Below are 144179 nucleotides of genomic sequence, written 5' to 3' on the forward strand. Positions count from 1 at the left end.
CAGCGGTGGAGGAAAACATCGTGAGGAAACCTGCATGTGACAAATTTCATTGAAATTCTGCCACATGTGTATTCCACCAACCCAAATTGGAACAGCGTGGTGGAATATGTTCCAAACCTTCTCCTCAGACGGAGGGGAGGCCTTTAGCCCAGCAGTGGGATTTAACAGGCTGTTGTTGTTATTCCAGAAGGAAGAATCTTATAGCCATCGTTTGAGATACTGAGAAAATATACCAGGAAGGCAGATAAAAGTGAACTTAAAATTAGGCTCGTCTTAATGGGTGCAAAAATCAGGAATCTTGGACAATCAGTAAGTCTCTTAAAATCTTTTTGGGGGAAAAGAAGATTGTAAGCAAACTGCTTACGGTCAAGCTTGTGATTAATAGATTTAAAAGTTAATTCTAACGTAGCTTTACATACCTAAACCTATTTTCTATTACACATAATAAAATTGGAGTGTCTATTTGTAATATTACAGTAGCCCTTTTATTCAATGCATATGTAGGTGGACACGGTACATATTCCAAAATAACATTGTTTACAATTGTTGTCTTTATGTCTGTCTGTTTGTTCCGGCTAATCTCTGGAACGGGTGGACTGATTTTGACGGAACTTTCACTGACAGATAATTGATATAATAAGGAGTAAATTATGAGACAATTTTTTTTTTGTTAAATTCAAACGCGTACGAGGTCGCGAAAATAGCTAGTATATTATGAAAACAACATATTAACCTTACAAATTAAAAATACAAAAAGTTACATATCAAATTGATCAATCAATTTTAATTAAGGTATCCTGCCAATATTGTTATCTGAATAAATAATAACGCTATTGTTTGAATTAACTTGATTGATCACGTGTTCCAGAATATTGTTTCCGATTATCATAACAAAGATTGCTTCAATTTCGGTAAAATTGCGAGGAAAATTATTCCGATGGGATTATTTGAACGACTTTATTGTTTTCTTATGAAAAGTCATCAAATCATTAAAAAAATGTGGTAATGTTAGTGGTATACTATGAGTAATATTATTAGGTAGTTGCGTTGATTGATTGTATAATCTATTTAGGAAGACACATGAGCGATTTATATAAAAGCTCTTTAACTATAATATATCATAAATTTTCGTGAATTGACCTACATCCCCAAATAATATGCGTCCATTCCGCGTTAACTAAAGTAAGAAAATAGAACAAAAAATTACTCGTATATTGGTGGTAGGGCTTTGTGCAAGCCCGCTTGGGTTGGTACCACCCCCTCATCAGATACCCCCTAACAACAGTACTTGGTATTGTTATGTTTCGGTTTGAAGAGTGATTGAACCAGTGTAACTGCAGGCACGAGGGACGTAACACCTTAGTTCCCATGGTTGGTGGCGCATTGATGAAAGGAATCGTTAATGATTCTTACAGTGTAATTGTCTATAGGCGGTGGTAGCCACTTACTATCAGGAGGCCCATATGCTCGTCCGCCAACTAATACCAACTTCATAAAATTTATTAAAAACCAAGTTCATAAAATATCATTCATCGATAATTAAAATGGCTCTAGTATTCTAACCAAATATTTCGTCATTAATTATATTATAAATACGCATCGCCGCTGCTAGAGAGTAGAAAAAAGGTTTGCGGTTTTGCTTTGGGGAATTAGTTTAATGGATTTATTACAATTACCAAGTGTGGTTAACTAATTAGGACGTTTAATGTCAAAGTTTATTTTGCAAAAACAAATGGGTCACTTATATTCACTATGTTCAATAGAATTAGCATAGCTTTTTACAATACTTGCATTATTACATTTTATTTAAATGATAACTGGTTAACAATTGACTACGTGGAATGGTGACAAAAATGGTAGTAGTACATTATGATGTTCAAATTGGCGGTCGGCAACTGAAACCTGATGGTATGTTACCACTAATCTGATATTGGAAAGGTTTGAACTTTTCCTTACGTCCGTCGCCAATACGCCACCATTTTTGTTCTCGCTGGAAAAACGCATTACGTGCTTCCCCCACGTGATGGAAAGTGGGAGGGACTCCCCGGAGCCCTGGACGCCGAGTGCGCCCCAGTACGCCGGGTTTACCCACTTATAAAAACCAGCGGTACCCTCTCCGTATTTTGATGGACGCCACGGGATCGCTTACGTATGCTACCGTGATGCTCTGACGGTCGGCCCGCCTATGCGGGCCTCTTACACCTAGGGAGGATTCCCGGGGTCGCGAATACGCCACCAACCATAGTAAATAACTTCTGAATAATCGTTTGATGTACCTTATCTAAATTTATAATGCAAGTTTTGTCTTACTGGTAGACTTTAAATAATATCTTGTAAAATAATAATTACATTTTTTTTGTAGGTTGCTGATGCATCCGGATGATGCTACATGTCTAGGTGGTGTTTTTGTAATACCAATGATGTCTTAGGATGTCATAGGATTTGGATTCCATCAGGCCTGTATAACATTTTCTACCTATATAAGCATATCAGAAATATAAGTAATTGTTTATTATTAATGATTTTCAAACAGATGAACAATTTTTTTTTTCACAGCGAACACTCACGGTCAAGTCATATTTCAAACTAAAAAAATAGCTAAATCGATAAAGTGATCTAAAAAATTACATTATAGTACAAATATACTAACAGAATCCGCGGCTTCGGCTTATAATAAAATTCTTCAATAACCGGAAAAAGACTCTTTAACTGAAAGTGTAAAAAAATAAACCTTTGCCTATCATCTAGGTAAGCTTGCTTCGTAAAAGAAATCATCAAAATCAACGCAGAAACTTAGCTGTCAAAGCGAAACACACAGAGATACCTTCGAATTTATAATATAAGTTTAGAATACTGTTCGTATAAAGTATTCATTTATTGACGTTTAAACCCTTAGAAACATTACCAATAAAGTGAGAAAATGCAAAAATAAGTAACAAAAAGCGAACGTCGCCATAAAGTGTCAAATAATAAAATTATATTACAACATAAATATTCACAGCGATTGACTTTAAATAGAACCGTAATTCCGCGGCCGAGGGATTGACGACTTAAAACCACATAAACTCCTTTGTAGCCGTAAAACTGCCCGGAGCGAAGTCGTACGATATTATTGATCACTTGATGTGTAACGACAAATAAAAATACAAAGAGCGTTCAATTAAAACTTGATTAATCAAAAGAAAAACTATTCTTGTATCAAAATATACATTTTAAACTAACATTGTTATTTTTACTTACGTAAAGTAAAAAGTGATTTTTATTATTACAGTTATTAATTACGGGATATTTGCCATGTTTTTTATTTATTTATATTTATATATATAGGCTATATAGAATACTAGTAAATATACTTACCTACATTTTCTATGCATAATATCTATCATCATATCTATTTATCTATGATAAATATATATGAAATTTGTACACCTATGTTGGAATAATACAAAAACTCTCCTAGCAATCAATACTTTATCTCTCCTGAAGTGGTTCACAATCCTTCCAATTCGACGATTAAAGTAAGAATGACCATTTCTAGGCTTACTCCTAGTATTTATTGTTTACACGCCCCTCCTCCGACTGTAGCAACATCCGGTTTTTGACTCTCCATTGCCACTATTAATGACTCTTTCAACTCTCACCAAGTACCCCACTCCCCTATAATGCGGCGCTGGTTTCCTTTTCTCCATCAAAACGACCTCCATTCTTCATTTGTTGTACTTCTACACAGTCTCCGCTCTCCCTCCTCATGTTTTGCACTTCTTCAGATGACGCAACCACATTCGTATCTTCCAAAACGTCATTTAATATCGATTCGGATATATTCACAACCTTATAACCAAAAAGAAGGTCACATGGACTATTTTGCGTTGTCCTACTTACCGTTGTATTAAGTCCCATTTGGATCCCAGACACGAATTCATCCCATGCTCTTTCATCTCTTACATGTGATTTTGTAATAGTCTCGTCTCGTCTAATATTGTCCTATTGTATCCCTCGACTTGGCCACTTGATCTTGGCGCCACAACGACATTTAAAATATGCTTGATCCCAGTACCTTGTATAAATTTCTTAAAGGCCAGACTCGTAAAGCAAAAGCCACGGTCTGTAATAAGCCTTGTCGGTGCCCCAAAATAGCTTATGTGATCTTTCATTGTTCGCCCCGCAGTTGTTGCCCTTGCACTTCTCACTGCAGCAATGTTCACAAACTTAGTGAAGCTGTCTATAATCTTTGCCACGTCAATACTTTCGTTTTTGCTTGAATTCTCGAGAATATTCCCGATTGCTGAATTGTCTTCATCCACCATCCGAACAGTACTGAGCCAATCATCCGTTCCTATATGAAATAAATCCAAAACACGTACTTCAGCGGCTGCTGCTTCAAATGGGTTACGGCTTAGAGCATCAACACGAGCCATCCCCTTCCCCTCCCCGTATTCAATTTCACAATCAAACTCCTGCAATTGAATCCACAAACGTGCTATGCGTGGTACCAGATCTCGTTTAGTAAGGGTTGTCCCTAAGGCGTTGCAATCTGTAAAAAATTTGAAGGCTTTTCCAATGAGATACGCGAAACCGGTCCAATGACGTAAGCAAGAGTCTCTAATTCAAATGAGTGTAATTTTTGCTCATCAATAGTTGTTTTACGGCTGAAATAAGAAACGGGACGTAATAAACCTTCTTTGTAATTTTGTAACAGAACACCTGCTACGCCATTCTTACATGCATCAGTATGAAGTTCGGTTTCAGCGTGTGGATCATAAATGGCAATAACTGGCCTGTTAACTGGCGCCTTTTTGAGAGTTTCAAATGCTTTTACTTGTTCTGAGGTCCACTCCCACTCACAATTCTTGCGTAGAAGGTCGGTTAAGGGTCGTGCTATAATAGCAAAAACGTCTAAAGAAACTAGCAAGGCCCATAAATTGACATACCTCGTGTTGACCTTTCGGGGGTACAAAGTCTATTTTTTTAAAAGAAATTACATTTGCTGAGATTTAACGCGAGTCCACCTTCACGCAAAAGTTCTAATACTTTCCGTGGACGTGACATTCCTTCTTCGAAGTTGTGAGCTGGAATAAAGATATCGTCCATGCAGATCATGGCTAACTTTACTTCTGCATCCGCTACTTTATTGATGGTGCGCTGAAACACAGATGGCGCATTAACTAGTCCAAACGGCATTCGTAAATACTCGAATTGTCCATCGGGTGTTACAAAAGATGTTTTCGGTCGAGATTCCTCAGATATTGGTATTTGGTAGTATCCAGATGCGAGATCCAATGATGTAAAGAACATATAACCGGTAAGGAGATCCAGTTGATCTTCGACACGCGGCATTGGATAATGATTTCACTGTTTTCCAGTTCAAGGCTCTGTAATCAACCCATAGTCTTTTTTCCCCACGCCTCTTTTTCACCTAAACAATTGGGCTAGCATATAGTGATGACGATTCCTAAACAATATTTGAATCTAGCATTTCTTGTATCATGCCCTGAACTTGGGTTCGCTCTGTATGTGGCAGCCGATAAGGACGATATACGCCTGGATCACAGTCTTTCAATTTATTTTGCATTTCAGTTACTGTGGTAAGTCCTAAGTCTTTGAGTCCTGTCGAAAAACGATCACTAAATTCTTTTAATAAAGTTTTCAATTGTGCTGCTCGGCTTGTAGTTATCATTGCATTGCTATAGTCGTTCATAACAATTGATAAGTTACATACATTGTTGAGGCCTTTCACGATTAATGCGCGAGTCATTAGAGTATTCTTCTTGAATTCTATATTATTATTATTTTTTTAAGATAAGTTATGAATCAATAAACTTCCGTTGCTTTTATGAACCTCATACTCATACTCTTTCAGAGCTTCAATAAATTGTTCAAAAACACGTGAGGCAGAACTGCTATTATCTTCAATACCATTAGATTGCCTTCGATTGTTTTTATTTCTGCCTTGTTTGGTCGAATGTTTGTAAGAATGATTGTCACTATCAGAATTCTCCCAGTTCCGATGCACGCGACGCGAATTATGCCGTGATCTAGATCGTTTTTTTTTTAATATTATATTTTTCGCAAGTCACGTGTCATCGGTGTCATTAAGCCTAGAAAAAAAGCGATGTCGTTCATATTCATCTTCTCGCTCCCTCGTCATAAATCTCTCAGATTAGATGCGAGAACTATGCCCGCGTCCAATACCACGTCTAGGGGATTGTCTATATTGGCGATCTCTCAGACGTTGCTCATGCTCTACGTCTGATGAACCACGTTCAACCAAGTACCTCAGGCGTTGCTCATGCTCCCCGCCTGAGGGACTATGTCCGACAAAGTCGTTCGGGCGTTGCTCATGCTCACCGCCCGAAGGACTACGTCTAACTAAATAGCTTGGGCGTTGCTCATGCTCACCGCTCCAGCCACGAGACCTGTGGTATCGATATTTTAGTAACGTCCCTTCGCAGTTTTGTCGACTATTTTTCTTTCTTGTGAACTTTTGTTATTCTTTTGGTTTTCGTCCATAAGGAAAACGTAACTTTTGCTCCGTGAACGTCTCCTTTCACATATGCTCATCGAACGTCTTGGTATGTCAACATCACTATTGCAATAATTTGGTCTCCATCTGAGGCTTAAAATGCTTATATTTTAGTTTCGATGAAAATTAATTAAATTTTAAAGTTATTAAATGAAAAGAATAAAGTATATTGAGCCTTTAAAGGTGCATCAATGTTGAACAAAATACAATTTTACACATTACGTTAACTTATAAATAGCATATGTATTTATAATATTTTATAGATAAGGCACGGTGGAGTGACGATTTACGCAAGGCCGCAGGCAGGAGCTGGATGCGAGTAGCCGGAGAAAGACCACAGTGGCGTGCACTGGGAGAGGCCTATGTCCAGCAGTAACGGGTACGGGCTGATGATGATGATGATGACGTAATAATTTAGTAAATTACAATAAAAAATCATCCTCAATTATCTGCACATCTACGGCTCTCCAAAATGAGACCCTAACCGTTGTGTTTTATGCAATTATCGTCCCGTGATCATGGAAAAAAAATCCGGCTTACGCTATTTATATATAAGACTAACTTGGACATTTCTTCGATTAATGTATTTCTGTATTGTATTGACAAAAAAATTCATATGACTCAATAACTGTTAATCCACCTTTGTGAGGCTTAAAGCGGCTGTAGCGCGACTGGCAAAAATATTCAGCGTAGCATCGCCGGCGGTTAATTACTCCTGAATATTTATTGCTCGTTTGAATAAATCGCTCGCAGCGGATAAACCCTTAACTTGGAACTCAAACATTGTTTTCCTGAGACCATTTTTATTTAGGCTCGTAGACTTTGTATGCGAACTTTTCTGATTATACTTTTATTTAGTTTTTATCTATTTTCCTTTCGATATTTGCTACCCCACAAGGGATAGTAATATCGCAATATACTTTGAGACAAAATAAATATTTTACATAAGTAAAGAATTGCTTCTCTATTTTTCAAATTTATTGTTTATTCAAATTGCATTCGTATGAATCATTTTTTGATCTAGAAATATTTTAATCTTCTATAAACAAAAAAACCCTGTAATGATAAGTACCGCTACTTAAATATTTTTTTGTTATAATCAGCTACTTGTCAAATGGATTGATAAACGAAAAAATGATGGTAAGTGTTTACCACCGGCCATAGGTTTTGGCACTTTATCCCAATATCTTACATTATTAATGAGACAACCTTTGGACTAAAATGTTATATTACTTTGGCCAGTACTATTATTGTGACTCTCTCATCCTTCAAACAATAATACAACGCGAATTAACATAGCTCTTTGGCGGTAGAAATTGTGATTAGTATGTGCCATCCAGAAGGGATTGCACAAAGCCCTACCACAAAATCAGTGGCTGATTTTGAAATCTCCCGCTAGTAGGGTAGTAGGCTATTCAATTTTTGCCGCCCCTTTTTTTTGCAACATATATGATTTGTGTTCTATCGTCCTCATTACATATTTCTGTCAGTTACTAGATTATTTTTCCAACCCTCTATGTAGTGGCGAGAATACGGATTACGGACGTAATGTGTGTACATATAGTTATAAGATTTTTTTTTATTTCTGTAAGATAATAACAAATTTGGGCTAAATTTGCCGCCCTCTAAACCTGCCGCCCTCCGGCCTACTTAGCCGATTGTTAAATCCGCCACTGCACAAATTATACATTAAGTTAGTACTTCATTAATATAAATGAATAATATTCTACATAAATCGTGAGTGTACGATTTAAACAGATACATTACCCCACTTGAAAATAATGTTTGCTGTTGATTAAACGAGCCCTTGTGTAGATAATTGCTCTCCGCCATACAAAGACACTTACCGTGACCTCGTAAAATCTGTTTGCTAATATATTTCTTAGCTGTTACACACAGTTCTGTATTGATATAAGGCCGGCAAGATAAAATATACTTTCTAGTTACGCTCTCCCTCAACAGCGGAAATGTTAATATGATACAATTCGACTTTTATACATCCTGCCTGGAAATTTCCTAATATTTTACTTTACTCCATACTTATATAAATTTGTATTGAGTAATAATTACTATTATAAGTTTTGTATTACTTATTTGGATAAATTTAATTTCGCTGCGGAATTTTCTTTGGAAAAAAATAAAGTAATAAATCAAGTTCATCAAGGTTTAGTGACTTTGCGAGGTCGGAGACCTTAGTGGTATGACTGATTATTTACTTCTGGTATTTATACAATAGTGTTGATTTTAAATTACGTATAAAAATGTAAATAATGGTGTAAATGAGTGCGTTATATTTAAATTAATATATAACACAATCAGTATCGAGTCCTTATACTAAACAAATTTAACTACACGCCCGGAACTAAAGTGTATGCTTTTATAAAAAAAACTTGTTAGATCCTATGTTTTGAATTACCATTTTATTATCAATATTTTATATTTAACCTTATTAAGGACAACGATTATTTAAAGGCATCAGGAAAGCATCGTAGAATTTTCTCATGAGATCATATGTTCATACGTATATTTTTCGAATACAGTAACGTAGACTCTTCTTAAAATAAGAAAAGCAAGCACTCCGATGAGAAGCTCCTGACAATGACCAGGATGCACCACAATAGATTACCGACTCTGCATCCGAAGTTAGCTACGGCAGTCGCCGCTGAAAACTAACAGTGAAGACTGAAATTCGTATCAATATTTAATAGGTCAGCTTTGAAAACTAAACCTAGCTATATTCATATACAACAACAACAACAGCCTGTAAATTCCCATTTCTGGGCTAAAGGCCTCCTCTCCCTTTGAGGAGGAGGTTTTGGAACATATTCCACCACGCTGTTCCAATGCGGGTTGGTGGAATACACATGTGGCAGAATTTCTATGGAATTTGTCACATGCAGGTTTCCTCACGATGTTTTCCTTCACCACTGAGCACGAGATGAATTATAAAGACAAATTAAGCACATGAATCAGCGGTGCTTACCTGGGTTTGAACCCGCAATCATCGGTTAAGATGCGCGCGTTCTCACCACTGGGCCATCTCGACTCTTATATTCATATATTCACAGTTTTTCTATTTACGTTTCAACTGGCTGCGTTTTTTACGTTTATACCCGAGATGAATCAAGAGATTTATATCAAAGATTGTTTTTACTGTAAGGGCAAATTCAATTCGATTTTCCTTAGTTCGAAGTATAAATGTCGTATTTTCTATAATCTTAACATAAATCTGGGCAAGATTTACTTAACCCCGGCTTGCCATATTTTACGACTATTTTAGACAAATAGAGAGATACGTAGGTTGGGATTTTACGGTAAAATTTATTTTTTTAACAATAATAATACGGTTCACTTAATAAATGAAATACAACTTAATCATAAAACTTAACACTGTGGAACATATTCCTAAATAATTAAGATAATTTGTTAGAATCACAATCAAACAAATTTCTCCGTAAAGAAGTGAGTGTATGTATATACATGTCGTTATTATTATAGAAATTCCATTGGAATTAAAAATAATAATAATTTAATTTTGAAAGCAAAAATCATAAATTGCTTTCACGGAAAAACATTTTCAAACCTTTTTAATTAGAACATTTTCTGCAAATTTCTTTAGTATCAGGCGGAGTACAATGTCCAACGACAAATTGTTTATGCTACCGAAGTGACGTCAGCTGTGATCCGTGTCTTGTACAATTAAAAACAAAAAGCGCACTTAAGTAGACGACAAAAACAATCAATCAAATCAATGAACAATTTAATGAATGTCAAAACAAATGATTTGATTTATAACAGCAATTGGGCAAATAGGAAAATACACATTATAAGTTTTGCTAACTTATTTTTGTAAAATAATTTTAATTGTGACGATCTCCGTGTTCAAGTAGTGTATACACCGGTTTTTATGGGTACGCCACTCTAAGATTCCTGGTTCGATTCCCGGCCGAGTCATTGTAGAGTATTTCATTGTTTTTCTATTTTGTCTTAGGTCTGGGTGTTTTTGGGATATAGTCGCTACTTCCGATTTTCCATAACACAAGTGCTCTAGATAATTACATTGGGATCAGAGTAATGTATGTGATGTTGTCCAATATTTATTTATTATTTATTTATTTTCATAAACTCCTAAATTTTACTTGGTGGTAGGGCTTTGTGTAGGTACCACCCACTTATCAGTTATTCTACCGTCAAATAACAGTACTAAGTATTGTTGTGTTCCGGTTTGAAGGGTGAGTGAGCCAGTGTAACTACAGGCGCAAAGGACATAGTCACATAGTCACATCTTAGTTCCCAAGGTTGGTGGCACATTGACGATGTAAGGAATAGTTAATGTTTCTTACACCGTCATTGTCTATGGGTGATGGCGACCACTTACCATCAACTGACCATGTGCTCGTCCGCCAACTTATACCATAAACAAAAGAAATATTATTCAATTGAAAACTCTCTACGCAGCCACGTTTACGCGTGTGTAGATAAAATGTTATTGAGATATTGGGCGTATAAAATATTTAGCCCTTTATTGGAGGCAGTAAATTACTCTTGAATATTTATTGGTCGTTTAAATAAATCGCCGGCGGCAGTAAGCCGCTAATTTGTATATCCAAAATCACGTTTTTATTTGTTAACCATCACAATCGCGAATAACGGATAACGAGACGCGAATCAAAGCCTACTTAAACTGTAGCTATTATTATTACTCGTATGATTGAAACGAAAGTTTATAATAGTATCTATACTTACTAATACTAATACACTAATATTTGATACAGGTATTTTGATACTTACTAGGAGATCTCAAAACCACTTGTAACTAGCTCATTTAGAAACAAAATAAAGATTATTATTACTAATATTATAAATTTGAAAGTAACTCTGTCTGTCTGTTCTTCTTTCATGACAGAACCATTGAACCGAATTTAATTAAATTTTGTGTAAAGCAAGCTTGAACTGCAAAGGACATAGACCATTTTTTTACTGACTCATGACAACCAACCCGATAAATAATATTTTCTTGATGATTGATTATGACGTGAAAGCATAAAAAATAACTTTCGTAATGTTATATATATTAGTTGCGATACAAAAGTTATTTCAATGGGATGTATGATCCATAATAATATTAATCCAACTATATATCATCCCTGTAATGTTTTTATTAACTCTACTCATAAGAAGTCTTAGAAACGGTAAGACAGGCCTTACACGCTAGGCTCGCATAGGCGGGCCGACCGTCAGGGCGTCACGATAGCATGCGATAGTGATCCCGTGGCGCCCGCCGAAAGACGGAGAGGGTACCGCTGGTTTTTAAGAGGTGTGCTTGGGCGCACTTGGCCTCCAGGGCACCGGGGAGTCCCACTCACCCCCCACTTTCCATCTGGTGGGGGAAGCGCGTAAAGCGAATTTTTTCCAGCGAAAAAAAAATGGCCTTACACGCTAGTTCTTAAAACGAACATAAAAACAAACAAGTCATGGGCAGCTGGCAACCCTATATGAGCATGAACATAAGACGATTCTTTCTTCTCTCCCACAAATTTGACGTGTCTGTCATATGACATGACCAGAGGAAGTACCGACGCAGGATTCTTTAATATTACATTGGCTTTTTCAACTTTACAAGATTAAAGGTGTAATACTCCGCATTTCCTCACTCCGCGGTGCTATTTGAAGAATTTCTCAGAGAAGACTACGGTTCACATAAATATGGAGGAGAATCGTCTTAATTACATTTAATAATATCATGAACAGATACTATACAGTATACAGTTACTATAATTGTGTAGTAAAAAGGATAGTTTCAATATTTTAATATGTTAAGTGTCTCTTAAAACAAAAGTACTTAATGTTTCAAATGACTAGTTCATAAATGCGGACTTATCCCAAAAGGAATGACTTGCAGTCAACCGTACCAAGTGGGATATATTTATATTAAACAATTAATATGAATATAGACAAGACCCGAGACGGCCCAGTGGTTAGAATGTGTGCATCTTAACCGATAATTGGGGTTCAAACGCAGGCAAGCACCACTGAATAATCATGTGCTTAATTTGTGTTTATAATATATATACCTATAGGTATTCATCTCGTGCTCGGCGGTGTAGGAAAACATCGTGGAATTTACAGGCTGTTGTTGTTGTTGTTGAATGATCACCTACAGGTATTGGCACTGTAAGAATTATTATTAACCATTCCTTACATTGCCATTCACCATCAAGCTTGGGTACTAAAATATTCTTTGTGCGGTACAGAACAACAACAACAACAGCCCGTAAAATTCCCACTGCTGGGCTCTCCCTTTGAGGAAAAGGTTTGGAACATAACAAGGTTGCGGTATACAACAATACTGTGTAATTATGTTTGGCGGTAGAATGTCTGAGGAGTGGTTGGTACCTACCTTATACTTGGTACGGGCTTGCACAAAGAACTATCACAATATGTGTAAAATACATACATAAATAAGATATATACGAAAAAATACAGTACTAACTGTTGGTTGCATCATTTCGCAGATGCTCTCTCTCGCCTGATTTAAATTGGAAATTGTCCCGATTCCGGATAACGGTAAATTATTTCAGCGTCTCAACGAGACTGCATGCTATACAAAAGTACGGTAAGTAAAGTATGTTATTTAAAATGAAGTCTTGCAAAATTACCATGTTAAATGTAATGTAATCTATTATTATTGACACTCATCCATATGTATTATCTATGATTATATTAGACACCAAAGAGTTATTATAAAATATAAGATCCTAATATAACATTAATAATCATTGGACTTCAAATAAGACTTCAAGGAATTTTTACATTAATACATACGAAAGAGTCGCTGAAATTTCCATATAAAGTTGCCTGAAAGTCCATACAGGAAACTGTATTAACAGTAAACTAAATTAGCACTATGTAGGCTGCCCACGTAGCGTTTTAAGAGCGAAGATTGCTGGATGAGATTATATTTGTGACTATAATTTTAATATACATTAAAAAAACGCCGCAGTGTTAATTTGTATCTTCGGAATGTCACATAATTAAGTACCGTAAATTGTACGGTTTGTGTTATGATTTGTAACATTTGAAATGTATACTAATATTATAAATAAAAAAGTAGCTCTGCATGCCAGTCTGTTGCTCCTTAATGTTGAACCATTAAATCAAATTTGATGAATTTTGATTACAAACCCCTAAAATTGCGAGCTAAGGCTTGGGCGATAGCTAGTACTTAGTATGTATAATGTTTTATTTTATTAGTATACATATTCCATATAACATATTTTAAACATCTCTCTGTTCCTTGTACGGAACAAACTATTTTTTTTTATTTATTTGTGTGAAAGTAATACAAAAAATGAAGTCGATGAGAAAATAGATCGGTAATATTTTTTTATAAGGAAATTTAGAAGGAAATTTAAAGTTAGTTGACTTAGTAGTTGGAACATGTTAATAATAATAAAAAATATGACAGAATTTCAACCACACACGATACATAAATACCTAGCTATTTTTCTCTAAAACCATTTTATTTTTCAAATTTAGACTTTTAATTAATTTATAATATGTACAATCACATTGGTATTACGCTATTAATTTCTGCACAGTTCGACTAGTACCTAGTAGGTACTAGACTGTAATCTGGGCATGTGTTAGGTACACATGCCCAGATAACACCCACTCAGGCAGGCGAATCTACGGGCTAAAGTTAGTACGATACGGGTAGGTATGTAAGTACACATACATATACAAATAGTCCTAGACTAATAAAGCTATTATTACACTTATAATGTGTTAACAGATAAATCTACTCAATGTTTTATTCAGCAAACATCTTACAAAGTAATCAAACTCGAATCAACATTTACAAAGACTCTTCGAAAAGTTTCTAACAATAAACGACATATCGATATAATTCAATACAAATCAAAAGCTTTTCCAAACAAGTATTTATATAGAATATTCAATATTTACGCTTCCATAATAGTCCGGGTGTCGCAGAAGTCATTATAACTTGGGCGGCGTGTGAGAGCGTCTTCGAATGTCGACAATGAAACGAGCAATGGTTGACAAAAGCGATTTTGCTGTTTTCATTTACTTTCCATTATTCTTTTAACTCGTTTGTCATTCTTTTCAGCCTCGACGCGCGTAAAGAAGAAGAATGACGTCTGTTTCTATTTACGTAGCTAAGTGACTCGTAGGGTAGCCAGGAGCCCGCGCTTTGCCGGATCTGCTTTATAATTGGCCTGGGTTGTTTGGCTTAAAGCAAGACATTATGGACTCGTATTTTTAAAAAAATCCTGACGTTTTTAAAAGCTTATATTATTAAACCCGCTTTAAATAGTTAATATTAAACTAAATGGCTTAATAAAAAATCGAGTCCTGAATTTATATTTTAGCATCTAGCAACCCTACTCTGGCAGAAATAAGAAACATTCGGCGTGGGATCTTCCGATTGTTGTTTGTAGTCTCGAATTTTACACACAATTCCTGATAATGTGAAATGCGTGAAATCAGAATAAACGACCTTCAGGAGAATGTTTTCTCATTCGTTTATTCAAACGCGTCTTACATTGTATTTACTGAATCGCATTTCATTGTGTTTATTTGTAAAATATTTTGTCGCCGTTCATTTAATAAGTAGCTACATTATTATTAAAATTGAACAGTTTAATCGGGATAATGAACCATTTCGATAACAAGTGCGAGGTAATTAAGCATGATATATATTTTGGCGACCAGCCAAATTATTATCGAGACAATATCTGATCAAAGTTATGTCATGCTAATTTATACTAGATTAGTGAGTTATACCTTACTATAGCGTTGTCATAATTCGCCTGCCTCTGCATGATTGGACAGGTTAATTGTATGTAATACGCTACTAAGCTTTATTGAATAATAAAGCAAACTTCATTATAATAATGCTTATTCTTTATTCACTTTGAGTACAACTTGTTTTTGAATCTTTGAAAGGCAGAGTAGCGTAATGATTTAATAAGTCCCAAGTCTCATTATAAAATAAAAGACAGATGGAGCGCTCGGAATATTAGATTGAAGCAACAAATTCCTGGTAATGGCAGAGATGGCCCAGTGGATAGAACGCATGCATCTTAACCGATGATTGCGGGTTCAAACCCAGGCAAGCACCGCTGTTTCATGTGCTTAATTTGTCTTTATATTTCATCTCGTGCTCAGCGGTGAAGGAAAACATCGTGAGGAAACCTGCATGTGACAAATTTCATAGAAATTCTGCCACATGTGTATTCCACCAACCCGCATTGGAACAGCGTAGTGGAATATGTTCCAAAACCTTCTCCTTAAAGAGAGAGGAGGCCTTTAGCCCAGCAGTGGGAATTTACAGGCTGTTGTTGTTGTTTTGCTTTGTTTTGTATTTTTTGTTGCTCTTGTTAACGATCTAAAGAACGAATAACAATGATCTTTTGTTTTATAATCTGAGAAGTACTTCTCTTGCTCTTATGGTGATGGGTCAGCAGTCCTGAACGACTGGCAAGATTGGGAAACCCATTCCATCATCAACTATTCTAGCTAACCAAGGCCAATGAGGTAATATAAATACCAAGAATACGCTGACGGTTGCTACCTGAATTTTCTATATTTTGGGAACTAAATCTCGTTTTGCGTTGCGTATTCATATTCGCACTTACACCCTTCTTGTAATTCAAATAATTTAATAAGTATGCAGCCAAATTCTTCTAAATGACATATCCACTTTAGATTTGTGATTTCATAAGTGGCATTGAGCAACCTCATTTAATAGGAAATCCCAGAAAGAAAACTATTCTCAATTCATGTAAACTCATAGAAGCCGAAATTGCTAACACATCGTAATACTTTTGGAGTAGCGCTTCAGATATAAAAAAGTATTAATTATTTTCTTCAAATTAATAGTATTAATTCAAATCAAAGAAGATTTATTCGGGTTATTAAAAGGTTTTGGCTCGAGCAAAATTAATTTCCGCGAACGTAAACAATTTTAAATTTTTCAATAAATCAAACAATATTTAAATGTTAACCAAAATATTAGTAAGTAAGGCTTATTTCATGGAACTGTTTATAAATGTTCTAATAAGATTATTTATATTTCGGTAGAACTTAGGCGTATTGTGAACCAGTGACATTACGATTCTTAAGTTATTGTCAGAGCCTTTATGAATAACGTGATACATTTTGAAAATTTTACAGAAATATATCACTTATACATAAAACCGTATAAAATATGCCCATACCCTTGACCCTTCTTACATCAAACAAAGATACCCTGGCCAAGAAGGACCTTATTTTATTAGAGTGATATTAATTATTTTTATGTCAAACTAATATTAGGTTTGGTCGCCTTATTTATATTTCTTTGGGTGAAATAATTCACTTACTATCGTTACTCATAACGCTAATCTAATAGCAAAACCGTCCTCTTCTCCCAAGACACGTCAGTTTTTTTTTGAGGTTCAGGGATGGCTTGGATAGTTTTAGCCTCGTCCTGCCTTTTTTATCATTAAGGTTGACGGACGAGTAAATCGTTAGCATCAAGTAGACCTGATGGTAAGTGATCACTACTACCCATAGGCAATGGCGCAAAAAAATGCCCATTCCTTACATAGCCAATGCGCTACCAATCATGGAAACTAAGATATTATGTCTCTTGTGCATGCAGTTACACTAGCTGATTTGCTGTATGTTGGTAGAAGATCTGATATATAAGAGGTGTTAATTGCAATTTTAAAAAATAATTCTATCTGGTACAAACAGAAGAATTTTAACATTCGTGCGCCAATTTCGCAATCTACTAATCAACTATACCAGTCTCTACAACATTAAGGTTGAATTGTCCTAATGACTCCAAATTAAAATATGGAAAACTCAAATCCAATTTTTTCGAATTTGTCATCAATTTTATACGAGAACCTCACTATGGATCCATCTCTGTCACCCAACAAATCAGTGCGACGCAAAACGTTGAAGAGGCAAACTGTGTTGTACTTTGTAAGGACACACGGTGCGAGCTCTCCGCGCGGTATATTCATCGGTAACGACAAATGCCCAATCGAGGCAGCTCATCTACGAAAACACACCCCTCCAGTAACTGTTCTTTGGAACAATGGTTGGTATCGGGTGAAATATACTACTATAAAACAAAATATAAAATAACAACAGCCTGTAAATTCCTACTATTGGGCTAAAGGCCTCCTCTCCCTTTAAGGAGAAGGTTTGGAACATATTCCACCACGCTGTTCCAATGCGGGTTGGTGGAATACACATGTGGCAGAATTTCTATGAAATTTGTCACATGCAGGTTTCCTCACGATGTTTTCCTTCACCGCTGAGCACGAGATGAATTATAAAGACAAATTAAGTACATGAATCAGCGGTGCTTGCCGGGGTTTGAACCCGCATACATCGGTTAAGATGCACGCGTTCTAACCACTGGGCCATCTCTGCTCTGCTATACTACTATAACTACAATATATTAGTTGCCGCTCTCACAGTGCACATACACATTTAATGAACATATATATCAACAGGCTGCAACTGACTTTCTTGATAAAATATGTAACTTTATCGGCCCGACCCGGTTATCAAACCTAAGAATCTGCATTCATACAAAATTAGCCACAACCAGCAAGGCAGTGCACAAACAATTAAACACATCTACAACTAAATCAAGATACCGCTTTAAAACTATTTCAACCAAGCTGTTCCTTCAGTGCACAGATTAAAAATAGTGGAATAAAAAATCAAATCATAAATTAAAAACAGGTACATTTTATTGAAAAAAAAATATGTACACATCAAAACAAATAAATAATCTTATGTTGTACAGTTATTAGTCTATAAAACATTAATTTCATTGAAATACAATACTATACATAACTACAGTTACAATAATATTTACATAATACCTCATCGGAGCGTTATTACGATTTCAATAAACAATATAACAACTATTCTTGTCGTAAGTGGAATCTAAGTTACATGTAAATAAAAACAGTTAGCCGTCGTAGGTCTTAATCCTTCATAAATTAATTTTACAAGTAAATATCTCCTAACAACGACCATAGACAACAAATTATCTATAAAAAAATTATCCACGAGTGACATGATCTAATCAATCTAGCTACGATTTTTTAGAAAGAAACATTAAATTTTATTATCTATATAATATTATTTATTGTGATTAAAAAGCATTTTAGAAATGTTTTAAATTATATACTCCCTTGTACCGAAAACCGAAACTTAATTTATAGCGACACTTTGAGTGAGGAATAGTTAAATTTCTCGAGGTACAGTCGTGTGATGAACGTTTAATATCAGCTTACGGTATACATTCAAATCTCGAGTGTACGTGTAAAAACGATATTCAAATATATTTATCACAATCAATAAACAATTTTGTTCTCATTCGATGACATTTATGGCCTAATGTTTGATACATTTCGAAATGTCATGGAATCTATATCTACTAACAACGCGTATAGGCCTTAATTATTGGTATAAATATTATATTTAGTATTGTTTGTATAAAATGTGTTAAAATAATAACTTTTTTTAACAAAAAAAAAAAAAAACTATAATCTACTTCAAAATATATTAAAATTGAGATTTAATTGCTCTCAAATGAAATGTCTTTATTCGAAATTATTAAATATCACCGATAAAAATATTTCATTTAAGACTTATAGTTATCATCTCCTTTGTAAGTCGGGTCGAATGCTCTGGCAACACCGGCGCTCTACAGACTGATATGCGACAGTGCTGCCCTCCGCTTCCGGCAACGTCAACCTTAAAACTATTGAGTCTTTTATATCAACAAAAGTACTTTTAAACATTATAGCAAACAATTATACTGTCCGAAAGTAAATAAATACTGCATTTATTAATGTAAAAAGTAGGTCTCGAGGCCCGTTTATTGTCAATTATCTCATCCGCGTTATCTACAATTTAATATGCTCAATATTTTGACTAGAAATCATGTTTTTTTTTATTTTCTAACAAAACGTAAAAATGTACACGATATATATAGCACACTCTTATTTAATTTACATGTTACTAACATTGTACAAAATGTCGATGAAAATTGTGATAATGTACCCTACAGCGCCCTCTGGTGTCGGCACCAGTGTCCGGCGATATGGTAACTAACCTTAAGTCGCCGAATATGTTTTCGCATCGCGAACCATCCGTCACTATGTGCGGACGCTCGACACTAAATAGATTTAAATTTTATATAATATGCATAATGTATAGACAATCTTCTCGTGACCAATGACCGACGCTCCACTCGTAATGTTTCACCTTAACCTAGTAAGTATATTAGTGATTAAATCACGTCTATAGCTAGCTGCTAAAATTTCTATCAATTATTATATTTTTTTTAAAACACCGAAATCTTAAATATTTACATAGACTCGTTACTCTGGACCGTCGCTCCGGTGTGACCAGCGGAGAAAATTCCCGGGATTAAAAATTCTGCTACCGACATTCATATTTAGTTGTATGAGCTAGATAAATATGTTCCTATTTAGTTACAAGAAAAATCTATTGTTTAATAATCGTTATCGACTATGCGGCGAGGGAATCGCTTCAGGACGATACTCAAAAACGATAACCCTATTTAATTGTACGAAATTTTATTAAGATTTATGTACATATTTTAAAAGTTACTAGTGTATCATATATGCTGAGAGATATTACATTTACTATATACTACTTCATTGACGCAAGGAAAATTTAATGTTCGACACGAATCGTAAAGTCCCCGCGGACAGGGCCCCCGGGGCCCCCGGGGCCTCAGTCGACTGGAGTTTGTCATCGCGAGCTCCGCAGGCGTGTCGCGTCAAGTTTCCCCGGGTTCCGCCTGTGCTTGCTCCTCACTCGGCCGGGGGCCCTGCTGCGCCGCGGCGTCTCGGTGATGTCCCCCGGCGGGCCCTCGTCCCGGTCCGCGCTAGGGGCCCGCCGGGGGTCCGACTTCTTATCCAGTTCCGCCATTGCCTCCTGGATCGCGTTCTCGAGGAGGGTATTCAGCTTTCGGCTCCTGCCCGGAAACAAAAGAGACACGTGAGAGCTAGATCACACAGACAAGCAGATGTGTATGATACACGGCTAGGTGGTTACTTGGTAGGGCTTTGTGCAAGCCCGTCTGGGTAGGTACCACCCACTCATCAGTTATTCAACCGCCAAACAACAGTACTCGGTATTGTTGTGTTCCGGTTTGAAGGGTGAGTGAGCCAGTGTAACTACAGGCACAAGGGACATAACATCTTAGTTCCCAAGGTTAGTGGCGCATTGACGATTTAAGGAATACTTAATATTTCTTACAGCGTCATTGTCTATGGGTGATGGTGACCACTTACCATCAGGTGGCCCATATGCTCGTCCGTCAACCTAGAGTAAAAAAAGTAAAAGTAAAGTAACAGCCTGTACATTTCCCACTGCTGAGATAAGGCCTCCTCTTCCATTAAGGAGAGGGTTTGGAACATATCCCACCACGCTGTTCCAATGCGGGTTGGTGGAATGCACACGTGGCAGAATTTCGATGAAATTAGACACATGCAGGTTTCCTCACGATGTTTTCCTTCACCGCCGAGCACGAGATGAATTATAAACACAATTAAGCACATATATATAGTGACGAAGATGCACGCGTTCTAACCACTGGGCCATCTCAGCTCTTTTTATCTTTATCCGTCAACCTATACCATAAAAAAAAAAAGCTATCGTCGCGCGCTCACTTCCGGTGTCGCGTGCGCGCGGCGTGGTGCGCCTCGAGCCCCTCGCTGAGCGTCAGCAGCGCGCGGTGCTCGGCCGCGCCCGCGCCGCGCCCGAACCAGCGCACGCGCCACGCGCCGCCCGCCAGCCGCGCCTGCAGCTTGCCCGGCCACGACGCGTGCCCGCGCACGGGGCCCCACACCAGGTCGCCCACCGCGAAGCGCCGGCCGCCCGCCGCGCCCGCCGCGCCCCCCGCGCCCCCCGCCTCCTCCGCGCTCTTGCCGTCTACGGGACAACTACAGCTTAACGCGCCGCCCGGGAGGCCAGACATTGAGATCCGGGGGCCTTAGGAGGGATTAGGTCGCCCCCGTCGAGGGTGGGTTGTTCCAGACACTGAGATCCAGATCGGGGATCTTAGGCACCCGGGGACGATTAGATCGCCCCCGTCGAGGGTGGGTTGTTTTAATTCAATAGTACTGCACAAGCTGAGAGCGATTACGTTTTTATATAAGCTCGATTGCCGCTGGTGTGATTAGAGACAGTTCACAAAAACGATTCTTTTACAAATCATCTGTTTGCAATCTTAGATATTAGAGGTGTGACCGAGGAAAAAAATACGCAAGTATTCACGATAAAACTATCTACGATTCTTGTACCTATATTCTTAGCCGAGCGAAGTAAATGATTCGAATTTTGTCTTTAACCGAGGAGAGTATTAAAAATCTAGAAGTGAGTGGCAAATTCGGTTACAGAGTATTCTTTCCCTCGCCCAACAGAAGGTTACAGTAATATGAAAATGTGCTTTACTTACAACGATGAACAGATAGAATGATGGCTTTACAATGATGCGTTAGTAATGGAGTCCCAATGTGTGAGCCAATTTTGTTACTTCGGGAGTGGTGCAATGGAAAGCGACAGAAAGCCGTCGTGAGAGCGATCGAACGCCGCACATCGTGTTCTGATTAGTTTCCAGTACACCCTTTATAGACAGCTGTATCTTGTATTAACCCAACCAAAAGAAAACCAATGACCAATATATCGCATTACGTAGAAGCTGAAATATACCATAATACACATCAATAGACCGTCTCCGGTGATAGAATCATCTAATGGTTGCGTTTCCACTAAGATAGTTGACAATTTCTCTGTTAGCGACTTTTGCAATTCTCCACAAAAAAATTACACAAGATATATTGCTCGTCGACAACACAGAAGTTGCCAATTATCGTTTGGTGAGAACGCAGCTTAACGCATCGATTACAATTTTGTGTGATCGCTGGCGTACGACAATCGAAAACCAATACAAGACACAACATTACATCAATTTAGAATTTTGTTAGCTGTGACTAAAGCGTGAGATGGTTTCTGTACATATTAGTAGAATTAAGCAAAAATTTAGAGTAAGGGAACAAGAGTAGTGTGCTCAATTTGATAAAAACTAACATCTTTACCGACCGAACGAATCGGTCGCCAAACTTAAATCTTTGGAACATTTTTTTAGTAATTTCGTGAAGGTGTGTAAAGTATCAGGAAAGCCGATGAGTAGCGGTCCCACATTTATATGCAGTTGGATAAGCAGCAAAGAGTTAAAGCATCGTAGACAAGTCAGGTAAGAGTAATATACTCACCGTCCCCGGAACCTAAATGTCTATCAAAGACTTTCTGAACGTTGGAGCTTTCAGGGTTACTCCCTGAGGGGGAGAAACGTCTCACTGACTGTTTGTCTTGGCCGGCGGCCAGAGCGTCGTATTCCTTGGGCAGGCCATGTACCATCCCGTAATTAGTCCGCATAATTTTGTCGTTCCTGTACGTGGAACCGTCGCCGAAGTCGTTTTTCCTCTTATAGCTCGGCGGCCGGTCGTAGAGACTCGACGTCATCGGCAAAACGTGTTGGCTGTTACTGGACGAGTTCATGTTTTGGTTGTATTGCATCTCACTCGACTCCACGGGATTGTTAGCGCGATTTAGACGCATCAATTGTATGTTTGACATCATATCTGAAAATCGACAGGGGATAAAATTATATTAAGTTCAAATTTTGTTATAACAAAATCACAAGAATGTTTGGTAATCTATGGAACTCATTCTTTTATTACTCGTTTAGATGTCTCGGCACAACATATTTCGCAGTTTTTCTATCGGCTCACAACAGCAACTGAGCAACTGGGTATAGCACCCAGTGCGTCGCCGAGAGAAGGTGAATGTGACATTATTTTACATAACTTAGGGCCCTCGCCCACGGCGACTTTTTGTAGCGATGCAGTCGCGCGTTTCATAAAAGCGCGACAGCAGCGATACCAACGCTCGTTAATCGCATTTGCAACGCGCCACAGTATCGCAACTGTATCGATGCAAACGCGCGGCCATGTTGGACGACATCTGGGAGAGAACGGTGGGGGGATGGCGCGTGAGTGGAGAAACGAGCGAAACCACCAAGTAATCTCTCTTTGTTAAATGGGTGCATCCAATATTGACGCCGCTTTCGTTGCCCCCGTTTCGGGTGCTCACAAAGCAGCACCAAAGACAACGTGACTAATGTTGCATTAATCTAGTCCATCTTGCAACTGTAGCGATTACCACAGGAATTTTTGTGCCGTCACTGAATCGCATTTGCATCGCGACAGAAGCGCGACAGTATTGCGTTGACATCGCAACCGAAACGTGGTTATGTGGGCGAGGGCACACTGCTAGCGAACGCATCGCGACTGTATCGATGTGAATATGCGACAGCATCGCTACTGCATCGCTACAAAGTCTTGTGGGCTCGGGCCCTTAATGTAAGCTAGTAGCTCGTCTAGAGGGCGGCACTCACGGTGCGAGTCGTCGGCGGCGCGCTCGGGCCAGCGCTCGTCCTGCTGGCTGGAGGACACGCAGTGCTCCATGGCGGCGGCGGCGTCGGGCTCGGGCGAGCGCGACGTGGTGTCGGCGCGGCGCGGGCTGGCGTCGCGGGCGTCGCGCGCGTCGGGGCTGCGCGTCGTGGTGTCGGGCGGGCTGCCGGCCGCCGCGCGCGCCCGGCCCAGCGTCTGCGTCGACACGGAGTGCCGCACGCCCGCCGCCCCGTGCGCGCTGGACACCAGCGTCGTCTGCTGCTGCACGATCGTCGTGTTCTGGACGAACGTCGAGTTGGCCCGGCTGCCGGGCGCGGGGGCGGCGGCCTGCTTCGGCGACAGCGGCACCATCAGCGTCTGCCCGAGCTGGTTCGTCTGGATGAACTCCTGGCTCTGGACGCTCCCGGACCTCATCTGGGGGCTCGTGTTGAACGTGACGCCCGTCGGGCTCAGGTTGGCGAGCAGCGGGCTCAGCTGGCCGTTGAAGTTGGGGCTGTTGACCATGACCTGGCCGTTCGGGGACAGGAACTGGGCGCCCGGGCTGTGCTGCGACTGTATAATCTTGCCCTGTTGATTTTGAGCTCTGATCACTACTCCGCTGTTGGTGCCGGCCGTGAACAGGCCCGGGTTCTGCACCGGCGTCAGCACGTTTTGACCGTTGACCGTTTGTAGCTGAAGCTGCATCGGCATTCCGGTGGAGTTATCCTGAATGATGGCCGTTCCGTCTGCGGTCATGACCATTCCGCCGAGGTTCGGCAGTATGAACTGCTGAAAGGCTGGGAAGTTCGACATGACATTGCTCGCATTGTTGATTAGATTGACGGGCTGCAATAAATTAATTTGTTGCGACGGCGACGTGTTAGCTATGATCTGTTGCGAGCCAAAGTTGCTGGTGTTGCCCTGGCCGTTCATCACTATGTGCGCCGGCGCACCCGACTTGCCGGGGACGATGGTCAGCGCTTGCAACATCGGCGTGGGTGATATGTTATTGGTCGGGGAGAGTTGAAATCCACGGGGTGAAAACTGAGGACTAGAATTATGCTGCGGGGAGGAGTGGTGCACCATGAGACTGCTCGGATTCTGCTGAGGCGCTGCGATTTGCAATACGTTAGTTATGTTGGGAGCTTGATTCTTCTTTTTCTTACTTCTTTTCTTTAGACTCTCCGGTGACAGCATAGCGACGCCCTGAACGAAGCCCTGGCCACTCTTGACTTCGATCTGTCTCGAGCTATCGGTGGTTTGCTGGCCGGAAACTATTCCCCCGGTTACTATTTGCGGCAGCACGGTGTTCTGTTGCACAACTTGCCCCTCGACCGTCATCATGGGCGGCTGAATGACGAATGGCGTTTGCAGTGTGTTGACCACTACCGTCGGTTGATTTACGATTGGTTGCACCCCTCCAACGGCGGGAACGACTTGAGCTACGGATGTGGTTACGTTGGTCACCGCATTCGACCCAATCGGTGACAGGGCCGTCGTATTCTTCGGAGGAGGAGGCGGCATTTGATTGTTGGATACGATTATTTGTCCGGTTGAAGATATTAAAATTTGTCCCGGTGTATTCGAGCAGGATCTCCTTTGAATGATCGACGTGGGTTGTGCATTGCTCGTTTCTGGTTTCGACGGCAGACTGCTGATGACATTCTGAACCATTTCCAGCGGAGACTTCGCTATCATGTTCTGAGCGGTCGTCCCGGCGATGTGTAAGGGGTAACTAGTCGGCAAATTGACCGAATTCAAGAATGGATCGGGTTGATTATTCGGTATAGCGTAAGTCGTCGCCATGTTCACGCTAGGCGGCGGGGGAGGCCTAACGAAGTTGGCTTGTGATGCGTTAATAGAGGTAGTTGCAGTGTTAGCTTTTCCTGCGAGAACCGACGTTACAGTATCACGAGTAACGGAAAATCCGCTCGCCATTGTCGTCACAAATGTCTGTATGTAACATGCCTGTATCAGAGAATGCGGCGGACCCCCACCCAGGTGTGGCGGAGGACAGTATCCCGGCATGGTGTTTTCTATTCTCTTCTTCGATTCTAACCTCAACAACTCTTGCTGATTTCTCAGGCCCGGTTTGACTCCCACCATTGATATGTTATCTACTTCCATGAGATTTTTATTAACATTATGATTTGATATGAAATGCATCACTTGATTGCCAGAGATAGCCTGGCTGACGGGCGGCCCGGGCGAGTTGTATGGATATGTGTGACTACTGCCGGGGGTGGAGGGGTTACTGTTAAAGTTATCCCTACTCGAACTTGGATTAGAATAGGCCGGGCTCGGTACGGGGAATGTACAATTCTGCAGTTGAGGATTACTACCACTACTGTGGGGAGTGTCCGTGTTCCGAGAGCTAGTGGACAAAGTCGGCGAAGGCTCGGGCGGTTGAAGCGTGTCGTTAGGGGACACGTTACTGGTGCTTACGACGCCAGCTTGAATCGGCCCGCAGTTGTCATTCAACATGAGATTCCGCTCAATGTACGTCGAAGACGTTACAGGATTGTCGTCGAATCCATGTTTCGGACTAGATGTGGCCACACCGCTTTCCATTTCTATTCCATAGACATTGGCGTGTTGTTTTAAATATTTCGTTCTTGTATCTGATGTATCTGAGCAGTTCCCTTTGTATGAAACGTTGCAGCCTTTACAGCAAGGTGGAATTGTGTTTTCGACACTCTTTTCGGGAACGAGGCTACTATCAGGAATGTTGTTTGGTGATGGCGAAGAATTCGGTGCGATATTATTTCGGAAAACGTTCATAGGCTCAGCGGGCCTGCTCATGGGCTTGCAAAGTTTATCAGCTTGATTCGTCGAATTAAACGTACCACCAGTATTTTCAAATTGATTAACATTATATCGCGTATTAATTCCTACTTGTCTAGATATTGTGTTATTTAGCAAGACTGTTTGCTGTGCTAAATATCCATTGGGATCATCCATAAACGACGGAACCGTACTCCTCGAGCCATCATCGCAGGACTTTCCCTTTGGTTCAGGCATTTGTCTCATTCCATTGTTCCCATACATAATTGGCTTGTCGCTTTGAATTGACTTTTTCTTGGGTGTTTTGTTGTTGTTCTTGGTTCTTTTCTTGATTTCAACACTGGGCCATTGTTGGCCCATCATGTTATAGTGTTGCGGTAATGGCGGCACGCGCGAGCACATAACTGGATTTAAAATTTGTTCGCTACCGGAATAAGAGCCCGCAGAGGATGATGATTCGTCCATTGTATTCATATTGGTGTCATCGTAATCGAAGTTTTCGACTTTTTGCAACTTTGGACTCGGACATGGCATAGAGTTAGGAGTATTCGAGTCGTTTCTTTTGACTTGCCAAGGAGGAGTTTTTGCTGAATTCGTTTTGACAACTGTTCCGTTTTGTATAACTAATTGACCTTGAGGAACATACTGGCTCTGCATCGGCGGCTTGCTCTGGTTTAAGTTATCTGATATCTGCGTCTTGTATCCCTTCATAACTTCGATCTGTTTCTGGTTCCTTTGAATGAATATTTGCTGCTGTTCGTTTATCTTCTGCATAACCTCTGGGGTGAGGGGTTGGTTTAAGCCACAAAATATTTGTGATTCTTCCTCTTTAGGCGTTTGTTTATTAGTCTGCAGATCATTCTCTTCTTCCTTATGCTCCTGTTCTATTACGTGCGGCGTTAGGTTTAATGTATTTTTCGCATTATTAGAATGCTTATTGTAACTTGTATTGACACCTATGACTTGTCCATTCGTTCCAAGGACTGGGAGACCCATATTGAGAGGGTTACTCAAAGGACCTGGCATTTGTGGGTTATGTTTCTGTCCAGATTCGATGTTCTCTGGGTGTTGAGTTATCCAACCACTACTGACGGTGAGATAGTGTGAGCTCCTTTGCACAAGAGTCTCTTGTTTTATATCTTCTTGTACTACGTTTGGCATATTCTGTTGCGAGTACGGCAAGCAATGCTGCATATTGCTGGGTCGTTGCGTCATGGCGCCCGGAGAAGCAGTCCTCTTTTGATCGACGTCAGGCTGAAAAATTATTAAAAAAAAAATTATAAGTTGGCAAATCTACATTTCAATAATGCTCTAACAAAACATAAAAAGCAAATCCAGAATAAAGTTCTTCATCATACGTTATAAATAATAAAAATCACAAAATTATGGAAATTCGTATTCGCAACCGATATAGGTAATAAAAAATGTCTGCGCGGTAAGTTCTTGGCAGGAGTTCAAGTCTTATCGCAGCTATGAATACGTAACGAACGTGTACCTTGAACTCGTTGAGGGGTCTATCCCTTTGCACCATCATTTGTGACACGCTCATAGTCGGCACGTATCCGGGACGCTTCTTCATTTTCTTCTTAGTTTCTGGTACAGCAACTGAAAAATTAAAGAACATTGTTTTTATGATAAAAATTACTCGTTTGATCTTAAGTAATTGCATACAATTAACATGACATTGTATTTTTTAAATGTTAAAAAAGAGAAACTACTGAGTTTCTTGCCGGTTCTTGGTAGAATCTACTTTCCGAACCGGTGGTAGCTTCGCTTAATTGTAAATTGACGATTCAAAAGTGCTTGTAAAGCCTACTTGAATAAAGTTTATTTAAATTTTTTTGATTTTAACATTTACTAAAATATCTCAATTAATAAAATCTAATATCATAAAAGAAATGGTCTCATAAATGTCCAATCTCTCGACACAAACTATTGAACACAGAGAAAGGTCGAGAGGCGAGCGACCGCATGACTTTAAACCGTTCTCTAGACGTCCCAACAGATTCAGACAATGCAAGACTCTCGATGACAACTTCGTCCTTCTTATTAAATGACGCATTTCAGTAAACATCGACTTAATATACACAATGAAGATAACATCTTTAACATTGTACTCGAGTAAATTGCACTGTATATAATAACAGTTTCGGTTCGACTTAATGACATTTTAAATTGTTATGTTAATGTATTTTCGGCGTTACGACGTCGATTGTCAGCTTGGATGAAATTCCAGTCGGTAATTACACTAATCGTTTGTTAATAAACGTGAACTCATTTATACAAAAGGTCAGAGTATATAATAAACTTTAAATTAGTTCAAAAACATTTATTAGTGTTAAGTTGAATTTCATAATCCAGTTATACCGAAGGTAAATACTCTAAAACAACAACATTGACTAATTAACAGCTTCATAAAGACCTCAGAGGGCGTGTAATACCGCAGCCGCAGTGAAAATTCGCCATTATGACGTAACCCTTTCGATAAAATAGCGCTGTGGCTCTAATCGACAAAAGCTTTTGAAGCACGTAAATACATTACAGAACAATTGTTTTATTATTAACTCTCCTTTTCCCTGTCTCTATTCATTTGTATTTATTTAGTACAAATATAAGAGAAAAATTTAAACTTTGTCTGAATAAAATTAAACGTATTAAAAAGTCATTATAATATTTTAATAAAATTAAAAATCTATATCTTAACTTTGCCAATGCTTAACAAAGTAATAAAAGCAACATTTAATATTTTATTGTTATTAGCAAAAAGTTAAAACGTATTAAAAATGTAAACGAATCTTACATTTAAAACAATCCAGTTCCCCCGTAAATGTCGAGACGATACAATCAATAAGAAAAGTTAAAAAGAATCGTAATTCGATAGCGCTAAATAATAAGCGAGCCGGGTATAATGGCGTTATCTATTTGCGCATTATCTGGCAGATTTGCAATTAAAATACGAGTTGTATGCGGAGGCCGGGGGCGGGGGGTGGTCGCCGAGGCTCCAGGGTGCAGGGAGTCGGGTGGCGCGAGTCAGATCAATAGTCGTCGGGGTGCGCGCCCACGCCGCCCTGCACCACCGCCGATTGTTTCAAATTACGCCCGCCTTTGTTCTGCTGCTGATCGAGTCGCCGACGTTTTTGTTTGCCTAAACGGCCCACTTCCTTTACGGTAATTACGCAATCCTGCGGCTCGCCCTGTATACTTCCCGATTTGTCCACTTCGAGCGGTAATCTCCTTTCGGCTTCGGCTATGCTTTTTAATGTACCTTAGTAGCAATTTAACGATACTCTACGTAACATTCTTTAGCATATTTTTATGGGCCGTAAGATCCTTTTATGATAAGCGATTTTAAGACTCGAGGAGGGTATTACGTCATCGTACTGTTTTATCTTCCCTGGCACATCTCATGACAAAGGAAAAATAATAAGTATTATTTTATTTAAAAGATCACCAGTATCATAAAGTAATATAGTAATTATAGATAACAAAGGGATTCCCTCCGTACGTCGTACGCATTTATTCAGAACGGGTTAACGTAATAGAGTGACTCTTAGTACCTTTCAGAGCCATTGACATAATATCGTATAACATAAAAGGAAAAAACTCAGAGAAAGGAACCGGGTATGCTACTTGAAGCAATATTCCCGTGTATAAAAAAGCAATAAAAACTTGCTCACTTGAGTTGAATAAATAGTTAGTCTACAAGTTTTATAAACACATAATAGTCTATTTATGTCACGGGGCGCGGGAAGGCTTTCTCTTTTAACGTGTTTATTATAAACTACCTCCTATGGTATCTAACATGTCCTTTTTAAACAATTTATAATGTAAAAAAAAATGATTTTGTTTGCGTTATCACCTTACATTCTAAGTTTCATAATGAAACGATTATTTATTTTAAATGTGGCAAGTAGACAATTAGGACATCTGATAGGTTATTGATCATTACCAATATTAAATCAACCAACAGTTAAATCGCGTATGCACACCCGATCTAATGTACCGTCCCTTGTGCCTTTAGTTACATTGGCTCGTATTGCTGTTTATTATTTTGGTAAAGAAGATATATTAATTAGTACAAGATTATGCAGACGATAAAAAAGCGTTTAATATTAATACTCGTTGACTTCCAGGCAGGATAAATTACACACATATATAATTGTAATTAAATAACATGACTGCATTTTTAAAAATGTTGAAAAAGAGTAACTACTGAGTTTCCTGCCGATCCTTCTCGGTAGAACGGTACAATCTACTTTCAGAATCGGTGAAAAAGTACTTGTAACAGCCTACTTGAATAAAGTATATTTTGATTTTTAAAAGGTTATGATTTTGTAGTACCTATGAAGACGGGATTGCATAAAGCCCTACCATCAACTGATTTTTTTTTTAACTTAAATCATAATAAAGTTATAAGGAAAATTAACTAGGCTGCCATAAAAACGAGACATGATTAACCAAAATTTAAGTGGACTTTCCATCACGAACTCTGCGGTGGAGCTGTCCAATCACCTTGCCTGTCATTCACTCGGGGCATTAGCGAAATAATCCGATCATAACTAGCGCTAGCACATTAAATAATAAAAACTAGTGCGTTTCCCGCGGAACTATGCGTTTATTCAAAATATTTTTTAGGAAACTCCAAACCTATTACAGGTTTTGTTCTGTTCATTGCCAAACTGAAAGTCAGACGTAAAAAGATTAAAAGTCAAATAGTATACAATAGTTCAGTTACAATTGGAGTTTATCGATAAAAAAATGCTTTAAATTTGTTTATGGATTTTTTTTTCTTTTACAGTCCAAGTATCGCTTTCTAACTAGCCACTAACTTTTTTCCGCTATCTAAGAGTCTTTGTTATATTGTAACAATTTAGTAAATTGCAATCAAGATATCTCTATTTTTCTGCAAGTCTATGGCTCTACAAAATTACACCATAACCGATTTTGTATATGCATCTATCGTCCTATAATCACTGTGACAAAAATCGGCTTACGCTATTCATATACATATATGATCTAAAAGTTGATACATACATGTAAACATTGAACCTGGCTTACAATAATTCATACGGAACCTCACTTTCTTTACATCTTTACACTATTATCATAATGCGAAAAGGTAACGAGTTCAGTGGAGTTAACATCCGTTCATTTACATACAGGGTTAACAGTAATTCAATTATATTTACCTTGTCGTTCTTGGTATAATTTAGAGCAATAAACCGGTGGTAACTTTAATTTTTATTTACTTGTTTATCGAACTAACGATTTCCTACATGTTTTAAAGGTAAGAAATCGTCTTGGGAATAAAACGATCCAAATATTCCCTTTTCATATATGAATTAACTGAATCACAATGCGTAATTAGCATTGATCAAAGAAGTATTAAATAAAATGCTAAAGATACCAAAATTAAACTAGGATAATTACCGTACATAAATATAACTAACCGTAAATAGACATACTCAAACATAGTTGAGTTTTACTTATATTTAAGTCAGGTAGTACATCAGACCCCAATAACTATAGACCCGTCGTTTATTTCATATATCATAGGACCGGTGGTAGATCTTTGACTATCAATAAGAAATTGTAAACACTTCTATTTTGAATAAAGGTTTTTTACTTTTACTTTCACGACCACGATTTCATGAAAACAAAAAAGTAACAGGAGATGTAAAGATCTCCCATCATTCGAAGGTCTGGTTGCTTCAATTAAGACAAGTGGATTTTCATCCGACACATGCAAAATTATCCGCACCGTCGAGCACGAGGTAAATAATTACAAACTCGTGTTGTAACCATTAGGATATTTGGGATCTCCGTGTATCCATAAATGAACTGTTAATTTCAATCTATATATATTTTATAACCGACTATCTTAAATATTACACTTATAGCATGTTAAAATGAATGTAAAAGCCTACTTGAATAAAGTATATAGTAAGGATATTTGTATGGGTGGGTGTAGTACCAATTGTCTGATATCTTATCGACAAACAGCAATACGTTTTATTGCAGTGTCCTACTAGAGTAATACGTTACAAACATAAAGAACGAAACAGTGCAGCCTCTTTTTGTTAGCACACTGTCGGTACAAGAAGACATATATTGCTTATAGCACCAGTGTCTATGACTGGCAATCCCAGGTAAAAAAAAATAATAATAATACTGACCAATAGAAAGACATACGTTCTTCGACCAATTTAATTCCAGTTTTCATCGTGAACATTAATTAAATAACGACACAGAGCGAACTGAAATAAACGGTTACATAATTGCCTTACTGCCTTGCATTCTGAATAAACAATTCAATTGAGACTGCATCGCGCTGTAGACGAATCGAAATAACTACATTAGGAACTAGTATATTAACATATGAAATGACATATACGAACTAAGAAAACAGTTAAGTTTCAATAAAACGAATAACAAATACATATTTTTATCTCCCGTATTATCAGCGCCTACAATGTTGCACAGAATCAACATTCAGAGTATCACCGTTTAACGGCCGCTAAGCGGGCGCACTGTGCAAGTATTGAACGCTAATTTTCTCGCATCAACACCCAATTGCGTTGAGAATGAAACTCGTACATAATACTACAAGAAAACTATTAAAACAGTATATGAAACGATTATTATGATTTGGAATAAACATTTAAGTTTTCATATCATCACTTTAAGAATGTATGTAGGAAATTACATCGAGGAAATAATAAATAAATTAAAGAATGCTATATATAAAATAAACAATCTGATCTAATAAATCTATACATATAAGAAAATCGGAGTGTCTGTTTCTTACAGTAAAATAACCGCTTTTGTACGTTTGTTCCGGCTAATCACTGAACCGGCTGGACCAATTTTAACAGGACTTTCACTGGCAGATAGCTGTATAACTTTTTGTTAATTTCAAATGCGCACAAAGACGCGGGCACAGCTCGTAATATAATAATAATCTAAACAAATTGAACGCGTCTTTGATATCTGATCTTGTTAAGACCTTATTCTTGATATAACAAGATGAAGATCAATAATCGTAAGTACACCTAGCACTGACGAGTACGAAAACTACTTATCTAAAAGATTAATTAGTGATTTTCTCTACACACGCTGATACGAATTATTTTTATATCGATACAAAAAATATAAATGTGCTTAGGGCTTAGTGATATCCCTAAAGTACCTTACTTATTGTTCGTCTTTATTTCGCACAGAATAATATGGGTTAATGTTCCGTTGTGAACGTTTATTTGAACGCTTTAGAGAGAGATATGTTTATTTAAATATAAAAAGATAAGTAACAGCTAATTTGTGGCAAATAGGTCATCTATGTGGTCATTATCATTCATATATTGGTATTGTAAGTATTTGAATAATTCCTCAGTACAACGATACGACTCCAACCTCGACAACTAAGATTTCGAATATGGAAGGTAGACCAACAATTAGGTTATTAATCAATCAATATTAATCAAGCCTATGATGCTGTCCCTTGTGTCTGTAGTTACACTGGTTCACTGATAACATTTATTATAAATTTATAAATTATATACGTGTACGATATATGGATGATATATTTTTTTTTTTTATGGAAAAAACACATCAAGTTATTAATTAAATGGGTTCAGGAAAAAAAAAAACGTTTCGAGGTCTTTGACTTTCGTTAGTTTTATATTTTCTTTAAAGCTCCATGAATGGTTCCGCGAGTTAGCTTTTACGTCTCACTCTCTATTTAAACAGCTCGGCGTTTCAGTAAAGCGGAGGTAATGTTCGGGTCGTTTTACAAGCTCGTCGACATCGTACAATTGAGACTGCATTTATTATTCTTAGTATCATACTGAGACGAATAAAAAAACTATGCACTTACAAAGTTACGAATAATTCTAAGTTTCGACAACCAGTTCCAAATCATAAAGACATCTCTATTTTACACATCAAATATTTAACGAAAAAAAAAACAACTACTAACTAAACAAATGAATATCTAGTCGGTCAGCAAAAAAATGTGTCCATCGAGAACATATTTATATGATAGGTATGATATTAATAGAAGGCGTGGGTATAGTAGGTATAGGTCCGAGCTATTCCCATCCACATATAATCTAATACCACGGCGAAAGGTCAAGAGCGGAACCCACGCATTTAACATAAGTGTAACTTCTATTTGCTAAATAACATGGCAAAAATGTATTGACGAAAATAAACATAAAATTTCTTGTTAGTAGAACTTTAAGCCCGCCTTTACCTGCGACCCAGAGATCTCATAACAACAACAACAACAACAACAACAACAGCCTGTAAATTCCCACTGCTGGGCTAAAGGCCTCCTCTCCCTTTAAGGAGAAGGTTTGGAACATATTCCACCACGCTGTTCCAATGTGGGTTGGTGGACTACACATGTGGCAGAATTTCTATGAAATTTGCCACATGCAGGTTTCCTCACGATGTTTTCCTTCACCGCTGAGCACGAGATGAATTATAAAGACAAATTAAGCACATGAATCAGCGGTGCTTGCCTGGGTTTGAACCCGCAATCATCGGTTAAGATGCACGCGTTCTAACTACTGGGCCATCTCGACTCCTCAGAGATCTCTTAACTAGCCCTCAAACAGCAATACTTAAAACTATTGTGTTTCGGTAACGTCTGAACACGCACGAGGTCTTGGTCGAAAGAATGGTCAGTATAGAGTTCAAATAACCAGTGCTGACCACATACGGCTTATTTGACTTGTCTGAGAAACCTTCGCGGTCATACGCAAAACGACTCGTAGGAACTCGTAGAAAACCCAGCCCGAAAATGATTCATTGTCATATTTACTTATACATATTGTATGTTCTTAAACAAATGTCTATGGTACCAAATAGATACACTGATAAAGTTGCCCAATTTTTGTCCGCCTATCTATTTAAAACCGGGATTCAGTCACTTAGCATCTGCAAACGTACTAGAGATTTGACAAACACACAACGGTTCAGAGAGCTGATTCTCCCGACAGAAACATTCAGAAGACTTTTCCAATACTAACAAATAATGAGTCCACGCTTATTATCAACAAAATTAACATGAATGTGTAATATGCCTTATTTATCAATTCTTTTTTTAAATTAGATTTAAATCTATTAATAGATCAAGTAAAATAGAACTGTGATATCTTATTATAGAAAAGAATAGCTTGCACCAGGAAGGATGTATTGGCACGGCAAAGTCGGAAACTAGTTGTTCTAAGTTTACCTTTTCTCCTCTCGTCTATACAATTATTGTCATGTTTCTTTCAACGAGATCTATATTCAGACATATTTTACTAGTAGTAGCCCGCGGCTGCCCTCGCATTTCAGGATGTTGCTTGTCACGTGTTAGGCAAAATAGTAGCCTATGTCCAGTCTTGGAGTTCATACTTGGTGGTAGGGCTTATATTTTACCGCAATACTCAGTACTGTTTGAAGGGTGAGTGATCCAGTGTAACTACAGGCACAAGGGACATAGCACTTAGTTCCCAAGGTTGGTGGCGCATTGACGATGTAAGGAATAGTTATTATTTTTTACAACGTCATTGTCTATGGGTGATGGTGGCCCATGTGCTCGTCCACAAACCTATTCCATAAAAAAAAGCTTCATACGAAATTTCATGAAATTTCTTTTCATCGGCTTAGTCATGAAAGAGCGACAGATAGACAGAGTAATTTCACATTTATAATATTATTACAGATTTCGAAAAATGACATGACTACAGTCTCGTAAAGTCAAAAAGCACTTATACGTGAAAGTACGACGAAGTTACTTCAAGTTGTCAGTCTTCGTCTTCTCCAGTCTGAATTGGTTATAAGCTTTAAACTTTATTCAAATAATGTCAACGCGCTCTTGTTTCTTGAAAATTTTACTCGTCTATTTTTGGCTGCTAATATAAAAATATACCTTAATGCCACTGTCGTAAGGGTGTGATTCGCTTTCCGCAAACTAAGACCAAAATATATCGTTACGTATTTTCTGTAATACAATCAAAGTCTTATCGTTATTTCTTTATGACATAAATATTTCAATAAAGTTCACTTAGTTTTTTATAAAAGAAACGTGATTAGTAGCTATTGACAAAAGTTAAGCAGAATACTTTTATTAATAGTAATGTTTAACATATATAAGATGTAACAATATATTATGAGAAGTATAGATGTAAATAAATACTGGTTCTGTATAAAAAAATACAATCACATTACCAGGGTGATAAAACACGAAGTTATAAATAATAAAGTGAATTTAAAATATTAATTCATTTATAAATTAATCACGAATAGAATCTACCGATAAGAACCGACAGCAAACCCTACTCTACATCAAACAAAGTATATGTTAATTATATAGAATTATATATTCCAAACGAAAATCAACAAATATTAAATCTACGCTATTTTATTACCAATAATTTACTTAATACATTTTTGACTTGAGAAAATAATTTACAAATTGACTCAGCTAATGTTAGTACATAAAACATCTGTATGGTCGCGTAGATAAGATAGTACGTTATCGCGAAGGGTCAAGTTAATCTTTAAAGTGGATGTGACAATATAGTGAAATTAGCATAAGTGAATAAAAACACGGGTGGTATAGTCAGGGGCGCGGGGTGTCGGGCGTTGCAGGTTGTTATACCCGGACGGATGACGTAGTACTTGCCCACCTATTCAAGCCACTGCCGCCCGCCCTCCGGCACTTAACAACAAAGAGATCGCTCTACCCTCTTTGTTACAAGGAACAACTCTTCCCGGCTACCACTTTTCAGTGTTGCCTCTCTTAAAAAATAGATGGCAATTTAACTTTGAACGTTTCCCAAGTTACGTTTGGAGGTTTTCTTTTATCTGTGTCTCTGAATGGACTGCCTTTGTTTTTCACGTACGATAATCTAAGCTCATTATATACATACATTATTTAAAATAAAACAAAACTTAACGATATGACCGTTATTTAAATAAAAATAAAAATATTTAAAAATAGAACGCCGAAGTGAAAACGAACAACAGACAACAAATCATTGATATTGTAAACGGAACGGTAACAGGCATAACACGGCGACCGGCGTGCCATCGAAGGCACCGCTCGTATCCCGCACTAATCCCATTGGGTTCACACTCATGTAATTGGATGAAAGAGGGATGAGTACGGAGATTGCACCGGAACGCAAGCCCGTCCGCTAAGAGGATAATAACGTACGAACTAAAGTCAAACAACGCATCGTTCTGTACTTCGAAAGGCATTGTTCGAATGTTACGTAATAAGATTGAAGAGCGCTTTCTAGCACATTATGTAACCGATTCGACATTTATATACACATTATTCGCGTTAACGTATCATTAAATATCTAAACGCATGGGGATCGTACTCTATTGTTACTATATTGTGTGTATACGTATAAACGACTATACAAAGAGTAACAACGCTGAGAAGTACATCAATCGATTTTTTTTTAGTTAAGTTTATGACGTATGCAATCTTTGTACTCAAGTTGTTTATTCACTACCTTGCATAGTAGACAAGATCGCTTCAGTAATACTTTATTCAAACGATCTCGTAACCTTAAACGGAAAAAGAAAACCATATAGTATATTCCTCTGCGTTGTTTTGCGAGTTGATGCACGTACATAAATGTTCAAAGCGACAATATCCGGATTTCATCCGATAAACGCTAGGTTTCGTTACGAGGTTTCGATTACCCTTATACGATGTTACGATTAATTATTTACCGCCAAATACCGTCGAGATAAATTATACACTGCAAATTAAATACCAGCTGTTTATTAGTATTCAAATCTACGATCTTCTAATGAAATCACTCATTTCATCTGCTTTGCCAACCTTATAACAAAAGTTAAATAAAAATAATTATATTGACACTATTCTCTGCTGTATATTTTTCAAAATAAAACTAGCAGTCACTCTTTACTGATAAACAATATATATGCAAAAATCCACGTCAATCCGTTGCACCGTCGCTGCGTGAAATGTCAAACAAACTAACAAACTTTCGAATACATATTACTGTTAGTAGATATTATTAACTTTTTCATACGAAACACAAACACATACATTATTTAAGTAAATGTCAGTCATGCATAATGCCTATATTGTAATAAATATATAGGCGTGAGTCGAGATGGCCCAGAGGTTAGAACGCGTGCATCTTAACCGATGATTGCGGGTTCAAACCCAGGCAAGCACCATTCATATTCATGTGCTTAATTTGTGTTTATAATTCATCTCGTTCTCGGCGGTGAAGCAAAACATCGTGAGGAATCTGCATGTGTCAAATTTTATAAAAATTCTGCCACATGTGTATTATATGTACATCAACCCACATTGGAACAGCGTGGTTTGAATAGTTCCAAACCTTCTCCTCAAATGGGAAATTTACAGGCTGTTGTTGATGTCGTTGTTAAATAAATATATAACACTATGTAACGACAAATTTAATTTCAAATATACATTAATGCTATATTTATTTCACCCATACGCTGGTATCAAGATATGTCAACTGCATATTTTTATCATAAGACGAGTGAAACTTCGAAGATTAGCTACTTATTAAATAATAATACAGAGTTAAGGTTTAACTCTCTTTAGTAAACTCCATTTAGTATTTTATCCTCTTAGGCATTACAACAAAAACGTCTTCGCAAGTATCAGTAAAGATAACCCATCGTTTTATCCGTGAATAGATAAGTCTTTCAAAGCCTTATATTAAACGTTTCTGAAATCCAATCAACATTAATACTCCATCGAGACCGAAGACAGGCTGCGTCACATCATCTATTTAATTAGTCTGTCAAATCCAGAACGGTTACTTAAACGCTATTAATAAACTATTATATTTTAATGTTCGTTATAATTATTTAGTCAAGATGTCCCAGATGCTATAAAAGATCGTAGATAAGGAAATATCAAAAGATTCCTTACTCAAATGTTTTCATTGACCATTTTTTTATACATTATAAATATGAGACAACGTCACAAACATTACTCTGATCCCAAAGTAAGTAGCTAAAGCATTGCGTTATGGAAAATCAGAAGTAAAGACGGTACCACAAACACTCAGAACCTAGACAACATAGAAAACTAATGATGATAATCTACATCAACTCAGTCGGGAATCGAACCCAGGACCTCGGAGTGGCGTACCCATGAAAACGTGGTGTGGTGGTGAGTGGTGTATACACACCACTCGGCCACGGAGGTCGTCAATTTATTTCATGTTCCGCTATGAACGTGAGCAGACCTATTATGTATTAAATAACAAAGCGCTGCGATTTTTTCCACCATTTTGCATTTGAGCTGCATATATCATTAAATGCTCAACTTTCTCATCAGAAAATAAAAGAGGATTACTGCTTATAATGGCAGTCACCTGATGATGGCGTTGAAATAAAAATTACTTGACTCATAAACCCGATTTCTTTATTTCCCTGCCAAGAACGTCTGTAAATACCGTTTTTGAAGTAGGCATTACACCCAAGAAATAGTCAAAAGAACATGTAACCTACCGATCTAGACAGATTTTTACTAACAGTGAATCAATATAAATGTCAGCTTTATAATAACTTTTCAATTAACTTAGTATATAATGCTATATAATCCCTATTTAATCATAAAATTATTTCATCTCTCCAAATTCTTTCTTGGAAATATTTTCTTGTTAAAATATTAAGCAAAATACTTTCCTCCAGTTATTCTGGTAACTTTTCAATATTTTCTTTGATGTTACAAGTTGAAATAATACATAAGGCAGATTACTAGCATAGTTTCGAAATCGTTTGGTAGTAGCTAGCTTTTAATCAACCTAGGTCAAAGAAGAGTTATTTGATTCTTTCGAGGCACTTCTTGGAGGCATTTGGGTAATTATCAGTTACATTTACTATCTCGGCAAGAACTTAAAGTCGTTTATTCTGCGAACGATATTTCTTTGAACGTTTCTGACCATCACATCGAGCTATGAATATGACGTAATAGAGAATGTACCTGCTGAATGGAGTAGAAAGACACACGTGGATGAAATCGGAAAGAAATATATCAGTCGAATTACAAACAGAAAAAGATTGAAAGCTTGCATGAACAGTCAAAATTATAATTGACCTTATCATAATTTATTGGACAAAGGACACGCTGGTTTCACATTCATTCACAAAGGGCATTGTTTATTACACTAACTTTGTCTTTACGTGTCTGTTGTTGATTTGTAATCTATACGTATAATAAAATTTTAATATTAAAGTACCCAGTACATATACCAAAATAGCATTTATTGAAGAAATGGACCAATTTGACGGGACTTTCTCAGGCAGAAAATTGATATGATAAGGAGTAACATAGGTTAAAAGAATATTTTTTTTGTTAAATTCTAGTGCCTTTATAAACATAAAAAATATATAATTCTCGCAGACGTCAAATTAATTAAAAGTACAAGAATTACAAGATAAGAAATTTAATGTTAAACTACCAACGGTGAATGTACCGAAAAGTACCGACAAGAAAATCAGTAGTTAATCTTTTAAGTGGATATCTTTATTATCTTTACACATGCACTAACTGTTTTGTGCAGATTACTGCATGTCCATTTTTTTCGTATTTTATTGTACGGTTTTATGCAGGCCCCACTGGTTACCACAATGTCAAATGACATTACGATCGGTCCAGCGGTTCAGTCGTGATGAGATATCAAAGAGACAGACACATTTCCTTTCGCGTTTATAATATACACATGCCTTTTGTAACTGTTTTATTTGTGATACGAGTGAGAAACTATAAAAAATGTTTATACATTACATTTGCGGGCGGGCATATGGGTCACCTGATGGTAAGTGGTCACCACCGCCCATAGACATTGATGCTGGTAGAAATCTTAACCATTCCTTACATTACCCACCAAGCCAATACGCCACCAACCTTGGAAATTAAGTAGGTCCCATGTGGCTGTTGGTAAATTGGCTCACTCACCCTTCAAACCGAAACACAACAATACCAAGTGCTGTGTTTTGGCGGTAGAATATCTGATGAGTGGGTCGTACCTACCCAGCCAGACTTACACAAAGCCCTACCATCAAGATTAATAATATCATGGATTTATTTTAGTGTATGTTTATTTAATATGTTAAATATTAGCCTAAGTTATCCGTGACCTCAATATCCACGGCGTCTTCTCTGAGTGCTACGTAGTTAATATGGCGTTAAATGTATGTTTACCTTTCTTCTGGTCGATTGGCTGCGGGGGCGGCGTGACGGGCGACTGGACGCGCGACTGCAGCGACGCCAGAAGTTTCCGCTTGTGGTTACACAACTTGGTCAGCTCGGCGCCCGCCGCCACTTGATACGGCTTGCTCACAACCTGAGAACAAATGATTGACATATTTAGAGGCGATCGATGCATATTCATACATATAGCAATCTTTAACAGTTTTTTTTATATGACAACAGAGGCATTAAGGTCGTGATTCTTTCGCAAAACATTGCTCCACAGGAATTACTGACTCTATCTAGTCAAATAACAGGTGTAATAGTTTGTGCTTGTTCCTTGTGCCGGTGTTATGAGCGATACATTTACTCACAAAATCATTAATATTTTTTCCATAACATTACATAACTAATATATGCAACATCTAAGTTATTGAGTTTTCATATATAGATGCCCATTGTCCTTTCAAGGCCAAAAAATTCAGCTGACTCCAATTGGATCCATCGATTTCCTATTACAAGATAAGTAAATTAACGTTTACATCTTTTACATATTTTTTTTTATATATGTACATAAACTATTTTTTATTATTATTGGTAAGCACAAAATGTACATAAATATATATTACTAACACAAATTAAGTGTTTCTATTTCAAGATTTGAACCTACACTAAAGATCAGAAAATATATATTAGTCCATCTCGGCTTTATAAAACATTAGTTGCCTTGTAAATATTAAAACTTAGTTATAGCTGGCATTTAAGGTTCAATCGCTGCTTCGATACAAGAGCGATCATTTATCAAACAAACAATAGGTATATATCTCGAACAAGATTAAGAACGTACTCGTAATACGAATACAACTGTAAATAATCATTTTCTAATTCCTTAGATTACTTTACTAACCGTTATTTACGTCTTATTTTCAAGATTAATTGTGTACAAATTGCTTTTAAAGTAATAAAACATGATGTAATCTACGTTTAAATTAACATTAATAACGCAAATTTCTTAATAATTGGTCTCGGCAGAGCAATTCTAAGCTTAGATTATTTCGTTCTATTAACGACTTAACGACGATGAAAACTTATCCTTCGCTGGAAATTATAATTCAATAATTCAATCTTTTTTTATTTTAATTTATTTTAGAAATAGAAACCTAAGTCACTGGAAAATCTCCAATGGTATGACCACTGGAACAGGTACTAGAGGAATATACATTTTCTAACGTTGTCAACGGCCCCAGCTTGGGGATCTGAAATTGTAGTGTTATGTCCCATGTTCATATTAAACACTGAATGAATTATTCATCATTCAAATCACATATAAATCATATTTCTGTTTGGTTGTTGAATAACTGGTAAGTGAGTGGGGTACCTAGCCAGACAGGGCTGCAAGGACCTACTTTCCTCCACAACACCTTATACTAGTAAAATCTATATTAAAGGGAATATATCTGAGTGTCACAGTTAATTGTATTTACTATGAACAACAAATTATACACGTAATTTTTTTTTAAATTATATTAATAATTGGCAAAAACTTGATACGCTATTAAATAGTATATTAATATATTTATGTGTATGTTTATAAACAAAACATCACATCACGGGATCTCCGTAGCTAAAGGTCCGATTGACTTATAATTAAGCATAGGTACTCCTTTCGCGACGTAGACGCTTACAAAGAAAGAGATTTTTGGAAACTTATACTTCTCCTCCCATTTAGGGAGATAGGTGTGAAGCGATATCTATTATATAGTTTATTAATACTAAACCAAGACGGGTAGCTATTAATTATGATGACAATTAAAGTCGCAAATCACTTATAGACATTTCACGGTCTCGTCTCCGAGAGTTGCGACTTTGTTCTTCGAGAATATCTCTACTGATATAATAATCGACCCACCCCCTATATAAAAATGTAAAGTTATTACACATATAATGCCATCTGATTGATTTTCACTTTTGATGTCATATTAATGAGAAAAAGAATCTCTAGCTAAATATATACGCTTTTTTTTACATCTTGATTAGTTTTGGAAACAATTTAATTTGTCTTAAGTTACATTCTTCCCACGTTTTTTTGTTTGTAACTCATAATTGAATTTAGGTAGATGACGGTATCATAGGTACACCACGGTATTATAATCAACTCCACAGGGGCGTCGTCATCAAATTGATTACATAAGATTAATAAAATCCATTGAATAAAGTCGATACGCAGATGCACCGGCCGGTGGAAGTGTGATTGCGTTCGACATTCATTACGGACGGCCGGCCCTCCTGCATGGCTGCACACACAAATTGCCACGGCATTCACTGACACGGCTAAACAACAACGCACTCGCTGTATTATATGACATCAAACATACTGCACCGGACCCGAATTCCACCGGGCATACACTCCAACGTTTAGACGGCTATTGTGACTTTGTACAGTCAATTCGGTTTCATAAAACCGACCTATACACATTAATAACATGTAAAATTTCAACGAATTCATACACAACGTACTTATTTAAGGATTACATACCTTTTATGTTTTTCAAAAGTCGAAATGAATGTAATTATAGCACTATTAGCATTGGAATCGTCATGCAAAAAGTTAAATGTAATATTGTTGCATTCAAATAAGTATAATAATTATATCGACAGCGAAATCTATGTAAGAAGTCAAATTAAAAGCAAAGAATAGCTATCTAAAAAAATTATAGTACGACACACCTTACATGTATCATCGGCAAAATTCGTAAAACCGATCACATCCGAATTGAGTACGCTATCCCACATTATCAATATTTATTTCTTATGCGAATATGATCTTTGCACAAACGAAATAACTTGTAATATCATATGACCTAATATATTCGTCAATTTGACACGTCGATTTACATGCACTTGCTTTCTATAACGCGAGAATCTATAGCGGCGAATAGCGTCGAATGGCGCGATAGGGAGCTATTTCTATTGGTTGTGTAAATCGGCAGTAATCGGTTTTATTTTTATTCCATTGCATTTTCCGATGCTACATCTAATTTGTGTAGTACTGTTATTTATTTACAATTTATTTACATACGAAATGAAATATTGCCAGCGTCAGAAAACCTAAATTATGTTTTGTAATAAATGCTAACAAAATGTTTAAATGTGGTTTGTGTATGTCAGTTCCGTTGATAAATAATATTCGAGTCGCATCTGTTTTCGTGTTACGTTTAGACAATGCCGGCACAAACGCTGGCTGCACTTTTCGATTGCGGGGCTCACTTAAACGCTATTGCGGTTAACACGCCGCATGTTTACGCCTCCCTACTTCATTATTACTTACTTATCCCAACACTCGAATGTTGAAACGACGCGGTGCTTTTTGTATTTGCAAATGTATATACAAATATACAAATAACTTTATTAACAGGTAACCGATATAAATACATATGTGTGTATAGAGTATGAATTATATTTAAATCATATATTTTTCTATAATAATAAGTTACACCAGTGCGAAGAAGGGAGAGTCGCTAGTCTATGGATAGATATGACGTATTTTTTTAATTTGTCCGAGTAATAACTTATTAACAGTTGACACTTAATCGTAAACCCTTTTTACAAATCGTGGCTATGTTATTGTATTCAATAATACTATACATATATTTAAATCTATCTAAATAATACGTGTTTTACTAGACCTCATTTTTTTTCTTTTTTTATGGCATATGTTGGCGGACGAGCATATGGGCCACCTGATGGTAAGTGGTCACCATCACCTATAGACAATGACACTGTAAGAACTATTAACTATTCTTTACATTGTCAATGTGCCAGCAACCTTTGGAAATAAGATAATATATATAACAATACTGAGTACTGTTATTTGGCGGAAGAATAACTGATGAGTGGAAGATACCTACCCAGACGGGCTAGCACAAAGCCCTAACACCAAATAAAGAAGATATTTTATGACGTACGTATAGAAAACGATTGCGAAGCTCACTTCAACGCTATTACATAAAAAGGCATACATTTGTTGAACATCGCACTATCAATATACACGAAATAGAGACAAATAAAAAAATCTGTATCAATAAAAATACGATACTTCTAAAAAGAATACGTGTATCAATATTTCAACTTTACAAACCGTTGTGAATACAAATTGATCTATCAATCGAGGCGATGTTAAAAATAAACGTCAAAGCGGGTTTTGAGTGACAGTCGCAGCGGACACGACGATTTTTAATGCTTAAACATAATTTTTTTTAACATATAAGTTTACTTATTAAACAAAAAATATAATGTTTAATAAAGAGACATCTAAACATTACAAAGAATACCATTTTATCAAAAGATCGTAATGAGTACCTACTTAAAATAGTAATTGTATTATCGAATATGTACTATTTTTTGTTTTTAGTGATTTCAGAAAAGTTGATCACTGTTAAATTGGTTAATTTTGAATAGTAATTGGTCCAGGGTATCCGTTGACGGAATCGGATCAATGGTGTTTTGTACATTAAATTGGCAACACTGTGTGTTCCTGCTAGAATAGAACAAAACAGAACCACTCCATCACCAACCGTGGTCGTCAAAGACAGAAAAACCACCAACAAAGGCATTCTCCAAGAAAAATCTCTAACTGACGGTACCCAAGTCTGTCAAACCCCTTTAATTTCTGGCGACTACATACATTATTTAAAAAGTGAGTTGAATTTAAAAAAGGAACATTTAATCAGTGTCAAATGTACATGTAACCACGCTCAGATTTTATCCGAGTTATGTTTAATACTCAAACGTTATTTATACCAAACGACAATAATTATCATAAAGAGCTACGGTGGACGGAAAAAGGTAAACAAACATAAGGGTCATAAGCTGACTTTACGTGAAAACAAAATGAAACTCCTTTAGGGGGTTAAAAACTTCTCAGAAAATGTAGCACACGACGATAAAAATATGAAGTACTTATAAGGGTTCAAGCATCTACGAAACCTTATGAAACGAGGGTTCGTTGACCGCAGCGCGATAATCAAAGACGAGGAAACGTTTTTTTATTTGCAAAGTTCAAAAAGTACAAGAATTAAAAACACAACACTGCAGTGAGATTCAGTCGCATTATGAAAACGTAACGCATTCGAATATAGCTCTTACATCGATATCATAAAGTCGACAGTTACATAATCGAAATACAAAAAACTACTTACCACTTATTCTTTTAAAATCAACTGACAGGAAGCTGATGTTGAGGTTTATTGGACTTCACTTTCTTGTAAGCATTTAATGAGCTGGAATTTTATTTTAATGTTTGTTTTTTTTTTTTTGAGCAACGTCACCGTAACATTGTTGTATTATATTCGACCGTTGCAAAATAATTACGTAGAATGAGGGAATTTAATATGTCTCTATTTAAATGTCAACGAGGTGACAACTCACACCGAACATGGCATTTTTCATTCATACCAAAAATGGTTTAAAAGACGGGAGAGAGAGGTTGTTAAAGAAACGACGCTACTTCGGCGTTTGTTTGCCTCATGCTAAGCTATTTTTATCGAAGAATAAGTACGCTATCATTTTATCGCATACCGGTTTAAAATATATATCTATATATTACGTTCTTTAAAGGCTCCATGAGCGATCGTGTTGGCAACAATTTATATTTCTTTACACGCATTTTTAATTTGCAGCAATACAATAATTGAATTGTATAACGGGCTTGTATCAATAACCATTATTCGATACTAGTTAGATAAATTGAGGAAAAATAGAAGTACACGACATGTATCTAATATGTATTAGATCTAATACGTATGAATAGTAAGTAGTTGCGGTATGTATGATCCAATTTAGTGCGAATGAAACCGCGAGGCACTTATAAGAAAATACTTTTAAAAAAAATGAGACAGCGCAAATGATTAAACACCTCGCTATATTTATCTGCATGGATATCTCTGACATTTTTAATTGATTAGTAGTTACTATATTGAATACTATAAACAAACGAATGTGAAATTGCTCCAATTATTTATTAGAAACGTTCTTATTTATATCCTGTCGTTTTTTAAATGTAAATATGATAACAAAATGTTAAACAACAAAATAGCTGTCAGTTATTATGAATATATAAATAATATAATCACACAAATAGATACAGATATAGATTCGATAAAGCTATGTTAGAACAAACCCGAAACTATAGATCACGTTCTTAAAAATCGCAAAGAAATTTGTGATAATGGCTTAAACATCAAATGAAAACGTCGTATCACTCAGTAAGATGTTTAGGTCATCCTACCTGTTTCGATAAGAGCTGCCAAACTGAAAGGGAAATCGACCAACTATGCACAGATGCACTCTCAATTCCCTCTCTCTTATAATCCAATGGAACGCCAGAGGTAATGAATTCAAGCACAGAACCAATCGCTTTACATGCTTTCTGAGGGTGAACACAACCGAAATCTGGAAGTTCAGTAACTTCTAGATTTTGGGTTATGACGGAGAATTCATCTTGGAGTTTTGTAGCCTCATAGCTAGTTGCTAGACCAACGAGACAAGGCAAGTCAATCCAATCAAAAATAAACGAGTAAAAAGTGATAAGTGTTTACAGAAACGCAGCAGAACAAAACCCTAAACATTGATTTGAAAGAAAATCGCAGATCATTTAATATAAACCTGAAATTAATTCTCGAGTGTCGATTACACCTCGCCCTGAAAATTAACTAAATAGATATCCAGAAAAGAAATATTGTATTATAATGTAATTTTGTATACTATGGTACTGAGTATTTTCCTGAATTTTGATTAAACATATGACATATTCAGACAATTATATGTACGTCATATACGTTTATTGAATTAAACAAATGTCACGCTGAAGGGTTACATTTATATTCACAATATATCGCAAACTCCGTCTGATCGATTCGTTCGAAGTGTTACTGTTTTCAACCGACTTCCAAAAGGAGGAGGTTATCAATTCGTCTGTATTTTTTTTTTTTTTTTATGTTTGTTACCTCATAACTTTTCACTGGGTGGACCGATTTTGATAAATTTTTTTTTGTTTGAAAGGTAGTGCTTCCCGTGGGGTCCCATTTTTTTTATTTTTTTTTTCCGATGATGGTATCCATGTGAAAACGACATAAGTCTTAAATTTGCATTATGTATATGCGCGACAAATAGGTGAATAACTGAAAATCACGTTAACCAATTTTGATAATTCTTTTTTTATTATAAAATATATACTTCAAGGGTAATTTGGTGAAAGTTTGGTAAGGTTCTGAGCACAGGATCCATGACAAAGTAACGGAACGGAAGGGAACGGAACAATTCTGAGGAGCACGTTAGCGATACTCGGTCGAATCTATAAAACCGAAGCCAATAAAACCCTACAGTATATCTATCAAAAAACAATACGAGAATACTTTAACAAATATGTTTTTTACAAATAACCTTTTACACAATAATATACTGGATCAATCAAGGGGCTCGTATCGCTTCTTTCTTTTGATTGTTGGGGCAAGGGGACCGTGGCTGACACCGGCTCCAAATATACCAATAACTATAACTACATGATATAATCGTTAATCGACTTTTAAGTAGTCCAATATTTTTCATTTCATTTAACTTAGGAAGACTCTAAAAAATATGTTGAATACGCAATTATTTTTATTACTTTTTCATGCATATTCATTTGTTTTAAAATAGTTTTTTTTTGAAGTCGGTTTTTCTTTTTGTTAAAATTTTATTTATCTAGAACACCAAGACAAATTAATAAATACCGTCATATTCGTTATCTGGGTTAGGCAGACACGGGCGTTTGTAAAATATATTATATTACGAAACAACTTAAATGTAGCATCGGCAAAACTGGTGAAACCCGAATTAAGTACGCTATCCCAAATTATCAATACTTTTTTCTTACGTGAATATGATCTTTACACAAACGTAATAACTTGTAATATCTATATAGTATATAACCTTATATATTCGTCAATTTGACACTTCGATTTACATGCACATATATTAGGAACATAAGTCGTGTCGTACTATACCTCCCTGCCAAGCAAAGGGTTCATTTACTTATTTATTGTTATTTCAAAATTATTGTCACAAGAAATAATTTACTTTATAATTTTTAAGAATTTAAATTCAAAATTGGGACAATACACTAACATACGACCTTTTGCATCAACGCTAACGCTATGCCTTCCTAATTCCTATTACGTAAAGGCCGGCTACGTCCTCGTAATACTTTAAAGACAATGACTAGCGTCGAATTTACCTTCATAAATTACAATGACCATATAAATAATCACATTTGCGGATTGGACAATCGAATTTAATGCATTCGCTAGATATAAAAACTCTTTTGAGTCATGATAAAGAAGTTCAAAGACTATTATTTCAACTAAATTGAACAAACAGTAATTTCTCAAAACATAGACCTACTGAGTTTCGAATTAAAGTTTTGTTGATAAAAATAATAGCTCTTAAATTGAAGGTAATAAGAGTGACATTCGTAAAGTGTTTGTGTTCGACGTTATGTAATCCCGGTCATTACATAGAAACAATCAGGTTGATGGACGTCGCAGGACAGCGCGGGCACTCCCCGCTCCGAGCATGACAATCTAATGACCATCAACTAATTAATAGGTACGTTTCGTCCCTGAATAATTCATTGTTTTACGTTTCGTTGTTTCATCTACAAATTGATTCACCGGTCAAATCCACGTTATTGTTTGCGCCGTCCGTCGTACGTTCATTAATAATAATAATACCGAATAATATAACAATAAATATTTATCGCATCATAACTCAACTGGCAAATATTCTGTCGAGTGCCCGCGAAAAATTAACGTAACAGATGAATCATTAACGTCGGTAACGAACAAAGTGGCTGGCTTGTTACTGATAGAATTAGAGCGATCGAACCAGTGCAATTAGAGACATAATGTACTTATTAAAGCGAGGACGTAAGGAAGTCACTTATACTTCTTACTGATCCAGTGTCTATGGGCGAAGGCTACTCACAATAATTGCTACGAAACTTTCTAAGGAAACATCATACATTTTATTACAATAAAATTTAATTGTAACATAGTATAATATTGTCAGCTTCTTATTTAATTGGTGTAATGTGTGTAAGTTGCTACTCTGTGGTGAGAGGATTTCTCAATATGAATACAATAAGTATCCAGCTAAAAATAGCCTTTATTTTCTATGGCAATTAAAATTAGGAATCTACTAGCAAATAAATGATACACTTCATAAACAACCCCAAAATTAATAATCATTCATTTAAAATTTAATATGTCTGACTGACAGTATCCAGCGTCCGCATGAAATAAAAAAATAAAAAAAGCAAGTGACAAATTCGTTAAGAATTTTTTCCAATGAATTCAGGAATTCAGTCATATCGACTTTATGCGATGATGAATGTTGTGCAATTTGTCTGACTCGTCGTCAAGCGCTCTTCACTAATTAATGGTGACATTTATTGGTGCCAAACTTGTCCGCGCTGTATGCGTGTGCGGCCCCCACACTCGCGGAGGGGGCGAGGCAGGCCGGCCGCCCAAAGTTCGTTAAGCGATTCATACTTAGCTTATACTGTAATAAAGTATGCTCGCGAAACGAGAATGTGCAAAAAAGTATCTTAAAAAATTAAGTCGCGTTAACAATAAGAGAATTTATATGTACGTATGTTATTACTCAGCACGAAAAGGGTACACAACTCGAATGTGTCCATTTAATTATACACTCGTGTGTAAATGTTTAAGTGCGAAGGGGCGCTAATACGAGGTTTATATATGTTACCACAAACTGCATGAGTAATTATCTTGTTGTCGAAAGATAAGTGGCCGCAGAGCTTCGACTTTCCCCTCCGGTAATCTTTATTCAGGTCGAGTCTCGACAAACACATTCGCCCACTAAACGTTGCTTCGGAAAAAAAAGAGGAAATAGCGATCGTTTCTGAGCGAAATTTTCGGAACATCAACAAAACGATTGTAAGCTAACATTGAAATAACATTGAATTACACTGAACGATATAAGCGGCTATTTATAATTTCACTTTAATATATTCTATCGACATCGAATCTATCGATATCTATGATATTTAGGTTTTCTAGTGTTGCCAACATTATTAATTCGTGGCGTCATTTTACAAGATCAAATTATAGAATCGGACCGTAAAAGAGGTAACAAAATAAATTAATTATTCTCCTTTTAATTAATCTCTATACAAATGTCAAAATCTCCGAGATTAAAGGTCCGATGTAGACGCTCGGTTGGAAAGAATAGGGAATTGTAAAAAAAAATATATTAAAATTTTGTTATGTTTTTTGTATTACTTTAAAAATGAAATTAAAATTTAATAACTGAAAAGTTATTTTTAGCCAAATCAACAAACAAATAATAGTCAAAACTTTCGAAACGTATTCAATCATGATTCATAATAAATAACAGAATTCGAATACCGTACCGCGAGACATGATTCCATTGTACATTATCTCAAGGAGCTGTTCACAATTTCACATGCGATATGGCTCATTGTTGTGTATGACTCCATTCTATTCGACCATCGGTCGATCTCACAATGGTCAATAAACAAAGGTGTAGTGTAAGCCGCGTCGGCCCCTATCGCGCCATCGGATTGCCGAAGCATGTCGCACCAACTGTCTCACCGACGCTGTTTATTATAGCATATGTGGCGTGTTAACTTGTGTTACAAACGCCCGCTAAATCGTACGAGAACACCTTTAGTCTCCGATTGTATTCACAACCGACGAAATTTAGAAAGTATTTATTCTAACGTTGGGTAAATTGAAACATTTAAAATTATTATTGTTGATACAATTCGGAACACTACAAATAATAGTAATTATGTATTTAAATTACTACATCATTATGTGTAGTATAATAACCAGTATCAATTACACGTAAGACTTTTGTGGTTAAATTATTATTTTGAAGTTGCACTTCATGTATGCATATGCATTATTAATATTAGGTAATGTCTACAATTTATTGTATGTATGAGCTGAGATGGCCCAGTGGTCAGAACGCGTAAATCTTAACCGATGAATGCGGGTTCAAGCCCAGGCAAGCACCACTATATACATATATGTGCTTAATTTGTGTTTATAATACATCTCGTGCTCGGCGGTGAAGGAAAACATTGTGAGGAAACCTGCATGTGTCTAATTTCATCGAAATTCTGCCACATGTGCATTCCACCAACCCGCATTGGCACAGCGTGGTGGAATATGTTCCAATCCCTCTCCTTAATGGAAGAGGAGGCCTTATCTCAGCAGTGGGAAATGTACAGGCTGTTACTTTACTTTTACTTTACTTTACTACAATTTATTTCATTGAATAACTTTAAAAAAAAATCGTTAGTACCTATAACACCAAGGGTACTTCGAGCCATTTTAAATATTACATTTTATTTATTCAACATTTCGTTATGTTGTAATCTTTAAAAGAGACCAATTAAAATATTATATTCTTACAAGGAATACGAAGATGATAAAAATCACGAAACAAAAGATGAAAGTATCAATTTATGTAAGCGGATGAGCAATATTGGAATTAACGACCGGCCTGTTCCGCATTCGAGCACTCGCTCGCTTCACGGACAACGGAGAAAGTATGATTTATTTGAAAGAATACATATTGATTATTATCTTCTATACTTATATACGACACCTTTTTTAATAACGCTAGACTTTAAAATACCAATAGGAAAACATAATACTCATACCAATAGATATAATATATGTTTTGTTGTACTTAGTATATATAATAAAGTATCTCAAAAATACTAATAACACCCTTTCGAGGTCACATTCCGAATCAATGAGTCTGGAATCCACGGCTCCTAATGGGTTACTCACATATTTATATTGCATATGAATACCAGATGTCTATAAAAAAACTCTAAAGCTTAAGCTGTGATGCTGTCTGGTAATAAAAATTTTAAATCAAGCTAACATATCAAATACATTAAAGATAAGATACAGGAAAACCATGGAGATATATGACATATAAATATATTATATTATATATATTTAATTAGTAGTTGAGCTTTAAGGCTTAACCTATTGACGCGTTATTTAATCATAAAACAATTTAACTCTAAAAAAATATTTGAATATGAAATTGTTTTTATTTACGAAAATGTTTTAAGCAGTACTTCTTAAAATCGTTTCAATTATAATATGTGTCAAATTAATAAATTCATAATCCACTACGATAACAATCCACTGAGTAGGGTAAAACCCAAAGATAAGCTAAATAAAATAACCCACCTACATCAATTAATCGCTTGACTTGAATTTAACAAAGAGTATTTAATTATACTTTCTAAATAAATTTTACGTACGTAAAATATTCTAGCTTTTGAGTCATAACGCACTGATAATACACAACTATGTGTATCGTTGTCCAGAAATAAAATACTTTGGTTTTCATATACTAAATGTAGCCTATGTATGAGATACTTTCATATTTAAAATAAATAAAAAATATTGTACAACATCACATACATTACTCTGATCCCAATGTAAGTAGCTAAAGCAAGTTATGGAAAATCAGGAGAAACAACGGTACCACAAACACCCACAACACAAGACAACATAGAAAATTAATGATGATCAATATCAACTCGGCCGGGAATCGAACTCCCGACCTCGGAGTAGGGTACCCATGAAAACCGGTGTACACACCACTCGACCACGCAGTTCGTCGAACATTTATAACATTACTATAGATTATTGTACAAATATTTGAGAGTTCCTTTCGAAAATCAAAAAGTAACAAACACATAAACAGCCAATTATTTCAGTGAAAACCTCCCATTAGATAAAGGTAACAGACGATACTTATATAGCTAAAAACGGAAATGTACACGATCTTCGACGTTATTATTTCAAACAAGACTTGATATCTGATCGTAACGTTAAGGATAGACCATTATATGTTGACACACACGTGGTCTTTATTCCTTTGAACTTAAGGACTGTTGTAAAACAAATATCGTACCTGTCTTTGTGGTCCACAGTATTCTACTCGGTCGGCACTTTCACCTTACACGTGAAAGTTGCCATCGACAGTTTAGAAACCAATTTAACGTCTTAAATACTCGTTCTAAGCTATACGCTTGCTTATTTAAACGAACGAGTTGTGCTATTTTGCAAGCATATTATTTATATATGTATATGATATACGCGCAAAACTTAATAGTCATTGTGATTTTGATATTTGATCAAAACATATATCAGTATCATATCAGTCGGTCAGCTAGGTTTTTAAGGAAATATTTGTTTTAAATATCGAGTCGAGATGGCCTAGTGGTTAGAACGCGTGCATCTTAACTGATGATTGCGGGTTCAAACCCAGGCAAGCACCGCTGATTCATGTGCTTAATTTAAATTCATTTTGTACTCGGCGGTGAAGGAAAACATCGTGAGGAAACCTGCATGTGACAAATTTCATAGAAATTCTGCCACGTGTGTATTCCACCAACCCGCATTGGAACAGCGTGGTGGAATATTTTTCGTAATATGTAGAATTTGTAATTTAATAAAGTTAACTTAATTATTGTTTGTTAGAATTTTTAACAGATTAATATTATACTCACATTTAGATACACATTAGCTTAAATATCATCGTCACGAAAGCGACCCGGAAAGCGACACTACGATGACAAAGAAACTCCATAGACTAGATTATATATTGCAGTTTAAAATATATACGAGCTATCGAAACTCACAACAATCAAAAACGATTGACCTCGAACGATCTGTTAAATGTCAGTCGAAAACACGTCGCCACGCGGAAACACGCGGCCTTTAATCTGCAATGAAGAAATGCCATGGCAACAATACGGAACAATCGATAGCAATCATTGAAATTACAAGTGTACAGAACAACAACAACAGCCTGTAAACTTCCCACTGCTAGGCTAAGGCCTCCTCTCTCTTTGACAAGGTTCGGAAGATATTCCAACACGCTGTTCCAATGCGGATTAGTGGAATACACACGTGGCATAATTTCTATGTAATTTGAAACATGCAGGTTTCCTCACGATGTTTTTCGTCACCGCTAAGCACAAGATAAATTATAGACACTAATTAAGCACATAAATATTCAGTGGTACTTGCTTGGGTTAAACCCGCAATCATCGGTTAAGATGCAAGCGTTCTAACCACTGAACCATCTTGGCTCTTTATTTTTTTTACATATTCCATTGAAATAAAGTTCTTGATAAAACATCTACATTTATAATTAAACTCTATTACACATAACTACTACTTACATCCACTTTAATTTTACTCCCAAGTTCCGGTATTTGGTCGACATTCAAACGTCGTTTTTTAATACATTGTGAACACCATAGCTTACTCTAGATCTCGAGCGATGACGTCATATCAGTTCAAGGTCTAAATAGTTTACCTATCTTTAGCCCTCATGCCATTCGAATATACTTGAGTTGTAGGCGACTCACGACTTGGACTTTCGCAAAAAAAATATATGTACAAAAGATCTGACAGTATTTACGATGTGTTTATTGTATAAGTATTGCATAAGGCATAGAATCGTTCGTCGTAAACAATAATGTAATGGTCCATAAACGTCCAAGCATTTGAACGTGTTGCCGAGATGATATCGCCGACAGTTGGATCAACGACTGCCTCACGACCATCCACCACGACAAAATCGATGGAATAAATTCTTGAATATAAACACTTGCTCAGTATATTATACAGTACTTTTATGTTCATACTAGCTCTTGCCCGCGGCTTTGCCAGCGTGAAAATGAATTAGATATACAGATTTACTTAAAATATTACGTTAATTTAAGACCTCTCTCTTTACCATATTGTTGGGTACTTTACTCCCTCAGGGTTAGAATGTCCGGAAACGCTTAATTACCTATCCACTTATTTTTATCAGTATTCCAAAAATAAAATCACATTTCTAACTTAAATAAATGACGAACTCCTATCCAAACTTCCCCCCCCCCCCCAATTCACCCCTTTAGAGGTATTTTCAAAATTCCTTCCTTAGTCAGTGTCTACTCAATAAAACGATCCTACTCACAGAAAATCATGACCCTAACTATAAGAGTTTACGCTCGGTGATGATGAATCAGTCAGACAGGACATGTTATTTTGTATATAAACTATTTAAACCATTTATTTTGCTACACACATACATTACATAAAAATTAAAAAAATCAATTTAAAAAACACAGTGTAGGTAGCAAGGGGTTCATCTCAGTATAAGCTGTGCTAATGCAAAGCACTGATTTTCAGATGGCCCCTGACTATTGGGTAAACATAAACACATGCGCGCACACGAAAATAAATAAATGAAATTATAAGAAAAAAACTAAAAAGCCCCTACACTGAAAAAAAGAAACATATCACACAAAAAGAAAAACATCACAAGGAACTTAGAGATAAGATAGACAAACAGACAGACAGACTTAGACATAAGACATTAAAATTGAATATGATTAATACTAAGTCTATGAGGTAGTATGACTAACACTATATTTGGAGTTTGTATACATTATATTTTTACGTATATATGTACTATGTTGATCGTAATTTGTACATTCGGGAAGGAACTAACTGCCCACATAGCTGTCGTTTACGTTAGTTGAACATAATGTTTTTAATTTAATAAAAAAAATATAGATGTAATCGCTCTGTTTATTAAAAAAAAACTATTATAATCGTAGTTGCGTAGTTTTAAAGTTCTAAACGTCCAGACAGCGGGAAGAGACTGTTTTATCCTAAGTAGAAATTATAATAGGATATTAACATAAAAAAGATTCTTCAACATGTCATTGTAAGTTTGATGATTGATATCGCGTCGAATCGTAAATGTCAAATTATAGTTGAAAGATAACAAATGAATTGTTACGATTATTAAATGTCAATCGAAAATATCACCAAGATTTGATTTGTTAGAACAAGTTTAGCATATTGACTAATGACCATGTATAATATTGCACAACATACATGCAATTAATATACATATAAATATAATATAACGTCTTCGTCGTCTTAAGTCATAAAAAAATTAATTAATAAATTTTATTTAGACATTTTTATTTTATTTTAAGAAATATACTATTTAATCATATAAGTACATTCAATACTATTTAAATTTTTTGTAATAAAATTCAAAACTCGATATTTTACAACCGATCATTTTATTTGCTTTCGAAATTGAATGAGGTTGCAGCGTCTAATTTGAAATGAACTCATTTCTTTTCAGTATATTTCTCGAATGTTAGTGTATTGCAAATATTATGAATACCGTCAAAACACGCTTGAATACTCAACGAGACACCGATCGTCAATAAATTCTGATACTTGATAATTTGTAAATTAATACTGAATATTCTACGTATAAATAAAACTTCAAGAACAATAATAACCTATAATCAGTCTAATCTTTATTCTATTTCAGTTTATTTATGATCTTTTTGCATATTAATGAAATGTTTTCTCTCTATATTATGTACTGTTTTAAAGCTAAAAATATACATAAACAGAATACTATAGTGCAGTTTATTAATGATGAAAATATTTAAGAATTCCATCATTTGTTTCAAATATATACGTACATACAAAGAAATACATTTCACCTATTTATAATATTAATTCAATGAATAAATGAGCTGAGTCGGCCCATTGGCTAGAACGCGTGCATCTTAACCGATAATTGCGGGATCAAACCCAGGTAAGCACCACTATATATGTGGGCTTAATTTGTGTTTATAATTCATCTCAAGCTCGAGGGTGAAGGAAAACTTCGTGAGGAAGCCTTCATGTGTCTAATTTCAGCGAAATTCTGCCACATGTGCATTCCACCAACCCGCATAGGAGCAGCGTGGTGGAATATGTTCCCAACCCTCTCCTTAATTGAAGAGAAGGCCTTATCCCAGCAGTGGCAAATTAACAGGCTGTCACTTTACTTTTACTTTACTCAATGAATACATTAGTTTGCTAGAATATATTATATGGTTACTTAACATCAATGCGCTAAAAAATATTTAAAATCAAACTCGTACTCTTGCGTTGATTTTGTGCGAATCACTTGATTAGCATACCAGATCGTATCGTCGCACCAAAATGTGTGCACAATTTTATGAGTTGAACTGTTTTCAAAATGAAAATATAGTTTGAAAACCGCTCAGGGTTTGAAACGCACACAGTGAATAAATTACGTATGATATGTTTGCGGTTTCAGAGTTTATTCCTTAAACAAACAAAACTCGCTTACATTAGATACATATGTTAGTTTTGTTATCTAATATAAGAATTAGAATAAAATATATATAAATTATAGTGACATGAAATTGGATAAGGTATGTCATTAAGTGATCTTTACAATGTTGTTACATTTTAATATCGATTTTATAATCAATTACAGAAAATCGATATGAAACTTCATCCTTTGGTAATGGATTATATAGTAACTAGTACTAATAATAGAATTATAAAGACTAAACAATAAAAGTCGCATATACGCTTCAGTTTCTGATTTGGATCTTAACGGCAAAGCACCGAGTCGCATCAGCGGAATTCAATCCATCAACGACAAGATCGGAAGAGATAGCAGTGAATCGAATCGATGTTGCTGAATGTGAAATCGAGATCTCGAGTGCATCTCAAGACGAATGCTCTAAACAAAGAGGAATCGATGAGAGGGGGGCGCGCGGGGCGGGCGAGTGCACCGACCTCCCCTCCGGGACGCGCTGCAATTTGTACATTTCAAGTGCACACAAAGGCGAAGCGAGGAGGTCGCAGAGCTTTGACAGAATTAACTTGTCCGAAGCAAGCGACTAGGTAAGCGTCAGCGTCACCTTTATTGAATCGCACGAACGAACGAGAGAGACTTTTAGTTGCATGCAAATTTCTACTGCATGCGACATAGCCGGCTCGACGACTGTCTATAAAGTCGCTCAGCTGAAACTTCAGTTAACGTCGAGTCCTTATTTCGATGAACCGAAATGTATATAGATAACGGTGACTTTAAATAAATAAATATAAGTATTGAACAACATCACGTAGGTATATTACTCTGATACCAATGTCAGTAGCTAAATCACTTATGTTATGGAAAATCAGAAGTAAGGATGTTACCACAAACACCCAGACTCCAAACATCATAGAAATGTAATGAACTTTATCAATATCGACTCGACCGGGAGTCGAACCCGGGACCTCGGACCAAGAAAACCGGCATAAACACACGTTTCGACCACGGAGGTCGTCAAATTTCAATCTTTATCTTTTAATTCTTTATCTTTTAATAATGTGTGAGTGTATAAATACAAAACACTTATACATCCAATATTTCAACAAGTAATGAACGAAATAAAATATCTGACGAGCATCTGAAATCATTAAAACATGACATATAAATAATAAAACTTTGAAGCGATCCACTCTTAGAGCTGGGACTCGATAAAATTAAACAACATTAAAAATTGAAGGGTCCTAAGCATGTTTTTCACGAGATTATCAAAGCAAATAAAACTCGTACGCGTTGCAAAGAGTAAACCCACTGTAAACACAAAGTGGGGCAAGCTATAACGACTCACTTCTTAGGCAATGGGTGTGCTCTGAATAACTACATAGAATAACGTCGACGATGCCCCGTCGTTGAAATCGTACGGCGTGAATCGAACGTAATATTTATACACTTTATTTTGGTTAACATATTATTATTTGTTTCTAATGATATGAATAGGCGGATGGCTAATAACGATATATAGATGGTAAGTGGAACCACCGTTCATAGACATTGGTCCCATAATAAATATCAATCCTTACATAGGCAATGGGTCGCCAAATTTGAGAATAAAGGTGATGTGCTCGTAATTATACTGGTTCACTTACTCGTCTGAACCGCGACAAGACTAAGTATTGCTGTTTCAAAGGACCTACAATTTGTCGTTTGTGAGAAACCCAAGATTTCAATGAGAGAATACGTGAATTAAATGTACGGGTAACTATATACTAGAAATAATAGCAAACTAAAATTTCTATACTTAAAATAAAATTGGAGTGTCTGTTTGTAATATTAAAATAACCGGTATACACGATTCATATAGAATAATTACCTTTTCTTAAATTTTTCTTCTGACTGTCTATTTGTTCCGGCTAATCTCTGGAACGGCTGGACCGATTTTGACGGAACTTTCACTGGCAGATAGCTGATTTAATAAGGAATAACATTAGCCACAACAATAACTTTTAAAGTCGCGGACACCACCAGTTTATCATCTAAATAGATTACTCGTTTAATTAAATCCATATATCTAGTTCACGGTCATATTTCATAATTACCAATCCATTTGAACCTATAACGTTATAACTCGATCAATTACTTGACGATGATAGTCAATTAGTTAACTAATTAATTTAATAATTAGTCACAACTAATAACGTTACCACTGGCATCTGATATTGCAACTTAATAACTTATATCACGAACTATGATTGTTTTTATCTATCCGTGTAATATATCTCTTGGTAATAAAACAAACAGTATATTTAATATTAATGAAAATTTTTAAAAATTAATTATACACATTTATTTTATTAATTTATTTAAGAGAAAAAAAAAACTTAGAAATAAAAATAACGTTCCGTGACTCCAGCTTAACTTTTACGTTACAATTAGTTATAAATTAATTATAACGCCTCGAGACCGTCTACGAAAGGTCGTCATATGTTTGACGTCACAATGCTAATGTGCTTATGACGATAGTGACGACACTAGACCTTTAATTAGTACAAAACCATCCGCTCGTTATCGATGAGCTCTTCTATGTTACACGTTGGATTTTGATGCGGTTTCCCGTCATTTGAGGTAAATGTTTAAAGAAAGGGGGGGGGGGAGGCAAGTGGTTTATGTCCTCTTCTGTTAGTTCGTCATTTTTAACAACGAAATTATCATTATCATCAATTGAGTAGTTAAGGCGTGAAGAATAAAAGTTAAGTAACAGTAACTGTAAATTGCCCACGGCTGGACTAAGGCCTCCTCTCATATTAAGGAGAGGGTCTAGAACATATTCCACCACGCTATTCCAATGCGGGTTGGTGGGCTGCACGAATATCTATCTTATACGAATTTAATAGTATAAGGGAAAGGGGCCCTGATTAAGTTAAAGCAAGAGTATAAGCAAGATTTAAACGAAAAGGAGCTAAAAAAAGAGCCGAGATGGCCCAGTGGTTAGTACGTGTGCATCTTAATCGATGATTTCGGGCTCAAACCCAGGTAAGAACAGCTATATCTATGTGCTCAATTTGTCTTTAAAATTCATCTCGTGCTCAGCGGTGAAGGAAAACATCGTGAGGAAACCTGCATGCGACAAATTTCATAGAAATTCTGCCACATGTGTATTCCACCAACCCGCATTGAAACAGCGTGTGGAATATGTTCCAAACCTTCTCCTCAAAGGGAGAGGAGGCCTTTAGCCCAACAGTGGGAATTTACAGGCTGTTGTTTGTTGTTCATATGCTAAATTTAGTAAACGTATTAAAAACTTAAATAAAAGCCTTTAAGTGACGTGAGAAATCGAGCGATTTAATTTAATATAGTACGCTTCGCTTGAGACCGATTTACATCATGATATTTATGTGTATTTAATTATTTAAAATAATGTGACAGTTCTAGCCCTGAAATTCCCGCGCGAAACGAAAACAGATAAGACGTAAATTATAAACGAATAAATCACCATTGTACACTTCATAAATAGGGGCACATTTGCCATTATGACGTCACATATGATCTGGAACAAACGAGGCGTCATCGCTACTTCTATTCCAATAAAAATGTTTACATATAAAATAAATCAAATCAATCATTCGTTGATCAAATCAATGATGAAATATACAAACCAGTTTATGTTATTCGTTTGCATAACGGAACGGTTTTATTGGTGATATAACAGATTATCGATTTTATTCATTCCAATATTCAATGACGCACATCACGCGACGAAACTTTGACGAACTTTACACGAGCCTTACTTTGAGTACTGGACAGCAAAAGAAATACAAATAAAATATATTCATCGGAAAAAAATCATACATATTAACACATTATGTATGATTAACTTTTTATTACCCAAGACTTCGCTCTCATTAATGTAAATTGATAAGATTTTATTTGACTTGTAATGTTTTCTTAATTTATTTACCGAATTAGAAGTACCTCATCTTAGACGGTTTTTTTTTTTAGTATAAGACAACCTCACATTCACTACTCTGATCCCAATGTAAGTAGCTTAAGCACTTGTGTTGTGAAAATCAGAAGTAACGACGGTACCACAAACACCCAGACCCAAGACAACATAGAAAATAAATGGCACTTTTTCTACATCGACTCGGCCGGGAATCGAAACTGAGACCGAGTGGCGTACCGATGAAAATCGGTGTAGATACAACTCGACCACGGAGGTCCTCATTTATATTTGTTTTAGATGACGATGCATTTCCATGATAAGGATAAACTTATCAACAGACAATTGAGGAACAAGACACGTGTACAAAATCCTGCTTGTTTTCGAAACATTTTTTATTATTGATTAATTTAAATCCATATTTCAATAACCTAAGCATACAGTCACGAAAAATGACCTTTGATGAATAACTTAAGATAATCAAATAACTCACTTATATCAGCTTATCTCGTACGAAACTAGCGAAGCGAGTTTGTTAATCAAATTTAGGATAAATCGATTTTGAATAACTTGTAATTATTCTATGGACTGCCTCTATAGTCTAATGACTAATTCGGTCTGGATTCGAAGTGGAGTCTCGTCGGTACAAAAGTCAATGAGTTATTCGAGAAACTGTTACTGTTTCAGTGGCAGTCTGTTTTCTTAAGAAAACCGCGCTTAGTACGCTAGAATGTATCCGGCCGTCACAGATTCCCATCAGACTATAAGAGTGAGGGATTGAAAAGTACACCTGTATCTAAGAACACAGACTGACTGTAACATTTCCTTCTCTGATGTATATTTTCTGTGGAGACATCGGACGCGGTCAAGGGATATGGCTATTGAATTTGTAACTTTGTTAATCAATTTTCATTCGTATGACAATACAAATAATGTACAATCGAGCTTGATGTCACGAGTTGATGATATTAATGATGAATCTTTATGTAATATCCAAAGACTAGAGTGCTCTACGAGATTGAGCTCATTACAACTTAGTTAACGTTACACTGAAGATCACAATTCTTTACGAGTTTATTTAATATGACACGAAATATATCGCTGGAGCAATTTTACACGCGTTTGTCAAGGTGAATGTTAGGTAATGTTTCTTGTTCAAGTAGGTACGAAGGTCATATGTTACTAAATATTTAATTATTGAAATAGATATGATAATAATTCCTACATATAACCAATCAACGACACCTACATAATTGACATAAAATATTATATACCAAATTGAATCGAAATAATTAATAAAATTATAGCGTCTGTTTATGATTGCGACATAAGTAACTGTTTCTATCAAAATAATATGGCTTCTGCCAGGTAATCACAACTAATATTCTTATTTTTGTTGGTTTGTTAGGGGTAATAACGAAACGAGGTAAAAAACACAAACATAAATATTATGGAAGATTAGTTTCATCAAAGTCAATTGAATCTATAAAAGTTAAAACGATACAATTAATTAGATTTTTTTCGAAATTTCCAAAAAATCGTAGTTTTGCTTCCATTCATTTACTCCATTTGTATAATACGGCTAACATTGAACATAATACTAATAATATAAATGCGAAAGCAAGTATATCCATCCATCAGCCTGTTGCTCCTTCACGGCGTATAAAGCGAGATTGAATTCCAACGAAAGACTGGCTTTTTTGCTTAACACCTCGAAACTAAGTCCTTAAACGTGAACGAAAGTAGGTACGAAATTTCGTCATATTATAAATTAAAAAAAAAATAATATTTCGGTTACACTAAATATCTTATAACTACAATCACTACAAAACCACACGTATAAAATCATATCCATCGGTTACCTTCACCCATACACACACACACATACACAAAAATACACAAACGCATATAAATAAAATCATACTAATCCTCACCAGACACCACAGACAGATGACACGAAACAATACCGAAGTAAATAATTCGAAACATGTTCGCTTTCACATCGAGCCGCATCGCTAACATAACTCATATCCCACGACGTCACAGATTGGGAACCAGTCCGAAACCGATCCCACTAAATACCGATAGCACCAAAAACATTTATGGGCATTAATTACGATCTTTTGTCCACTGGTTCGCTGATGTCGCCTATAAAAGTATCGAAAAATAAACCGACACTTGTTTTCTTTTCTTTTTTTCTCTCTTTATACATCGACGTTTCGTGGAACGGAGAATTCGTTGCAATGTATAATTGTTTAAGAGCCGAGATGGGCTAGTGAGGAAAGCTCGTGTCTTAACTGAAAGTCAGGGGTTCAAATTCAGGTGAGCATTATTGAATTTTCAAGCGTGTTGATATGCTTACATCAGGCAGCAGTTTACCACATGATATATCTGTTGCAGACAATTAGCATGATTAGCCATTTAGTAAACAACCTAGCGGACTTGAATCATATCCATCCAATACATCTTCCGTTTCTAGAATAGGATAATTTTCTTTTAGTTGAACGGCTAGACTGTTAATTGAATGACCTATTGGTCATGGTTGACTGCAACTTGCTTATTTAGTGAAATAATAAAAAAGAATATACAAATAACTTTCCAATTAATTCCTCATCAAATCAAATCAAATATTAACGTTAAGACGTAGTTTACTGTCACATTTGTTGGTACAATTAAACCCGCCTCGCACGACTCAATAACGTATATTTTTTAATCAAATCTTCATTTACTTGATCGCGTTAATTAGAACGAATACAAGACACGATAATTACAAGGTGCACGTCGAAAATGGTAAATTAACGAGAAGTAGAAACGAGAAGGAAAAATATTTGTTTATCCATTGAGAACGAAGCAATCACGGCCGTTCTGACGAATCAGCACTAATTACATGCCATTTATTACGAATAGATTATTGTATTAAGGTTAAATAAAACTTGCCTGTCGACAAATCAACTTTTACTAAACACAACGGATATTGCCGATATCGGCGGTTAAGATTATATATTAATCGTGACGTACAAACATGCATTAACGACCTATGATTTGACAACTATTTCGATTCAGTGACTTTTGTCACCCTTTATGAATGATATATAAAAAACTAGCTGTGGAGACTTCGGTCGCGTTTTAGGGATTTGGTTGTCATGTGTTAGGCAAAAAAATAACCTTGGAGTTCAAATTTGCTTCATACCAAATTTCATCAAATCGGTTCAGCGGTTTGGTAGTGAAAAGGCGACAAACAGACACGACAGATAGAGTTACATGTATAATATTAAGTAGAGAAGTTAATTTGACTTTTTCTTTTTAAATTCAGACTTTAAAATACACTATCACATAGCTATTACATTAATTAGTTAATCAAAATATACAGTAAATGTAAAGTGGAAATGGATATAAGTTTTAATTATTTTAATGTCTGATGAGCCTTTAAATACATAAAAAAGTATCAAATTTATGATGAGAATATCATTTACAAATTGAATCCAGAAACATCGATTTCTAATGCTGCCTTAAAATACAATATACACATTACAAACGCACCTACTAATAAACTTAACCAAATAGATAATGCTAGATAATATAGATACACAAATGGCACGTCCGACACATCTATGGAGATTTAAAATACCGATTAGATAAATTAAACAAAAAACTATGACACAAATATGGACACAAAGATATGATGTCATGCATGGTTTAAAATAAACTGACTGCTTTACAAACAGAAATACACAATTGTGTTCCAGTTTCTAGGGTGAGTAAAGGTACCTACAGGCACAAGGGACACAACATCTTAATTCTAAAGTTTGTAGGCGCTTACATGATTCATATTTCCTACAGTGCCTATATCTATTGGTGTTGGTGGTTTATCAGCCTGGCTTCTATTTATTACTGATATCTATTTGACTATCAAAAATATAATAAGCGACACAATTGATCGTTAAGTAAATAGCAAAATGCCATGTCCGAGACATATCAAAGAATCTATTAATTCATCACAAACAGGTTTACATTGAGAATAATTTTATTAACATTTGTCATGCATTAATCATAACTTTGGACTATAAAAAATATACACTAAAGATGGATTTAATATCGATAACATTATTATCATAATGTCCACCTTTTTGTTTAAACCGTGCCATAAACATTCACAAATGGTTATAAACGACACATTTGCGTTCGGAGAGATCGTCAACGCGGTTACAAAAAGTATTATTATCTGTAACCGGCTTCTGCCAAATCATTCCCATTGCGAAAAAAGTTGACTGACTCAACGAGCTAACTAGTATTAAAGGCTTCGTTTCCACTTGTCGTTTTCCCGTTCCATCAATTGTATATGTATTGTGCCTTGGCCTCGGATTGTATACGACATCACTCAATAGCCTTTAGCTATAGCTTTTGTACATTAAAAAACATAGACAAATCTGAAGTAGTTTATTAATTTTAAGTTGCTATTCTTATACTTTTTTCGAAGCAAAACACCACTTTTTTCCGTAAGGTAAAATTTTCTGACAGTATTACACGAGTAAATTATTATTAATTTCAAATATCGAACTAAAGTAAATTTAAAAAAAATCGCCAAATGATTGATACACTATAAACTTTCCATAATTAATAGTAGCGAGCGAGTTCCTTTACTCACTTCTGATATCGATAAACAAAAAACAATCACAATCTTAGATTAAAAAAAAGACGTAAGTGAAACGATGAAAATAAATAAATATTACCTTGGAATCGAAACTAAAGGCTGTCTCCGGTCTCAGGGGGCAGGGCAGGCCGCACTTACATGTACCCGTCGTTTGCAAGTACTCCCGGAGCTGGGCTAGGTTACTCAACGCTGTTCCACTGGGACTGGAAGAGAAACATTGCATTTACTTAGTTGAGCTTGAATTAATAACAATCCCATTGAAGTTATACGAAACCTAAAAAGGCAACAGACACCTGATCAAAATCGCTCATTAGTAACTTTAAATGAAACTCATTCATTATCTTACAAACTAGACGTTAAGAGAAAGACATATTAAATTACAACAGAAATTCAATTAAAATACAAATCTGATATTGAATGAATATATTACAATCGTAAATGACTTTATCGAATGAGAACAAAGACCTAATAGAACTAGACAGAGTTAATTAAAAGGCCGGGATAAAGGATTAGCGCCACATGTCTTGCTAGACATCACAATACGAGATGAACCGTCATTAAGTCGTATTTATAGAAATGGCAATCAAACTTTAATAGCGTAAAAATAACTAGAAACAACACAGACAGAAATAATTTAGAAGATGTATTAAAACATTGGAACACTTTTACTTGATGATGATTGAACTCTCTTTTGACACTGAACATATTCAAATCGATGCACAAATTAAGTAAAACTTACAAATTAGTCCAAAAAAAAAACAAAGTGAAAATAAACGAAAAGGCAAATTGTCTTACATCACAGTTATTTTTTAATTTGAAACGTGTTTTAAGTAAGTCGATCAAATAAGAGAATCAAGATTACGTGATTGCGAATTCCGACGCGGCCGACTTTTTTGCAGACTTAGTGAAAATCGTGTACCATTACATACCCAAGTCACGATAAATATTTCAAAAGGAATTTTATCGGCCAGAACGTATCCCACTTTTAAAGTCGAAAAGAAAAAATACTTTTCGGGACGTCTGGAAAAATATCTCTTCGCATGACATTGCGCTTACGAGTTCTTAATATCAATATAACTTTCCTTAGATGACTTTGAGGCAATTTTAATTTAAAAAAAATGGCAGTTATACCAATTAATAAATATAGGGTACAGTGAAGCAATAGAAAATTCAATAGCACATGCACCACACATACAAAATTGAGCAGCAACAGGGAGAAGAGCGAGGCAGAGTATTCCGTTGACCATCTCGATACGTTATGAGTTATTTACAAGTATAAAGATGTATCACCTTGAATGTTACCTATATTAAATTTAAGTGTTTAGTGATAAGTCGATGGTAACAGCCACACCAATAGATGAAGCCCATCAAGATCCCAAGGAGGATTATATTCAATGAATAACGAAGACAAATAAAAACATTATATACGAAATTCAAAAAACCAAACAAGAATATACAAAGACGATAATACCCGTTGCCTGTGTTATTATAATTATGCAACAAAAACTTGTCATTGCGGTTACAAGTATAATAAAGTGTAAATTATCAAGTTATTATTATAAAGGATACCATTTATAAAAAGAATGATAATAACTGACATTAAGCCAAGCAAGCTTCTCCTTGCTGATTTAAAAAGGACGACTTATTTTATCATAATGTAACCTGACATTTATCCGGTATGATTTTATAGCATTTACTTTTGAGACGGTATATTTTTTAAACGTCTACAGCGATACGTATATAATAAAAAAAAAAAAAACAAAAACAAAACAAACGAGAATCGCATTATTTTTAACCGTTCACGTTGATGTGAAAAGACGAGACAATTAACAATTCGTCTTGTTGACGTTTCTAAAAATACTCATCCAGTATTGGATGTACGCTGACGATAGTCGTACTTATATTTGTACTGTACATTGTACGAGCTAAATTAACTAACGTTTAAATAGTACATTCAATAAACTCTGCTCCACTTACAAATTAGTAATACATGTATAATAAACATTTCATTATATCGGACATAGTAGATGTAGATTCTAATTAATATAGTGAGCTGGGGAGGGTGAGGTGCAGTGACTCGTGTAAGCGATTGAAAGGGTATTTGCTAAAAGGGAATGCAGGCTTCTAGTCATCCATGTTCGCTCCTGTGATCAACTGACTGCTGCCAAGTCACTCCACAACGGTTAATTGATTTTCGAACCCTATTTGACTTCATCTTCTACATTTTTAACATATACAAAAGTACTTTTAAATTTTTTATTTTATTACTCCTCAACCAAAATTGGTCAATGGCTAAATCAAATGAATCTACCACATGGGTGCACAAACACGCTTTGGAGCAACGTGATGAAAAAAGCTTCCAAAGCTTCTTTAAAGAGGAGTGGAGTTTTGACCAGCAGACAGATTTTTAATATACGTTCCTACTGTCTGTGACAATATATAAAAAATCTGATTCAGCTCTGATTACAGTATGAGTAATCGCAATGGAATTATTCCGTGAACAATCTTTATCTAGATGTGCCACACCCCGCGGAGCTATTAACTCTAATTTGCAAACAACACAATCCCTTTACGATGACAGAACATACCTTGTCAGCGTAAGTACTCGCTTCGCTTTACAACAGCCTCTTTCATAAACGCCTCACATGATAATTCACGGTGATTGTTCACGGTCTGGAACACGCGGTAAACGTGAGCCGCGACCGCAAAAAAGGGATTTGTTTGCTTTTTTTGATTCTGTTTGCTTTTTTTTCCTTCCGAGGCCTATGCGGCTTTGACCACTATATATGCGTGTTCGCGGTCGGTCAGCCAGTGTGCGGCGAAATTTGCTTTTTGCATCGCACGAAACGTTTGGGGGAGCGTGTACATACACAGCTGCCGATAATAATTACTTAGCACACGAACCCTTTTACACCTTGCACGCGTTGTATCGCTTAGTTTCCGCCAAACACGGGTAATTTATAACATTTTAACATAAATAACGTGTATGACTTGTATGAAACGAAATACCGCTGACTAAATAAGCATGTTATTACGGTATCATTTTTGGATAAATTAATTCATATAACTTAAATCAATTTACCAGTCGAGTCACGCAATTCGACCCTTTTAGGTTTTCAATATTATGTTATAATTACGTCAGCTTGTGGAACTTAAACGAAGTCATTTGAAAGATACGCTGTTTGTTGTCTCGTATCGATTCCAATGGAATAGAAATAATCGCTAGTTTTTCCTGGTAATTCGCAGGAGTCGTCCGTCCCAAATAGGAATAATGAACTATTGAAAACGATGATTCAAAGAGACGTTTCCAAGAAAACGGCGCCGACAAGAAATGCTTAAGCAATTACGAACATCTGTCGACTGATGTCCTTGATGTTTAGAACGATACCTAGACCGTCTGTATATTAATATTAATACACATTTGACTCTTTATAGATGGCGGGTAGACTTTCACGTCATTAACTATTCATACTTAATTATAGATTAAGTTTTTATTGTTCTTTTTATGGCTTGTACACGTGAATCATAACTGAAGATGACGGCTTTGAACTTGGCCAAACATCACTAATTGGCTCTATTTGTTTGTAAATCAGCTTGATGGTGAAGTCTAATATCCAGGTTAGGTATGATGTCGATGGAAAACATGCTCCAAAAAGATCTCCTTGAACGGACTAGAGAGCTTTTCCCCAATAGTGAGGAATTAATATGTATTTTTTTATCATTATTACCAAACGTAGATACCTAACAGCGATCAGTTAATATGCCTATTTACATATTCATGGTTATTATACGTAACGTGCAATAGCGTTCGAATATCATTCTTATTGGTTTAATCGTAGCTGTTTATATTTTTACTGAGAAATCACTTATTTATAGCGATTTATTGATAGTTCTGGTGGTGATTACAATTCGACGATCATTGGAAGTAAATTTTCATTGTAATAAATCGCCTTACAAAGTATTCTAACACGATATTCTAAACAACGAATAAGATTTAGAAGATATTGTATCATTATTTTGTACATAAAATGAAATAAAAATATAAATAATTCAAGTAGGCTCTTACGAGCACTATATCAATCTTCATATAACGAGATCAAATGCGAAGATACCATCGGTATCGGAACACACATTCTATAGAGTACTTATGCGTGTAACTTTATTATCGTATTAGGGTATGCAAACGTAAGCCACTAAACCGATTTCAATGAAACTCAGCGCAGCGATATTTAGATCAAGAGATTATACTTTAAGCACTCTTTCGCATCAGCTTCACTTGATTATGGGAATCATTGAGCTGATTTAAGTCCGGTGATAAAAATGATCCAAACAATTACAGACCGATCTCTATTTTGCTAGTATTAAGTAAAATTTTTGAGAAAGTCATGCTTAATCAATTGCTATTATACTTTAACTCGAATAAGCTATTGCATTCTCAACAGTTTGGTTTTACTAAGGGTCGCTCGACTGCTGATGCGGGTGTAGCATTTGTTAAGCACATTTATGATGCATGGGAAAAGTCACAAAACGCTATTGGAGTTTTTTGTGATTTATTAAAAGCTTTCGATTGCGTTAGGCATGATATTCTCCTAGAAAAGCTTAAATATTATGGTATCAGGGGCCCTGCATTGAAATTAATTTCCTCCTACCTTAGTGAAAGAGTTTTGAAGGTTGTGGTTAATGGTGCAAAATCAAATGGCGCTGTGGCGCAAATGGGTGTACCACAGGGTTCAATTTTGGGACCTCTCTTGTTCTTAATATATATAAGTGAATTACCTTATTTCGTAAAAAATACTTGCGATATTGTACTGTTTGCAGATGATACATCCCTCATTTTTAAACTTGATAGAAAAATAAACAACTATGACGTTGTAAGCAGTGCTCTGTCGCGGGTTCTTGGTTGGTTTGACATAAATAATTTAGTACTAAATGCTAAAAAGGCTAAATGTGTTTTGTTTTCCTTGCCAAATGTCAAATCAAATCCTTCTGCAATAACTTTGAAAAATGAAAGGCTTGAGTTTGTTGAGTCGACGGTCTTTTTAGGGATAACCCTTGACTCCAAACTGCAGTGGGGCACCCATTTGTATGCCCTGGCAAGAAAACTAAGTAGTGCCATTTATGCATTAAAAATAATTAGAAAACTCACGGACTGAAGTAGTGCTAGACTAGTTTATTTTAGTAATTTTTACAGTATTATGTCATATGGAATGTTGTTATGGGGTAATGCAGCAGAGATTGAAGTTGTTTTTATTCTACAGAAAAGAGCTATCCGATCTATTTACAATATTAGCTCCAGGACATCATTACGCGAGAAATTTAAAGAAATAGGTGTATTAACGGCTGTTTCACAATACATTTATGATAATATAATCTTTATACAAAAGAATATTAAAAATTATTCTATCAATGCTGATGTACATACTATTAATACAAGAAATAAGAATAAACTTGTAACCCCCAGTTTCCGTTTGCATACGGTAAATAGAACGTTTTTGGGCAATGGTATACGCATATATAATAAGATACCGGAAAATATAATCAATTTACCATTTTCAAAATTTAAAAATATTATATTCTAATTATATATTATATATTTAATATAATATATATTCTAATAATTATTTATAGACTAAATTAATAAATAAATCATACTATTCATTAAAAGAGTACTTTTTAGAGAGAAACGCCTGGAGCTAGGCTCGGGTTCCATCATAGGACGCTAATTACTGTCAATAATAGCATTGTAAATGTGTTTATTTGAAAAGAGCAACTATGCTAGTTTCTTGCCGTTTCTTCTCACTAGAAGCTGCTTTCCGAAACGGTGGTAGTATTTGATTATTGACGATTCAAAAACGCTTCATTGTGAAGTTTACTTGAATAAAATTGATTTGATTTGATATTGTCGCGTCTTGAAGTTATTGACAACTCTCATAACGTTTTTTAAATTAAATTTATTATTGACTAAAAATAATTGAGTTGATCTGACGAGACCCAAGAGGTGGATAATGGATAAAACTATAAATTATTATCATAATGATTAATTATAAGATACAATGTATGAAAACAAAGTCGCGATTTGTCATCGATTTTTTTTTATTATTATTTGTTTATCGTTAAATGTACATTTTGACGACCTCCATGGTCGAGTGGTGTGTACACCGGTTTTCATGGGTACGCCACTCTGAGGTCCCGGGTTCGATTCCCGGACGAGTCAATGTAAATTACCATTAGTTTTCTATGTTGTCTTGGGTCTGGGTGTATGTGGTACCGTCGTTACTTCTGATTTCCATAACACAAGTGCTTCAGCTACTTAAATTGGGATCAGAGTTATGTATGTGATGTTGTCTCATACGTACATATGTTTAATTGTTTGAGCTCAAGTTTTTGTCATTTATATACATTTTTAATTCTATTTTTAAATACCTTATCTGCAAATGGTAGTTTAAAATTTTACATTCAACGAGCGTAATATACTTCCATATACAACAATAATACAAATTTGATACTTTAACAATTATGTAACGTAACAAAACATCAATTACCGACAAGACACGTATTATACGTAGTGAATAATTAGTAGGTGGCGAATGTTATCATAGCGGATTAAGGCGAATTAGTTACACGATATATACAAACTCATAACACGAACTAGCTACATTTTCATACCATTACAAGAACTAGCCGGCGAATGTAAGCGGAGTCAATAAAACAGCATATTTATTAAACACTCTCGTGTTGATCTTATTCCATGCGTACAATTAGCTTGAATAAATTACATCAATCGAATGGAAAATTACCGGTTCAACACATATTTACAAACATTAACATAATATTAAGTTGCAAGCTGTTATTACATCTAATAATAGCAAAGATACGACAGACCACCTGTTAAAGAGGCCGCGAGTGTCTTCACAAATTGTGAATATGATGCAACGAATGTCGAAACCGCTCTAGCGGGCCTCGGCGAAACAATATTCGTTTGTTGAGAACACAAGGCGTTTACAAATCATATAAATACTCGATATTTCCTTTTCTCGGGATACAGTAACTAATTGAAAATTATCATATGTTTTTTTTTTCTTAAATAGGTCCGCAGACGGCCAATTGGACCATCTGAATGTAAGTGGTCACATCCGCACATGACTATGGCGTTGTGAAGAAAATAACCATTACATAGACAATACTCCGTCAACCCTTAAAATTTGAACATAACAATATTAAAAAATAATTATACGGAATATTGAGATAAATAAATAAACAATATATATCGTCTCGAAGACGAGAGAATAGATTTCGCAAACAAACGAGGCTAATATGTTCCTATGGGTTCAATGAACTCTAATACTAACCGTAATTTAGTAGTTGTTTTATATTAGAGATCTCCTACCAAACCAACAAAACGCAAACGACTGACGGTCCTAATAAACATTACCACTGAATATCTGATGTGTGGGTAGTAGGTACGTACATAATATATGATTTTATTTAACTAGCATGACTTTAACCACTATTATGTAATGTAAACACTATTTTAAATGGTGAAAAAGAGTAACTAGAGAGTTTGTTGCCGGTTGTAGCTTCACTTAATATATAAAAAAGTTTTTAAATGACGATTCCACAGTGCTTGTAAAAGCCTACTCGAATAAAGTATATTTCGATTATGATTTTTTGAGACCGGCACAGAGCCCTAACAACTAAATACATAAGGCAGATTCTAATCTGACATACATACATGTTTCCAGAAAACGTTTTTTTTTCTTCAACATCAAGATTAAGATCAATTATAAATAGAAAGAACATAAACATGCGTGCTCGGATTGAAACACGCGATTTTTTTAAAACACTTTCTTTTCACTCGGCTATCTCGGCTGATATGATTTATAACTTAGCTAAAATAACTATTTACCCAATTAAGTAACAATAAGTTAGTCTTATCGGAAAAACCATTAACGTTGCAAGCGTTATTACTATTATATCTTTTAATCTCGACAGATTCGACGGCATTAAGCAAATATAATAAATTCATATTTGGCCTCGCTGTAACTTGAACCTCATCTAATAATAATAATGACTCCTTGATAGAATGTTATGAAAACCTCATTTATGATTGTCTAAACAAAACGCGAGAAAAGTTACGAGCGACAATTAGTTTATAGATATGAACAAATTAAGAAGTATAAATAACTTAATTGGGTTTTTTGTTAATAATAAACAAACTTTTTTAAGTTGGTAACATATAACCAGATTACAACAATGTTTCACTTGAAAAATATAAATAACCTAAGTTATTGATAAGGGAATATAATTAAAATTATTTAATGATTACGATATATATACAACTTTTTAACTTTTGAGGAGATTTTTATTCAATAAAACTTCCAAATTATACTTATAAGTGCAGTTTCAACCATTAGCTATCAAAGTATACTTAATACATGTTTTAGATAATATAATTAAGTAATAATGAACTAGCTATAAATTAACAAAGACTCGCACAAACTCATCTTAGTTAAATTTACCTCTACACTCTAAAACGATTGTCAAAGTTAGATTAACTAATCCGACTAAATACTGAATGTCGATTGGTCGTATATTGCGTCATCGCTGCCATTGACCAATTACAATTCAGTTCGAAGTGAAATTAGTTAATTCGACTTTAATCAGCGTTTCCGTAACGGGGTGAAGTTTTAGAAGGGCAATTCGAATACCAATAAATTATGTAAATTATTCTAAAAGAATTATCTATTTCACAGATTATTAATAAGAGTGTTATCACAACTGTCTCTCTTAATACTATCTTGTTCTCTGTACTACCTTGATTCATTTTCGTCCCGCATGACAATTGTTTAGACGAACATTCATCAGCTTGTCAAGCCAATTTTGATTGAACACGTACGGTGATTTACTATTAGCTTATTGACCTTTTCAAAAAAGATTTGAAGGTGATTGGGCATTTATTTATTATTACTTTCAGCAGTATTTGAGAAGATAACTTTACTTGAAATAGGATATTATGCCACAGTACACCAAACATAACGATGATGTTCCATTCATCCATTTCGAATTGGGTTACTTCCTAAGCACACCGTATCGTTTCCGATTCTCGAGTCCCATCCCCTTTTTCATGTTAACCTACTTAAAGGATACAACGCTGCGTTTGCCTATCCGCGGTCTCTATGCTCGTGTACTCATTCGACCCAACGGCCATTGATCCTCTCAAACGTGACGAACCGACTGGAAATTGAATTTGCAAATTTTGCGAAATATATTGCAATCTTCGAGCAATCTTATTCCTGATTAAAACGCTCCACAAACGAATGAATTTGTGGACCATTAATAACATAAGATAAAACAAATACAAATTCATTTAGAATGACGATTAATTAGTCCACAAATAATACAAAAGACAATCGGAACAGCCTGACTATTAGGGTGTCTTTCTACAAAATAAGTTAATACCATTTATCCAGAAAACAAATAACATTCGACCTGACGCTGTCATGTAATGGGCATATAAAATAGATGTAGAACTACCTACTAGGTGATTGATCTCATTTCCTTTGTGTTCCATGGGCGAGGCATATAATGGCTAAAATACTTTGGCACTCGGCCAATTCAACTGCCATACAAGTATTAAAACAGATCGAGATTTATAAGATATCCGTATAAAAGTTTTGATAAAATTGTAATTGCTAATGCACCGTACGATACAAATAGAATTAATTAAGAAGTGCTTTCTGTTTCATATTAACAATTATTACAGACGAGGCTTGGCGTACTAAAATAGTATTACTAATACCAGGAAAATCATCAGAATCAACCTCTCCAGACTAAGTGATAAACCCATCCCAAATCTGTAAGGACTATGTCAAAACAATTACTTAAAAGGTTCTAACAACATAATCAGAGCGCGTGTGACATATTTGCTGATTGATATTCGCATTGGAACTTTAGACAGTGGTACGAGTTCTTTGATGGGCCGACTGACGTCCTTTATCGTACGACCCCGACCCATATCAACCTTGTCCCCTTCGCATGAATAAATACAAGCTCAATTTGTAGCCCGCGCGCCTAACCGAGGCATCGATACACCATCACCGGTCTTAAATGAACCCAACCAATCCGACCAGATCGTTAAACGTTAAGAATAAAGTCGAGAATTGTTTATCCGACAATGGAACGACGATTCACGATATTTTGGACAAATTATGTAAAACTTGATCGCATTCGATTGTTGCTTGCCCTTGTTTAGTTTTGTTTAATAAATCGTATGATGACGAAAAATTGGATAATATATGGTCATTTTCTTTAAATTGTTCAATTAATTATTTATAGGACCCATCTTTATATAAACGTCGAGCTTTAAAAGTAATTAGTATGATTTAAAATATGTCTATATAAGACGTATATATATATATCATTTTTTATTCAGGAACAGTATCCAAATTTGTATTTTTTGTTTAATTTACCAATAGGTATTATGAAAAATCGATGTACCCTATTTAAATATGTAATTAGCTAATAGAACTATTATTATTAACTACTTTTAAGAGTTCGACGTCATGTGTTACGGGAAGTGTATTAAAAGCCGTTATCGTTCCTTGGACGTCACATTTGTCTTCGAAGTTTCACCAAATTTGGTTAGGATGTTTAGTGGTGAACGAACAACAGACATACAGAATTACTTTCGCATATATTAAATTAGTATTGAAGTACAGACATTAATTGCTATGACTGGACTATTTAAACTAACACAATTCGCATCGTGGCTAAAAAAGTACCAACATAAGTTAATCATTTCCTTTTGCCTTCTAAACCTGAACGGTCTTACTACCTTACTAAACTATGTTTCGCAAAAGTATATTCTAACACTCATATATTTATCTCTTTCTATCACCATCGATTTACCATTCAAGGAAAGAAAATAGAGCATCATTATCATAAACAAAAAAAGAAGTCGGCAATCATAATTAAATTTTAAAATAAATGAACAATTTATTAAAAAAATATATTATTACCCATCAAGCACGGTTGAATGAAGAATAATTCATAGACAGATAATACTAAGCAGATATCAAATGGCGCGTCACCCTAATGGAGGGGGATTATCAAATTGAATATCAGGAACGAGTTATTTACATAATACATTTGTGACGTCGTTATTGATGAAGCTATTACGTAATAAATGAATTAAATTTAATTTGCAAATTTATTATGGATACACGCTTAGAATACATTGAAAATCGATCAATATCTTATTCAATTAGACGTTCGTGTGTACGTATTGCTTTTTTATGCTATACAATAATGCAAAATAGATGTTCGTATATATGTTTAAGGGAGGAAGGATAGTTAGTACATATCTATATATACTTTTTTAAGGAAGTTTACATTGTATGTTATACGATATCCGATCGCCATGGCTTTTGTGTGTAGATAAACTACAGGCAGGCGGTCTATAAAAATTTATAAGTACAAAATTATGAAAATTACCTTATTTTGTAAATGCTTTCTAATAATTATTATATGTCCCTTTGGGTGAAGACCTACATAAAGTAGGTACTTTAGTATAAGATATTGCCTTTATGTGACGCTGTAGAGGCCATTAGGGCCAACGGCAATATACGGTAAGGGAAAAAAGAGGTTCGACTTATGTTCAGTCATCATAACAATTACTTTTTCTAGTAAAAATCATCAGATGTATGAGTTGTACTTCATTTCTCGAATTAGTGTAATAAATCAGAATTGTTATCTATGTACAATTAAAACCACATCCCATTTAAATTACATTAATTACTTTTTTATCCGAGCGTACCTACATATATTATAATAACAGAATGTGATACAAGCATTAAATATTCTAAGCATATTTTAACACAGGTAACCCCGGAACTAAAGTTACAGAGCGACACTTAAAGAGTTACAACCTTAAACAAAAGTCTAACAGCCGTCACGCATTAAACTAAATCCCACTTTTATCGTCCATAAACATGTTTTTGCATAGCCGGTACAAAATTAACGATTCTTATCGGCGACCAACGACTGCATTTCCTATCAGAGCGAAATAGCCCCGACCGTAAAACTTAAAAGTATATGACTGGTCGCGTGTGAGTCCGCTATGTATTATTTGTACGGTAGGACCAAGTGAGTCACATCGGGAAACCCTTACGTGACTCATACTATACTTATATATGTATACTTTATTGATATACGTTATATCATATCGCTTATTCGATAAACATGCTATATTCAAATTAACTTTCGTCATTACGTAACAATTCGCGTTAACTACATTTACATAGCGTTGTCTATTCAACGTACGTCGCGACTATTGTGTTAAAGGTCGGGTCTATTTCGTCTCACGACAAACATTTTTGCATAAGAAACAGGTATTTTATCTTTTGAATATCGTCGGATAAAAACATTTAACATATCGTTTTATTAATGTCGTCGTGGAATTAAAAATTTAATCGATTAAACGTTTTGAAGCTGAGATGGCCCAATGGTTATAACGCGTGCATCTTAACCGATGATTGCGGGTTCAAACCCAGGCAAGCTTCACTATATATATGTGCTTAATTGTGTTTATAATTCATCTCGTGCTCGGCGGTGAAGGAAAACATCGTGAAGAAACCTGCATGCGTCTAATTTCATCGAAATTCTGCCACCAACCCGCATTGGAACAGCGTGGTGGAATACGTTCCAAACCCTCTCCTGAATGGAAGAGGAGGCCTTATCTCAGCAGTGGGAAATTTATAGGCTGTTACTTTACTAGACGTTTTGAATCTTGCAATAATTTGTTTCATAGTTGAATCAAATATCCGGTCGTAATAGGGGTTAATAAATCATATCGAAAAAAAAAACACTTATAATAAGAATGATAGCTTAATGTTTTATATATTTCTCATGAATATAATATATTAGGTACTCATCGAAACATGAAGACCCGACACATAAACATAGTAGAGAAAAAAATAAACTTTGTTTTGCTAAGTCTTTAAATAAACATCACGTAGCTTAACAGATCATGAGACCATTTTCCTGTTAAGTTTTTTTTTTAAAAAAAGGCGAAAAGCAATCATTTTGTAAAGACTTTATAGGAAACATTCTATATACCGTTAAAACGGCAACGACTACGGAATCTTGCAGTGGTTCTGTAACCCTTCAAAAACTAGAAAAAACTGGTATTTTCTGTTTTTTTTAATCCCTTCCTCGTGGGCCAAATAAAACATGCACGAAACGTTCAAGTATCTAACACTTTTCCAAATCGGCCCATGTTAAGCAATGTTTACACAGGTTTAACCTCATTACGTACATACGTCACTAATTTAAGACATTCGGAGACGCCATTACCTACGCTGTGATTATCAATTGTTTATCTTATCACGTCTGTTTTGCCACAAGCATTCGTTATTCTTATTTATAATAAACATCCGTAGACGCCAAAAAATAGTCACTGATTGTTATGATGAAACTTTAATGTTTTAGAAATAAATACTTCAAATATAGATTACTTTTCTAAGGTTTTTTCACCAGGGCCATCTGTGGTCAACGCCGACTGACAAGCACTGAGAAAAATATTGACTAAAATGTGCTACCAACCCTGGGAATTGCGAATTAATTACTTATTCACTCTACAGACTGTAACACGACTATACAAAGTAGTGCTCCTTAGAGATAGAAGTGATGAGTGGGTGATAGCTACTCAGACAGAGTTGCACAACGCACAAAATAAACCTAAATAAGGCATAATAGTTCAGATCAAGTTGCTTACGAGACAGGACGGGTTTCGCACGGGTGGACATAATTATTTTTTAAATATTTTTTCCGATATTTTTAACAAATGCCGTTCTATTTCAATTTATTTAAACTTTAATAAATTATATACCTAAACCTTCCCTATAAATCCCTCTATCTAATAGTGAAAACCTCATGAAAATCCGTAAAGTAGTTTTGGAGTTTATTGCGAACATATAGTCAGACATACGCGGCCGGGGGACTTTCTTTTATAATATGTATAGATAACGAACAATAGGGCTAGTGTGTCAGTCAACAGTGCGTCAACGCTGTCGTAACATCTCCTCAACAAATCCCCTTAAACGTTCCGTTGTCAATCAATACACAATCAATATGACACCACAAACAAGGCATACAATACGAAGGGGAAATAAATCCTGTTGTTAAGTTTACCCTATTTACCGATTATCGTGTTACAAAACGTCCCTACACGATATCCGCTTTATAAGGTTGCATTGTTGAATGGAATAAGGTAATAAGTCACTTTGTTCCTTCAAAAAAGCCTTCAATAATAATGCTAATGTTTGTCAATGTGAATTGCTGTGAAGGAGATACTACTGGCTTTTTATTCGTTATTTTTAGTAGTATCAACATTCCGAGTAGTTGGTTACATTACATTTAATTTAATATTATAACATGACGATTCTAAAGTGTACGATATAAAAAATGTTTTGTTGTATCACTACATAGTATAAAACAAAGTCGCTTACCGTTGTTTGTATATAGATATGTTTAAAATTACACAACGGATTTTGATGCGTTGTTTTTAATAGATAGAGAAGTTTTTTTATATATAATACATAGACAATATAGTTAATAAAGACTAATAATTTTAGAAGCATATGATGTAATATCGTAAATAAAAAAAATTGCAGTATATTAGTCGTTGTAGTATCAACATTGCACCAGTGCGAAGCCGGGTGGCTAGATAAGTAATAACTCTAAAATGATTATTTTCTTTTATTTTTTATTCTGAAGTTTGAAAGTTAATATGACTATTTCATATCGATATATATAATTTGTAATTAAACTGGCGTGTCCTCGATTATGTCAAATATCAAATAGCCAGTAATAACCGCAACAACACGGTTAATACGTATCTAATAAACACGTCAGTTATCGTAGTAGCGGGTGAATGGCCTGCAAGAGGCACACGAGCCGAGCAAGCTACCTGCTTGCACCGATTTGCTAATTATACTCTACGATATATATTTGATTTGAGAGTCGAGATGGCCCAATGGTTAGAACGCGTGCATCCTAACCGATGATTGCGGCTTCAAACCCAGGCAAGCACCGGTGATTCATGTGCTTAATTTGTCTTTATAATTCATCTCGTGCTCAGCGGTGAAGGAAAACATCGTGAGGAAACCTGCATGTGACAAGTTTCATAAAAATTCTGCCACGTGTGTATTCCACCAACCCGCATTGGAACAGCGTGGTGGAATATGTTCCAAACCTTCTCCTCAAAGGGAGAGGAGGCCATTAGCCCAGCTGTGGGAATTTACAGGCTGTTGTTGTTGTTGATATATATTTGAAATAAAACAAAACATTCACATATATATCTACGAGCTATTTGCAATTGTCGATCGAAATTCAAACCTATTAAAAGAACTATAGTCCTCTATGACAAATACTGGTTTTAAAAAACGTTCACAATTAAATACCCAAGGTATATGTTGTAGTTTTTTCAACACGTCTGCATTGACATGTGTAGTGTGTAAACAAGTCATCTTAGGTCCGAAATTAAAATTAATTAATAAGAAAACCGTACCGAGAACGACACACGAAATGTTGTCTAGTCAGGTTCAGGTCTTCAGCGAGCACCTGCCACCTGCCTCTCGTCGGAACGGTGGCCGGTATCGAGGTCTGAACGCATGTCCACATTGTACAGTCGGGGTAAGAAAACATTCGTCACCTTAAGATCTATTTTCGTGTGCTCAGTTTACTAATCTGCTTTACCGATCGATAATGATTTGATGTTCAGATTCAAAAGGTACTAAGACTTTGCGAATTGATAAAGGTTTTCTCACTGTGACTGTACAACGTAAACACATCGTTAGATAGCCTTGACTCGATCCTCTTAGCGACGTCTGTGGGAACGAATCGAGAGCACACGTTTCGTTTTGTTCCCTACGTCTGCAGGCCATGTGAGCACGAAGCATCCGGCAGACTCGCATTGTAGCTTGACATTACATTGACTGTTTATTTGTCAGTCTTTGTTATGAGATACATGATTAATGGCGGCTACACACGCAGACGAACAAGATGTACGGCATTAGACTAATATTATTTTGTATTTAACAGCTTTAATTCGAGTCAATAAATCTTTTAAATTGTTACTTATCTTCATGTGTTTAGTATGTATGTTATTATGCATGAGTCAATCTTGTATCTGAATCCCAAACTCGTTCCAACCGATTGAACTGAAATTTTGCATAAAATTTTGGTTGTGATATGAGAGAGTCTGCTTTTTATACATTCTGTATAATTTACACAAACCGTCTCGCGGTTACGAATACAATTTATTGCTTATCGTAAGCATCGTTATCTCACAGCTGTGTTATAAAGACGCAAACATGTCATGTATCAATGCGATGATCATTATTGCAACCTTGCAATTATAAATATACTTATATAGATTATTTAATTATTAAAATAAATATCACAGCATCATAGAAGATCAATACATGTAACACAAACTGTCAACTCATTAAAACAAGTCTATAGAGTAATAAAAATGGCGTAGTCGTCTCGATTGGTCAATATGTGTGGTATATAGAAATAAAAACGCATATTTCGATAATGAGAATGTGTCGAAGCTAATAATAGAGATCTATATATCTATACTTATATTATAAATACGAATCCTATCCTAATCCTATCCTATCTCCAGCGATAAAAAAAGGCTACTATTTTACTAAAAACATACAACCGCATCCCAAACAACGCAAAGGTCAAAAACTAGTATAAAAAGGGAAACAACAAGACCACAAGTCATGATGAAATATACTTTTATTAAGCTTCATAATAATTAGGTAACATTAAAATAACTTTTTTAATTATAATGTTCCAAACATATAAATTATTAAACGTACCAACAAACATTCGTTACACGCTATATAAAGGCAATTTAGATTTAATCAGTTTGGCGTTATCCGTTCAATCGCGATTAACTAAAACCAAAACGCTACCGCAAATCTACTCGCTTGTCGATTAGTTTGTCAACCATGAACAATAAATTACATATTAATTCATTATTGCATTTGCATTTGACTGACTTTTCTGACTAGTCTTGTACGACACAACTTAGGTGTAGCATCGGCAAAATTCGTAAAACCGATCACATCCTAAGTAGTGAATATGATCTATATACAAACGTAATAACTTGTAATATCATATGACCTCATATAATCGTTAATTTTACACAACGATTTACATGCAATTGCTTTCTCGGGTTGAACTGACGCGAGAATGTATAGCGACGAATAGCGTAGAAAGGCGCAATAGGGAGCTATTTCTATTGGTTGTATAAATCGGCAGTAATCGGTTTTATTGAATTTGCCGATACTACATCTAAGTTGTGTCATACTATATCCAGTTAATAAAACCACAGATCCTCAAAATCGTGGCAACCGTCGAACAAAAACAAGTTATTTTGTTTGATCCGTTAAAAAATTCTCAGTAGCAGACCGGAGTCTAGTAATTGGTGTGTTTACAGTACCGTGATCGGCAAGCGCTTAAAGCGCTTGATCCTGAGCCTGAACTAATTCCAGTCGTGTCGGTTCTGCCATCACATCGGCTTATTAGAGCGAGAGAACAGAGTGCACCTGTATCACAAACACTTATACTTGAGAATGGTCACTGTGGCTGCATTTTTGATACTGACCACAATAATACGTAACAAGTTTAAGTATTTGACAAAATTGAGTTTCATTTGTCTGAGAGTTATTTTTAGGCATTCGCTTCATGCGATAGAAAGATGTACCCTTGTTGTGTTATCCTCTATATTTTGTCAGTAATAATTTTAACAGTACAAAAGCAACGCGAATGGGATTCACAATCCACCGGTCTATTTTCCAGTGTTTATTGTGTGTCTTGTAAATATTTTTGTAACTACTAGTACAATTTTTAGGGTGTACAAAACTGTAGTACATTTTGATCTAAGTATATCGTTTAGCCAGTGTTTGCAGTGTAAATGAAAAAAAAAATTACATTCCATTAGAAGTAGAAGAACACTGATGATCTCATCAGTAGTCGCATACTGAGACAAACAGATATTGGGAAACGATTTCTTTTCATACTTTATAGTGAAATTGTACTAAACATAATACCTACTTAATGAACAAACATACTTAAACAAACCAAAATCGAAATGGCATCATTAATCGTCAATCTGATATTTTAGCGTCCGTATCTAAACTTAATATAAATTAACACGAAGGAAAAAGACAAAATTCTTATAAATTTAAGTTTATTTGTAAAAACGAGTTCAAAGTTTGCAGAAACAATTCACTCAACGAAAACCAAAACGCAACACAGTCATTACATTAATTAAAAGTCTATCGTTATTCATGTAGCTTGCAACTCGAGAGATAACACTAAATCGATCTGTAATCAATGACTGAGAAAAATCGCATACAAGATAAAAAGAATCATATCAATATGTAATAGAGATACATATAATTTGTTCGATTTCATTTAACAATTAATCGAATTAAATCAACATATTTATTATTTAAGATTATAGTTTAGAATAGACGTAAGTAACATTCATATGTTTTCGTTTTTTTATATTAACGTAGACATTTTATAAACCAGTAAAGTAACTGCCTGTACATTTCCCACTGCTGAGATAAGACCTCCTCTTCCATTAAGAAGAGGGTTCGGAACATATTCCACCACGCTGTTCCAATACGAGTTGGTGGAATGCACATGTGAGAGCATTTCGATTAAATTAGATACATGCAGGTTTCCTCGCGATGTTTTCCTTTACTGCCGAGCACGAGATAAATTATAAACACAAATTATGCACATATATAGATAGTGGTGCTTGCCTGGGTTTGATCTGCAATCATCGGTTAAGATGCACGCGTTCTAACCACTGGGCCATCTCAGCTCAGACATTTTATATCAACAGGCAAACACAGTCGATCCGTGCGCTTTCTTAGGTAACTCACAGTTAATGTTTTAAAAATAAGACAGAGACAAATATCTATACTCATCTGTATTAATATTATAAATGCGAAAGTATCTGTGTATCTGTTACTCTGTGGCGACCAAACCTCTGGATCGGTATTCGGTATAAAGCAAGCTTGAAGTCCAAGTAAGGAAACTATACTTACTTTTTATATCTAACATTTGACAAGCAACCCTTAAAACGAAGGGAAACCGAAATAACAAATAACATACACAGTACAATTCGAAAGAATCTACTTTCAGAACCGGTGGTAGCTTCACTTAATATAGTTGTTAAGTGATGATTCAAATGTCCTTGAATAAAGTATATTTTGATTCGATAACAATACGATTGATAAAAATTAAGAGACCATAAATAAATGAATGAAATAGCAGGGTCAGTAAAGAAATTATTTTAGTAATTTATCTCATAGCAGGTCTTGTATACAATACACATATAGAAAATGGTAATAAAATTACAAAACGCGTTTTAATAATGACCACAGGCTCGAGGTACAGGCGTAACGAAATACTCGTATCGTATATTTGTTAAACTACTCGGGTCCCAGTCTCCACCCAGCGTGGGCAGTGTGCCTCATTATGTGAGGCAATAAAAAAAATATGTTCGACTGTCTTACGTAACTTGTATTATTTCCGTGTCTGAGCACCGACTGAGGTCAACGCGCATATGATCTTATTACAACACTAATCTTTTATTTTGAACGATTAAACACTGTTGATCATAAATAAAACTATAATAAAACATGTATGACTCTGTTTTATGAGTTATTCGAAACTTGAATTCTATATGTATTCTAATGTTGTTCTTAAAAAAAACTAGATTATTATTGTCATTATATAAAACCAAATTGAGTTTAAGCTTTGTACTCATAGTAGCTATTAGCTAGGGGCCTGATAATGTATCAATGTAGAAATAATGACTAGGCATACAATGTATGCCGTGATAATTCCCCCTGTTCTCTAATAAAACAAAAATGTAATACAAAGTAATAATAACCAATACAATTATTAAATACTTATTATATGACCAAAAACAAATAAGTGTTTGTTACTGATGTGAATGTCTCATTAGTTGAGTGGCTAACATGTCAGAGAGCAAATCGCAAGGTCAAACCAAGGATCCAAATCAACCTAGATTTAGCCTTACAGCAATGGTACAATTATGTGGCACGAAATGAACGTCAAGTTGTTCCCACAGCTTAGCTTTCTCCGCTCGTCGGTTTACCGTCTTATCAGAGTACGGAAGTACTATTTAAACCCTATAGGTTTGACTAGAATTCAACCCAAAGAATATTCAATCATAACAGACGTCAACAAAAGTCTTCATTTTATACTTTAAAAAACGTATTCGCGGATTCAGTTGCTATCACAATCTTGATTCAAATCAAATCAAAATAAACTTTAATGGAGTAGGCTTTTGTGAAGTTACTGCCGGTTCGGAAAGTAAATTCTACCGAGAAGAATGGGCAAGATACTCAGTAGTTACTCTTTTAATACAGTCATGTTAGTTAAATACAACTACAATATATGTATGTAATATATCGTGCCTGGAAGTCAACAGGTATTAACTCCACGCTTTTTATCATCTATAATATTGAAACTCCATCTGACCTCTAATAATAATATATTAACGTATATTAACAAATAAATAAACATGAAATTTGTGTTAGATATTTCAAAAGTAATATATTTTTAGACCAAATTATAAAAGATCTCGTAAAAAAAAATTAAAAGTACAACGAATATTTAAGACCTTGAAAGTACTCGGTATATTTATAACCGTTCACAATTGCGTCGTTGACCTTGGGCACAATTTTATTATATATTATAAATTTTATAAGCAAACTAGATACGTATTTTATTGGTTTCAAATGGTTTATTGTTTTATAACTCGATACAATGTCCTTGATAATAATCAACGGTACAAGTATCGCATAATAATACGTACCGGGTGTAATCTACATACATATTATTATGCTATGCATATGCAAAAGTTATCTGTCTGACCGTCTGTCTGTTACGCTTTTATGGCTAAATTACTGAATCGAATTTGATTAAATTCTTATATGATTCTTTCTTTCTTTGGTTGACGGACGAGCACATGGGCCACCTGATGATAAGTGGTCACCATCACCCATAGACAATGACGCTGTAAGAAATATTAACTATTCCTTACATCGTCAATGTGCCACCAACCTTGGGAACTAAGATGTTACGTCCCTTGTGCCTGTATTTACACTGGCTGACTCACGCTTCAAACCGTAACAACAATACTGAGTACTGCTTTTTTGACAGTAGAATAAGTGATGAGTGGGTGGTACCTACCTAGATGGGCTTGCACAAAGCCCTACCAAGTAATGATGATAATGCAAACTTGAGTCCTAAGTTAGATCATAGAATACTCTTTAGGTATAAAGAGTATCCTGTGACCGATCTACGATCAAACTCGGGCGAGGAATAGTCCTCTATATATACTACTAATCGAGATATAATATTAACATCGTTTACATTTAAAATATATAAGAATGTTCCGTCTTCATACCGTACGTCTTTACTGGAACAACGTAGATGTGTCTGTAATAAAATTCCTCAATTCTTTGTCGAATAAAACATTATACTTTCATGTTAAAAAAAATTAGACCATGAGCTTATAAATTAATACAGAATCATAAATTATGTAATTGATAAAAATCTACATAATAAATATTAATGAGGTTAATTTCGTCCAACAATTACATCTCCATAAACCTCTCATATATTCCTAAAAGATGTTATTCTTAACAGCAGCGAACGATATGTTAATTAATGAGAATAAGTAAGTACAGTACAAACAGATGTTCTATTCGCTAGACCATATCTGCTATCTTTATAATAAATATTTTAAAAATAAATCTGACCCAAATTGTAAAACACCTAATTTAAATTAACAACAGAAGCATCACATCTATAGGCTATCCAATACAATCCAATCTAAGACGACGTACCTATATGTTTTTTTTTTATGATATAGTTTGGCGGACGAACATATGGGCTAATGATAAGTGGTGACCATCACCCATAGACAATGACGCTGTAAGAAATATTACAATTCCTTACATCGTCAATGTGCCACCAACCTTGGGAACTAAGATGTCATGTCCCTTGTGCCTGTAGTTACACTGGCTCACTCACCCTTCAAACCCGAACACAACAATACTGAGTACTGTTATTTGGCGGTAGAATGACTGATGAGTGGGTGGTACCTACACAGACGGGCTTGCTAAAATAAATTATGAATGTCAAAGATTAGTCAAGCTCTTGACCAATGATATAGCGTCAATTCGATATCAATTCTTTGTCAAATAAAATATTATAATTTCATGTAAAATAAAATAAATATTTAGATTATGTCCTCTCGTGTTTGGAATAGACTATATATACAACACTACGTACACACAGACATTGCTATAGATGATCAGAAAAATCAACCAAAGCATCAAAGTCTCTATCAAAATAGTCAGCATCAATTTGAGAGTTCGTATTTCCAAAGCCGCAATGAAACGTTTATGTAATAGCACAACACACTATACAATCATGGCATATTAAAAGGTTAAAGGTAAAAAGAAGAACAACATTATTTGAACAAAGTGTTCTGAATTTAATTGGACTTTGTTTTTTCATTATATTGCATTTCACAATGGCCATTCATCAAGAGCGAAGACCGTAAATCTCAAATTAGGAACATTGTAAAGTTTTATCGACTTCTAACGACCGCAGGTAAAGCTCGAATTTCTTAAAGAAAATACAATAGGCGACGAAAAAATGTGTACATTACTTACGTAAAATTTCTTTGTTGGGATTTTTGCACTCGTTCCCTTTATTTTATACTTTATCTCGACTTTGTGACAATCCACGTGATTTGTAACATCGCCATACCATAAATTCAGATAGTGACGTAACCAAACCGTTACGTTTAAAAAAAATATCGGACAATACCGTTAGCATACTCAGGCCCATATATCACGCAGATACTAATACTTCAACGTAATAAAGAACAAATGCAAGAGTGCGCTCTAGACAAAGTATAAAGAAATCACAATTGGCTATTTTGCGCAAAAACAAAGACATTTGAAAATGTTCACACGGCGGGCGGTGAGCGGCGACAAACGCGATGAAATTACGAACGAGACCCATTGTGAGTTTTGTAAAGAAAGTCGGAACGAATTGTAAATCGGATCAGAACGCCTGGTGACGCCCATCGAATACGTCGAAACAATTGATGCCCCGTGTGGTTTCTGAATACCGAACCTCACGATTGTACGACGTTACAAAAGATGCCAAAACTCCATAGAGTTTAATATATCCCAAAATTTAAAAGAAGCGACCTCGGCTTATTATTCCGACTATAAATCAATTGGGCAGTGGAAGCAAATAAGATAAAAGATAACTTAAAGGAATTCCTTGCTGTAGAACAGCTGTGCGGCGAACGACGGAGAAAAACTCACGTTTAAAGTATAATAAAACTATGTAACTGAATAGATATTTATTTTCCTATTGTACATCAGAATTTAGACAATGTATTATTGAATGTATCTATTATATTCTGAAAGACAATCCTTAAGGCAAATGCAGTCCTATCCTTTTATGGTACTTATAAAAATGCGAAAAGTATATTCGTTCAATATTAAGAACTAATCTTAATTCTCAGACAAATAAAAAGCACTCAAATCTATTCGAGACGAGTCCGTAATTCAAACGTTCTACTTAAAGAAATATTCTCCCAAATACCTAGTCCAATTTACATTTAGATTTAAGGCATTATATAGCGCCCAAGATGCGCGAGTAACAGTATTGTTCGACAAAGCATTGTGCTGCCAATGACAGATAAGAGAAATGTAATGAGCTCGGCGACCTACAATGGAATCTCGCTAGAATGCCCCATGCGAGACTTCGTACATAAATTTAAATAAAACGATAATACCACCCATTACTATAAATCCAAACATTATCATTCAACAATGTGAATATAATCACGCGAATTAAATCTAATTTAACATACAAGTAGACAAAATAAACGTAAGCACATCAAATAGTGGGAGGATAATCTTTTTCAAATGAGCACGTTCCTGTTACGGTCGGTTGACCGTTTGTATAAAACGTTGTACTCTTATATTTAACAAAACGAAAATCATTTCGAATACACTCGTTTCTCGATTCAATCGCGAATAAAGTCGCCATCATAGCATGAGTCTGTACATCTCGAACAAAAAAAAACCAAAGTGATAATCATTACAATTTAAAAGCGTGAACGTTTGATATAATCATTTTTTCATGATAATTATCATTTTTATTGAATCGAACATATTTTTTATTTATTTAATCGCTTTATTATATAACATAAAACGTTATCGGAGTAAATCTTAACGTTCATTATAGTTTTAGATAAGAGTATTACAGTTAAAAATTACATCTCTTGTCACTTGCGCCAGTACCTACGTCCGCACAGCTGCCCGACTGGTTTGTCCACTTGTGCCGGATTGATTTAACGTAAACGCACGATCTCAACCTCTTTCGTCTGTATGCTCTCCTGGTACTTCATTATCGATTTATAAATCATCAATATCATCTAATCATTTTATTGAAAATTAATTGATTAATTTATATTCCATCATTTCTTTTATTATAATCTGATTCAAGTATATGTTATAATCGTATTATGGAGATCAGTAATTAATAAACTTGGGTTTCTAAAATTCCTAAATACTTGTTTTCAAGTTTTAAGATATTTTGTGACATTTATTAATTATAATTTGTATTGATTAAAATCTTGATTCTAGGTTTGATATTATGTATTATGGTACTAAAAAAAGTAATTAATTTATTAGTTGATTAGTCTGTGTTTAATTTGCTTAAGATAAAACTAGTACTCTTAACAGAACATTCTCTTTTATAACCTGGGTTTATCATGGAATTCATTTAAACTATTAACATGAGATTGTATTAAAGGATTTATCTTAAACAGTATTTGATAGGTTTGACAACATTTTACCAAGTACAGCAAACTAGTGTTGTTACTTTTATGTATTGCAACAGGGAGTACAACAATAATTTTCATTGTAAATAGTGTTTTATATAATTTTAAGCTTTTGTTGTTTATTCATGAATCTTTTTTATGAATAATTGTTTTATCATCATGCTCATGAGGTTGATTTAAGTAATATGAAGAAGGCTTTTATATAAAGACTTTTATATGCTAAAAGTTATATCACTTATATTAATAAAATAACATAATGTCATTATTATATAATTGGATCTATTGCATTATGTAATTAATGTCAGAGGACGGTATTATGTAATTACTGCATTTGATTAGATGATTAATTCAATAATTATGACACTAATGTAACATTTAATAGTAGATAAATAGATAATAATCTATTAAATATTTATTAATATGTAAAAAGTACAGATTTTGAACTTCAGACTCTTGGATATTATTTTCATTTCATACATGCAATATTATAAATTAGATATATTGCAAAATGCAATTGCTAACAACTGTGTATTGCTATTAAAAATTATTTTTTAGGAACTTTTTATGTACTTGAACATTTTTTTTATTGAAAAATACATATTTTGTTATTATTTATGCCTATGATTTATTTGATTAATCACGATAATGTTTAAATTTATTACAAATAACATTGTGCTTTTTAACAAGTAAATAGTATAATTCAAAGTTTCCTGTGAAAAGATGAATATCATTAAAAATATTGCAAGATACATACCTAATATAGAGAACTGATGAACCATTCACAATTCTTCTCCAACCAAGGGGCACAGTTATTGTTTGTGGAAATTCACTATGCACATTCCTCACGTCAGGCGTCTCTGATGACTGAGGAAGCACAGACGATGGCAGCACTGCCAGCACCACACCGTCAGCTGTCCGGACAAGCTGTGGTGCACTACCACCATCTCCTTCACTAACTATCGACCTACTCACACCTATTTGCTGATTCAGTATATTTATACTCTGATTAACAATAGACTGATGTGACACACTTTGTTCTAACAACTGGTAGTTCACAAAACTCTTCCCCACAGATAGCTCTCGCTCACCGGTGTTCATTCCATCGTTATCACTTTGCACCACACCATTATCATTGAACTGGCTCTGACCATGCACTCCCACTGGTAACATAGGTGGCATATTATCACTCACAGGACCACATCTTGTCTGGTATGCACTTAACTCTCCTATCTGCAACGGTAACCTAACATTGTATGAATCTAAGTTACTCCAGTCGGAATTCTCACAGTCCGTCTTCACAGCTGCACTGCTCGGCCTGTCGTTAGCCTTATTATCATCATTTCTCATACAATTCTCCTTCATATACGATTGTGTAGCAGTGAAATATTCGTCCCGGTGTGCTGTGATGTTCTCTGGTGACTCGAAAGAATTTATTTTGGCTTCAGAATCATTAAAGGGCTTATAGTAAACTGTACCAGGTGTGCTTCCTTGATCGTTTTGTTCAATTTGCTGTCGATAGAGTGTGTTCCTGGGCAGCGCGAGATGCTGGGACACGTTGTCGTGGAGGTAGAGCGTGTCAAGCGGGGGATGGGTCTGCGGCGGCGGGTCTGGGCCCGCGGCGGCCGCCTCTAGCTGGCGCGCCTCCGCCACGTACACCAGCACGCGCGGCGCGCCAGCCACGCCCGCTCGCGGCGCGGCCACACTCGCCGGCTTGCCGGACATCTCGTACACACATCACACGCCACATAAGCCACCCGATTACTAGCTGAACGCGACCAACCGATAATCTGCCGATGTACCAGCAGACGAAAAGTGATCCCACCTTGCATCGCTTTCCACCCTCCGATCATCGCTCGATGCCCTCACTTTGTTCCAGAACCACTGCACCATCCTCGATTATTCGTTTCTTGTGCATTAATGTCATCAATCTTATCTTAATTGTTTTATGGCGGGCAAAACAAACAGGGTCTAATAGTTTTATGGCGGAGCCTTTTTCGGCCCCATTGTATAAAAAAATAGGTCATAAAACGTTTATAAATCACTTTTCACTACTGTATTTTAAATCATTTAGAATCCATATTGACACTTGCAAATGTAAAAAGGTCACAAAATGAAAAATATTTTCTTCATCTTTAATGTAAGACAAGTTCCACGAACTTTATAATATTCTTTTTGTCTGTCGTTTTTAATACTATAACACAAATTATTGTTTTTCATTAACACTAAAAACACAAAAAAAAATCTGGGATTCGCAATGCGATGCCATCAAAGTGAAACACTATGAAGAACAACGAATGAAATCACCCCAGCTATGATATACGACTAACAGTTAAAGGTAGTTAAAACTATTTCTTCTGAATGTTCCTCTATAAGCTTTACGATCAGTTGGGTTATAATAAAGTTATGGCTACCTAGTACAGATAAAATAACCAATAAAATCCTGTAAATATTGTTGCTGTCCTACATCTGATTGGTTAAATTTACTGTTTCTACTTTAAGTACTGGCTATAATGAAACTACATCGGGAGAGACAGGGATAAAAAACAAAAAAGTGTTTTGCTTCTTTAAGACGGCAACAACGCGAACTAAAATGCATTTGAACTGCTTTATCGACATTAAAGCTTGGAATACAATATTTATTTGTTTTTTTCGGTAGCTTGTGTGGTATCTGAAAATTGTCATTTATACTTTTATTAAAATGACTACACATGAAAAATAATAGATTTGTTTACGTAGACGCAAGTCCAAATTTGAACAAATAAAATAATCAGCACTGGTAACAAAATATAAGAACTGTACTTAAATCTCAAATACATACATGGATGAAAAGACATTACATTATTTTAATATTTGATAGAATTAATAAATCATTCAATATTAAATATATTGCAACAATAATCATATTATGTTCTGCATTTTTCCATTTTTTACAAAGAGGTTATTGTAAAGAAGTAATAGTTATTGCAAAGGTATTGATGAATATTATGTCATTTTTGACTGATACTTTATAATTATTACTATGCAAAATAAAAAAAGAGAGATTTAAGCAAGTACTTGCATGAATTTGACACTCAAATATAAGACAAGCTTTACTTAATAATACTACAACAGCTTCCTACTGATTCTTAAATAAATTGTTTGCCTAATGAAGTTATGTAAATAAACGAAAATAATTATTTTAGGTCCACGTCTATTTTGTTTTGATAAATTTATGATTATCTTACATAACGTGTAATGGTCCAGTTGTGAGAGTGACCAAAATCTGTTCAGTGTATCTTTGTTTACATGTATTTAGTGAATAATGACTATCCAATGGCAATACTGTTAGAAGTGTCAATTATAAACCTCAAACATGAATTTAAACTTCAAAGCAGAATGTGTGTGAATGTTGTTCTTGAGAGTGCCAAATTTGTTTTTTAGGTTATAACTTCTTGTTTCGAAGTGAATACATTAATACTATTTTAATAATTATCTTTTTAAGTTAATATATCTTACAATGAAACGCAAAGTTAAAGATTTAGACGATGAGGAAAGCAGGTAATGTGATGTTTTGTTTTTTCTCTATTGTTGTCATGAAATAATTACTGAATTTTGGTGTTATTGACGTACATTAATATTCTATTATTAATAAATTTCAGGTTGTCATCGTTGTTGTTTAATAAATCAAAAAAATTCGTTGACAATCTCTCGACAACGGTGAAAACTGAAAAGGATTTGGATTTGAAACCCGCGTGGATTGACGACGATGATGATCAGTTCGGTGTTGATATTATACCTGGGACGAAGAGCAAAGCTCTTTATGTTGAGAAACTTAAAACAAAATACGAAACTTTGATAGGAACTCCAAGTTGGGCTAAAGTACCAAAGCCATCTAGTGAAAAGGAAAAGTCAGAAGAGGTACTTCGCACTGTAGGCCACTTGGAAAAACCTAAAACAAAAGGCCTTCGAAAAGACAATCTAGAATTCAAAACATTTCCAAAAGTTAATTCAGAAACTGGTAATGAAGGTCCCCGAATTTCTACTGTTGTTTTTCATCCTAAGATCAGTGTTGTACTCGTAGGTGGGCAATCTGGTATTGTTTCACTCTTCTCTATTGGGGGTGATGTCAATAACAAACTTCATAGCTTTAATTTAAACAAATGGAAGGTTACACATGCTCAGTTTACACCTGATGGCTCGGAAGCATTTATTTCATCAAAATTGCAACACAACTACTGTGTTTACAATCTCGTTAAAGCTGAACCAAACTTAGTTCAGTTACCTAAAGTAGTTAGGAAGCCCAAATTATTTAAATTGTCTCCAGATGGAAAATATATAGCTGTTAGTGATGGTTTGGATGAAGTATTTTTAATTTGTGCAAAGTCTAAAGAACTGTTGAGATCATTGAAACACAATATGATTGTTGAATCATTGACATTTAGCCATCATTCTGAATTACTTTGTTGTTATGGTATAGAAGGAGAAATAACAGTGTGGGATCTATCAATATATAGGTCAGTTCAGAAGTTCTATGACAATGGCTGTGTCACAGCATCTCGTATTACAATGAGCGACTGTGGGCAGCTTTTAGCTACTGGAAGCGGTGAAGGTATTGTTAATATATATGAAACAAAAAATCTAACAACAAGAGAACCGTTGCCGATTAAAACAATTTCAAATCTGACCACTAAAATAACAAATCTTAGTTTCAATCCTACATCAGAGATCTTATCAATGTCATCAGGCTACCTTCCAAATGCAGTGAAGCTTGTACACATACCTTCATATCATGTATTCCAAAATTTCCCAAAACAAAATTTGCAACATGTCGAGGCAGTTAGCTTTTCACCTCACAGTGGTTACATGGCTCTTGGAAACAATAAGAGTTGTGCCTATTTGTACAGATTGAAATATTATAAGAATTATTAGAATATATTTTCTGAATTTGTAAACAGCATATGTGTTCTGAGTGTAATCACCACAGATCCTTGATTCTTTGTGTGCTACATTAATATGGATGTAATGAGGGTTGCCTGTTAGTAAATTGCAAGGAAGAAATTAATATTGCAATTTTTATGCACTGTTTCAAGTTTATCTGTAGCTGCAGACACAAAGATCTATAGTGATCATGTCACTTATGTTTCATGTACATTCTGCAAACAGAAATTATTTCATATTGTTATGTTGCTTTGGTTAATTTCTTATTGTCAACATAACATTTAAGGATATTTTTAAAAAACTAGACTATTAATTCTGAGATAACATTGATTTTATACTAAGGTAAATAAACAAATGAAAGCCAGAAATGATTTTTATTTAACTGGGATTGCAACTGGTAAATTAATATGGGGCCCAATATGTTCCAATTGGTTGAGGTGTTGGCTTGTTACAAAACTTTTTTCTATGGAATATTATTGGAACTAAAATATTAACGGAATTAGCAGAATAACATCCTAAATATTTTTATACCTAGATCAATAATAATAATAATAATAAATTATGAGATATAGTTTTATTTTACAGATTTGATTTTTAGTGTTGTCAGTATCAGGTTTAACCATTTCATCTCTCTCTCTCCACTGAGAACTAAAAGATGTAGAGGACAAACTTTTTGTACTGTATTAATGACACATTTTTAGAAGACAAGTATTAAACTAGAGTAAATATGGTGCTGGATAGAATATGCATCTAAATCATTCTTCCCTTTATAGATAAAGAAAATATTTATATCATAATTTTTTTATTTAGTGTTTGTAAAATTATGTTATTCAAGAAATTTGTAGATTTGTGCAAATATTATGATTGTTGTAGTAATTTTATTTAGTCAAATGTTCTCCTTAGTAATGTAAATAAAAAGAACGCCATCCACAAGATATTTTGTTATCTCAGCAGATGTGTAGACAGTACACTGTGAGCAAAGTGTACAAGTTACAAATCGTAACACACAAGTTTCCATTAACACCGAAAGATGGCGTTACGTGACACTTAATTTTAAAAATTTAAAGTACTTTATTTTAAATTGAATGTAATAATTGGGTATAATTCGATTTTTTTACGTTTAAAGTAACAAAGTATTATTGGAATAGTGTTGTTGATTAATTAGACTCAAAAACGACGAATATCCATATAATTTCAGATATAAGTTATTAAAATTTGTATTCATTTAAATTATTACAATATTTTATACACAATCCACTTATATCGTTAATTTGATTATATTTTCCTTAAAATTCCAATGACCTTCTTTCTAAAGACGATGTCAGCTTAGATCACCCCAATTTGCGCTGTTGCCTCAGGCGTCATAAAACATAAAAATAGGTATTAAGTTTCGGACTGTCAGTCAACTGTCAAGTCAAGTGTTTTCCGTTGGAAGTCGGAAGCAAATAGTATAATTATTTTAAAAACAACAGGACCAGGAAAGAAGCTTGTAATTTATAGATTCTAGTCAAGTAGTCAAGGAAAAAAATCTTTGAGTAGGTATCAAAATAAAATAGTTTTGGTTAGTAAACAAACTAATAACCTAAAAGAAATAATTTAAACACTAAACAATTTTAAATATAATAAAAAAAAAATAATAGATTACGGCGAGATTTGCTTCTGAACTCTCAACAATAAGTTGCGAGAAAACTGGTATCTTAAAATGGAAGTGAAATATTACAAATATTTGAAACAATGTTCTGATGCGAAGACTGCTTTGTTGTGAGTGTTTCATAATTAATAAATTTCTTTGGTATTGTTTTGATCATAATAATACTTACTATGTTCGCTTTTTCAAGAGTAGAGTTTTGCTATAAATCTCAAAATTATTATAATATAAGTGAAGGATAATCGTATTTGGTTGTTGTTGTAGCATGAGGTGTCATTCACCCCAAAACTTTAAAACATACGTATCATGTTCTGTATCATGTTATCAGTTTTTATATTCGATGGTGACCGGAAGGTGGGGCAAATTGAAGTAGAAGACCGGATCATAGACGAGTTAAAGCTTGTATCTCAATGTCAAACCTTGTCAGGCCTATTAATTTCGAAGCTTTTCAACTTGATCTTCAAAACAGATTCAAATGCCTGACACAAAGAAGATGGAAGATGTCTTTACGTCTAAGTCCTTAAAGGACCTCTGTAAAAATTGAATCAAAAAGATCTCTGAATTGAACTGTACTTTCGTGTTTATAAAGTTCATGAATGGTGACCACGAAATAGAAAACGTCTACATGGCCGACGATCTGATGAGGGTCGCGGGAATCCACTGCAAGCGATTAGCGCAAGACTGGCTTCTAGAACTTGCTATTCTGATGATGTTTCAAGGTGAAAATAAAATGAAAATGCTGTCGAAGGCATAGAGTTACTTATCATCTTTACAAAGGAAAGAGCAAGGAAGTCAGAAAGGGCTTAATCGTCACAAATGAGAGTAGCAATGAGAGCAGCAGTGAGAGTAGTACTCCACGTGAGTTTACACCAGCCGTCACCATCTCTGTTCAGAGAAGAAAAATAAAATTTCCAAAATCAGCTTTAGTGAAAGAGCACGTGTTTCTAGAGAAAGGCGCACCAATCTCTCGTCAATTCTGTCACTGCACTGTGGCCTTAACAGTGACGTTTTTGAAGGCTCTAAAGGCAAGGTCATATTCCTTTCTGAAAGCGCTTGTAACAGTACGATATGCTGGTGCGTTGGACGTGCTTAAAAAGTCGGTCGGTTTACCGCTAAGGGACCTTTACAGGCACACCCTCAGAAATTGATGGGCACCTGTTCAGGTGTATGTCCTGAGCATGGAGCCACAAAACAGAAATGTTTTTATTTTTGATGTAAGCGAAGATGAAATGCCATGTTTGGTTAACATATTTTGTTTAAAGTTTTTCCGGCAACAATTACCGATTAAAATAAAGACATAAATGTAACTCAAAAAAGGCGCTTCACCTAAATCCATGGCCTAAGTTATAAGACTACCAACTTTGGTAGAAGCAAGAATGGATTAAGCAAGATAGAAATAGAATAGAAGAATTTATTTTTAACAATCTAACATGTGGCAACATTTTCCGCCACTTATGAATACATCCACCTTAAATTTTCAAAAAATGTACCTAACATTTCAAAATTAAGTCTCGAAATTATAGTTAATTATTTATCAATTCTGTAAACTGCGCTTTGGTAGGTTAAAAACTTGTTTCCCGCATATTAATCGTTACATATACATAGGTAATCATTTCACCTATAAATGATAATAGCTTAAAACCTGTAATGTATGACATCGGACACTTAGTTTTTTTTTATATGTGAACCCAGGAAGTCCGTCAAGGTCACGGTCGAATATTCCGAAACATTAGTATTATAATTGCAATAAACGAATCTCTTGAATATTAGCACTTCCTGTTTATATACAATTTGTTTACAACTTATTTTATTTAAATAATTTTATATATTCAATTGTTAGATATGAGTTTCGGAGACGAATATATAAGCGCTAATAATGCTTTCGGAAGTTCTGTAACATTTAGATCATAAGATTTTGCGTGTGAGTTTTAAATCAAAATTTTTGTCCTAATTTTTTTTTTTAAATAACGAAATTGCCGGTTGTCCTTTTAGCAGTAAGATATAAAGAAAGAAAGAATTGAAATAAATGTTTATTAGAATACAATTATAAAAAGATTCATTCTTTTTATAATTGTTTTAAAAGTATAATAAAAATAAAAAACAAACAAGTGAATCAACAAAAATAGAAAACATATTAATTAATTATAAATGTCTAACTCAATCTACAAAACAAAACAAAACAATGACAGTTAACGTGTCCTAAAAGTTTACCATTCAGCTTCATAAGAGTCCGCCGACTCACACTTGATCGTTTTCATACAAGGTGTACTATATATGTTTTATGTATGCAAATGTAGGTTACCTGTGTAAGGTTTGAAAAAATAAAACGCACTTTCCGAGGTAATAAAAATGTTTACCTTTGCGCGGCCTTCGTTGTGGTCACTCACGAGCAAGTATCATAACAATCATTCACGCAAACTCGATACGGTTTTACCCAAGACGTTTAATGGTGTTCGCGATAACGGAAGATTCCTTCAAGCCGGTCAATATTTACATACACTTATTACAAATGTGAATGTGATTTTTTATTTAATCGTTTTATGAGTGATTGAGCCGAGATGACTCAGCGGTTGGGACGCGTACATCTGAACTGATGATTGCGAGTTCAAACCCAGGCAAGTAACACTGAATTTTCATGTGTTTAATTTGTTTGTATAATTCAGCTCGTGTTGGTCGGCGAAAGATAACATCAAAATCAAAATTCTACCACCTGTAAATCCAGCATTGGAGCAACTTGATGTAATATGCCCTCCTCAAATGGAGAGGAGGCCTTAACCCAGCATGTACAGGCTGTTACTATTATGAGTTCTGATCAGTTTTGGTAAATTTAAATTTATTACTATTTAGACAGTGTTCTGGCCACAACCCTTAATAAAATGGTCCTGCCTGCCTTACGCAGTCCTCTTATGACGTCATTGCTCGAAGCTTAAGTGTTTTTAAATACTTAGACCTCCAGAACAGCTATTGTTTTTCAATTGATTTTAACAGGTCTTTGGGTATAATTTCGTTTTGTTGAGAGGTTGTTTATAGAATGGATACCATTGTCGTATTTTCAATTATCACTTCACAAGGCTCACAGTTACGTTGCCTTATTTATTAGACAATATGATGACGGTTGGGAAAAAGACGAGTAAACATTAACGAGACTGATGTAAATAAGAGATGACACAAGTTCTATTGTTAGCTTATTTTAAAATACCAATAATATAACTTTGCCATTTATTTATACATGGGAACTTGAAAATCATGTTTATCACGTTCATAGTCTAAATTTATAGCGGAGGTAGATTCGAAGCGCGTCTACTTATATAATCTATATATTATTCTATATATAAAAGAAAGTGGTATTATTTACACTACTTATAGCTCAAGAACGGATTAACCGATTTGGCTGAAAATTGGTGCCGAGGTAGCTTAGAACCAGGAAACGGGTATAGGATGTTTAACTGCGTTTCCGTTAAGTCACTATAATAACGTGTTACAACAAAAACACATCTGACATGGAATAACAAAATACAAATTACATATTATAAAGGTCATACAAAAGTCAGACATTCTGTAGGATATTTTCTACCAGCATTGCGTGCGAAGCCGGCTCGGGTCGCTAGTGATATTATATACTAAAGCCTTATACAATAAATGATACATCTTCTGATATATATTTTAAGTAATTTGGTTTACTTTAGAAACTTATTTATATTTACTGAAGCATCACAATTAAAGATTCCCTAATTTCTTAACATAAATGTGTTATTGTTTTGTTTCCAGAGTAAACCAATTTTAATTGGTGGTAGGGCTTTGTGGCAACATCGTCAATCAGTAGTACCTTAGTATTATTGTTTCCCACTTTGAAGGGAGAGTGAGGGACATAACATTTATTTATTTATTCATTATTTCACATCAATATTTGAAACTAAATTTACCAAAAGTTTCATGAATGCAATATGGTCTTATGCCTAAAGAAGCGATCTCTTCCTGGCAACCTTCGAGCTGAGGACTGAACATCTTAGCTCCTGAAGTTGGCAGTTAATTTCCACATATGTTTTTTAATAAATGATTATTATTTCTTACAGCGGTAACATCAGCGATATAGTGCACACAAAACTTTCGAATATTGCAACTAGTTGTCGCCCGCGGCTTCGCTTGCGTCTTGAAGGTTGATTGTCATGTGTCGAGCCAAAAACGTAGCCTATGTAGTTCCTTGAATTTCAAGTTTTCTTCACACCAAATTTCATCAAATTCGATTCATTAGTTTGGTCATGAAAGAGCGAGAGACAAACAGACAGACAGAGTTACTTTCATATTTACAATATTAATATAGGTGGGTAGTTTCACAATTGATGATAGAATGGTACCTAACCGTATGAGTTCTATAATTGGCTTTAGAATGCTCAGCCTTAATAATACCAATTACTTTCCCCTCCAAATCATTTTGTCAGAATACAGAAGACAAAGTTTCCGACTCCACAAGGTCAACAAACCCTTACTGGGGCATGATATACGATTTTATAACAAAATCACGAAGACATACCTTGTTATTTTCCATTTCATAAATTTAAACGGGCAATACCGATTCGATTATAAATTACTTACGACCTTACTTAAGTGTTAACTTTTTTTCTTTCTCTCTCCTGCAGTTGCATAATCAAAAGAAGAAGACAGCATTTTGTAAATATAAAATGCTGTATAACGATTCTCTATGAGAGATATATTAGATCAATTTTAATCCGTAAAGGATCTACTAAGTTCTTAAAGTAAAGTAAGCACTACTATATATATGTGCTTAATTTGTGTTTATAATTCATCTCGTGTGGTGAAGGACCACCGAGTGATGAAGGAAAACATCGTGAGGAAACCTGCATGTGTCTAATTTCATCTAAATTCTGCCACATGTGCATTCCACCCGCATTGGAACAGCGTGGTGAAATATGTTCCAAGCCCTCTCCTTAATGGAAGAGGAGGCCTTATCTCAGCAGTGGGAAATGTACAGGCTGTTACTTTACTTTTATTTTACTTTACTACTAAGTTCTTACCGGTGTGTATTTGAATCTATTTTGAATCTTTGTAAGAAGTAGTTTAATTTATATATTACATATAAAAGCGAAATAAGACAAACTGATTAATTATGAAATTCACCTACGACCTTGAAATTTGCCACGTTCCTTACGGGTTGTAGACATTCGCTAAGACGAAACTACCCTCCCCTAACTACTAAGTGGGTAAAACGGGGGTTCGAAGTTTATTTTTCATAAATTTCGCACAGATAGAGTCGCAGTTTCAGCTAGTAATATAAATAAATGAGCTCTTCTTAAAGAAATATGCGTGTGCTTCTTTTTCCTCAACAATATAAACATATGAATACATTGGTTATTTAAATACTTAAACCTATATTTAACTATTAATAACTTCCTTACATATTATTTATTAACTCGTGAAACTCAAACCTAAGGTCAGTTCATGGAAGTGGGGAGAGTAAGTGGAATACTTGTTAACATGCATTTTTAAATTAACTATATCCGCTTATTATTATATACGATACGAATAATCAATGCAATATTCATTATTAAAGTATGCAAGCTATTATTCAATACAGCGTTCGAACGTGTAAAATTAACAGCCTGTAAATTTCCCACTGCTGGGCTAAGGCATCTCCTTTTTAGGAGGATGTTAAGAGCATATTCTACCACGCTGTTCCATTGCGGGTTAAGAAATGTGGCAGAATTTCATTGAAATTAAATACATGCAGGTTTCTTCAGGATGTTGTCCTTCCCCGCCGAGCACGAGGTGTGTTATAGCACAAATTAAGCACATGAAAATAGGTTTGAACTCTCAATCATCGGTTAAGATGCACACATTCTAATCACTAGGCCATCTCGGCTTCCCACGTATAGCAAAAGCCAGTAAATGGTCCTCAGAATGAAGAATTTTCTCTAATTGTGAAGATTTGTTTGAAGTGTGCTTTCCCGGATCTGTGATCGTTAATTAAAATTCACGTTTTTTAATTACTGGCCAATCATAGCCCAGCAATAAATTATTTATTATAAAAATCAATGAAGCATGTTTCTTTTTTTGTTGCTTCTAATTAATAATTTAATTTATGTATATTCACATGAGGTCACATACTATAGTCAAGAAGCGTATGTTTTTATTTCTATATTTAAAAGTTTCGATACATTATTCATTGAATTCATCTGCCACGATATAACTATGTGATTATCCGGAAATACTCGTAAAAATCGTAGAATAGATGTTCATAATTAGTTTATTATTATTATATATATTAGTTCCGTAATGTGATATATTCTGTATGAAATAATTTAAGTTTTTATTTGTAATTTTCCTTTATTTAACATGATTACTAAATAGAATAATGTACTGTTCTCTATTGTTCCTAATCATTTGAAATATTCATACTCTGAAGAATGACATTAGTGAATATTGATAGTGAATACTTGACTTTTTATACTTACTAAGTATAACTCCCAGTTTTTATTCAACAATTTCTGTAAAATGCCATGTCATTTAAGATATTTTAGAGCTATATATATAATACTAGCTGACCCGGCAAACTTCGTACTGCCATAATCGAAATGCTTAAATTAGTCCAAGTGTGATGTGCATAGAAACCATTGCATCTCATATCTCATTTCAGAAAATAATTGACGTCAATCGCAGAACTTTTTCCATAGCAGAATTGCTCGAAATATTGCCAATTGGATTTTCAATCATGTGTATATTTAATGGCAATTTTAATGCAGAGTGTGCGGTTCGACCATCTTCTAAAAATTCCAGAAGATGCAAGTGCCATTGCAATTTTTTGTAACGATCGAATTGTTGCTAAAATCAATGATATAACGAACATTTTGCCTGTACCGCCAGGTGTATCCTAGAAATATAATCCATCTGAATTATTGGGAACGGCTTGCATGAATGTGTCATATACATGTTTTTTTCTGAATATTCAATTTGGTAATATTCGATTGTAGAAATAAACGCAAATCATTAGAATTCGAATTCACGTTGCAATTCTCGATCAAACAAATCATGCATCTCACGATTTGTTGCGGTCATATCGAATTGTGCTAATACTTTATTTGCAATTTTTAGACACATGTTTTTAATTATTATCAAAGCTTCGTTGTACGTTTCTAAGGTATTTAACAAATCAGGATATCTTGCATGATGACACATGCGAACTAAAATATCTTCTGCCATATAATATTTATATTTTTTCCATAATTCAAGTGGGTTTGATGGCATACATGTTGGTAATATAATGGAAAATAGCATTTGTATTTGCTGTTGATGAGCTGAAGTAGATGCACCATAAAATGTTGAATCCCAATGTCCAATCATCCTCATCATCCTCCAACAAATGCAAGTGTTGACATTCATCACGATATTTTTGACACAAAGGACTGATGATTGATTGAATTATTTTGGGGCATTGACGTTAACTAATATCAATCGCAAATAAAAACACTCAGCATTATTTGGATGTACTGTATACGGTACATACATGGATATATATATCCACCCAATTGCGTCTGTTTGAAAAATACCTGGATACCCATCGACTGCTGTTTCTTGTTTACGTATCTGAATTTTTTTCGAAGACACATTCCGTGTGTAATACTGAGGCATTTCATAATATAACAAATTTATTGTAAATGTATCAGTTTCGAATAATTTGAAAAAAGCTGTTAACGAAGTTGCTGGTGGTTGCGCTACACATTCCAATATATTTGCCTTAAAATAAACAGGTTGGCCATGCTCAAGATGCACAGCCCCATGACCAACCACAGGATATCTTTCGTGAATTGGAAACGACAGAATTCTCCAGATAGCTTCATTACTACTAATATAGCATTTGATACTGAGTAATTTCATCTATTATTACCAGCAACATCGATAACAGCCATATCACTCCCTTTATTTACATGCTTTCAAATATATTTGAAAACGGGTTTGACTGAATTACAGTACTCCACATTTATATGAGCATTGAATATTATCGATAATCATGGACAACCATCCAACGATTACCAACTTCAACGTCCTGGTTACGCATCCTAATGATCTGGATCCACAGTTTGATCGGGAATTTCAGTTAATATAACGGTATCGATTTGATCCGGAGTTATTTACCAGCCAAATTAATATATGTGCATGCGGCAATCCCCTTTTTTCCATTCAATGGAGTACATATACCGCACCTTTCCAAAATTACATAATTTTACAATTAAATCCATAAGTGCTTTCAATTTTAGCAGAAAAACTCGCGCTGTAATGTCATGACGATCAGTTGTCGACTGTTCTTCAAATAAATTGTTTTTAATATCGTAATGAACAGATCCGGTTGACCATATTTTCGTACATAAGACATTGCATCTTGTGCACATTCGTTCATATGCCGTGGACTACCAATAAACATAGATGGCAATATAGTCAATCGCCCGTTGTCATTTACATTAGCATCATTCGCTATTGCATCTTGCAAATGAATATATTCTTCAGATCTTAATTTTGCTTGCTTGAAACGAATTAAATTAAGACGTTTAGTTTTTATTTTGGCATACATGTCAAGGATGTACTGATGATATATGTAGTTTTCCACATCCCAAGATATAATTTCGAGCTTGTTTACAAACCATCAATCCATACGAATAAAAATTCATGACACTAACTTTTTTTAGTATATGTAGACCTATAAATAAAAGCAAATGCTGTACTTTTAAATGTTTTTTTTTTGGAAATAATAAATTGAAATAAGACGTATTTACCTATTCAAACTGGTATACTTACATTTAATTAGACAGCATAATTCCCCGTCTAAAATTCACCATTAACAAAATGACGCGCCATTTATTGAAATCATTAGTAACAAAAAATGTGATAACTGAAGAACCACTCGACCGATTTTGTGCAAACTTCACATAAACCATCTACTAAATAGTCCGAATAAACCATGAAGATTTGGTTTGGATAGTTGAGCCCATTCTTGAGTTCTAAAGTGACAACGAAAATTCCATTTATCTTCATTTATGTAGATTCGAGAAATAGATGTAAAGATTTTTTAAATTATGCAAAATCAATTTTAAAACATCAATATTTTATTGTCTAACATCGATAAGCAAAAAAAATCGATGATACTTTCGCTAATAAATCTATTTCTATGGAAACACATAGTTGTTGTTTTAATAATATTCCTAGCATTTATATCATACTTACTCACCTTTTAAACCTTCCCTGGACTTCCACAAACAGTTCGAGACCAAAATTAGCCAAATCGGTCCAGCCATTCTGGAGTTTTAGCGAGACTAACGAACAGCAATTCATTTTTATATATATAGATATAATAGTCGTATTTCTATAGTATGTGCGACTTAAAGACAATATTTACCATCGTAATTTTATAAGAATGTTATATACTTTTGTAGTATTGCAAAGTTTTCAAATTTGTGGATAAGATCACTTTTTACTAGGGTTTGCAATTATATATTTTTTATTTAAGAGTTTTTAATATCGTACTATGATCGCTGATGATATACAATGACTTGATGGTCAATACCACTCATATTTTTTAAATGAGATAATTAAAACATAAGCTGTGCCTGCGACTTCGTGGGCGTTTAAATTTAACGAAAAATGTTATTGAGATTAGATAAGAGATTTGCCGGAACAAACTGCCAGACACAATCATGATAAATAATGTTATTTTGGTATATGTACATATGTAGTTGGTAAAAAGTTTAAGGTAAATTATTAGTTTATTTTAATATTAAAAACTTACACTTCAAATTTATTATATGTATCTCAGAAGTAATTTCTTACTTGCCTATAATTACACTAGTATTTAACTTAACTAGTTTGAATTAAGATGATTGAAGTTTAATGGTCAAATAATAATGAATCAATAAATTGTAACCGTAAGTAATATCCCACAAACTGCTACCCTTTTATTTATTTTTTAACCGACTTCAAAAAAAGGAGGAGGTTCTCAATTCGTCGGGGCCTTTTTTTTATTTTTTATGTATGTTACCGAATTACTCGAAGACGGCTGGGCCGATTTTGACAATTCTTTTTTTGTTTGAAAGGGCATGTTTTACAGGTGGTCCCATTGTCAGGAGATCAGGATCTGATGATGGGATCCTGATGAATTAATCACCTTTTGAAGTCGGTGCCAACAAAGTTAATAAATTCCTATATTGAAATCATTTAATTTGTATCGATAGTACCTAAGGTTTGTCTAATGGTGTAATCTATACAACAAAAAAAAGATTTAGTTTTTGTATGTATGTATTATGTATTATGTACCTTTATTAGCAATGTTGGCACCGACTTTGAGAGGTGATTAAAAAATCGTAAATTGGATATGGATGTAACAGATTATTTTTTTCTTTTTAGTTCATTTTTGAAGGCGGTTTTTTTTTATTTATAAAAATTTTTTCTCGCTGGAAAAACGCGTTACGCGCTTCCCCCACGTGCTGGAAGGTGGGGGGGTGTGTGGGACTCCCCGGTTCCTGGACGCCGAGTGCGCCTAGGTCCACCGGGTTTACCCACTAAAAAACCAGCGGTACCCTCTCCGTCTTTCAGCGGGCGCCACGGGATCGTTTACGCATGCTACCGTGACGCCCAGACACAAACTGCTACCCTAAGACAATGTGTTTAAAACAAAAACAGGAGTTCCCCGTTGTTCCCCTTCCATTCAAAAAGCATCTCGTTATATTTTCAATATTTACCTTGAATCAGTTGCGCAGAAAGACGTATGTACATAATAATTACCACGCGATTGACATAAAATCGCCTTCTGAATTTATACGACCATTTCCAATTCCAAGCACGGTATGATTCGCTTGTAATGTAAGGTTTGCCTTCGAGATAACGACGCGTATATTATGAAAAACATAAATCGCAGTATTGATTCATTCATTCGACCTAGAGACATGAAACATTCCGGTGACCGTTTCAATATAGTTGTTAAGATGGGTTTTCTGAAGGACTCTGACTATCATCATCAAATTTAAGGTTATATTTTAAGTATTAATGAGTCAAATTATTGGAAATGTTATGCGTGTATCGTGACGTATTTGACATTAACTTTGTAGGTAGATCAACTGGCAAATACGCCATCTTTTGGTAAGTGGTAACCATTGTCAAAGACGTTGGTACTGTAAAAATATAAATTCCTTAGGTATATGAACAATGCGGCACCAATCCTGGAAGTTGAGATATTATGTGATATGTTCCTTGTGGATGTACTTACACTGACTCACTCAGGTAACTTTCAAGCCGGAAAATAATATTGCTTGATTGGTTGTATGTGGCAGGCAACCAGACTTACTAATACAAAACCCTACCAAGTACAGTCTAAATAAATAAAAAACGTACTAAATAAATAAGTTCTAATGTATATGTATATATTTATGATGTTTGCTTCTTCCTAATTCTGAAGATACAATGCAATTAGTTGATTTGATATGTTATACTTACGTTGTATTAATTTTGAATTTAATATTCATCACGTTTTTGGCGGTAGAGGAAAATAACATCAGGAAACTGCATGCAAGCAAGTGTTTCCGGCACTCAGTATTATAGCACAGAGTTGTAGAACTTACCCTTTCTTTTTAAAGGGAAAACCCATTTGCTTAGAATGTAAACGTTTATAGACTAGATTAAACTTGTCCTTGATAAGGGAGGACGCAAAAACCAGTGAGTCGATAAGCTTGTTTATTATATAGAGTTGAGTGACCAATTGCGGAAGTATAGCGAAAACAAGCGATTTCCTTTTGTATATAATGTATTTTTTTTGTGATGTATTATAATTTCTCCATGCACGTGCTGACCTTGTCATTGCTATTTTATTTTATTAATAATTTTAATTTTGTTTTTTTTAATGTGTCGCCATTTTGTTGCCAGCATCATTATCTTTTTGGTTTACAAATGGATGTCAAGAAGGCTTAAAAAGACTTCTTTATTGACTTGAAGTTTGTCTTTTGTTAATTCAGTAGTGTGTCATAGTGTAATTAGTCTTTATGGTATTTTGGATTCTCCAGTTGGACCGGATGGATTCAGTTGTTTTTCAGGCCATTTAGTCAGATTTTTTATTTATTAAGATTCATGAGTACTGGGAAGCTGAAGAGCAGAGATGGCCCAGTGGTTAGAACACGTGAATCTTAACCGATGATATCGGGTTCAAACCCAGGCAAGCACCACTATGTATATGTGCTTAATTTGTATTTATAATTTATCTCGTGCTCGGCGGTGAAGAAAAACATCGTGAGGAAATCTGCATGTGTCTAATTTCATTGAAATTCTGCCACATGTGCATTCTACAAACCCGCTTTGGAACAGCGTGGTGGAATATGTTCCGAACCTTCTCCTCAAAGGGAGAGGAGGCCTTAGCTCAGCAGTGGGAAATTTACAGGCTGTTACTTTACTTACTTTACTATGAGTACTAGGAAATAAAGGAGGGTCAAATTTATCAAACCAGTTTGATTTGCAAGTATAAGATTATTAAATTGTATAATACTTATTTTTATTAAAAAAAATGTATAATAAATAAATTATACCCATATAGAATTAATTATATTAAAAAAATTCTTACTACGTTATTAATATTATTAATTCTATAGTTTAAAAACATTTTCATTCCTCTCACATAACCTTAAATGTTTTATTTTTGTCCTCAGGAATTATACTGGGTCACTCCATTGCTGGTAATTCAATGTAAATATACTGTACATCACTTGAATAATTAATTTACTCTTTACTTTATTTGTATGTATAATTAAATTGCTAATTGATTGACATAAATAAATAATGGTAAAACGATTATAAGTGTATCGTTTTGTATAAGTAATTAATATGTAAACTTTAATTCTTCCTCACCTGTATTTGAAATGATTTTTACTCTATGTGTGTACAGTAAAGACTATTTTTTATTTGTGTGTGTAATCAATATGTTCTTAGCGAGTTTTCGTCATGGCGATTAATACGAAACTGAGAGATATTAAGGTGGTAAAGTAAAGTAACAAGCTGTAAATTTTCCACTGCTGAGGTAAGGCCTCCTCTCCTATCAAGGGTTTGGGACATATTCCACCACGCTGTTCCAATGCGGGTTGGTAGAATGCACATGTGACGGAATTTCGATGAAATTAGACACATGTTTCAATTCTGCTGAAATTGACATGATGGAAAGTACCTAACTGGCGGTTTTGGGCAGGTAGATAGGTAGCCCTCTCATCAAAAATTCTACGACCAAAAAGTAATATGTAATATTTTTGTGTTGCGCCTTCAAGAGTAAGTCGTAATTTAGCGTACCAGGCCCAATAGACATAATGTCTTATTCCCTAAGGGTGGTGGTGGTGCATGGCTTGCTATATGGAATGGTTATATTTCTTATAGGGCCAATATATGTGGGCAGTATCACTTACCATCAGGCAGAAACTAAGTAGGCATTTCCTCATCACTCGCTACCTATGAAAAACAGTATGGTCATGATAAATAAATATAATATATTATTAAAACGATTTTGATTCGTTCACTAAACGGGGATGTAGCTCAGTGGTAGAGCGTTCGCTTTGCATGTGAAAGGCCCCGGGTTCGATCCCCGGCATCTCCAATTATTCTTTACTTTATAGCCGCAAATTAATAGAGGGTTAAACGAAAATATAATAATTTTAGACCTTCTTAATATATAGTAATGCTTTTAAAGATAAGATTTAATTTCATGAAGCCGAATTACTACAGAATTATTTTGAAGAAACAAATAGCTTGACCCAGGAAGGATGTATTGATGTAAGTGATGTAATTTGTGTTACAAGCTTCGATCAACCATACTACTGGTATCGTTGATCGGTTACAAGTTACAAAAAAAGCAAAGTTACAAGATATGTAAAAATATCCTTATCAAAAAAATTTGGCGGCAAAGGTAACCAATCGATGCAACGCGAAGTTCTTGACCAATTCTAGTTTGGAATTGGATGGTGACCTTTTTGTGTTTGGACTTTTTTCTGATTATTAACTTTCAAATATATCATTTCTTGTCCGGTTGATTTCGAACTCTGAAATAAAACCTCGTAAGGATACTTGTTTTTATAACCAATCATTCATTCATGTTATTATCTTACTTAAGATAATGTAAATATAATACCAATTACATCTCCACAGATAACAAATATAATACAAATGGGCAATAACAGATAAAATTATAATGTTAAAAATACATAGATAATAAATGTTTGGCGTATCTATCTGCTTCGTGTCCGACGATCGGAGCGTGATGGAAATCAAATATTTAATCTTTTTTTCAATCTGCCTAATGCATTTTTTTAACAGGTAGTTTCAAAGATTAGCACGTTTAAACAAACAAACTCTTCAACTTTTTATGTTAATAGATTAGCTAAAGGTAATTATATCCTGAATCATATTTAATTATATTTTTTAGAAGATTTTTTTTAATAAATTCCGCAGACATTATTAACTTTGCCGTTTCGTAAAAAAGCATATTATTCGATACAAAATTATATAGATGATAAAAAAAACGTGGAGTTAATACCTGTTGACTTCCAAGCAGGATATATTAATTAAAATAATTGTATTTATCTGACTTGACTTTGTATTTTTTAAGTGTTGAAAAAAGAGTAACTAACTACTTAGTTTCTTGTCGGTTCTTCTCGGTAGAATCTACTTTCCGAACCAGTGGTAGTTTCACTTAATTGTGAAAATGACGATTCAAAGGTGCATGTAAAAACCTACTTGAATAAAGTTTATTTTGATTTGATTTGAATTATTTTTAGGCTATTCTTCGATGACACAAGACTTATTTTACACTATGTAACCGTGTGTGTTATTCTAAATAATCGTCTTTATTTATATAGGCTGTCATGAAAAGTTCTCAATCATAATTATAGAATATTATATTAAATACATGTAACTTTCGTTCGGAATGTAGATTCTATCGTGGTAAATAGGCAAAAAACTAAATACTTATTCATCACCACGTATTAGATAGCAAATTTCGTCAATACAAAAGAATTCAAATAATCAATCAATATATCCTAGCTGAATATTAGGATATGTTATAATTGCCGACTAGACAGGAAATGTGTAAAACCAGAAGTATCGTGGTGGCACTCAGTACACTAGCATCGCGAGACACATAAATCTTTTTGTTATATATGAATAGCATAAGCTGATTTTTGACCCGATAATTATGGGATGATGTCTGCACATAAACAAACGGTTAGGCTTTTTTTCACCAACCCGCATTGGAACAGCGTGGTGGAATATGTTCCAAACCTTCTCATCAAAGGGAGAGGAGGCCTTTAGCCCAGCAGTGGGAATATACAGGCTGTTGTTGTTGTTGTTACTTACCTGATGGAAAGTGACTACCACCGCCCATGGACATCTGCAGCACCAGGGGGCTAGCTGGTACGTTGCCGGCCTTTAAGGAAGGAGTACGCTCTTTTCTTAAAGGTTCCTATATCATATCGGTTCGGAAAAACCGCCGGCGAAAGTGGTTGTGCGAGGCAGAAAATGTCTAAGAAATCGTGCTGTTGTGGATTTGTGTTGTTTGTGGTTCGTTTAAGGGGACTACATGAGCTAAATGCAAGTTTTAAAATGCCAAAAAGTATATAATCCAATGCAATAAACCAAATGAAAAAAATATATGTTAATCTTCAGGATAGATGCTAGTTATTAATTGTGTTGAAAACATGATGTAATTAATTTTGTACGATAGAAAAAAATCGCAAAGTTACCTCTAAAAAAGTCTTTTTTTGTTTTTTAACTACACTTATATACCTTCAATAATGTTGGTCTTTTGTCAGATTATTCTACAAACAATATACTAAAAATTTATTATGTTAATTATTTAGTAAAATCAATAGATTTTTTTTAAATCAGATTTTCTTATTTTCGACCAAAATGCGTAAGAATGTGTGCGTGAGCGCCTCGTACAGACACTGCCGGCCGAGGCCTGTTGCTATACAGACGTGTCGCTCTTTTCACCGCATCGTTGCGAATAAAATCTCGTAGATTTTATTTTTGTGTAATTTTAATTGTCGAATATTATTCTTTTATGTAAATAAATATATTAAGTTAAAATAGTCTAGTTGTAGTTAGCCATTTATTTTTTTGTTAAGTTATTTTTTATAAAGTTTAATTTTGTAAACATGGGAAATAAAGTACAATCTGTGAAGAAAACTAAAAAACGTTCATATAAATTAAAAAGCCGAACATATGAAAGATAATATGAAAAGGTAAGAATATTTAATTAGTAAACATATATATAAATAATGATTATTGGAAACATTTATTAAAAACAATGCAATTAGTTCGCATAGAATCAGATTTTTCGACAGATTTCTTACAGTCACCATGGAGTATTTGGTCAATGCAAGCAAGTCCAAGAAGAATGTGCGGGTTCGATCCCCGCACGCTGAACTAAAATTTTTAAATATATATATATATATATATTTTATAATTATTAAAATTTAATTCCTAACAACTATGCATTTATTTTTTCAGAATTAAGAAAATCGAAAAAAAATAACACGGAAGCTATTTCTATTACGTTAGAGTTTAATTTTATCAATTTTGTTTATAATAGGAAATATAGTTATGTATGGATGAAATTTAATAATAAAAAAAAATAAATAAATACAAATTAGCACATCACATGAATATTTAGTGGTGCTTGCCTGGGTTTGAACCCGCAATAAGATGCGCGCGTTCTACCCACTGGGCCATCTTGAAATATGTAATTGTTGTGAACCAAAGAACTAAAATATTTAGAAGTGTCATATACGTAATTCAATATTTTTTAAAGATTGGAAATAGTATCAATTGAAAAATTTTAGCTCGTAGCTTCAGTGAAAGTGGGTGAAATATTGATTGCAAGTATCCAAGATATTTTAATAACGAACGACGACGAACGAATAATTAAAAAAAAATATTTTAATAAAAAAATTAAAACGAAATTTATTTGTTTTTTTGTTAAACCAAAAATAAATAAAAATATTTGAATTTAATTGAATCAGTTTTATTTCAAATATCAGTCAAAAACAATACAAATAATTCTAATATCCAAACTATTTTTATGAGATTTATGACTAAACCCACTGTGATTGACCGAGTTAACCAATAATTCTACTAAACCGACTTGACGATATTATTTTTATAGTAACTTTTTGATGCTGACTTTTTTAACTTAATTTTTTTTCTTTGTGTACCGATATTAGTAAAACGAACAAACTCTACGCTTTTTGTCAGTGTACAAATTACGAACAGTTCCAATTTTATTTAATAAATCGCTTAACAAACTTACAAAATTTAAAAATAGGTACGATTTAATATTTAGTATTACAACTAATTGAATTGATACAGTAAAAATTAAAGAAAAAAATGTTTAAATTAACTATTTTTTGTACATAAAATAATAATAATTTAAGTTTAATTAATTCTGTTTAATTTTATCATAATTTTTTAAATGACACAAAGAAATTAAAATAATTCTGTTGTCCTGTCTATTTTTATGAAATCTATGATTGATAGAATTGATAGAATTGACTTCGCTTCGCTTTCGCTCGGCGCGGCGCGCGGCGGTTCGGCGCCATCTATTGGAATATTCAGGCGTAACCTCACCGCCTCGCTAAGCGTAGTGCGCGGGGGGACATGCCGTTTTTGTCGTTAGACTCGTTAGTGTATGTATGTGTGCGCGTGATTCTCAAGGGCAATTAGCTCCTGTAGTCCCCTTAAGGTCTTATTTTGAAGAGCTCCAGCCATAACATTAAACGGGATTCTTGATTATAATTCACTAAATTTGGCGCCAAAAGTAAATCGCCAAAAGATTTAACGGTGAATTAATTTTTGAGCGTGGAATTTTTTTTACGAAAGTCTTAAAAAAGTCATTTGAATAATTGCGAAGTTTCGCGGGACGTCACTAGTATTTATCACCGAAAGATAGAGTAGAATAAATAATAATATAAAACTATAACAATAATAAGAAACTTCAATTTTAACTTCAAATCTAAATGACGTTAAACAGACGGTGTACCCTCCTCAATAAGAAACGGATTATCTAAAAAAATCCATAAATAAATTGAGAACCTTCTTCGAAAATCAAACTGTCAGTTGTTATCAATGTTGTTTTATGTACATAACTCGTCTAGCGACGTCTTAGGTCTAACCTTATAATTTATAGATAATAACGTTTAATTTAAAATATTGGTTTGCAATATATGAACTAGTGTTACATTTTAGAGACGAAAATTTGCCAGACATATTGCTGCTATTATAATGACAGTGGAATGGAAAAAAAAGCTGAAGCGCCCAAAATAGTACATAGAAAATGATACTTAAAGTTTTTAATTTAATTCTCATTTTCCAATAGTATCGTTTGGGCGCTTTAATATATCTTTCTTTCCATTGACGGCGCGGAGGCGTTTAATTTTTTATAAGGAAACGTTTTCTGGTGCGATTAGTAAAATGTCAAGGTCTGAGCGTCTGTACCTATAAGCATACGTAGCATTTTAGGAAACAATTTCTAATTTTTGAAGTTTTAGATATGGCAATATTTCTGCTATGATAACTTTCGCGTAACGTAAGGTTATGGGCGAGGGTTGTGTGAGGATATAACGACGTATGTATATATGCGTAGGCATATGTAAAAAATATGGTGGTATATAAAGTAAAGAAAGAATGTACTGATTCATTTTATCGCTATTGCGTGTCTAATCAATCGTGAACTTCAAAAAGGAAATTTTAAAGTTAATTGTCATGATTGTATACAAACGTAAAGAGTTTTTTTATGATATACATTGTTTGGCGGACCCGATAGTAAGTGGTCACCATCACCCATAGACAATGACGCTGTAAGAAATATTACAATTCCTTACAACGTCAATGTGCCACCAACCTTGGGAACAAAGATGTCATCAGATGTCAGATGCCTGTAGTTACACTGGCTCACTCACCCTTCAAATCGGAACACAACAATTCTGAGTACTGTTATTTGGCGGTAGAATAACTGACTAGTGGGTGGCACCTACCCAGATGTACTTGCACAAAGCCCTACCACCAAGTAACTAGGTGAGTTCAGTAATTAATCCTTTCATTATAGAGGAGTAAGAGCAAGCACACGGCAAAATTTTATTCAACAATATTTCTTCGCGATTTTCCCGTTGAGCACAGAATTAACTATTATAAACACTAATTTAGTACATGAAGATTAAGTGGTGCTTGTCTGAGTTTAACTCCACAGCCTTCGGTTAAGTTTCCAAAGCTCCAGCAACTTTTTTTTTTCTCGCTGGAAAAACGCATTACGCGCTTCCCCCACGTGATGGAAAGTGGGGGTGGTACTCCCCGGAGCCCTGGACGCCGAGTGCGCCCAAGTACGCCCGGTTTATCCACTAAAAAACCAGCGGTACCCTCTCCGTCTTTCGATGGAGGCCACGGGATCGCTTACGCATGCTACCGTGACTAAAGCTCCAGCAACTGGATATTCTCAGTTCATTGTAAATTCATATTAATCATGTTTGTATTACTTTAGTATTTTCATTTCATGCATTATAATTTATTTTAATTTATACATTTGTCATTTTTTTATATGCGTTTATAATTATCATTTTTTTATCAATCGTGTTTAAGTTGGCAATACCAAGCTTTTTTTGTAGTATCTGTTTAAAATACGACTAATTTTCTAGAGAGTTCTATGTAGGATTTTTTTTCTATTGTGTATCATTCAGGTCGGATTATCTATTAGCAGATCTGAATCAACTTGGGGCCCCGAGGAGGGTTTATAAAATTCATTGTTTATATCATTACTGGGATAAACATTTCACCTGCTTGATTGGGAAGATATACAACAACAACAGCCTGTAAATTCCCACTGCTGGGCTAAAGGCCTCCTCTCCGTTTGAGGAGAAGGTTTGGAAAATATTTCACCGCGCTGTACCAATGCGGGGTAGTGGAATACACATGTGGCAGAATTTCTATGAAATTTGTCACATGCAGGTTTCCTCACGATGTTTACCTTCATCGCTGAGCACGAGATGAATTATAAAGACAAATTAAGCACATGAAACAGCGGTGCTTGCCTTGGTTTGAACCCGCAATCATCGGTTAAGATGCACGTGTTCTAACCACTGGGACAACTCGACTCTTGTTTGTCTGTTTATAAAATTCGTTGTTTATATAATTGTTGGGATAAACATTTCTCCTGTTTGATTGGAAAAATATAATACCTTCCTAATTAAGTACAAAAACATCAAATTCAAAGAATAAAGTTATTAATATTTCAATAACAGTCAAGAAGGGTCGAGGACCCCCGAGTCATTCTTAACCCAGGAACAATGGAGCATGCTTAAACTGGCCTTGGTACAATTAGATAAGTTAATCTGTACATCGAAAATATCGTGATGCTGTTTCTCATATGGGAAGGATATCATATGGGCCTGCATCCCAAAAAATGTATATTGAAATGTATGGAACAAGGGTTTTTTTATGTTATATCATGTTATGGTCAAACGAGCAGGAAGCTCAAATGATGAAAAGTGATTATCACCGTTCATGGACATCTGCAACTATGGGGAGCTTGCAGGTGCGTTGCCGGCGTTTAAGTAAGGTTAGGTTTTTTTCTTTAAGGTTCCCAAGTCGTATTATTTCTGAAAATTCGCCACAATTAGCCAGCCGCTCCATTAGGTGAAGGTACAAAGGTACTATTTATATTAAGTGGAATGTTTAAATTTAAATCACAGAAAAATACCTACTAGCGCCTTTCAGAATTGGATGTCTAAGTTTTTCTTTATGATTCCGTTTCGCTGTACCGACAAGTTATTAGCGCGTTTCTTCAACGCTTCTAATTTGAATACATTTTTGGGGACAGTTTTTATACTTAAACATATTTCTCTTTGCTTCCTTGACATTTTTCTTTTCTTTCTTTACTCGATCTTTCTCCAGTCGCGTCTCAACGCCTATTGGATTATGAAAGCCTCCCCACTCTTGTAGATAATGTGTTTGTGTTTGCACGCACACAATTACACATCACGTTCTTGTATACGCAGACCTTTGAGGTTGCCGAAATAAGGTCACGCGGACATTGTACTGTACCGTAACATCAATCATGTTTTTCGGATTCTTAAAGCTTCTTAGTGGAAAAAAAAACGTAAAAAATATATATGTAAACTAGCGACCCGACCCGGCTTCGCTCGGGTACAAAACTGTTGCTAAATATACTACAGAATTAGTTTATTACTTCTAAAATTATCTCCATATTGTCCATGTAGTATATACAAAAACCTTCCTCTCGAATCACTATCTATAAAATAAAAAGCCGTATCTTAATCCGTTGCGTAATTTGAAAGATCTAAGCATACACAGAAACAGACAGCGGTAAACGACTTTGTTTTATACTGTGAAATGATGATAATGATATAGCAATAAATACGTAAAAGATGTTAATGGAAACGACCGGGTCATTGACAAAGACGCCACCTTCCAAAAGAAGATGGTGGAGAAACTTGATACTAAACAAAGGCAGGAGTTTTCTTTACGATATATTCCTTCACACAACACGAGATGTCAAATCAAATCAAATCAAAATAAACTTTATTCAAGTAGGATTTCACAAGTACTTTTGAATCGTACACAATTAAGTGAAGCTACCACCGGTTCGGAAAGAAGATTCTACCGAGAAGAACCGACAAGAAACTCAGTAGTTACTCTTTTTCATCATTTAAAAAATACTAAGTCAAGTTAGTTAAATACAATTATTTAAATAAATATATCCTGCTTGGAAGTCAACAGGTATTAACTCCACGCTTTTTAGTACCTATGATAAGCACAAATAAATCTTATTAAAATTTACTGCGCAAATAATTATTTCCTCAATTTTGACTCTCTAAATAAGATGGACTAGTTCTAACCACTGGACCGTCTCAGCTAATAAACACGTAAACACAGTCAATGTCTAAACAGGTAATAATTTAACACAAATTGCATATTTGGCTCAAGATATCAAGGTAAGGCTTGCATCGTTGCGTACGCAATACAATCCGGTATATTGCGAGTCGTTTACATCTTCTAAGCAAAATTAAAACTTGTTTTTAAACATATAGGGCTCAATTTAGTTTATTAAATTCCATTTGATATATATTATAATTTTGATACGATATACCGACAAGGCGCTGATTTATAGCTTGCTGAAATAAATTGCTCTATGAATAAATAATTACGTAAAGTAATTGTATTACTTCTGACTTCGGACGGGTAGTACTTTATATAAAGTAACATATACTTTGAATATAAAGGTTATTGGGTTATTCCACCCTGCTGCTCGACACATGAAGGTATCCTCACGATGTTTTACATTAATATCGAGCTCGGGATGCATTGCAAATATAAATAAAGCATATTTAATTTCAGTAATACTGGTCCGTGGTTTGACCCTAAATCTTCGGTTAAGTCTAGTTTTCTAACCACTGAATTATATCTAAATTATATCTCATATATTCATTCATAGAACAGTTAATATCGTGTCCAGTGCTAGGATTCGTAATTACTTGGGTTAATACTTATATAAACAGCTTAGAAATGAACTAAAATATAATTATTTTTATCAAATAAATACATATCTAAAGAGATCTCTTGAACTATCAACTAGAATTGAAATTCTTTTGTATTTATTAGCCCAATTTTTGAGTGAGTGTGTAGGCTATTGAACAATATTCCTTCCGCAAACAGACAAACAAGCACGAAACACAGCAATATTGGCCGATAGACATCATTTGTTGGTTCGAAACCTTGCAAATACCTTTCTAATCTTAATAATTTGTTGACATGAAAAATTAAATTTAAAATTGTTAATAAGGTGATATTTTTGATAAAATAATTCAAATAATTTGATAAATATCTAAACATATTCATCGGAATGCCAAAGTAAAAATATTATTTTAATCACCAAAAAACAAAAATACAACAAGTTTCAAAATTATACTTAAATATATAAAGATTAAATACATTTGAATGATTATATCGCTTATTTTACTAATTATTGCTTAAATTGATTAATCTAATACAGAAGAAGGCTGTGTTAGCTAACTAATTAAATGTGGTATATTTTATTTCAGGTCTATCAAAAAATTTTTCTAGGCGGATAGTTCTTGCTGATCGCTTTGACGGCCCACATATAAGCAGGTTGGTGAAATTAACACTAAAAGCCTCCTCAAAAAGGAAGAGGAAATCTGGTAGCTTTTGTTAACGGCTTCGGTAGCTTGTTAGGGGTCGTTGGTTTTAGAAAAGGCTTTACTTGAAGCTTAAGCTAGTATAGCAAATTTTATCAAATTCGTAAAATCGTAACATAGCTCATATATAAGACAATAATACTCTTTTTTATTTAACATGCATAATTATAAAAGGTAATTTAATAAAAAAATAAAGCTAATAATTAATTTTAATGACTTGTGTAATTAGTTTCTCATGTTATAAGTACTTGTATTATAATAGTAGAACATGCTAGAATATATTCTATGTAAAATAAAACAATGTATGCAAAAAATCACTTTATTATGTTGGACAAAAAATAAACATGTTAAAATCTATTTAAAGCTTTGAATGGCATAACAAAAATTATATAATATCATATACAAAAAATACAGATAATATTGAAACTGACTTCTCATCAGGACTTTGTCTTGGTGAAGTGAGAAATGAATTTATTTTCTGCTCAATTACACAAATATATTCAGAAGGAGCTTAGTTTAATACATACGTACAGAAGAATTACATACATATATAAAATTGGAAGAACTATTTCTGACTGTTGAATTTATGACATACATTGATTGAAAATGAAATAAAAATATAATTATTGTGTATGGCACAGATTATAAATAATAAAAGCTGCATCCACATCGGCTATTTGAACAGAAAATAGTGTGAACGCAGCTTAATAAACTAAAAATCTAAATCGTTCTCTTATTATTAGTATACATTTTATAAGTAAATTAATCATGTCTTTATTCTATAAAAATAGTTTAATAATAAACTTAATTTAATCAATTTCATTAACCTTTATTAACACTTTACAATGTCATGTGTATCATATCGAGTTTTGTCCTTTACTTATAAATAGTGTGACTGATTCGATATACACTTTTCCTTGCTTTATTTATTTATTAATTCATTTCCACAGATAATTAATGAAACGTTCATAATTACATTATAATTTCTTAAACATTTTTGGTAATCACTCAAAATAAGTTGGTTATAACACAGTACCAACATGGCCGAAGTGAATTTCATAATGCCTTTAACCAAGGAGGTTTCAACTACCGTCCCCCATACCGTTATTTGGCGGTGAGTATTATGAGACGCCGATTTTCATAACGGTCGATCCTCCGTTATTTCTTTTCTTTGACATCACCTGTGTCTGGTTTATTATTTCACGTACCTGAAAACAGAAGGATAAATTTGAATAAGCTGCATTTTATAAGGACTATTGGCGACGATTATCGGTCGGAGTATCATAAATCTTAAATTAAAAAATGCTGTTCTACAAATTATGACAGCAAGGAATGGTGGTATATACCATTATATACAATCGATTGTATTTGCGAAGAATACTATTAATGAAATATTTTTACGTTACTTTAATTCTTTATCGGATTTCTATAACGAATAAAATATTTATCGCTAAGAAGAAGAGTAAAAATTATTAGTTATTCTATGTGTAAGTAAAGAATAAGTACCGTATCGGAAGCGAAACTTAATTTACTAATTTCTAACGCAGTGATGTACCACCTACCATCACCTAGTTGGTAGTTAGCAATCCAAAGTTGGGTCAACAAAAAATTGTACTTATATAGTAATTGTACTTGTACTTATATACTGGTTCACCCCCCTTCGAAAGGGAACATAACAATAGTAGGTATTGTTGTTCGGCTGTATTTGTGATAAGTTAGTGGTAACTACTAACACGGGCTTGGACGACGCCCAACCGAGGAAGTCATTGCATAACAGTATCTTGTGCTCAGCTGAGAAATTCAAGAATATCAGCCTTGGCCGCAATCAATTCGGGCGATTATTACACTAAAACAAATTACATTTCCTAGGAGATACACATACTTGCGTTTAATAAACCTCGAATATAATTACTTTGTTTGTAATCAGTTTATCTATTTGGATTCGTGCCCTCCGTTGACCTCTCAAAATGTTTGCTTGTGAGACGAGGTTCGTTAACTCTTCATTGATAAATAATTTGTATATTACGTAATTTAATCTCAAACACGAAAGATGGAAGGCGTATTTTTTTACGAATAATTTGAAGCTTTAATAATATTGATTTAGAGTTTATTTTAACTTTGTCACAGCTTGTTCATTTGTGCAATAGAAATACGTAGTATTGTAAATTTACGTAAATGTTTTTATTTGAGCGTTTATACCTTTAGTGTAGTGTAGGAACAGAATTTATTTCACGTGGTTATCGTCGGATATGCGACATTGGCTGCAATAATGAATGTTAATAATGTCTGCCTTGTGTTTCTACTGGGTAGCGTGTAAGGTCACAGATTCCAAAGTCCTGAGTTATACCAACAAAAAGTTATCGAGTTTCTCTCGCTGTTAATTCGTAGTATCCCCGAGTTTGCGAGCAATGTTTACACTCCTATGCTCCGGATTACTCTCTAACACTCGTCCGAACTGTTTCTAGTCGAGTCATATTCGTTGCCTCCAATTACGGAGCCATTAATAACGCGAGGAAGGGTGGTTCGGAAAAACATCAAAATATGACTCCCGTGATTAATGGGCAACTCCTTAGAGGGAATACTAGTACACTATAATAAGCCCAGATAGATACATAGATACTTATGGAAGTATGTCACTAATTTCATAGAAATTCTGAAATTGACCAACCCGCATTGGAACAGTGTAGTGGAATATGTTCCGAACCTTCTCCTCACAGGAAGAAGAGGCCTTAGTCCAGCAGTGGGATATTTACAGGCTGTTGTTGTTGTTGTATAATAAGTTCAGTGCAGTCAGTCGACCCAAAATCGGTCAGTAGGACGAATGTCGTTCGTCTATTTTCAACATTGCACGATAAGGTCGAAAATCGAGTGACGTATGCGTTTCTTACTGATCAACGTTTTCGGATTTCGCTCTCTTTAAACCTTGAATTTAATTACATGCGTAAAAATTCCGTAGCATAAAGTTTCATCTGTATCTTCGATATTGCAAAATGAATAATGAATGTTAATGATTTGTGTATGTAATTATAGCATAGTAATTGGCTGCATCCTGACGAACTTAATAAACTTTAATCAATCTGGCTCTATCAGCTCGTATCCAAGGGTAGCACTTCCGCACACATGAGATAAAATATTTATTATCATTGGAATTGCATATAAGAGCTCGTTCGACAAGCGGTAAAAAAAATTGCAAGCCGCGTTGTAAGTTGCAAAATTTTGTCATTTATATTCAGATAGCGGAGATTAGTAGATTAGGAGATTAGTAGTTAGCGATTGATTTGTAGGCATAGAATTGAAGTCGAAAATCGAGGAAGAAATACTACACTACAATTACTACGATACTACGTCGAAGGTTAAAAAATGTATCAATGGATGCATCTAATGTTACATTAAATAATAATTTAACTATTACAATTATTTAATACGGGATATTAACCCTGTTTTTTCTTATTTTGAGCTCGATATTTCGACACTATCAACAAATGTCTTGTTCTCGTGAACAAGTAATTTTAAATCTAATAATTGAATTATACCAATGCTATACGACATAGGTTATATATAAAATATATTCCAAATATGGAATTCGAAATTCTAACGTTTAAAAATAGAAATACGTTTATATATGAATAAACTTCTCACGTTATCTGTGGTAGCAATCAAAACGGTTATAAGCTGTTCATTTTCGTAATCATAATTGTATAAGAAGAAATTTAGTAATGATGGTAATATTTCGTACTATTAGTAGTCAGGTGGTGTTACGTATTAAGTTACCAAGGGCAGATCTTCCGGGGCATATAAAACACGAGAAAGTAATGTTTCGACAGTCGGCCTATTGCATGCGTTTCAGACCAGTTATCGATGCAACCAAGCAAGACTTGAGTTCGTTGCCCTGACGTATTTTTATAGAGACGATATATTAAATTTTCTTTAACAACTATGAAATATTTAATCTGATTTTATTACAAAAAACCGACTTCAAACAATACACTATTTCAAAACAAATGAATCTGTATATAATCTAATGTAGTTACAATAGGCTATTTGACAATGCGAAAAATAAATCGTGAATTATTGTAATCAGTGTATATTATGAGTTTAGAAATGGTTATTTACTAACGAAACTTGAAAATAATACTTAATTTATTCAAATATCAAAAAATTAAAAAGGCATTTTTTCAAACGTTTGTCACGTGACACAAAACGCTCCTGATTGCTCGGGCTTATGATGAAGTCACTTTCTTGTAAACCTTGCTTTTCTACTATATGTACCACAGATTAAAATACAGCAAAGTGACGTCACCGACCCCATTGCAGCGCCATATTGTCTAAGTATCGTTTTCGCGCGTTATTTAAATATGGAATTTTTAATATGATATTTCTCGGCAAATATGTAATAAAAATAAAAAAATCAATTTTTACTGGGTTCCTTAACCTTTACTTAATAATAAAAAATGGATTTTAAAAACCAGTCAAATAGCCTATTATTGTTACTTTTGGAGCTGATGCCCCCATTTTTTGAAGTTCTTGCTTTAAACGCTAACAATGAACTAATAAACTGATAATACAACTATTACTACTGGTTATTTAGTAGTACAGCTCTTCAATTGTTAGCAAAAATAATCAATCGGTTGTTGATAAGAGTCAAGACATTCAACTATTTTCTCATTATCTATTTATAAAAAGCGTAGAGCATTTGTTTTCGATTTCATTACAGCTTAATAGTGTCACGTTACATGAAACATGTGAATTATGACCTGAGATTACGGGTTCAAATCTGAGCATGTATTTTCACGTGTTTAATTTGTATTCATAAATCATCTCGTGCTCATCAAATAAGGGACGTAATATCTTGTGACGCGTTGAAAAATCAGAAGCGGTGTATTTATTATATATCAAAGGCTATGAGTGGATTTGACATATGATTAGGTTATCACATCACATACACAAGTATAACCTACTAAAATTAAAAATGCATTTTTTCCCTAAATCGTTTATACTAAACTATCTACTTAAACGCGTGTCATTATAATAAGATCGTATTAAAATTTTATTAAAATGAATTAAAAAGTATCAAGTAAAAGGCCTATACATAAATGATAATTAGGTAAGTTCGAGAAAATTCTAGTGAATAACAACAGTTGAGCCACGAAAGGAAGTTAGTCAATAGTCCTTGTTAGAATTATGTTACGTTTTATTAATTCACGAAGGTTCGAATGACCTTTTTGTGTTTGTAATTCATAAAATATGTCTGTGAAAGTTTTGTAGTCCACTCTTCTCGTTTCAATCTACATTTGGAACTGGAAGTAGATTAAAATTATGTTAAATTAGGTAACATGCGTACTTATGTGAGCCTATTTGAATAAGGAATATTTTAATTTCAATTAAAGTCTTCAGCAATGCAAAATTGCTTTGTTGCGGCACAAAAACTAATATAATTAGTGACCCCACAAACATATCAGCACGATATCCTGCCCTCAGTCTAACTCAGAATATTTTGTTCTGAAGTAATATTATTACCAGAAAAGTCCTTATTCATGTATTGAATTAATCTATATATATAAACAATGATTACTTTTTATAAAAGTCCGATATTTATGCGACTATAACCAATCGACGTAGAATCATTTTGATATATTAATAGTTATTTTAATTTGTTTTATTTTTTTCAACTCTTTTTTTAAGTTTATTGTGCTCGAGACAACGGCTAGTTAATTATAAAAAAAAAAAAAACATGTTAAATAATTATAATGTTAGTTATGAGGCAAATGCTATTAATCTCACTTATTTATAAAAAAACATATTAATAGATCTCCTCGATTGAATGAATAATAATTAATAATTTAATAATCTATATTATAGTTACGTAACTGTTTTTTTGTCACGCAATTGTGAACAGGATGTAATTGACATGTTAAGGTCATAAGGTAATTATATTATAATCTCTCTAATTGCGAAAAAAAGCCCTCCTCAGTTTTACAACTATTTTCAGAGAGAGAGTTCTAATTATACATTACTGTGCCTCAACTTAGGACTTTGTTCAAGTATGGTGCTTTAATTAAAAATTGTATAATGGGTTACTGTCAGGGTGCGTTTTGAGGTACATTCGAAATACTGTACATTTTTGGGTTGGACAAGAAATTATAATGAGAACATTGCTTAGATAAACAAATGATGACTTCTCACCCTGATTTCTCAAAAAGGTTTGATATTTTGACTGTATTAACCAAATTAGAATTATCTTCTAATCAACTTTTTCAATAAAGAAATATCTATATATATAAAATAACAAGTCCCGACTGACTGATTTATCATCGCCAAGCGTTAACTATTAAAGTTAGAACCTTAGAATCTTGCGAGTAGTATCGTTTAATCGAGTAGACTCCCACTAAGGAAGAAATTTTGGAAATTCTATCCCCAAGGGGGTTCTTTATAATGGTAAAAGTTGGCGGACGAGCATAGCCCACCTGATGGTAAGTGGTCACCATCATCCATAGACAAAGAAGCTGTACGAAATATTAACTATTGCTTACATCGTCAATGCGCCACCAACCTTGGGAACTGAGATGTTATGTCCCTTGTACCTGTAGTTGCACTGGTGAAATAGAGGTTTAAATTTTAGGTAACATAATCAATTTACACGGCAATTCCGTGGGCAACAGATAGTATAATTTAATCATATACATACAGTGTTGGCTCTTATTGCATACGGAAGTAATTCATCCTGACTCCGGTGTGTCAATGGGTTACTTACAATAAATTCAAATGGGCCCATTTCAAATGGTACTTATTCAATGAAATACCACAATCGTCGTTAATATTGCGATGTACATCTAATAAAAATTTAGGTTGAATTGATAAACTACGTGTGCTAAGAAAATAGGCTAACTTGATAACCTTTTTCTTTAAAGTCGAGTAGAATATTAAAATATTTTAAGACCGAGCGTCAAGAAAATGCAATTTATGACTTGGATTAAGAGATCCGAGTTGCTTGTTACTTGTCACGGCCAAGTTGTCATCCAGACCTTTTCTGTTTAAAAATTCTACTAAATAATATATTTTGTGTCTATTCATTTATATATTTTAAAACTTGGCATTCTTAGTTATTAAATTATTTAATTTAACGTTATTATTACTATTTCATTACAGTATTTTAACAAGTACTTAAAAAATTATAATGTTTGTTAAATATAAATATATTTTCTTGCTTCTACATCATAATGTCTATAATAAAACGACATTTAAGCAAATAAATGATAACAATATTTATAAGAAACAATTTTTTCCATATTACAGCAAATAAAATTAATATATTTGTACTGAAAAAATATATCTTCAAACGAAATACAACAAATCAGTGTAATCCGTTCAATTCCCTTTGACAGGCATGGGATTCTTGATAATAAGGCTTTGAGTTACTTTTATGATACTGTACTTTATTTCGGTTTGGTAACCACTGTATATTTAAATACATACACGTGGCAGTATTACTAACATATGAAACGACTACATGTTTTTCATTAATTAAATTTAAATATTTTTATAAAATATATTTTTCAAAACCTACGAAAAAGGTTGTATGTGTCAACTCTTGTCCAATTTCTGTTCCCACATTCTCAGAATTGTTGAATAGAAAAGTAGTCTGAGACAAAGAGCTGATCTTTTCCGAGGCCGTGGATAATCTACATTGAAACATAGACCTACTGAAAAAATGTTCTGAACAAACCAAGTTTGTCAGTAATATAGTGGTATGTCAGCGACTACATATCTTAGTGCTGTTTTAATAATAAATTCCATTACTTACATCACCAATGTATTATGGCCCATAGACAGTCTACACTGCAAAATTCAAACACCAACCTACTAACTAACTGTTGTATCAAGAAATTCCCTTATTTCTCCTACAATGAGAATCAAACTATAACTAAGGCCAAATTATATTATTCAAAATTTAACAAATATTACTATTATGTGAATAATACGACTTATTATTTAACTGTATAAAAAAATAATCAAAACAGTAACTGTATAAATCATGACCGCGTGGAATGACGGCAATAATACTAGCATTTACTATTATTATATTCTGTCAGACACGATTTCGCACGGATAACATTAAAGATTTTTTTCCCATATAATATTATATGATATCCGTGTCATGCAAAGCAATTTTCCCACTCGTACTTAGTGCTAATACATCTTCCAAGCGCCTCTTTTATATTTTTCGAAACATCGCGTAATATCTTTGAAAGTACTCGTGTAAATTGCTAAATAAAAACTGTAATTTATAACTGTATGGCCGTCCAGATTTTGAAAATTAAAAAAGAATTACTTATAAAGTACCGAGTCCATTTTAAACTATCCAGGGCCGAACATAATTATACAAATTTCATCAAAATCGCTCCAGCCGTTTGGGAGGATTTTGGTGTCATACACATTACTATGAATATAAAGGATATGCATTTTGGATCTGGATATAAATGCGGTTATATGATTATCCGATTATTCCGGATAGTTTCGATTGCGGATATTAGGTTATTTCTTAACTTGACTTTATTTGTCAACTTTAGCCTGATCACAGATTAAAAAAGTAATAGCTTTATAATGCGCTACTCTCTTTAAGTGTACTACGCAAAATCGAAATTATTATAATTATTTTTCTTATCGGTTTCCATAACGGCTACAGAGCTCCATATCACTGCACATTACACATATTATAATATTGAAATCCACATATGTTTATATTTTTACTTTAAAAAAAAAAAAACTTTATCCCTTTGCCATGAATGTAAAAAAGTTTGGAAGCGTACCAAACTGTCATCAAAAGTTTTTATGTATCTATTACGTTATGTACAGCGCTCGCCAAGAAAGCATCGGAAATAATCATTTTCTTTCGAAATAGGTTGACGTAAAGAGCTAACAACACGCTACTCGTTCTAAACACACTATTCTATCATTATATTCATGTTATATAATACCAAGTTAAACTCATTATAATATCTGTATGATGGAACAAAAAGTTTTTATATATTTTCAAATTTTAATGGAACAAGTTTAAATATGTCACGAGCCGCTTTTGTTTCTCAGAATATATTCCGTCAATATTTTGAATCGTTCTCTTAAATATGTTTTTGTTTCCTCTCGGAAAGAGGCAAATGAATTGCAGCATACAGCCATGACAGGGGTCAAGTCGAGATAAGTTGCTTTTTTTACGAAAGTAAGACAATGGCAGAGGTCACTCTCGATAATAAGTCACATGTCTTTAAATGTGAGTGCATTGACCTTTTGTAATGTAACCAACAGCAGATGCTATGAGGAATGAATGAGTGAAGGTTATAAACTCGTACCTTTACATTGACCTACAAATTGCGCAGCAAAATATTAGTCTGGCGAAATTTAGTTGTATGTAACGTCTGTCCTGTTGTCATTACAACATTTTAACATATTCTTTGCTCAAGTAGGTTATTATAATCAATTATGAATTATACTTTTATAAAATTAATTTCAACAAGCGAAATGGGGGTATAACATACAACGACAACAGTCGAATACATTTAAATAAAACTAGTTATAACGGATTTTAATCGCGTATATTAATTATTTTGGACATCCCGACGTTTCGAGCACTTTACAGCGTTCGTGGTCACGGGTAGACTAAGGTGGCATTTGTCTATTTGAAGAACAAAAGAAAATATTATTTTATTGAGAAATCGTTGGCGGTAGTTGCAAATAATATTGTAGGGATGTCCAAAATAACAAATAACTAGTTTTATTTAAATGTGTAATAATCGCGAAAATTTAAGACAACTTTAGTTGAGTACATTTTTTATATACCATGGCTAAGCCTGATGATATATAAGTTTTTAATATTATTTAAGAGTGTATTACTTTTTATTTAATTCAACAGTGCTGTAAATGCCTGTAATGGTGTATCACACTGCACTGGTCCGTGTACTTTTATTACATAAGTGTTCTTGTGAATATGCCGATGGTGTTTCAAATAAATAAATAAATACATATAAGTAATTAATATTTCTAAGTATTTACAGAGGCGACCTTTAATATTATCAAAAAAAAAAACTGAAATTAGACTATCAATCATTTTAAAATACTTATTTCTCTCAAGTTATTATTATTGTTCTCAAGTTTTCAATAACGAAAATGGTCGAGTTTGAATAACTGATTGAACAGTATATACCAGCTAACTAGTAGGAGATGACAGGGCAATTTTAACACATACTATTACTAACGCTATGTCATATAAAATGCCGTATTACAAAACGCGTTGAAACCTACCGAGTTTTACTTGAAAATTTGTTGCCAAATTTATGAACAATGATGCCGTAATGTCTATGAAATATCTGTTTAGATGAAAATCTATGGACACTTTTGTACATTTAGGTTTAAATAATTTATTAAAAAACAATTGTTTCATTAAATGCGACGTACATATTTTTTTTATTTCATTTAAATTAGTTTTAACGTCTTATGCAATCATACAAAATACCAAATTTTTTTAAGTAAAGATTTCAAATATAACTTAAAATTTATAAAATCAAACAAATAACAAAAAAAAATCAAGAACAATAACACAAAAAAAAACAAGACGAAATAATTTGATTTTTAAATGCGCACATAGATTTCATTCAATTTATTTTTTAATGTGTTAACACTATTACATTGTTTAATATAATTAAGTTATCGTTATGTAGCAGAATTATTCGAATTTTAAAATTTTCTTTTAGTAATCCTTTCGTGACCTAACACGTTCAATTTTATATAATTCCTTAAAACGTGTTTTTCGCTTCACGTCGTTTTTCAGTGGGTATTCCGTTGGCGAACCTCCCTCCTCCACTTCAAGTAGGGGAGAAGCGTAATGCGTTTTTCAAGCAAAAAAAAAAATACCCAGGATATGTCAAGGAATGTTAACTTTTTGTTGTTATACGGGCAGACCAAAGACTTTTATGCTTAATTATTTTGAGTAATTGTTGATGTGTGGTGAATAAAATTATGTCGCTAATTAATGATTCTCTTTTGTTTGATTGTTATTATCAACGGAACATAATATTTTATTATATTCTGCGCAGTTGATTACGTTAGAACCTCCAAGCGGTCTGCATCTTTTGGTAATAAGTTTTATGTATATTGGTACATTAGATTTTTTTGTTGGACATTAAAAAAAATAATCAACTTTTGGTACAGATTATATGATTATTTTAACATTATATGTACGACGTTTAGTAAGTGTATTTAAACAAAGTAGCAATGTTTAATTGTTCATATTTAATACTAGCCGTGGCAGCGAATTCGCGTGCGTTTTAATTTTATTTGAGTGACATGTGCGAGGTCTGTGCACGGTATCCTGCATAGTATTTGCACATTGTAGTGTGACTTTGTTTAAAAGTAGCCTTAGTTCCTTCTTAAATCAGCTGTCAGTGAAAGTCCCATCAAAATCGGTCCATCCTTTCCAGAGATTAGACGTAACAAACAGACAGACAAATATGGTAAAATAAATATATTTTGGTATATGTGCCGTGTTAATTTATAAATAAGCGTTTAGTAAAAGGAGATTGTTTTAATTTTACAAACAGACACTCAAGCGAAGCGGGCGGTTATAGCTAGTAAGTATACATAAGATGATTCTGCAAATTATATTTAATGTCAATTAAAATGTATAGTTAATTGATCCAAAATCTTTGTTCTTGATTGTATTTATTCAATGTTACATTATAGTTAGTTATTTGTATATAAAGCATTGATTCGGGAAAGGAAATACCCGGACCTAGGCGAACGGGTGAATGAAAAGCGGATTGTGCTAGTATTTGTTTACAAATAACATTTATGTATAGTAAAAAGCAATACACAGGCGATCCTTTAATTGATATGGTGTAATACACAGTATGAACTAATTATTTTATAACCTTTTGGGCAAAAGTAAATACTCCGTTTCAAATTAGTAGATTTTTTTTATTTATTTAGTTTTAGGGTAGTTTCACATTTGTACGTCCGGCTGGGTAGGTACCGTTCGCTAATCAGATAACTACCGATAGAACATGGCAATATTAGACTTTAATATATAAATATGTATTCAAAGGCACAATCGATATAACACCTCTTAGCTTAGCTCGTTGAAAGTTTGACGATATTAGGAATGCTTAATATTTCTTACAGCGCCAAAGTGTAAGGGCGCAATGGTCGATTACTTCAGAAGGCTTATAAGCAACGCCTGTGTATGTATATATTAAAATATATATTCTTAGGAATAACACTACAAATACATAGACTACTAATATGAGTCGATGCTCGGGACGGCATTTTTTCACATATTCATAATTTCACAGATTATTAAAGTTTTCGTCCAATGATATTGCCAATTCGATATCATGCTTTGTTTATTACTCTCTTCCTATTATGGTTGGAATTGGCTATACATACTCGATGTTTAAGCGAACAGAGTTGACAGAATACGAATATACTTATTAACAATAATGACTTTTTATTCACACCATAATAACGAAACAATCACAAGCAAAGTTTGAAATACGAAGTTTATTACGAGTTGATAGAGTTGAAAGTCGAATACGCCATTTTTATTTGTATATACTTTATAAGTTAATGCATTATCGGTCTTACTAATAAACGTTGTATAGCGCATAAATAACTTCTCTCTTTCTACCATCAGTAATTTGATATTTGTAAGAGTAAGACAAAGCATTGTTTAGCTGAAGAACCGCTATATACTATAATATTTATAGATTATTTATCAAATCTTACAATTTCAAAATAAACATAATTGGAAGTGCTACAAAACGATCACTAGGGAACAAATTGCCAATAACGATTATTCAAAGTTTAAAAAAAATATTAATATACATACAATAGATAATAAGAAAATTATAATGAGACTTACCAAGAGTTTAGTTGCGAAATACATTTCGGACCAGGTTTGCGACGAAACAAAACGGATTCACTTGAATCGAATAGAAAATCCACCGAATATTTTACGACTCGAATTTGACGAATTCGAACATGACGAATTATTGCTACACTTGCTGTCTTTTCTCGACAGAGCATTTCTATGCACACTTCGGTTGCCGTCTAGGAATCTGTCGAACACTTGTCTTATAGTCGAATGTTTTCTGTCGAACGGATTCGGAAACATATTTACTGGTAACACTTCGTGCGTGCCGTGTGGCGGTGAGTGAGCGAGTGTGGTAGCGTGGTCGGCTGCGGGAAGGCTCACTATTGCTTGCGAAACTATAAGGTCAAGTGTAAACGCTTGCAAGAAACTTGTCTGCGAATTATTATTTTAAACTAAAATATATACTTTTATGTTACATTTCTTTGTTTATAACATGTAGTTCAGATTAATATAAAGATTTATGTAATATTTGAAAGTAGGTTTAGCGATATAATGTAATGGAATTATTTTGAAAAAAACTAGGTAATATTGGAAACGGAAGAAATCTTAACCATTTTTTATATCGCCAATAATCTACTTAGCGGTAGACTTCCTATATGAGAAGGTGGTACCTACCAAGCCGGACTTACACAGGGGCCCTCCCCCAAAGATAACTGTAGATGACATTTTTGATGATGATTTTTTTGTGTTGTATCAATATTGCAATTAACATAAATTGCGTTTAGTTTTTCTGATTTTTTAATTCGTTTCAGAGCTTTGTAGTATATATTAAGTCATACGGGTTAGAGACCTCTTTAAGATAGAAACAAGTTATATTTTGGCCAACTTACAGAACAATAGTTTACTTGTGGGTGCGCTTTAACCAGAAAATTTTAAACCGATTTTAATTAATCTTTTATGATACTTCCGTGATACTTCAAAGGACATAAAATTTATTATATGTCATATGAAATAGCAAATTTTTTGATGAGAACAGTCAATTCAAAGGCAAATAAAAATTAAAAAAAATAAATATATCTTGAAAGATATTCAGTATATAAGACTACATATATTGTCACGTGCACCAAATATCCCTTAAGTTGAACTGGGCCCCAATTCCACTGACAAATTGGCACTTTATCGCAATCAAATCGTAACTCGATCGTCGCCGTGTACCCAATTTCCTAATTTATTAACGCATGGCTCCAGTTACGGGTTGGTCAAAGTTGGATAACCTATATTTATATATATGTATATAAAATATGTATGACGGAAAGCCGGTAAGATTGTTTGGTTCGGGGTCACCATCTTCGTCATTCATATTAACGAAATAACACAACAAATCGTTAGCTGGATTATCGTATATTGATTTTTACAATATTCATAAGCCGCGAAAGCATCTGTCATATCCTTCTTGACAGCTGACATTTCTAGTTTTTCTATAGAGAGAGATTGATCCGAGATGGTCCAGTGGTTAGAATGCGCGCATCTTAAGCGATGCTTGCGGGTTAAAACTCAGGCAAGCACCACTGAATATTCATGTGCTTAATTTGTATTTATAATTCATCTCATGCGTAGCGGTGAAGGAAAGCATCGTGAGGAAACCTGCATTGATTTAGTTTCATAACAATTGTGCCACATGTGTATTCCACCAACGTGCATTGGAATAGCGTGGTGGAATAAGTTTCAATTCTTCTTCTCGAAAGGGAGAGGAGGCCTTAGCCCAGCAGTGGGAAGTTCACAGGTTGTTATTTTTGTTTGTTTTTGACCGCACTGACCATTCAGAATCAAATCTCAAAAGTAAGTGATTACCATCAAAATATTTAATTAACTGACACTTTATTATACATACATTACGATTAAGCTGAAGTTATTTTTATCAGGAATAGTCGTAATTGATTTGGAATAGAATCTGAAACATATTGTTATCGTTATGAGCAGGGATGTTATGGAAATCCGTCACGGTAGCCGATACAAAATCTATTCATTATAAGTTAGTGGAATTCTCCCCTTTTAATTTATTCAGTTGCAAAAATTGATTCACAATTCACGTATAAGTAAAACAAAATGTTATTATAACAATAACTGGACGTTATTATTTATTATGATAAAAATGTAACAAGTAAAATGTTATTTATGGACAAAACATTTTAACTAACAATACGAGGATAATAGTTTAACAATAATTAGTTCGCATAGCTAGTTATTTATATATGCTGTTATTGTATAAAGTCAATGTAATATGTGTTTATTATTATGTTTGCCATACTCATGCAATTATTTCTCATAGCTAATGATTATCTTATATATTAATGGCGAGAGCCGATTTTTGTCCCAGTGTTTATGGGGCGGTGGTTACACATAAAAGTCTACTAAGGTCTCAACTTGAAGAGATCCAGTCGGAGATGTATAGAAAATTAAAGAGGATTCTTGATTGCAATTTACTTAATCGTTAAAAGTTACCAAAGAATTAATTTTAGAGAGAGGAAAAATACTGGCCGGTTATATATAGAGAGCGGCTGTATAATTTTTTTTTTTTTTAAATATCGTCTAAATAATGTTACATAATTCTGGCGCAAAATGGAAAATGACTTGCAGTTTACAATTATATGAAATGAAAATAAAATCAACAACAATCAAACAAATCGAAATTCCTAAAAAAACTTTTGAATAAACGCTAGGATTCGCGGTCAATATATTAGCATATATTTATTTGGGTTTTGTTATGGAGCCGCACTGATGGAAAAGGACTACCATCGGCAATGGATATCTATGACACTGGTAGACTTATAATAACTAGTAGTCGCTAGTAGTAGCCCGCGGCTTCGCTCGCTTTTAAGCTGCTTGTTGTCATATGCTAGACAAAAAAGTAGCCTATGTCCTTTCTTAGAGGTCAAGTTTGTTTCAAACCAATTTCGTCGCATTCGGTACTGCGGTTTGGTCGTGAAAGAGCGACTGACATATAGAGTTACTTTCACATTTATAATATTAATATAGATAACCACAAATGCATAAAAATCACATTCACAGCATATGGAAAAAAAACGGATGCAGGATTTTTTATTGAAGCTTGATATCATGGTACGCCGAAAGCTGCTTTTCTTGGTCATACGATTGACTATACCCATCTCTCTGGGTCTTGTTCTTATGCATATATGATGCGCCTCATACAGTTTATTAATTAATATTGTTTATAAATAAAACACTATTCCACTGACTACTTATATCTACTTTCATTGTATTACCAAAATTACGATATCAATTTAGACAACAACCAGAACAACAACAACAGCCTGTAAATTCCCACTGCTGAGCTAAAGGCCTCCTTTCCCTTTGAGGAGAAGGTTTGGAACATATTCCACCACGCTGTTTCAATGCAGGTTAGTGGAATACACATGTGGCAGAATTTCAATGAAATTTGTCCAATGCAGGTTTCCTCACGATGTTTTCCTTCACCGCTGAGCACGAGATGAATTATAAAGACAAATTAAGCACATAAATCAGCGGTGCTTGCCTGGGTTCGAACCCGCAATCATCGGTTAAGATGCACGCTTTCTAACCACTGGGCCATTTCGACAACCAGAACGCCATTTTGTTTAATTTAAAATTAAGATCTTGACCAAAAATTACGTTTTAAAAAAGTTTTTTTCTTTTAAACAGATCGAAAATCAAATGAATTGAAGTGTCGGTTGTTTGACGAGAAGCGTAACTTCGTTCATTAATGAGCATATGAAAGTTAGGCAGCAAAAATATTTAAGAAGTACTTGAGTTCTTTAAACAAACTGGGTCAGACTGGGGTGGAAAACTTTTTGTACGAGAGATAAAGTTCATTAGGTTTGGAGAAAAAATTACTTGGTGGAAAATCTTTGTGCGAGTCCGTCCACTCATCAAATGTTCTTCTGGAAAACAGCAATACTTGGTATTGTTGCGTTGTCGATTGAAGAAGGATAATTGAGCCAGAACAATTACAGGCACAAGGGACATACAATATTAGCTCCTGAGGTTGGTTCTTTGAGGGTTGCGTTCTGGTTTGAAAAAGGTCTAATGAGCCAGTGCAACTAAAGATACAAGGGTTATAACACCTTAGTTCATGATGGTTGTTGGTACATTGGCAAGGAAGAAACAGGCGGTGCTGATCATTATCATCAGCCCATTTATCCGTGTATCTAACTATAATACAAAAAAGTGATATTTGGAAAGTATACAAGCGTTTTCAAAATTTTTAAATACATAATTATTGTTGTGTGTTATTTAACTAATTTAGAATATGCTATTTATTACAATTAAAATACGAGATTTTTTAATCGAAGCTCTATTACTTTGCACTAATTACAGAAAATATTATTTCTAAAAACGCTAAGGTAACTAACTCGTCGATATGAAGCAACTTTTGAACTCTTCTTTTATGAAGTTTTAACTAGATAGCTATTCTTTTCAAGAAAGTATTTGTCTTACGATGCTATTGTAAACATCTTTGGGGTTTCCTAATAATAAATATAAATTATCCATTCAAATAGCTAGTGGAACAAAAAAAACCGACTTCAAACAATACACTATTCCAAAACAAATTAAAATGCACTAAAATAAATAAATAATTGCGTATTCTTCTACAATTTACAACTACAACGATCTATGAATTTACCACGCAAGAAGATAAGTAAGATAAGGGTGAGAAGAATTTATTAAAAATAAAAAAACGCTGAGTTTCTTTCGCCTATTCCTGATATTTCGAGATGTTAATTTCCGAACCGGTAGTTTCTTTTTACAATTAAGAAGCAAGTGTAAAACACTTCCATATTGAATAAAGATTTTTGAGTTAGACTTTGACTTAGCCCAACAGCAGTTGCCTTTACATAAAGTAACATTGAATTAGACTGGAACTGTAAAAAATATTAACAATTTCATTGATGTCTGGTGTGCCATTAAACTTAAGAAAGAAGATGTTATGTATCTTATTTTAGTAGATTCGTGGCCGATTCGTCCTTTATATTGGGACACAACACACACAGATGCATTGTTTATTGTTGTTTGGTTGAAGAATCTATATTAATATTATAAATACGAAAGTAACTTTGTCTGTTTGTCTGCCTGTCGCGCATTCACGATCAAAACGAATTTGATGAAATTTGGTATGAAGCATACATAAACTCCGAGAAAGGACATAGGCTACTTTTTTGCTTAACACGTGACAAGCAATCCCCTAAAACGCGAGCGCTACTAATATATAATAAGCTAGCTATACAGTCAGTCAACTAAATCCCGGCCGACAACTGAATGAAATCATAAATACGAAGGAAAATAATAACGAACAAAAATATAATAAACCTCCTTTTAAGTAAACATTTCTACAACTTATAAATACTCGTATATGATATCTGTTAATTGATGAAGTCACTGCGAAAAGGAATAATTTAAATATGGAATGCCGCTTTGAAAACAAGAAAGTTGTATCCGGTTTTGGACGTCGTTCGATCGTGACGTGATCGTTCTGTTTAGCGATTTTCATGTTAATGATGACGTCAAAATACGCTCTGACAATGTGCGAATAAACTGTTTAGTGATAATCAATGGAAAATTTGTAGGACCTACTTTGACCCCGCCTTTTCTGAACCGAGGTGTAATTTCGGTTCGTATACAAATGTTAGTTTCTTTGAATATTCAATATTTTATACCTTTTTGTATTTAAGCAGTTTTATTACTTATAACTATTATTTGGCATAAGATTTTGACATTTGTGAATATGAAGTTTTTTGAACAAACTTTTAAATGACTTTCAGACTAAGAGGATCAGGCAATTAAATTCTGCGCAGGAGTTTTTTTTGGAATGTAATTGAGAACAAGACTTTTAAAATTTGAGTTGAATAGGGGAAGATAGCTTTGTATGGAAGTTCGTTATATCTGATGTTAGAAATATTTAAATCGTTTTTAAATTCATCATTTTAGAGGATGGAACTTAATATTATGCATGGGAGTTCAATGAAGAACAGTGTTGAGTGTTTGTTTATGTTTAGAATACAATCGTTTCAGTGCATTTGAACATTCACATCATAAGTGCTATAATATGATATTTAGTCATGAAATTACATAAACGAGTTACTAAAATTAATAATTAAGAAAGTTTAGGGGCTTTTTGTATCATATTTCTAAAAGCACTCTTGTCGGGTTCTGTATACCTTAATAAAGTTCTTAATACTTTGCACTTTGTTGTAATCCACAGCTATTAGCGATGAAGCTTCTTCCACCAAACTTATCCTTGGCTTAGCCGATTCATACATTTGATAAAACACATAAATAAAAATGCATATTATCAATACTGGATTATAAATACTGTTGACTTCCAAGCGGGATATATTAATTTAAATAATTGTATTTAACTACTTGACTTTGTATTTTTTAAATGTTTAAAAATAGTAACTACTGAGTTTCTGCCGGTTATTCTCGGTAGAATCTACTTTCCGAACCGGTGGTAGCTTCACTTAATTGTAAAATGACGATCCAAAAGTGCTTGTAAAAGTCAACTTGAATAAAGTTTATTTTGTCTTTTGATTTATAGATGATGATGATTATGATAATCCTAGTTGTATAGGAGCTTGTTGAATTGTAGGCAGGATATATTAAATACAAATATAACGGTGCTTGGGTAACATATTTTTTATTTTAAATGTTGCAAAATAGTAACTACTGAATTAATACCAGTTCGTTGAAACTACATTCCGAATCGGTGGTAGTTTCACTAAATATAGTTATTAAATTACGATTCAAAAGTGCTTGTAAAAGTTTACTTGAATCAAGTATATTTTAACTTGATTTCATTTCAAGTGATTTATCTGTGATACATCCGTATAAGTAATAAGAACGCCTTTACAACTTAGCGCGTTACTAATTAAGTCCGAGTTCGTGTATTGGCGCGTAAACTGTAAATCTTTATGGGTAGTAAATCGTGGTAATTTTAAAATATTTTTTTATGATGTTCAAGTACGGCTGGATTACGTCATCGGAAAAATAAAGAAGTTTTCATACGATATGTGGCGATATTTAATGGAAATAAAACATGCACACATCATTGTAGATTAAAAAGACTAATTAAAACCAAATAAATAAATAAATTAAAAACTACAAAATAATTGCTAACTTATAATAAGTGAAGTAACATTAACATAACATTAACGGCCATGTACATTTAAAACTGGTGGGCTCAGGACTTTCCTTTTGAAAAGGTTTGGAGTATATTACACCACGCTGCTCCAATGCGGGTTGATAGATACACACTTGACAGAATTTCGTTGAAATTATACACATACAGGTTTCCTCACGATGAATTCTTCACTGAAGAGCACGAAATAAATTATAAACAAAATTAAGTACATGAAGAAATTCAGTCGTGCTTGCCACTGGGCCATCTATGTTCTTTAAAAAGAAAAAAAAAGGTAGCATTGTAATTCTTTTTGAAATGGATAGTAGAAGGTTCGCTTAATACAGACAAGGCTTTTGAAACTGTTATAGAAATTAGTTTTAAAATATATGGGCAAGGAATGTATAGCCTATTTCTAGTGTATTTTTTAATTACTTTTTAAGGTATGTAAATGACGCACAACATAGGTACTTGCGTACTTTACTAACTAATAAGGTATGAGCATCCGCAAAATGGTAGAGCATTCTCGTCATTTCGATGACTAGAACCTTTCATACGTTGCTTTTTAATTATCTGCTTTAATTCTATCAATATAAGATCAAATTTTGTTTGTAAGTTTGAAGTCAGTTACGACATTTGTTATGGAAAATTCTATGCAAATGTCGACGTCATTAGGTTCTTCTTAAATATGTATAATTATGGTGATTAATTTGCAATTATATGTAATGTTTACGTTGAGGATGAGCGATTATCAGAAACCAACTATAAAATAATATTTATAGTGTAACATTATTAATGCAAATTATTTTATGAAGAGTAAAATGTTTATTTAAATATAATGATAACTATTTGACACATTATATATTAAAAGTTACAAGTGTTATGTGACCATAAAGATCACCCAGGTCATGGTGGTTAGAAACGCGTGCATCGTCTACACTACTTCTACTTATCGTCTAAATTCATCAAAATTCTGCTACATGTGTATTCCACCAACCTGCATTGGAACAGCGTGGTGGAATATGTTCCAAAACTTCAAATGAGATAGGACGCCTTAGCTCAGTATTGAGAGAGACAGACTCTTAACGTAACCGTCCTACCCCCTTTGGGATCGTCTGGGTACGATCCACTAATCATATATTCTACCGTCAAACAGCAATACCTGGTATATTTGTGTTCCGGCTTGAAGTATACATGAGCTTGAGTACACGAACAAAGTATATTAAAATTAATTTCCAAAGTTAGTGGTGTATTTGTGATGTAAGGAATGACTCAAAATATCTGACAGTGCTAGATCAATCCATTCATTGATCCATCCATATCCATTCGCATTCTCATTCCAATAAAAACTCTCCTCTCAATGTGATACGACATCAAAGAGATCAAGAAAACAACACCTTTACGTATTTCGAGGTGTCCGAGTT

The 144179-nt window shown here is 34.4% G+C and overlaps 2 protein-coding genes, 1 long non-coding RNA gene and 1 other non-coding gene across 8 annotated transcripts; 2 read left to right on the top strand and 2 right to left on the bottom strand.

Annotated features, from left to right (window-relative positions):
- Positions 1-19089: 19089 nt before the first annotated feature.
- LOC124532396 lies at positions 19090-95370 on the bottom strand. 5 transcript variants are annotated; one of them, XM_047107296.1, is made up of 9 exons: positions 93669-95370; positions 67988-68111; positions 42065-42206; positions 28331-28440; positions 24057-28089; positions 22873-23241; positions 21504-21529; positions 21268-21473; positions 19090-20570 (listed from the first exon to the last, which is right to left on the bottom strand). In XM_047107296.1, exons 1-9 carry the CDS (start codon positions 94634-94636, stop codon positions 20345-20347), a joined length of 6204 nt encoding a protein of 2067 aa, XP_046963252.1. In that variant the 5' UTR covers positions 94637-95370; the 3' UTR covers positions 19090-20344. The 5 variants fall into 5 exon arrangements, 4 of the variants coding, with proteins under 4 accessions (XP_046963252.1, XP_046963251.1, XP_046963250.1 ...); XM_047107295.1 differs by having other exon boundaries at positions 21268-21480; positions 21511-21529; positions 93669-95369; XM_047107294.1 differs by having other exon boundaries at positions 21268-21529.
- Positions 95371-96248: 878 nt separating this feature from the next.
- On the top strand, positions 96249-98190 carry LOC124532491 (U3 small nucleolar RNA-associated protein 18 homolog). The gene is made up of 2 exons (XM_047107400.1): positions 96249-96451; positions 96553-98190. The coding sequence occupies exons 1-2, from the start codon at positions 96411-96413 to the stop codon at positions 97820-97822; spliced, it is 1311 nt and encodes a 436-aa protein (XP_046963356.1). The 5' UTR covers positions 96249-96410; the 3' UTR covers positions 97823-98190.
- Positions 98191-113031: 14841 nt separating this feature from the next.
- Positions 113032-113103, top strand: Trnaa-ugc. Its single transcript has one exon. It is a non-coding gene; the product is annotated as a tRNA-Ala (tRNA).
- A 9927-nt stretch (positions 113104-123030) lies between these two features.
- Positions 123031-136036, bottom strand: LOC124532578. Its single transcript, XR_006966649.1, has 2 exons — positions 135633-136036; positions 123031-123933 (listed from the first exon to the last, which is right to left on the bottom strand). It is a non-coding gene; the product is annotated as an uncharacterized LOC124532578 (long non-coding RNA).
- Positions 136037-144179: the final 8143 nt, after the last annotated feature.

Source organism: Vanessa cardui, chromosome 9 (genome assembly GCF_905220365.1).
Source record: "Vanessa cardui chromosome 9, ilVanCard2.1, whole genome shotgun sequence".
Taxonomy (NCBI): domain Eukaryota; kingdom Metazoa; phylum Arthropoda; class Insecta; order Lepidoptera; family Nymphalidae; genus Vanessa; species Vanessa cardui.

Coding starts and splice junctions, on each gene's coding strand:
- LOC124532396 (XM_047107294.1), bottom strand. CDS start 94,636: ATGTCCGGCAAGCCGGCGAGTGTGGCCGCGCCGCGAGCGGGCGTGGCT. Junction 42,207..67,987: donor CCTTTAGTTTCGATTCCAAG/GTAATATTTATT, acceptor ATTTGTTCTCAG/GTTGTGAGCAAGCCGTATCA. Junction 21,530..22,872: donor ACATTTAGGTTCCGGGGACG/GTGAGTATATTA, acceptor GTTGTCCCGTAG/ACGGCAAGAGCGCGGAGGAG.
- LOC124532491 (XM_047107400.1), top strand. CDS start 96,411: ATGAAACGCAAAGTTAAAGATTTAGACGATGAGGAAAGCAG. Junction 96,452..96,552: donor TTAGACGATGAGGAAAGCAG/GTAATGTGATGT, acceptor AATAAATTTCAG/GTTGTCATCGTTGTTGTTTA.